This window comes from Loxodonta africana, chromosome 2, assembly GCF_030014295.1.
Source record: "Loxodonta africana isolate mLoxAfr1 chromosome 2, mLoxAfr1.hap2, whole genome shotgun sequence".
Lineage (NCBI taxonomy): Eukaryota > Metazoa > Chordata > Mammalia > Proboscidea > Elephantidae > Loxodonta > Loxodonta africana.
The window spans coordinates 175216717-175360895 of record NC_087343.1 but is presented as its reverse complement, the minus strand read 5'-3'; the positions used below and the strand labels follow the sequence as shown (position 1 = coordinate 175360895).

Below are 144179 nucleotides of genomic sequence, written 5' to 3'. Positions count from 1 at the left end.
GGGAATGGTTCCTGTCTTGGGCTAACAGAATGTCTGGGGACCATGGCTTCCGGGGTCCTTTTAGTCCCAGTGTGACCATTAAGTCTGGTCTTTTTGCAAGAATTTGGGGTTTGCATCCCACTGCTCTCCTGCACCCTCAGGGGTTCTCTGTTGTGTTCCCTGTCAGGGCAGTCATCGGTTGTGGCTGGGCACCATCTAGTTCTTCGGGTCTCGGGCTCATGTAGTCTCTGGTTTATGTGGTCCTTTCTGTCTCTTAGGCTCATTAATTACCTTGTGTCTTTGGTGTTGTTCATTTTCCTTTGCTCCAGGTGGGTGGAGACCAACTGATGCATCTTAGGTGGCCACTTGCTAGTGTTTGAGTCCCCAGACACCACTCTCCAAAGTGGGATGCAGAATATTTTCTTAATAGATTTTACTATGCCAATTGACTTAGATGTCCCCTGAAACCATGGTCCCCAAACCCCTGCCCCTGCTATGCTGGCCTTCGAAGAATTCAGTTTATTCAGGAAACTGCTTTTGGTTCAGTCCAGTTGTGTTGACCTCTCCTGTGTAGTGGGTTGTCTTTCCCTTCACCTAAAATAAAACTTATCTACTATTTAATTAGTAAAAATCTGTCTCCTTCCCTCTCTCCCTCCCCGCTCTCATAACCATCAAAGAATATTTTCTTCTCTGTTTAAATTATTTCTCCAGTTCTTGTAATACTGGTCTTATACAATCTTTGTCCTTTTGCAACTGACTAATTTCACTCAGCATACTGTCTTCCAAATTTCTCCATGTTATGAAATGTTTCATGGATTCATCATTGTTCTTTACTAATGCATAGTATTCCATTGTGTGACTATACCACGATTTATTTATCCACTCATCCATTGTTGGGCACCTTGGTTGCTTCCATCTTTTTGCTATTGTAAACAGTGCTGCAATGAACGTGGGTGTGCATATATCTGTTCGTGTAAAGGCTCTTATTTCTCTAGGATATATTCCAAGGAGTGGGATTGCTGGATCATGTGGTAGTTCTGTTTCTAGTTTTTTAGGGAAGCTCCAAATCGATTTTCAAAGTGGTCGTACCATTTTACATTCCCACCAGCAGTGTATAAGTGTTCCAGTCTCTCCACAACCTCTCCAACGTTTACTATTATGCATTTTTTGGATTAATGCCAGCCTTGTTGGAGTGAGATGGAATCTCATTGTTGTTTTGATTTGCATTTCTCTAATGGCTAATGATCGTGAACATTTCCTCATATATCTGTTAGCAGCCTGAATGTCTTCTTAAGTGAAGTGCCTGTTCATATCCTTTGCCCATTTTTAGTTGAGTTATTTGTCTTTTCGTAGTTGAGGTTTTGCAGAATCATGCAGATTTTAGAGATTAGGCACTGATCAGAAATGTCATAGCTAAAAACTTTTCCACAGTCTGTAGGAAGACTTTTTATTCTTTTGGTGAAGCCTTTGGATGAGCATAGGTGTTTGATTTTTAGGAGCTCCCAGTTATCCGGTTTCTCTTCTGCATTTTTAGTAATGTTTTGTATACTGTTTATACCATGTATTAGGGCTCCTAATGTTGTCCCTATTTTTTCTTCTATGATCTTTATCATTTTAGATTTTATGTTTAGGTATTTGATCCATTTTGAGTTATTTTTTGCGCATGCTGTGAGGTATGGGTCTTGTTTCTTTTTTTTTTTTTTTTTGCAGATGGATATACAGTTATGTCAGCACCATTTGTTAAAAAGACTGTCTTTTAAGGACACCACATAATGATAAAAGGGACAATTGACCAGGAAGATATAACCAGATTAAATATTTATGCACCCAATGACAGGGCTGCAAGATACATAAAACAAATTTTAACAGAACTGAAAAGTGAGATAGACACCTCCACAATTATAGTAGGAGACTTCAACACACCACTTTCGGAGAAGGACAGGACATCCAGTAAGAAGCTCAATAGAGACATGGAAGACCTAATTACTACAATCAACCAACTTGACCGCATTGACTTATGCAGAACTCTCCACCCAACTGCTGCAAAGTATACTTTTTTTTCTAGTGCACATGGAACATTCTCTAGAATAGATCACATATTAGGTCATAAAACAAACCTTTGCAGAATCCAAAACATCAGAATATTACAAAGCATCTTCTCAGACCACAAGGCCATAAAAGTGGAAATCAAGAACAGAAAAATTAGGGAAAAGAAATCAAATACTTGGAAACTGAACAATACCCTGCTCAAAAAAGACTGGGTTATAGAAGACATTAAGGAGGGAATAAAGAAATTCATAGAAGGCAACGAGAATGAAAATACTTCCTATCAAAACCTCTGGGACAGGAAAAGCAGTGCTCAAGGGTCAATTTATATCAATAAATGCACACATACAAAAAGAAGAAAGAGCCAAAATCAGAGAACTGTCCCTACAACTTGAACAAATAGAAAGTGAGCAACAAAAGAATCCATCAGGCACCAGAAGAAAACAAATAATAAAAATTAGAGCTGAACTAAATGAATTAGAGAACAGAAAAACAATTGAAAGAATTAACAAAGCCAAAAGCTGGTTCTTTGAAAAAATTAACAAAATTGATAAACCATTGGCCAGACTGACTAAAGAAATACAGGAAAGGAAACAAGTAACCCAATTAAGAAATGAGATGGGCCACATCACAACAGACCCAACTGAAATTAAAAGAATCATATCAGATTATTACGAAAAATTGTACTCTGACAAATTTGCAAACCTAGGAGAAATGGATGAATTCCTGGAAAAACACTACCTACCTAAACTAACACAATCAGAAGTAGAACAACTAAATAGACCCATAACAAAAAAAGAGATTGAAAAGGTAATCAAAAAACTCCCAACAAAAAAAAGCCCTGGCCCGGATGGCTTTACTGCAGAGTTCTACCAAACTTTCAGAGAAGAGTTAACACCACCACTACTAAAGGTATTTCAAAGCCTAGAAAATGACAAAATACTGCCTAACTCATTCTATGAAGCCACCATATCCCTGATACCAAAACCAGTTAAAGACATCACAAAAAAAGAAAATTACAGACCTATATCCCTCATGAACATAGATGCAAAAATCCTCAACAAAATTCTAGCCAATAGAATTCAACAACATATCAAAAAAATAATCCACCACGGCCGAGTGGGGTTTATATCAGGTATGCAAGGCTGGTTTAATATTAGAAAAACCGTTAAAGTAATCCACCATATAAATAAAACAAAAGACAAAAACCACATGATCTTATCCATTGATGCAGAAAAGGCATTTGACAAAGTCCAACACCCATTTATGATAAAAACTCTCAGCAAAATAGGAATTGAAGGAAAATTCCTCAACATAATAAAGGGCATTTATACAAAGCCAACAGCCAACACCACTCTAAATGGAGAGAGCCTGAAAGCATTTCCCTTGAGAACGGGAACCAGACAAGGATGCCCTTTATCACCGCTCTTACTCAACATTGTGCTAGAGGTCCTAGCCAGAGCAATTAGGCTAGATAAAGAAATAAAGGGCATCTGGATTGGCAAGGAGGAAGTAAAATTATCTCTATTTGCAGATGACATGATCTTATACACAGAAAACCCTAAGGAATCCTCAAGAAAACTACTGAAACTAATAGAAGAGTTTGGCAGAGTCTCAGGTTATAAGATAAACATACAAAAATCACTTGGATTCCTCTACATCAACAAAAAGAACATTGAAGAGGAAATAACCAAATCAATACCATTCACAGTAGCCCCCAAGAAGATAAAACACTTAGGAATAAATCTTACCAAAGATGTAAAAGACCTATATAAAGAAAACTACAAAGTACTACTACAAGAAACTAAAAAGGACCTACTTAAGTGGAAAAACATACCTTGCTCATGGGTAGGAAGACTTAACATAGTAAAAATGTCTATTTTACCAAAAGCCATCTATACATACAATGCACTTCCAATCCAAATTCCAATGACATTTTTTAATGTGATGGAGAAACAAATCACCATCTTTATATGGAAGGGAAAGAAGCCTCGCATAAGCAAAGCATTACTGAAAAAGAAGAAGAAAGTGGGAGGACTCACTCTACCGGATTTTAGAACCTATTATACAGCCACAGTAGTCAAAACAGCCTGGTACTGGTACAATAACAGGCACATAGACCAATGGAACTGAATTGAGAACCCGGATATAAATCCATCCATATATGAGCAGCTGATATTTGACAGAGGCCCAGTGTCAGTTAATTGGGGAAAAGATAGTCTTTTTAACAAATGGTGCTGGCATAACTGGATATCCATTTGCAAAAAAATGAAACAGGACCCATAGCTCACACCATGCACAAAAACTAACTCCAAGTGGATCAAAGACCTAAACATAAAGACTAAAGCAATAAAGATCATGGAAGAAAAAGTAGGGACAACGTTAGGAGTGCTAATACAAGGCATAAACAGAATACAAAACATTACCAAAAATGACAAAGAGAAAACAGATAACTGGGAGCTCCTAAAAATCAAACACCTATGCTCATCTAAAGACTTCACCAAAAGAGTAAAAAGACCACCTACAGACTGGGAAAGAATTTTCAGCTATGACATCTCCGACCAGCGCCTGATCTCTAAAATCTACATGATTCTGTTAAAACTCAACCACAAAAAGACAAACAACCCAATCAAGAAGTAGGCAAAGGATATGAACACGCACTTCACTAAAGAAGATATTCAGGCAGCTAACAGATACATGAGAAAATGCTCTCGATCATTAGCCATTAAAAAAAATAAGAAATGCAAATTAAAACTACGATGAGATTCCGTCTCACTCCAACAAGGCTGGCATTAATCCAAAAAACACAAAACAATAAATGTTGGAGAGGCTGCAGAGAGATTAGAACTCTTATACACTGGTGGTGGAAATGTAAATTGGTACAACCACTTTGGAAATCTATCTGGTGTTTTCTTAAAAAGTTAGAAATAGAACTGCCATACAACCCAGAAATCCCACTCCTCGGAATATACCCTAGAGAAATAAGAGCCTTCACACAAACAGATATATGCACACCCATGTTTATTGCAGCTCTGTTTACAATAGCAAAAAGCTGGAAGCAACCAAGGTGTCAATCAACAGGTTAATGGTTAAATAAATTGTGGTATATTCACACAATGGAATACTACGCATCGATAAAGAGCAGTGACGAATCTGTGAAACATTTCATAACATGGAGGAACCTGGAAGGCATTATGCTGAGCGAAATTAGTCAGAGGCAAAAGGACAAATATTGTATAAGACCACTATTATAAGATCTTGAGAAATAGTATAAACTGAGAAGAACACATACTTTTGTGGTTACGGGGGTGGGGGAGGGAGGAAGGATGGGAGAGGCTTATTTACTGATTAGTTAGTAGATAAGAACTACTTTAGGTGAAGGGAAGGACAATACTCAATACACGGAAGGTCAGCTCAACTGGACTGGACCAAAAGCAAAGCAGTTTCCGGGATAAACTGAATGCTTCAAAGGTCAGCGGAGCAAGGGCGGGGGTTTGGGGACTATGGCTTAAGGGGACTTCTAAGTCAATTGGCAAAATAATTCTATTATGAAAACATTCTGCATCCCACTTTGAAATGTGGCGTCTGGGGTCTTAAATGCTAACAAGCAGACATCTAAGATGCATCAATTGGTCTCAACCCACCTGGATCAAAGGAGAATGAAGAACATGAAGGTCACACGATAACAATGAGCCCAAGAGACAGAAAGGGCCACATGAACCAGAGACTTACATCATCCTGAGACCAGAAGAACTAGTTGGTGCCCGGCCACAACCGATGACTGTCCTGACAGGGAGCACAACAGAGAACCCCTGAGGGAGCAGGAGATCGGTGGGATGCAGACCCCAAATTCTCATAAAAAGACTGACTTAATCGTCTGACTGAGACTAGAGGAATCCCAGCGGTCATGGTCCCCAAACCTTCTGTTGGCCCAGGCCAGGAACCATTCCCAAAGACAACTCATCAGACATGGAAGGGACTGGACAATGGGTAGGAGAGAGATGCTGATAAAGATTGAGCTACTTGTATCAGGTGGACACTTGAGACTGTGTTGGCATCACCTGTCTGGAGGGGAGATAGGAGGGTAGAGAGGGTTAGAAACTGGCAAAATTGTCACGGAAGGAGAGACTGGAAGGGCTGACTCATTAGGGGGAGAGTAAGTGGGAGTATGGAGTAAGGTGTAGATAAGCTTATATGTGACAGATTGAACTGATTTGTAAACGTTCACTTAAAGCTCAATAAAAATTATTATAAAAAAAAAAGACTGTCTTTTCCCCAATTAACTGACTTGGGGCCTTTGTCAATTATCAACTGCTCATATGTGGATGGATTTATATCTGGGTTCTCAATTCTGTTCCATTGGTCTATGTATCTGTTGTTGTACCAGTACCAGGCTGTTTTGACTACTGTGGGTGTATAATAGGTTCTAAAATCAGGCAGAGTGAGGCCTCCCACTTTGTTCTTTTTCAATAATGCTTTACTTATCCGGGGTCTCCTGCCCTTCCATATGAAGTTGGTGATTTGTTTCTCCACCTCATTAAAAAATGTCATTGGAATTTTGATCGGAATTGCATTCTATCTATAGATGGCTTTTGGTAGAATAGATATTTTTTACAACGTTAAGTCTTCCTATCCATGCGCAGGGTATGTTTTTCCACTTAAGTAGGTCCTTTTTAGTTTCTTGTAGTAGTACTTTGTAGTTTTCTTTATATAGGTCTTTTACATCTTTGGTAAGATTTATTCCTAAGTATTTTATCTTCTTGGGAGAGCCCTCACTTCTGACCTGCCAACTACAGATTCAAGGGTCTTCCTCTGCCCTTTCAGGATGCTTGCTGCAAGCTTGGGAGTCCCCCCTGGGGTCTATAACTCCTGACCTGCTGGCTCTCACAAATCCCTCAGGTTTGATAATTCACTAGAAGGAGTCACAGAATTCACGAAAAGTGCTATACTTATGAGTACAGCTTTTTCATAAGGGAAAAAGGATAGAAACAAAGAGATACATAGGTTGAGGTCTGGAAGGATTCCCAACACAGAGCTTCCAAGTGCTATAAAGGGACACACTACCCTCTCATGTGCATGGGTGTTTTCACCAATCAGGAAGCCCATGGAACTTGTATCCAGAGCTTTCATTGGGGGTCTCATTACATAATTCCAACTCCAGCCCCTCTTCCCTGAGGCCAGTCAATATCACAAGGTGATCAGGAGGTGGATCTTTCTGGCCTGGACAGCCCCCACCCGGGAGTCACCTCATTACTTCTTCATCTCACCTAACCTGTTAGTTAGGTATAACCTGGAGTCCTTATCAGAGACACTTAAATTCCAAGGATTTTTTTTTTTTTTTTAAAGAGATTATGTCTCAGGAACTTGAGGTAAAGAACAAATTTGGGGGACAAAGTTAATGTAAACCCAATATCTCTTTAAATATTTTTTCCAGTCCTCCCTCTTTGTCCTCTTATTCCAGAACTTGGATGAAACAAATAAGTGTTACATTTTTGGTCAAAGCCCGTAGACCCTGAGTATCTATTCTTCTGTTTTTTGTTTTTTGCGGGGGGTGGGTGCAGGGTATCTGTTTTCTCTCTCCTGTTTGGATTGGGTAATTTCTACTCTTCTGTCTTCTAGTTTACTGATTCTTTACTCTGTCTCCTCCATTATTCTGGTGAGCCCATCCACTGATTTTATTTCGGATATTGTATTTTTCAGTTCTAAAGTCTCCATTTGTTTCTTTATATTTTGTATTTCTTTACTGCGTCCTTCTTGTTATTTGTTTCAAGAGTGTTTGTAGTTCCTTATTGAAGCACTTTTATGATGGCTGCTGTAAATCTTTGTCAGATAATTCCAACATCTGTGTTATCTTGGTGTCTGTTAATTCTTTTCTCATTCCATTTGAGATTATCCTGGTTGTTGGTATGATGGGTATTTTCTCTTGTATCCTCGACATTTTGGGAATTATGTTATGAGACTCTGCATCGTATTTAAATCTTCTGTTTTAGCAGGCCTCCTCTGACACCATGTTGGCAGGGGAAGGGAGTTGCTACCTTGTAGAAATGCACATAGCCTGTTAGGCCTCTTTTGACACCCCAGGTGGGGAGGAAAGGCACCTCATTATTGTTGGATGGGGGTGGATGTTCAGGTTCCCCACTAGACTTCGACTGACACCACCCTGGCTGGGGGTGGGGAGAATCATTACCATGGAAGATGGCGGGAGTTCTGGCTTCCCACTCAGCCTACTCTGATACCACCCTAGCATAGAGGGGCACCTTGTTACTGCCAGGTGGGGATGGAAGTCCCAGCTACCTACTCAGCCTGCTCTGACACCCTCCTGGAAGGGGAATTGGGGTTCTTCATTATAGCCTGGTAAGGATGTAAGTCTAGGCTTCCGACTCAGCCATTTGCTGATATGGGTGATGTTGGAATCACAGCTTTTTCAGTGATGCTTGGTTGCGGTACAGTGCTATATTGGGGACCCCCAAGAGTGCCCCCAAATTCATTGATTCACTAGGAGAACTCACAGGATTCAACATATAGTTTATTACAAAGCAAAGTCAGCAAAGGGAAAAGTTTCTTGGAATGAGTCCGGAGGAAACTAGGCATAAGTGTCTAAGAATCCTCTCCCAGTGGAATCATATAGGACAGGCTTAATTCCTGCAGCAACGAATTAAGACAAAGCATGTGAAGTGTTGACTACCAAGGAAGTTCACTAGAGACTCAGCACCTAAGGTTTTTATTGGGGACTGGTTATGTAGGCACCCTCTGCCTAGCATGCACCAAAATTCCAGACTCCCAGAAGGAAAACAGATGAACGACAGGATAGCCACATTATCTGCACAATCAGTCTAAGCTCAGTGAAACACCCCTTTTGGGGAAAGTTTTAAATCAGTTTAGGGAACTGTTTACCAGTCAAATTCTCAGATGCCACCCAAGGACCAACCTGCAGTCAGAACTTTGAAAGGATAACCAGCTCAGACCCCTTATTTTAACTCTTCTACTGACTCGACGGCAGTGGGCTTGGTTTTTCTGGATACGGTTGATTATTAAGCAGAATGCTTTTTGTCTTGCTAGGCTGCCCCTTTCCTGGTCCTTTCTCTAGAGAGAGCAGGCTTTACTCGAGGCTTTTTTTGTCTGTGCCCATTGGCATTTCTAGGTTGCCTGCTTATCCAGCAGTATGAGCTATATGGAACAAAAAGAAAACCAAGGAACTGACTGCCAGGTCCCTAGTCAGCCTGCTTTCTTCTCTCCACCTTTTTATATTGTTTTATATATAACGTCCAGGGTTTTTGGCTGTACTTAGCAGAAGGAATAGGAGAAATGTAACTACTACATTTTGTACCAGAACTGGAAGTCTCTGTATTACTTTCATGATTAGAAAAAAGTTTTTAAGTTTCATTTTGAAAAGAAATCGTGTATGTGACATAGCAGGCTTAACTTAAATTTGAGGTTTGAGAATCAATTTAGAAAACTTACAATTACACTTTTTTTTTCTCTAGAACCACTCTCAGTACCAAATGTCTTAGCCTGGCTTCTCTAGAGAAACAAAACCAGTTAAAAAAAAAAAAAAACTGTAAAGCATAGAAATGTATGTATAGAGAGACTTCTATTAAGGAAATGGCTCACGTGGTTGTAGAGGCTAGAATGTGGGTCAAGCTGGAGGCTTTTCCTGATTCATGTAGCTGCAGGGAGCTGGTGAACCCAAAATTGGCAAGTCAGACAGCAGGGCTCTGGCTTACAGGCTGAGAAGACCAATGAATCCCAAGATCAGCAGGCAAGGTGGTAGGTAAGCTGCTAGTTCAAGTCCCAAGAACCGGAGTCAGAGGAACAGGAGCCAGCTGCAGGATCCCGTGTGAGCAAAAGCCTTCAAGCCTTGCCAGAAAGTCCACTTATATTCTATGCAGTCCACACCCCCAAGGAAACTCCCTTTCAAATGATAGGGTACTCATAGAAGATCCCATCATGGAAGTGATCACATTATATCAAACCTCGTCATGGAAGCAATCGCATCATCATACAACTGCCAGACTATAATATAACTGCCAAACCGCAGAGAATCATGGCCCAACCAAGTTGACACACAACACTAACAATCACAATAGGGTTCAAAAATTATCAACAGGAAGAAAAAACATTAGCATGATTTGATCCCATTTATTCTAATAGTAAAGTTCATTTTCCTAACTGTAAAAAAAAGTGTACTCATTGTAGAAAATTGATTCTACTGTCCTTTGACCCCGGTTGTGTTACTTTTCTTTTGTTAGTAAATGAAATAAAAATTTCAAAGTTAAAATGATTGCAAGATGGCAAAAGACCCAGACTCATTTAATATTTTCGTCATTTAGCAGGGAAAATATCAAGAAAAGAGGAGAGATTTTCAAGCAATTGAAGTATAGAACTAGTTCAGGCCTCCATAGATGGCCCTGTAAGCAGTTTTCCGCAGCACCGTCATAATATAAACAATAAAACACGTGCTTCTTGTTTACTTGCACAGTCATGTGCATATCATAGGAAATAATAATTTCTTCTCAATCATGAGAGTAATAATTACAAATGTCCCTACCCACGAACTCTAGACTAATGAAACTATTTCTGAGATGAAAATTTCAGCTTAATATGTATATTGCTTCCTAATCAGCATTCAATTTGAAATCTTAAATGAGAACATCAAATTGTTATTATGTTGCAGTATTTCACACTATGAGAGCAATTTCATTTATTTGTTTTTTTATATCCACAGTGACTCATAAGTGGATAAATTAATATTTTCCATGCTTCAAGGAATATTAATGAAATGTCTAGACTGTTTCAATATAAACATTTACAACATGACAAAGCAAGCTTTGATCAAAAGCTATCTGTAATGAATAGGCTTTTATTCATTATACTTCCAATCTGCAGGAGACATTTCTTTAGCAATGTGTTTATGTCTAAAGAGCATTAGACAGATTGTAGAAGCAGCCTCGCCTCAAATTATCCTCGTAACATTGAGGAAATCAGTTAATTTCCCCTGACCTCAAATTCCTATTTGTTAAAAAAAAAAAAAAAGAGCTTATTGAATAACCAAAAGATTAAAAAAAAAAAAAAAACTATAAATTCTATATTTTGGTGTCTCTGTGGCTTAATTGGAGTCCTGGTGTTGCAGTGGTTAAGAGATCAGCTGCTAACCAAAAGGTCAGCAGTTCAAATCCACCAGCTGCTCCTTGGAAACCCTGTGCAGCAGTTCTACTCTGTTGGAATCAACTCATCAGCAAAGGATTGGTTTTATGGCTTAATTCAATAGTTTTCAAACTCAGCATATGAGCCCATACTAGATTTTGACACAGTTTCCATCAACCTTATACTTGCAAATGAGAAATATAAGGACCATGTTAGTGCATTGTTCATAAAGCCAAGTGGAAAATCACATTCCTCCTCTTTATTGATAGGTGTTACTATTTCTTTCGTGCTTGAATTTATCTCCTCTGGAATTTCCTCAGCTTCATTATTCACCCTGAAATAAACTTCGTAGGGAATTTACATTCAGTATTTAGAATTTTATCAATAACATCAAAAATTTGTTTCTTGCTTCCGTATAAATATTACCTCAAACTGTTTGTTTTTTGAAATATTATTTTTCATTTTAAAAAGCAGAAACTTAATCAGGCTAGCTTGAGCCAAAGAAAGTGTGTGTGGGAGTGTGGGATGAGTTAGGGAAGGGCGCATTATATGACAAGGTGTTACTTGAATGTTGTTTAACCAGAAACCAAGGCCATTCAGGGACCTCGACAACTGCCATTAGTATGACTCTGACTCCCAGTGTCTTTATTGCTCAGCTCCAAATCCCAGATTCCCAGGATGGAATCTTTTTAGTCTATCTTAGGTCCCATGTCCATCTCTGGACCAATCAGTTCCATACAGGGGATTAGGTCCTGCCTGAGCCTGGCCCTGTGTACTAGAGAGGAGTGTCAGGTAAGAAGGCCAAATAGCCACTCCCGAAGTGTCTCCCTGGTATAGTTGTTGTGTTGTTGTTAGGTGTAGTCAAGTTGGTCCTGACTCATAGCAACCCCAAGCACAACAGAATGGAACACTGCCTGGTCCTGTGCCATCTTCACAATCATTGCTATGCTTGAGCCAGTTGTTGCAGCCACTGTGTCAATCTATCTTGTTGAGGGTCTTCCTCTTTTTCACTGACCCTCTACTTTGCCAAGCATGATGTCCTTCTCCAGGAACTGGTCGCTCCTGATAACATGCCCAAAGTACAGGAGACAAAGCCTCACAGTCCTTGCTTCTAAGGAGCATTTGGGCTGTACTTCTTCCAAGACGGATTTGTTTGTTCTGCTGGCGGTCCATGGTATATTCAATACTCTTCACTACATACCATAATTCAAAGGCATCTATTCTTCTTGGGTCTTTCTTATTCATTGTCCAGCTTTCACATACATGCGAGGCAATTGAAAATACCATGGCTTGGGTCAAGTGCGCCTTAGTCCTCAAGGTGACGTCTTTGCTTTTTAATACTTTAAAGAGGTCTTTTGCTCTAGATTCGCCCAATGTAATATGTCTTTGAGTTCCTGACTGCTACTTCCATGGGCATTGATTGTGGATCCAAGTAAGACGAAATCCTCGATAACTTCAATATTTTCTCCACTTATCATCATGTTGCTTATTGGTCCAGTTGAGAGGATTTTTGTTTTCTTTATGTTAAAGTATAATCTACACTGTAGTCTTGGATCTTCATGAATAAGTGCTTCATGTCCTCTTCACTTTCAGCAAGCAAATTTATGTCATCTGCATATCACAGGTTGTTGATTACATGAAGAAGAAGAATGTGGTGTCAGGATTGGAGGAAAACTCATCAACAACCTGTGATATGCAGGTTATACTGTTTATAGTTATTAGTGTTAATTCTCTTCAGGACAGGTCTCGATGTTACCCTTTTCTCTCCTTAACATTCTAATAAATTCAACTATTCTTTAATGATAGTCAGATTTTATCAGTGAGAAAATAATTTTCTGTCTGTTCATTCATATCTCAGATCTTTAGATTTACATTAATTTTAAATTTTACCACCTGCAATGCATTATATGCTGTCACTGTTATTAGATAGATACCATCGAGTTACTGTGACTCATGGCAACCTTATGTACAACAGAATGAAGCGTTGGCTGGTGCTGGTCATCCTTATGATCCCTGGCATGTTTGAGTCCATCATTGCAGCTATTGTGCCAATCCATCCCTCGCTGGCCCTCTACTTCACTAAACACGATATCTTCCTGGAGTGATTGATCTCTCCTGATGACGCATCCAAAGCAAGCAAGTTGGAAAACATTCTGTTATGATCCATAGGATTTTCAATGGCTAATTTTCAGAAGTAGATTGCCAGGCCTTTCTTCCTAGTCTGTCTTAGCCTGGTTACTCTACTGAAACCTGTTCACCATGAGTGATTTCACTGGTAGTTGAAATATCCATGGCATAGCTTCCAGCATCATAGCAACACATAAGCCACAACAGTGTAACAACTGACAGTATAACAAACTGACAGGTGATGAATGAGCTTATATTATTAGTATTAAACAGTTCTAAGTTCGTGGTTCTCAAATTTTGAAATTCTTCACATTTTAAATTAATAGGAATCTCTCCATTAATTTTTTTTTTAGGACTCTCACCTCTGAATTTGATTGTATTTTTATGTCTTTCATTTTGACATGAGTCAAAATATTATTCTCTTTTAGGCATAGTGATTCTAACCTAGACCTCTTTTTCCTCCTTATTATCTCCCCGTGATAATACTCCTAATTAATATTAACAATGAAACTATTATTTATTCATGCAATCAGCATAGATGTATCATTTCATTTAATTCTCACAAATGGATGTGAAAACATTTTTGTCCCAAAACAAAAAATGGGTAAACTGCGTATTCTGCATTTTGCTCAAAGTGTGAGAAAGTCACTGGCAGCAGTCTGTTTCAAATCAGAATCTGTTGCTCGGTGCTCTGCCTCTGACCTCTGTTTACTTAGTTGCTGCTTCCTCTACAAGGGTAGCGACTGAAATCGTGATACTCCAGTTAACAGCTGCAAGGGTAGCCCTGTCACTGCATTTTAGATACGTCATTTTTATTTCCAATCAGTGGTCAGCACATCTGAGTTCTCAGATTTCCTTGTGACAGCTAATCTGGGCATGTTGATTTTACAACCATGAGAAGTGAAACTTCAAACTTTACTTAATTAGCTGCTTACTTGCTTTTTGTTGTTTGTTTCAACAAACTGCTCCCGTGATCCCTTCATTTCTCAACTACATCTCCCTTCTAATTCAGCTCCCTCACTAACTGGTCTGCTCTGCTGGTTCTCTTGCTACTAAGTTGCCAATCACTGTCCCTTGCCCAGGATCATAACTTGCTTCTAGCCCAGAGTAAGTACCGTCATTACACCCGTTGTGCAGATAAGGAAACAGTGATGGTAGGTGTGTCAGATGATACAGCTGGTGAGTGGAGTACTGGTACTCAACAATTTAACTGTAGAGCAGCTCTGTCCAATAGAAATTTATTACAAGCCGCATATACGTAATTTTAAATTTTCTAGTTGCCATGTGAAAAAAAGCAAAAAGAACAGGAGAGATTCATTTTAATAATATCTTTTATTCAACTAATAGACTCAAAATACTATCATTTCAACATGTACTAAATATAAAAAAATTAATGAGATCATTTGCATACTCTTCCTTATACTAAGTCTTCCAAATCTGTTGTGTATTTTATCCTTAGAGCACAGCTCAAGTCTTACTGTCCACATTTCAAGTGCTCAATAGCCGGATGTGGCTGGTGGCTACTGGACTGAACAGGGCTACCTCGTTAATGCTTTATGCCGCCTACCACAATGTTCTTCTGCATTATATCTCTAAATTGTAGGGTTTTTTAAGGTTATTATTTCTTTGTATTTCTCCAATTTTTATTACATTAGAGTTGAAATAAGCCATCACATGACCACAGAAAACTTAGAAAAAAAAAAAAAAAACACGGCCCAAAAAAGATAAATTTAAGCACCCACTCCAAACTCTCAGAAAACTAGGATTGCATTCATAATTCATTTGTGGAAAAAAATATACTTGTTGGTATTTTTCCACCTTTAAAACATCATTTAAAAAATAAGGTTAATTAGTATCTATGAGTTCAAATGAAAATTTAATTTACTTAATATTTTTTGGGCACCTACAATGACACAAACTATACGAGTAGCCAGAACTAAGACAAAGGTGACACCAAAGAAGAATATACAATTATGAGAGATGGAACATGACTGGGACCAGATTTGTTACCTGCTTTTCCAGGTTCCCATCTGTAGTGAAATCCTGGCCTTAACTGTTAGTATGCACTACTACCTAACAGAAGACTTAAAGTAGGTTATAGGCAGTTGTTTCCTCTATTTTAAAGGTATGTTTTATCTTTACTAGGTATAAGGTTGTAATGCTCAAAAGAAAACCCAGATCCCTATGGATTTATAAGATGTTTGACAAAGAAAAATTAAGAATGGAGCTTTCTCCTAGATTGCCTCTGATAACTCATCCAGAAGAGGAAATTATTTTAAGGTAGCTTTTCTTAAACTAAAATTTATTTAGATAAACATAATTAGTTTTTTAGAGTAAATTCAGACTCTGGTATACATACGTGGATTTTGAGCTTCAAATGTCCCCAGGTGTTATACTGCTCATATAAAACTCTTACAATTGCAGCTCACGTTATTTGGTATTTGTTCCAAAACCAATTGCCAATTCTGACCCTTACAGACCCTATAGAACAGAGCAGAACTGCCCCATAGGGTTTCCAAGGCTGTAAATCTTTATGGGAGCAGACTACCACATCTTCCTCACACAGAGCCCCTGGTGGGTTTGAACAGCCAACATTTTGGTTAGCAGCCGAGCGCTTTTAACCACTACACCACCAAAGCTCCTTGGGACTTGTTAAAAATCAACAATTGGTGTACTATCTACAGATAGAAGAAAATGAAATTCACTTTAAAATAAATTTATAAACACTACCTTACAAATTATAATTCTATTGAGCTTCCATTTGGGCAATTGTATAACCAAGTAACTAACTATAGCAATGAAACTAAGGAAGGGAAAACTGAAAAATACTTTAGGAGACAAGATTATTGCTGTTTTTCAGAATCAATAGAAGAGGCTTGTTAAATAGCAACATCGAAAATAACATACTTTATCTAGAAATTGAATAAAATGGAAATGATTTACTAAAAAAGTTCCCATTTATGTAATATACATTTTCAAAACACTATCCTAAGAATTATAATTCTAACATGTTTCCATTTGAGCTTTTATGTAATCACTTGCCCCATACGTCTGTCAGTTCATCATACTGTGGTGGTTTGCATGTTGCTGTGATGCCGGAAGTTGTACCACTGGTATTTCAAATATAAGCAGGGTCACCTATGGAGGACAGGTTTCAACTGAGCTTCCAGATTCAGACAGACTAGGAAGAAGGACCTGGCGGTCTGCTTCTTAAAAGACTTACCCAGTGAAAACCGTGTGAATAGCAGCAGAACATTGCCTTATACAGTGTCAGGAGATGAGCCCCTCAGGTTGGAAGGCACTCAAAATACGACTGAGAAAAAGCTGCCTCCTCAAAGTGGAGTCGACCTTAATGATGTGGATGGAGTAAAACTTTTGGGACCTTCATCTGCTGATGTGGCATGACTCAAAATGAGAAGAAACAGCTACAAACATCCATTAATAATAGGAACATGAAATGTACGAAGTATGAATCTAGGAAAATTAGTAATCATTAAAAATGAAATGGAACACATAAACATTGATATCCTAGGCATTAGTGAGCTGAAATGGACTGGTATTGCCATTTTGAATCAGACAATCATATGGTATGCTGTGCTGGGAATGCCAAATTGAAGAGGAATGGCACTGCATTCATCGCCAAAAAGAACATTTCAAGATCTATCCTGAAGTACAATGCTGTCATGGATTGAGCTGTGTCCCCCAAAATATCTGCCAACTTTGCTAGGCTGCAGTTCCCAGTATTGTATGATTGTCCACCATTTTGTCATCTGATGACATTTTCCTATGTGTTGTAAATCCTACCTCTATGTGTTAATGAGGCAGGGCTAACCGCAGTTACGTTAATGAGGAGAAACTCAATCTACAAGATTAAAAAAAAAAAAGGTGGTGTCTTAAACCAATCTCTTTTGAGATATAAAAGGGAAGCAAGCAGAGAGCCATGAAGACCTTATACCACCAAGACAGCAGTGCCGGAAGTAGAGTGCGTCCTTTGGACCTGGAGTTTCTGTGCGGAGAAGGTCCTAGATCAGGGGAAGATTGATAACAAGGACCTTCCTCCAGAGCCAACAGAGAGAGAAAGCCCCCCCCTGCAGTTGGCTCCCTGTATTCGGACTTCTAACTTCCTATACTGTGAGAGAATAAATTTCTCTTTGTTAAAGCTGTCCACTTGTGGTATTTTCTGTATAGATGACTATGACAAACGCTGTCAGTAATAGGATAATATCCATACACCTACAATGAAGACCAGTTAATAAGACTATTATTAACATGTCAAAGATGAAGTATCTGAAGATTTTTACTAACATCTGCAGTCTGAAATTGACCAAGCCTGAAATCAAGATGTGTTGATAATTACTGGTGATTGAAACGTGAAAGTTGGAAACAAAGAAGGGGGAACGATATTTGGAAAATAAGGCCTTGGTGACAGAAACAATGGCAGAGATCGCATGATAAGAATTTTGCAAGATCAATGACTTCATTGCAAATACCTTTGTTTCCACCATCATGAATGGCTACTATACACGTGGACCTCACCAGATGGAATACACAGGAATCAAAGTGGCTACATCTGTGGAAAGAGATGATGGAAAAGCTCAATGTCATCAGTCAGAACAAGGCCAGGGGCCAACTGCAGATCAGACCATCAATTGCTCGTATGCAGTTCAAGTTGAAGATGAAGAAAATTAAAACAAGTCCACAAAGCCAAAGTATGACCTTGAGTGTATCTCACTTGAATTTAGAGACCATCTTAGGAATAGATTTGACTTATTATATACTAATGACCAAAGACTAGGTGAGTTGTGGAATGACATCAAGGACATCATTCATGAAGAAAGCAAGAAGTCATTAAAAAGACAGGAAATATAGAAAAGACCAAAATAGATGTCAGAAGAGACTCTGAGACTTGCTCTTGAACACAGAGTAGCTAAAGCTAAAGCTAAAGGAAGAAATGATGACGTAAAAGAGCTGAACAGAAAATTTCAAAGGGTGGCTCAAAAAGACAGAGTAAAGTATTATAATGACATGTACAAAGACCTAGAGTTAGAAAACCAAAAGGGAAAAACACACTCAGCATTTCTCAAGCTGAAAGAACTGAAGAGAAAATTCAAGCCTCGAGTTGCAATAGTGAAGGATTCTATGGAAAAAACATTAACCAGCAAAGGAAGCATCAAAAGAAGATGGAAGGAATACACAGAATCACTGTACCAAAAAGAATTGGTCAATGTTGAACCATTTCAGGAGGTAGCATATGATCAAAAACTGATGGTACTGAAGGAAGAGGTCCAAGCTGCACTGAAGGCGTTAGTGAAAAACAAGGCTCCAGGAATTGATGGAATGCAGTTGAGATGTCTCAACAAACCTGTGCAGCACTGGAAGTGCTCACTCATCTATGCTAAGAAATTTGGAAGACAGCTAACTGACCAACCGACTGGAAGAGATACATATTTATGCCTATTCCCAAGAAAGGCGATCCAACCAAGTGTGGAAATTATCGAACAATTTCATTAATATCACATACAAGCAAAATTTTGCTAAAGATCATTGAAAAGTGACTGTAGCAGCACATCAACAAGGAAATGCCAGAAATTCAAGCTGGATTCAGAAGAGGATGTGGAACATTGCCGATGTCAGATGGATCTTGGCTGAAAGCAGAGAACACCAGAATACCAGAAAGATGTTTACCTGTGTTTTGTTACTATGCAATGGCATTTGACTGTGTGGATCATAACAAATCATGGGCAGGATTACAAAAAATGGGAATTCCAGAGCACTTAATTGTGCTCATGAGGAATCTGTTCGTAGACCAAGAGGCAGTCATTCAAACAGATCAAGGGGATATTGCATGATTTAAAATCAAGAAAGGTGTAAGTGTTACATCAGCCTGAGACTACCACCAGGGACTGCCTGACAGAGAACACAACAGAGAATCCCTGGTAGAGCAGGAGAACAGCGGGATGCAGATCTCAAATTCTCATAAAAAGATCAGACTTAATGGTCTGACTGAGACTAGAGGAACTCTGGAGGTCATGGTCCCTGGACTCTTTGTTAGCCCAAGACTAGAGCCATTTCTGAAGCCAACTCTTCAGACAGGGATTGGACTGGACTATAAGTCAGGAAATGATATTGGTGAGGAATGAGCTTCTCAGGTTAAGTAGACACGTGAGACTATGTGGGCAACTGCTGTCTGCAGGCAAGATGAGAAGGCAGAGGGGGACAGGAGCTGGTTGAAGGAACACGGGGAATACAAGGTAGAGTGAAGGAGTGTGCTGTCTCATTAAGGGGAAAGTACCTACGAGTACATAGCAAGGCATGTATACGTTTTTGTATGAGAGACTGAATTGATTTGTAAACTTTCACTTACAGCACAATAAATAAATAAAAGAAAGGTGTATGTCAGGGTTGTATCCTTTCATCATACTTATTCAGTCTGTATGCTGAGCAAATAATCTGAGAAGCGGGACTGTATGAAGAACGGGGCATCAGGATTGAAGGAAGACTCATTAACAACTTGTGATATGCGGATGACACAACTTTGCCTGCTGGAAGTGAAGAGGGCTTAAAGCACTTATTGAGGAAGATCAAAGACTTCAGCCTTCAGTATGGATTACACCTTAACATAAAGAAAACAAAAATCCACACAACTGAACCAACAAGCAACGTCATGATAAATGGAGGAAAGATTGAAGTTGTCAAGGATTTCATTTTCCTTGGATCCACAATGAATGCTCATGGAAGCCACATTCAAGATATCAAACTACACATTGCATAGGGAAAATTTGCTGCAAAAGACCTCTTTAAAGTGTTAAAAAGCAAAAATGTCACTTTAAGGACTGACCCAAGCCATGGTGTTTTCAATCACCTTTTATGCATGTGAGAGCTGGACAATGAATAAAGAAGACCCAAGAAGAATTGATGCCTTTGAACTATGGTGCTGGCGAAGAATATTGAAAATACTATGGACTGCCAGAAGAACAAACAAATCTGTCTTGGAAGAATCGCAGCCAGAATGTTTCTTAGAAGCAAGGCAAGACTTTGTTTCACGTACTTTGAACATGTCATCAGGAGGGACTAGTCCCTGGAGAAGGATGTCATGCTTGGTAAAGTGGAGGGTCAATGAAAAAGAGGAAGACGCTCAATGAGGTGGATTGACACAGTGGCTGCAACAAAGGGCTCAGGCATAACAATTGTGAGGATGGTGCAGGACCGGGCGGTGTTTCATCCTCTTGTACATAGGGTCACTATGAGTTGGAACTAACTAGACAGCACCTAACAACACCGTAATCACTTAACTTGTAGAAATAAAACCAAAAGAGAAAATATTCAAAATCCCTTTAGAATGCAAAATTCTTGCTTTGTTTCTAGATTATTTTAGTGAACTTGTTAACAGCAACAACAAATACTTTAATTACCCCACCTAAAAAAAAAATAGCATAAAAATGGAAATAACTTACAGTTATAAAATAATATTTTAGGAATTCTCCGTGGCTTCCACTAGAAGCATAGAATCATCACTTAATGGCAATGAATCTAAGAGAAAATATAAAAATTAGTTTAAAAGAAAGCAAAAATACATTTTCTGTGCTTTCAGATCTTCAGAAGTAGGCTCACTGGAAGACTGGATCAACTCTGAAGGTGCCTCACTTCCGTTTTCAGGTTGTGTGCACAAAAGACAAAATCCAGCTCTTTTTTCTTGTTGCCAGTGAAGGATGTACTGAGGGCTGCGGAATCCCGCCATGGAAAGGATTCTTAGGTGGTGGTCACAGGCGTGCTGGCTTTCTAGAGAAGAGGGCCTGACAAGAGGTCCTCCTCACGAACTATGACATTTGTGTCCCTGGGACCCACCTGTGACACCAGACCTCTGATGGGAGGATATAGTAGAAGAACAGCTTGGGCCACCTACCTCCTATTCGGATGGGAGGCTTGAGTCAGGTATTATTAAATGATCAAGATCATCTCTGATGTCTTTCTTATCGGCCTCCATTTCTGAAAATGTATGTCTCTCATTGATGTCATCAATCAAATTGGTTTCTGAGCCTTTGCCTGCATGAGGGGCACCAGGACAAGCTCTGCCTTGCTGCGTGGAGGAATTTCTGTGACAGGATAGAGTGTCTCATGGAGGAATCCGGTCCATACCAAGTAAAAGATCCTGCATCCCTGAGCCATACCAACCCAATGTCCTCCTTCCTTGTCTGCTAGAGGATTCCAGTACCCCTCAGCCTCTGCTAAATGCCACTTTTGGAAGGTCAGGGACATCAAGATATTTTTTGAAAAAATGAAATTTAAATATTTCCTAAATTAATATTTGTGTGAAATATGGATTTATTTTCCTAAGATTATCAAAGTTTTTCTCCCCCAACAGAGCTCTCTGCCAAATATCATTAGCTTCTTTTCATGATAATTGATAAGACTTAGTGGTTCTTTCCAATTGTTTTAGAAGAATTTTGACTTGTATCTCTAGGTGTCCAGATCTTCGCACGTGTGAGTGATCTTTTCCTCTGCTTTGGAAAGATTTTCCTCCTTCTTTCCATAGTATATCGCTTTAAATAGAATATTCCATAATAATTCATTTTATTTTAGTGATGAGTAAACACTTTAAATTTCTGCTAAAGCTCTGTAATTGCACATTCAAACCAGACTTTTTCTGGCTGCGATAAAAACAAAAAACCAAACCCATTGCTGTTGAATCAATTCCGACTCATAGCGACCCTATAGGACAGACTAGAACTGCCCCCAGAGAGTTTCTAAGGAGCGCCTGGTGGATTTGGACTGCCAATCTTTTGGTTAGCAGCCAAACTCTTAACCACTATACCACCAGGGGTTCCAATTGCAATAAAGTTTGGTATATTTGAGACATTTAACATGATCTGTAAGTGCATTTATTAGTTTACCTTCTTCAGACAGTTTAGTGTATATTTACTTGCTCTTTCCTTCAACGGCTTTTGAAGACACATTTACCTTAGCCACAGAAACCCAGTTTCTTCAAAACCCCGTTGGATTAATCTTCCATGCAATCTCCATTGTCTGATGCATTTGTTATATCCTTTCCCAAGGACCCATCATTCACGTTATCTCCTCCAACAGCAGCCCAATCTCTCATCTTCCACAGATTGTTTCTGTTTATCAAGTTCCGTCACTCTTTCATGCTTCAGATTCTTGTGAAAGCAGCTTTATGCTTTCCTGAAGATAGGCATTTTCATTCAAACCATGCGTGATGGTTAAGGTTATGTGTCAACATGTCTGGGCCATGATTCTCAGTGGTTTGGCAGTTACGATGTAGTTTGGCAATTATGTCATGATGCAGCCATCCTCCATGATGTGATCTGATGTGATCAGCCATTCAATTGTAAGGGGAGTTTCCTCAGGGGTGTGGCCTGCATCCGATATATATGGACATCCTGGCAAAGCTCCCTGGCTTTTGCTCTGGATCTTGCATCTGGATCTTCATCATCTGACCTCCGGTCCTTGGGACTCGAGCCAGTGGCCTGTCGTATTGCCAGCCAATCTTGGGTTCATCAGCCCGTGCAGCTGCATGAGTTAAGAGAAACCTTCAGCCTGACACCTGACCCACAGACTTGGAACTTCCCAGTCTCTACAAACACATGAGCTATTTCCTTGAGATGAATTTCTCTCTCTCTTTGTTTCTCTCTCTCTATGTATATATGTGTATGTGTGCATGTATTTATTTTTTGCTTCTCTAGAGACCTCAACCTAAGACACCATGTTTACTTGCCACCTTAAGTTATTCTTCTTTTATCTCATGTATTTTCAAGGTTGTTTTGATAGCAGCTACTTGAAATAGAATGTGTTCTGATCATCTTCTAAATACCTCATCTCTCTTGTAATGTCAGCCATCAGCTCAACTTGTTCCAAATGTTTGGATTTCTCTTTTGACCCTAAGTAAAGAATTGGGTATTTCCAGAATTCTATTAACAACCACCAGTCGTTATTAATGACCGCCAGTCATTAAGCATTTATGATTACTTGTTTTCAAATCTGCTTATATTAAAAAAAGATTCAAAGCCTCCAATCAGTGTCTAATCAGGAAAGGAGAACCTACACCAGATGGTTCACAGAAGGAATTCAATATGGTGGACTAGTTACAAAAGTGTTGGGAGAACTGAAAATGATAAAAGTTAAGCATCCCAAGACCAACAACTGCAGACACTGCCATCCCTGGAGACAGAAGACAAAAGAAGGAGATTATGTCATGGGAGCCCAGGAGCCAGGGTAAATGGCAAGATCTGGAACTTAGAGGGAGTGCCACCTGAGGGCCTCTGGAGGGACTCTGCAGCCAGAGTTGCCAAAGCAGAGCTAGGGCTATAGTTGGGGCCGCCCAGCAGGAGCTGGGCCATAGGGGTGACATAGGCACTGCCAGAGAGAGAAGAGGAGAAATACTCTGCCTTCACCCCTCCTTCTGTCTTCCAGTCAACTATCTATGCTCCTGTTGGCCAAACCTAACCAGAAGTCGGTGGGCAAAGTAGCCTGGGAAGTACAGGTTACTGAGGTCAGCACCCTGTGATACAGAGGTGAACTTGGAAGGACAGGGAATGGATCTGATAGCGAATGACAGAAATGAGACACTTCTCACATCTGACCCTACTGTACCTTCCCATTCTCATCTCCCACCACTCCTGCCCTCTTGTCCTACTGTCTGCAGCCAAGCCAGATTATGGGATATTTCTATAATATGCAGTGGCCTAGCTACAGAAAATAGCACCTATGGCAATTAATTTTAAATTGCTGAATGATCTCTCACAGCTGGTGGTGGGAACTGCAATGGCCAAGAGAAACTGCTCGTTAGCACCCTCCTCAAGCAGTGCCCACGGCACGCACCCTACCTGCCACGCCTTAATTACGCCTCTGATGCTATGTTCTGCATATTCCCATTCTCTGGCCTTTTGCTCAAACCATCCCCTCAGCTTGGAACACATCCTTGTCTCCCTTAAAGCATTCTTCAAGTATTAGCTTATGTTCTGTCATCCTTGAAGCCTTTCTCTGAAGTCATATTTGTACGACTCTCACCCTCCAACTATTCCTTAGGTATGAGATTCCTAGGATTCTGCTTTTGGCCTTCTTTTTGTCTCATGTTACTGAGTGATCTTAGTGAATGTTTTCATCCATTCCCATGACTTCAAATATCCGCTTAAGTGGTAATGACTCACAAATGTATGTCTTTCCTAAACCCCAGACCCATATACATAGCTACTGATTATACATTTCCATTTATATGTTCCAAGTGCCTCAGACATGGTATGTCTTAAACTTAACTCATTACCTACCAAACTCCCCCATCCAACATGCGTTTCCTGTATTTTACTCAGTAAGTTGCTGATGGCCGATATTTAGAAATCACTCTCTGCTATTTTTTTCTCCTAATCCATCCCTCCATTTTTTTGTGTCACTCCAAATCCTGTCAATGCCACCTCACTACGTCTCTCAAAGATGCACCCTAAAAATTTGGCAACATATATTTAAAGTATAAGAGATATGCATAAGCATTGACCCAGAGTTTTCAAATCCACTAATTAATTCTGTGGAAATAATATTTGTGCCCAAACCAAAGAAAGGTGATTCAACCGAATGCAGAAATTATCAAACGATATTATTAATATCACACACGAGTAATGATCTGAAGATCATTCAAAAGCAGTTGCAGCAGTACATCTACAGGGAACTGCCAGAAATTCAAGCTGGATTAAAAAGAGGATATGAAACGAGGAATATCATTGCTGATGTCACATGGATCTTGGCTAAAAGCAGAGAATATCAGAGAGATGTTTACCTGTGTTATTGACTATGCGAAAACATTCAACTGTGTGGATTGTGACAAATTATGAATAACATTTTAAAAAATGGGAATTACTGAACACTTAATTGTGCCCATGAGGAACCTGTACAGGGACCAAGAGGCAGTCGTTCAAACAGAATAAGGGGATACTGTGTGGTTTCAAGTCAGGAAAGGTGTGCATCAGGGTTGTAACCTTTCACCATACTTATTCAATCTGTATGCTGAGCAAATAATCCAAGAAGCTGGACTATATGAAGAAGAATGGGGCATCAGGATTGGAGGAAGACTCATTAACAACCTTGATAGATGACACAACCTTCCTTGCCAAAAGTGAAGAGGACTTGAAGTTCTTACAGATGAAGATCAATGACTTCAGCCTTCAGTATGGATTGCACCTCAACATAAAAAAAAAAAAAGAGAGAAAACAAAAATCCACACAACTGGACAAATAAGCTACATAATGATAAGTGGAGAAAAGATTGAAGTTGTCAAGGATTTCATTTTACTTGGATCTACAACCAATGCCCAGAGAAGCAGCAGTCAGGAAATCAGATGATGCATTGCATTGGGCAAATCTGCTACAAAAGACCTCTTTACAGTGTTAAAAACCGAAGATGTCACTTTAAGGACTAAAGTGTGCCTGACCCAAGCCATGATGTCTTCAATTACCTCATATGCATGCAAAAGCTGGACGATGAATAAGGAAGACCAAAGAAGAATTGCTGCCTTTGAATTATGGTGTTTCCGAAGAATATTGAATATACCATGGACTACCAGAAGAAATCCTGGTGACGTAGTGGTTAAGAGCTATGGCTGCTAACCAAAAGTTGGCGGTTCCAATCCACCAGGGGCTCCTTGGAAACTCTGTGGGGCAGTTCTACTCTATGAGTCGGAATCGATTCCATGGCAATGGGTTTTTTTTTACCAGAAGAATGAACAAATCTGTCTTGGAAGAAGTACAGCCAGAATGCCCCTAGAAGCAAGGATAGTGAGACTTTATCTCACATACTTTGTACATATTATCAGGAGGCACCATTCCCTAGGGAAGAACATCATGCTTGGTAAATTGAAGAGTCAGCAAAAAAGAAGACCCAGAACAAAATGGGTTGACACAATGGCTACAACAATGAGCTGAAGCATAACAACAATTGTGAGGATGGTGCAGGACTGGGCAGCATTTCATTCTATTGTACATAGAGTCGCTATGAGTCAGAAACAACTCAACAGTGTGTAACAACAACAACAACAGTATAACATATATATATTGTTGTTAGGTGACTTTTTTTGCAACTTATATTTATGTGTGTTATATATGCATAGGAAAAAGTCTGAAAGGATGTCTATCAACATATTTGCAGTGTGGAATCTGAGGAAATTTACATTTTCCTTCTTTTGCTTATCCATATTTTCTTACAAGATGTGGTTAAAAAAAATTAACCTGCAGGTTTTCCTAGTTTTCTCTCTTTTCACTACTCTTTCAAAAAGGTGATTCTATCTTTACTTGGTTAGATTCTTTATCCCTTCCTCTCTTGGGAAAGAGAAAGGAAGAAGAGGAAGAAATGGAAGTAAAATTGATCTATTAAAAAACTAAGATCCAAAGAGTAGGAACTTTAGAAAGCAAAAATATCCGTGTGAATTGTAGGATGAGAAGTTTTTTGGGGGGTAGATAAAACTGTGAATGAGGGTATCCATAACAATATGGGGTGTGATAGAATTATAGAAGAGAGAATAGTTAATAGGAAGAGTGTTTCTGGGTGTTACAAATGGGATCCCCTTTGAAGTTTTGGACTAGTTCAAATTAAAACTCAATATTGCATTTTTTTTATTCTTAGCTTTTTGGACTGTGCTTTTAGATGCAGCTTCAGACTGAGAAAAGACCCAACAGGTTTAGAATTTATAAAGTGACATTTTTTCTACTGAAACATGAATTTTACTTCACAAACGGAAGTATACAAGAAATGTTACTTTATTTTTCCATAGCTGAACTTAATTTTTGCTGTTATTCCACCCAGTGGCAAAAGCTTACCTCAGGCAATATGCGTTTTCTGCTTGATATAACATTTAAGTTATAAAAGGTGTTTGGCAAGGTTGTATCCTCTCATCTTGCTTATTCAATCCATATGCTAAACAAATAATTTGAGAAGCTGGACTATATGGAGAACAAGGCACCACGTTGCTTGCCAGAAATGAAGACGACTTAAAGCACTTATTAAAGAAAGTAAAAACCTACTTCCTTCAGTATGGATTGCACCTGAATGTGAAGAAAACAAAAACTCTCACAACTGCACTGATAAACAACATGATAACTGAAGAAGAAATTGTTGACGATTTCATTTTACTTGGATCAGAAATCAGTGTCCATAGAAGCAGCAGTCAAGAAATTAAATGACATGTTGTATTGGGCATATCTTCTGCAAAAGGACCCTTTAAAGTTTTAAAAAGCAAAGATGTCACTTTGGTGACTAAGGTGCACCTGACTCAAGCCACACTCTTTTCAGTCATCTCATATGCATATGAAAACTGGACAATGAAAAAGAAATACAGAAGAAGAATTGATCCATTTGAAGTGTGTGGTATTGGTAAAGAATACTGAATATACTGTAGTCTGCCAGAGGAACAACAAATCAGTCTTAGAAGAAATACAACTAGAACGCTCCTAAGAAGCAAGGATGTTGAGACTTTGGACATGTCATCAGGAAAAACCAATTGCTAGAAAAAGACATCATGTTTGGTAAAGTAGAGGGTCAGTGAAAATGAAGAAAACCTTCAGTGAGATGGATTGACACCATGGCCACAAGAATTGACTCAAAGTTACCAACGATTATGAAGATGGTGAAGGACCAGGCAATGTTTCACTCCGTTATGCATAAGGTCGCCATGAGTTGGAGCTGACTTGACAGCAACTAACAACAACAAGGTTGGACAGAGGCCTAGATATTGTTGAGGCACACATCCCAAGAGCAATGCAGGGCACATCTGAGCCTCAACTTGTAGGACAACGAATGGCATATTTCAAGATGTGCCTCATCCCATCTGGTCTTTGGTCATCTGTCCCTGTCTCTTCTGGTCAGGTGAATCTCCTTACTGGGCCTGTGTGGTTCTTGAGGCAAGGGAAACACTCACTGGGCTCCTGAATTACACCGGGCCATGTCCACTTTACTCCCCACCACACTTGAATTATGGGCAAACTCTGGGGTTTTGTCACCTCTGAGAGTCAATATGGAAATTGGTGAGGGAGTCAGGGGAGAGACATAGTTCCACTTACTATCAGATAGGATTCTGTCTACGTAAATCTTTCTAGGGTTCTGACATTGTCTCCCCCTAGCTATTTCCCGAACCATAGGTTTGACCTTAAGGACACTTACCAATATTTAACTCTTTTGCATTACCTTTAATTCTCTCCCTCCCCTTGGTTTTAGAAATCTTGCCACAATGTTGTGCTGTGTAGATACTTCTTAGGCCTCTGAGCATTCCTTCCCTATCTTTTCTTGGGTTTTTGCTCCACAATCTACCCATGAAATATTCAGCTTCCAAACGTTCCGTCTTTGGCCCTCTGTCTCTCAGTTTTCCCAGGTTATCTCTTCCGCTCCCATGGGTTTAACCACCACTTCTGTGGTAATGACTCCCCAGTCTGCATCTCCAGTCCGAAATCTTATATCCAGTGTCTGTGTAGCTCCTGTAGACCTCCCACAGGACAGTACAAACTCAACTTGTCCCGAACTGTACACATCTTCTGATTATCTGTTTTTCTCCTGAATGCTGTCACTTGGTTGGTTGGCAGTAATTATAAACTGCTGTGGTTATTAAGGGAAAGTGCTTAGTGCCCTGAGAATGTTTAATGGCGGCTATGTTTGTCTGGAATGGGGAGTAGAGATACAAAGAAAGATTTCTCTCACTTTGATAGTACTGTAGCTGGCATCTCTATAACTGCACGGCTCAAGAATCTGATCTTGTCACTTCCTTATCCTAGATCTTCAGCAAAAACATGCAAGGGCGCACCAAGGTGGGTGGCCCAGTGGACCTCTCTGCCCTAATGGAGAGGAATATTTTATCATTGACATTGTTTAGAATCGTTAGCAATTTAGTCATTTTATTATTGTTTTCAAATACTCAAGTATTTGAGACCCTTTTTGTCTACGTTAGAGGTTGACCCCTCCTACTGCTCTCCTTCTTCGTATGCCACTGAAAATTTGAATTCTTCAACAACGTGACTCCTGATTCTGACTTCAGCTTTCTCGCCTAATCTCTATCTGGCTTTCAGGTAAGGGTCTAAGGCTATATCCATCACTCTGCCTTTTCTCATTTCTGTGTCTTTTCTCATGTTTTCCCCTCTGCCTAGAATTTTCTCCACACCGAACACACACTTCATCTAGTTTACCCCTACTCTTTCTTTAAGATTCAGCTTGAGTGTCACCTCCTCCAGAAAGCTGCCTCTGCTCCCCCAAGGCTGAGTCATGTGCCCCTCTTCGGGCTTCCATAAAACCAGTTGCCGCCAAGTCAATTCTGACTCATAGCAACCCCATGTGTGCCAGAGAACTGTGCTCCCTAGGGTTTTCAGGGGCTGATTTTTCAGAAGTAGATCACCAGGCCTTTCCTCTGAGTTTCCTCTGAGTGGACTTGAACTGCCAAACTTTCTGGTAGCAGCTGAAAATGTTAACTATTTGCATCCCCCAGGGGCTCCTTTGGGCTTCCATAGCTTCTTCTAAATACTGAATTCCTGCATTGGCCACTTTGTCTTGTAACTAATCTGTTCATGACTATCTCCTCCAATTACTGTGCACAAAGCCAAGGTAATCTTATTCATTTTTCCAATGCCTAGGGAAGTAGTCGTCACATAGTTTGCCTTCAACAAGGTTTGCCGAAATCATGAAAAAAAAAGAAATCATTATTACTTAATTTTTTTTGTATTGATTATGTCAAGATAGGCAACTTGGTGCTTATGAAATACTAGATATATAAGCTGATGATAAAAGTTTAATATTATTCTTGCAACATAACCTTGAAATTCTATAGAACATTTAGTTTCATGGAAAAAAATATTTGGAGCATGCTCTTCATATTTCTCCCACTTCCTTTCCAGGTACTCCTGAGAAACTCTTACCTGATCTTTCTACATGCCTATTTTTTTATTGAAGGCAGGGCTCAGTCTCTACTCATGCTGCCTTAATTCTGCAATATTCACAAGGTAGAAGACACTTCTGAAAACTTCAGTAGACATTCTTCTCCAGACCTCTAAAGAGCTTTTGTTTCAGTAAGACAGTCGTGCATGGTGACTGAGAGTTGGGGTTTCAATTATTATTCCATTCATTGAACTCCACCAGTAAATGGTGATTGAATTCAGAACTCTGAGCTACAATAATGTGGAATTTTAAAAAGGACCTTGAAATCTTTGACAGCAGAAGCAGGCACATTCAAAATACATGTGACAGGGAATCAAATTGTGAAATGTTCTCTCTGTAATCTTCATCAAAGAGTGCACTCTGGGAATGATTCCTTATTCCAAGGGAGAAAACACAAGCAGCTTTTCTCTTTCCATTTCTTATGCAGTGATTTTTTAAATAATATCCTAGCACTGAAATATCAAAAAGAGCTGAAAGTATGCTGGTAAATGTTTCACAACCAGCTCTCTGGAGGAAGAAGCCCTTTTTGTGGCACTTGCCAATTTCCCTGGTGTGTACACTTCCACAAAGAGAGATTTCAAGCTATCAGCTTGATGCTACTGAAAGAGAAGACAGGAAGAGGTGTGCATTTTCATGAAACCAGTACAAATTGGTGCATGCTGGCTCTAGCATATCACTGGCTGGAAGATTAATTTTCCTCAAGTAACATTTAAATCAGGCTACCTCAAATTCAGGAATCTGCTTAGGACTCTACTGATAAATATTTATAAATATCAGTCTATCCAGTTTTCTCTATCACCACAAGTATTACCCTAGGCCACTTGCTTAGAGACTGTATTAGTTACTTACAATTGTCTTTGTACAATTCTTCCACACAGCATCCAGAGTGATTTTTTTTAAATCTTAATTAGATTGTGTCACTGGCAGGGTGGCGACGTTTCATTACACCAGGGACTGTAATAATGGCACCCCGTAGAGTTGTGTGGTACCCATCCTGTACAGTCAGCCATACTCAGCAACCCTGGCCTCTGCTTAAAATCCTTCAGAGCTTGTCCATTACACTCAGGCTATAATACTAAACCCTAATGTGGCCTCTGTCTCAGTTGTCTAGTGCTGTTATAACAGAAATACCACAAGTGGACCATCCAAATTCAGGGTGCCAGCTCCACAGGAAGGCTTTCTCTCTCTGTTGGCTCTAGGGGTAGGTTTTCGTCGTCAGTCTTCCCCTGGTCTAGGAGCTTATCAGTGCAGGAACCTCAGGTCCAAAAGATATCCTCCACCTGGCTCTGCTTTCTTGGTGGTAGAAGGTCCCCCTCCTTTCTGCTCCTCTCTATCTTTTATACCTCAAAAGAGATTGACTCAAGACATAACATAGTCCTGTGGAATGTGTCCTGCCCATAACATAACTGCCTCTAACCCTGCCATTTTTTAATCAGGCAATCATACAGTCTACCATGCTGGAAATAACAACTTGAAGAGGAATGGTGTTGCACTCGTCATCAAAAAGAACATTTCAAGATCTATCCTGAAGTACAGTGTAGTCAGCCATAGGATAATATCCATACACCTACAAGGAAAACCAGTTAATACAACTATTTTTCAAATTTACGTACCAACCACTAAGGCCAAAGATGAAGAAATTGAAGATTTTACCAACTTCTGCAGTCTGAAATTGATTGGACATGCCATCAGGATGCATTGATAATTACTAGTGATTTGGAATGCAAAAGATGGAAACAAAGAAGAAGGATTGGTAGTTGGAAAACACGGCCTTGGTGATGGAAACAATGCTGGAGATCTCATGATAGAATTTTGCAACGCCAATGACTTTTTCACTGCAAATACCTTTTTTCACCCACATAAATGGTGACTATACATGTGGATCTCACCAGATGGAACGCTCGGGCGTCAAATCGACTACATATGTGGAAAAAGACAATGGAAAAGCTCAATATCATCAGTCAGAACAAGGCCAGGGGCCAACTGTGGAACAGACCATCAATTGCTCATATGCAAGTTCAAGTTGAAACTGAAGAAAATTAGAACAAGTCCATGTACTTTGAACAAGTCCAAAGTATGACCTTGAGTATATCCTACCTGAATTTAGAGACCATCTCAAGAATAGATTTGACATGTTGAACACTAATGACCAGAGACAAGATGAATTGTGGAGTGGCATCAAGGACATCGTATATGAAGAAAACAAAAGGTCATTTAAAAGAAAAGAAAGAGATTTTAGAACATATTTTATTGCCCCAATCATCAAAACAGCCTGGCACTGGTAAAACAACAGATACATAGACCAATGGAACAGAATTGAGAATCCAGACATAAATCCATCCACATATGAGCAGCTGATATTTGACAAAGACCAAAAGTCAGTTAAACGGGGAAAAGACAGTCTCTTTAACAAATGGTGCTGGCATAACTGGATATCCATACGCAAAAAAGTAATACAAGACCTATACCTCATACCATGCACAAAAACTAACCCAAAATGGATCAAAGACCTAAACATAAAATCTAAAACGATAAAAGATCATGGAAGAAAAAGCAGGGACAATGCTAGGAGCCCTAATACATGCCATAAACAGTATGCAAAACATTACTAACAATGAACAAACACCAGAAGAGAAATTAGATAACTGGGAGCTCCTAACAATCAAACGCTTACGCTCATCCAAAGACTTCACCAAAAGAGTAAAAAGATTACCTACAGACTCAGAAAAAGTTTTTGGGTACAACAAATCCCATTAGCATCTGATCTCTAAAATCTACATGATACTGCAAAATCTCAACAACAAAAAGACAAATAACCCAATTAAAAAATGGATAAAGGGTATGAACAGGCACTTCACCAAAGAATGCTTTCAGGTGGCTAACAGATACATGAGAAAACACTCATGATCACTGGCCATTAGAGAAATGCAAATCAAAACTACAATGAAATACCATCTCACCCCAACATGGTTAGCATAATTCCAAAAAACACAAAATAATAAATGTTGGAGAGGTTGTGGAGAGACTGGAACACTTATCCACTGCTGGTGGGAATGTAAAATGGTATAACCACTTGGAAATCGATTTGGCACTTCCCTAAAAAGCTAGAAATAGAGCTACCATAAAAAATAGGATCCAGCAATTCCACTCCTTGAAATATATCTTAGAGAAATAAGAGCCTTCACACGAACAGATTTATGCACACTCATGTTCATTGCAGCACTGTTACAATAGCAAAAAGGTGGAAGCAACCGAGGTGCCCATCAACAGATAAACAGATAAATAAATTATGGTGTATTCACATAATGGAATACTATGCAACGATTAAGAACAACAATGAATCCATGAAACATCTCATAAAATGGAGGAATCTGGAAGGCATTATGCTGAGTGAAATAAGTCAGTTGCAAAAGGACAAATATTGTATGAGACCACTATTATAAGAACTCTAGATAAAGTTTAAACACAGAAGAAAATATTCTTTGATGGTTACCAGGGTAGGGAGGGAGGAAGAGGGGTATTCACTAATTAGATAGTAGACAAGAACTATTTTAGGTGATGGGAAAGACAACACACATTACAGGAGAGGTCAGCATAACTGGACTGAACCAAAAGCAAAAAAGTTTCCTGAGTACAACTGAACGCTTCAAAGGCCAGAGTAGCAGAGACAGGGGTCTGGAGACCATGGTTTCAGGGGACAGCTAGGTCAATGGGCATAACAAAATGTATTAAGAAAACATTCTGCATCCCACTTTGGTGAGTGATGTCTGGGGTCTTAAATGCTAGCAATCGGCCATCTAAGATGTATTAATTGGTCTCAACCCACCTGGAGGAAAGGAAAATGAAGAACACCAAAGACACGAGGTAAATACGAGCCCAAGAAACAAAAAGGGCCACATGAACCAGAGACTATATCAGCCTGAGACTGGAAGAATTAGATGGTGCCCAGCTACCACTGATAACTGCCCTGACAGGGAACACAACAGAGAATCCCTGATGGAGCAGGAGAACAGTGGGATGCAGACCTCAAATTCTCGTAAAAAGACCAGGCTTAATGGTCCCACTGGGACTACAGGGACCTCAGAGGTCATGGTCCCTGGACCCTCTGTTAGCCCAAGACTGGAACCATTCCAGAAGCCAACTCTTCAGACAGGGATTGGACTGGACCATAAGACAGAAAATGATACTGGTGAGGAATGAGCTTCTTAAATCAAGTAGACTATGTGGGCAGCTCCTGTCTGGAGGCGAGATGAGAAGGCAGAGGGAGACAGGAGCTCGTTAAATGGACACGGGGAATACAGGGTGGAGAGAAGGAGTGTGCTGTCTCATTAGCGGGAGAGCAGCTAGGAGTACATAGCGAGGTGTGTATAAGTTTTTGTATGAGAGACCGACTTGATTTGTAAACTTTCACAATAAATAATAAATAATAAATAAATAAATAAAAGACAGGAAAGAAAGAAAAGGCCAAAATTGATGTCAGAAGAGACCCTGAAACTTGCTCTTAAACATTGAGTAGCTAAAGCAAAAGGAAAAAATGATGAAGTAAAAGAGCTGAACAGAAGATCTCAAAGGGCAGCTCAAGAAGAAAAAGTAAAGTGTTATAATGAAATGTCCAAAGACCTAGAGTTAGAAAACCGAAAGGGAAGAACACTCTCAGCATTCGTCAAGCTGAAAGGACTGAAGAAAAAATTCAAGCCTCAAGTTGCCATATTGAAGGATTCTGTGGAGAAAATATTAAACGATGCAGGAAGCATCAAAATAAGATGGAACGAATACACAGAGTCACTATACCAAAAGGAATTGGTCGACATTCAACTATTTCAGGAGGTAGCATATGATCAGGAACCAATGGTACTGAAGGAATAAGTCCAAGCTGCACTGAAGGCATTGGCGAAAAACAAGGCTCCAGGAATTTTGACAGAGGACCACTGGAAATGTTTCAACAAATGGATGCAGCGCCGGAAATGCTCATTCATCTATGCCAAGAAAATTTGGAAGACAGCTACCTGGCCAACCAACTGAAAGAGATCAATATTTATGCCTATTCCAAAGAAAGATGAGCCAACCGAGTGCAGAAATTATCAAACAATATGATTAATATCACACACAAGTACAATTTTGCTGAAGATCATTCAAAAGTGGCTGCAGCAGTATATTGACAGGGAATTGCCAGAAATTCAAGCTGGATTCAGAAGAGGGCATGGAATCAGGGATATCATTGCTGATGTCTGATGGATACCGGCTGAAAGCAGAGAATACCAGAAAGATGTTACTTGTGTGTTTTATTGGCTATGCAGAGACATTCAACTGTGTGGATCATAACAAATTATGGATAACACTGCAAAGAATGGGAATTCCAGAACACTTAACTGTGCTCATGAGGAACCTGTGCCAAGATCAAGAGGCAGTGGTTCGAATTGAACAAGGGGATACTGAATGGTTTAAAGTCAAGAAAGGTGTGTGTCACGGTTGTATCTTTTCAACATACCTATTCGATCTGTATGCTGAACAAATAATCTGAGAAGCTGGACTATATGAAGAATGTGGCATCAAGATTGGTGGAATACTCGTTAACCTATGATATGCAGAAGACACAATCTTGCTTGCTGAGAGTGAAGAGGACTTGAATCACTTACTGATGAAGATCGAAGACCACAGCCTTTAAAAAAAAAATTTTTTTAGTATGGATTATACCTCAATATAAACAAAACAAAAATCTTCACAACTGGACCAATAAGCAACATCATGATAAATGGAGAAAAGACTGAAGTTGTCACGGATTTCATTTTACTTGGATCCACAATCAACACCCATGGACGCAGCAGTCGAGAAATCAAAAGATGCATTGCATTGGGCAAATCTGCTGCAAAAGACCTCTTTAAAGTGTTAAAAAGCAAAGATGTCACCTTGAAGACTAAGGTTCACCTGATAAAAGCCGTGGTGTTTTCAATCACCTTATACACATGCAAAAACTGGATGATGATTAAGGAAGACTGAAGAAGAATTGACGCCTTTGAATTATAGTGTTGGGGAAGAATATTGATTGCACCATGGTCTGCCAAGAAAACCAACAAACATGTCTTGTAAGAAGTATAACCAGCATGCTCCTTAGAAACAAAGATGGCGAGACTACATCTCACATACTTTGGACATGTTATCATGAGGGAGTTCCTGGAGAAGGACATCATGCTTGGTAAAGTAGAGGGTCAGTGAAAAAGAAGAAGACCCTCAATGAGATGGATTGACACAGTGGCTGCAACATTGAGCTCAAGCACAACAATGATTGTGAGGATGGCACAGGACCAGGCAGTGTTTCTTCTTTCGGACATAGGGTGGCTATGAGTTGAAACCGACCTGACAGCATGTGACAACCACAACAACAACCCTGCATCATTAATATTATAAAGGTTAGGATTTACAATACATAGAAAAATCATATCAGATCACAAAATGGTACACAACCACACAATACTGAGAATCATGGTCTAGCCAAATTAAGACACATTTTTGGGAGGCACAATTCAATCCATAACAGCTTCCATGGATCTGCTCCCTCTCTTCCCTGATCTGTGCTGCTCTGCCTCTCACTCATTTTATTCCGGCTCATTTACTACTGCCTTATTCGATTCCTCTACCACGTCAGTCTGTTTCCAGAATCTCACCTGTTAACTCTCTTCCCCTTGATCTTCCTTGGCTAATTCCTTTTTCCTAAATGTCCAGTCAGAAGACACTTTCTCAGAGAGATCTTCCCTGAATCCTAATCTAAAGTCCCTGCCAGTCGTCATTTTCATGGCACCATACCCTTTGCCTTCACATACTATAGTGGGTACTCCAGTGTGAGTGTTTCTGTGTTGCGGATGGCAGTTTTTTTGCCCAGTAAAGATTACCTAAGATAACTTTGGTTTTAGAAATTAATATTCCACTTAAAGTTATAACATCAAAAAAACTACTCCTCCTTGAGCTTTTAAATTCAATTTTTTAAAGTTTTTATTGTGTTTTAAGTGAAAGTTTACAAATCAAGTCTGTCTCTCACACAAAAACCCATACACACCTTGCTACACACTCCCAATTACTCTCCCCCCTAATGAGACAGCCCGCTCTCTTCCTCCACTCTCTCTTTTCGCGTCCATTTCGCCAGCTTCTAACCCCCTCCACCCTCTCATCTCCCCTCCAGATAAATTCAAATTTTTAAAAATTAAACTGAACTCAAATTCAAAATAATTCAAAATCACATTGTTCTATTTATAAATATAGAAAAGTTTAACAACCATTTTTTAATTTTATTATGGTAAGATACCTGTAACATACAATTTGCCATTTTAACCTTTTTTAATTTAAGCATACAATTCAGTGGTATTGAGTACATTCACAATACTGTACAACCATCACCATCTACTTTGAAAACGTTTTATCACCCCAAACAGAGACTCTGCACCCAGTAGGCAACAACTTCCCCTTCACCTCTCATCCCAGCCCCTGGTAACCACTAATCTATTTTCTGTTCCTATGAATTTGCCTGTTTTAAATCATTCATATGAGTGGAATTATACATTTGTCCTTTTGTGCCTAGCTTATTTCACTTAGCATATGTTTTCAAGGTTTATCTATTTCATAGCCTGTATTAGAATTTCATTCCTTTTTATGGCTGAATATTATTCCATTGTATGGATATACCACATTCATTTATCATTCATCTGTTGATGGACACTTGGGTTGTTTCTTCCGTTTGGCTATGGTGAATAATGCCGCAATGAACATTGGTATACGAGTATCTGTTTGAATCCCTTCCTCGAATTCTTTTGGTATATACCTAGGAATGGCATTGATGGGTCATATGGTAATCCTACATTTAACTTTTTTGAGGGACCGTCAAACTGTTTTCCACAGCGGCTACACAATTTTATATCCCACCAGCAGTGCTTGAGAGAATAATCACTTTTATGGGAGCTTTGAACCCATTTACAAACTTAGTTTTAATTCCTTAAACCTTTTAAACTACATTTATAAATTTAATATATTTTATTTTCTGTTTAAGCCATTCAATTATCTAACAAAAAGAATTTAAGTAACTTTAAAATTAATTATTAATCTTATAAATATGGTGAATATTAGGTTCTCTTGTATGTCCTGGAAACCCTGGTGGCGTAGTGGTTAAGTGCTACAGCTGCTCACCGAAAGGTGGGCAGATCAAATCGGCCAGGCGCTCCTTGGAAACTCTATGGGGCAGTTCTACTCTGTCTGATAGGGTCGCTATGAGTCAGAATTGACTCAACAGCAATGGGTTTGGTTTTTGGTTTGTATTTTCTAATACTAGTATAATTTTCTTATGCTGTACATTGAACTTAAAATCACAGTTCTAACCGATTATTCAATTAAACCCGTAGCCATCCAGTCAACTCCAACTCATAGTGACCCTTTAGGACGGAGTACACTTCCCCATAGAGTTTCCAAGGAATGGTTGGCGGATTTGAACACTGACCTTTTGGTTAGCAGTTGTAGCCCTTAACCACTGTGCCGCCAGGGCTCTGATTATTCAATTAGGTAGTATACATTGAAATTTCAAAGCAGTTCTGTTGATTTGCTAATATGCTAAAATCTTCCCAACATTACAAGTACGCTAAATGGCAAGCACACCACGATTATTACTCTGCTTACCGTAAATATATGAATACAAGAGGTTTGAACCAATCAATTATCATCATTTATTCCATTATCTTTACTCTCAATCCTAAACCTCCTTAGAATTAAAGCGGACAAATGAAGCTGATGATTACACCATATCAAAAAATGTGAGGTTATATTTTGGGGAGAAAGGGGCTCTGAGGATATAAATTGACCCATAATTTAGCTGGAACTCAGGATTTTGTTTTCCCCTGACACAGTAAGGCCTGTTTGTATTCATTATAACAGGAATTACATAAGCGGAAAGGTTTCTAATTCTAGATAAATTTGGGCCTGTAACCCCTCAACCAGGTTGCTTGACTTCTAGATTGAATTCATTTAATCTCTTAATGGTTTATTCTATTCTAAATTATCCTTTTATTCTTCTTAGCTGCCAGGGCTCTTATAGATATTTAAATGGCATTCAGTTGGATTCTGCATATCTCCGGTCATTTTGTACAGCTCTACTTAGGACAGATGGAGCTCTGGTGGCGCAAAGGTAAAGCGCTCGACGGCTAAGTAGAACATTGTCAGTTTGAACCCACACAGCGGCTTCTAGGGAAAAAGTCCTGGAGAGCTGCTCCTATAAAGATTATAGCCTAGAAAAGCCTATGGGGCAGTTCTCCTCTGTCACATGGGGCCACTACAAGTCAAAAATTGATTTGAAAGTAACTAACAACAGTGCTTGTAACAGCAATATCAATCTTAATGACAGGAATGGATCTCAGTCTACATACTCAGGTCCAAAAAAACTTTTTTTTTTAAGTATATATAACTTACTGTAATCTATACTTTAGGTGCCCATTTGACTAGGAACTGTAAACAACATTAGAGTCAATATCTGCTCCCCACTTTTCTTCTGGAGTTTTATCTTGGTTAAAACCCATTGCCGTCCAGTCAATTCTGACTCATAGCGACCCTATAGGACAGGATAGAGCTGCCCCATAGGGTTTCTAAGGAATGCTGATGAATTCCAACTGCCGACCTTTTGGTTAGTAGTTGTAGCTCTTAACCACTGCACCACCAGGGCTCCTTATCCAGGTTACAAGGAGCTTATTAGGGAAAGGGGAAACTCTCTTTTATTGTCATCCATCCAAGCTGCTCTCTACTGAGAAGTCCTTTGTCCCTTCAGTTTCTCAGTAACAGCCTACACAGGCTTCTGCTGCCTCCTCCTGACTCCCACCTGTGGGGTCCTCCAGGTCCAGAGCTCTGCCTTACCTCTTTCACATACTCTTTAGGCCTGTGGTCTGTGACCATCCATTCTGCAGCTCTTGCACTGTGCTGGGCTATGGAAAACTCTATGGGGCCTTCTGACCCTCACACTTCTTTGGAATACTACTCCTGAGATCACTTGCTTTTCTGTACTATGAAGAAGCACAGGCAACTCTAAAAGGCTTCAATGGCCACATGTCTAGATCTACCATGAAATCATTTCTGCTCTGAAGTTTGTTAGTTTGCTAGGCTGCACCGGAAAAGGGGTGTATTGGTCTTCTCTGCTCTTGTTCATTCCAAAATGATGGTGGATTTTTGTTACCCAATGAAGTGTGGCCTGGGAATGAGATAGGATGGAGGCTCCCTTTCACAGAGTGGCCTGGGAATGAGATAGGATGGAGGCTTCCTTTCGCAGACACCCCGCCAGCGCCTAAGCTCTCATCACTTCCCTCTGAGCCCTCCTCTCCTCCAATCTATGGAAATAATGCTCATCTCTGGGCCAAACAGCCTTCCTCTGACTCATCAAATATTTTCCAAATCCCTGTTCATGCCAGGAGTCTTTCCTCTGCCCCTCCAGAACTCTGGGATTTTGAAACTCAAGAGTCAGGACAAGATTCCTGTTAGTTTTGTATTGGATACTGCTATGTCATCCCTTTTCTGAGTCATTACATGCAGAATACTGAGCTGATTGAATGAGTAAGGACCAAAGAAAAACAGGTAATACTGAGGGCACAAGCTGCATTGATTAATGTTTCCAAAATAATAACCCAGAATACCTTTTGACAATTCATATTAATGTTCATGAATATTATTATTTAATGCCAGTCTCCCACTAAGACTAAGTACCATGAAGGCAGGGATTATATGTTTTTCTTGTTCATCATTGTATAAAGAGCACTTAAACTTTGCCTGGCACCTGGTAGAAGCTCAATAAGCATTTGCTGAATGAAGCATAAATGAATTTAACTCCTTAATGTGACATTCTATGTCTTAAACCAAATGATGATGACTCCCTGATCTGATAAACTAATTTTGCTCCTATATTAACCAACTTTCCAAAACACCTGTGTTATTAGTTGCCAGCCTCTGCCACTTACTTATTCGAGATTGGGTCATTTCTATAAATGTCTTATTTTCTTTTCTGAAAATGTCCTTTCTCCTCTCTAATAAATAATCATCTTTCTGTCTTCAAAATATGCCTTAAAACTGACCTCTAAAAAACTTTCCTCCAGATGGTCTGTTAACCCAGAACTGAAGTCATTCCTGAAGCCCACTTCTCAGCCAAAGATTAGACAGACCTATAAAACAAAAAAATAATACACATGAGGAATGTGCTTCTTAGTTCAATCAAATATACGAGACTAAATGGGAGTTCCTGTTCAAAAGCAGGAAGAGAAGGCAGGAAGGGACAGGAACTGGATAAATGGACACAGGGAACCCGGAGTCGAAAGGGGGAGTGCGCTGTCACATTGTGGGGATTGCAGCTGATGTCACAAAACAATGGGTATATAAATTTTTGAGTGAGAAATTAACTTGAACTGTAAACTTTCACCTAAAGCACACACACACACACACAAAAACTTTTCAAGATTGACCTCACTTGTCTATTTGTTCAATGTCATTCACTTAATGAATGAAATATATATTGAGCAATTACTACGTATTAGACACCATTCTAGTCACTAGGGATACAAATGTAAACAAGACAGATAAACGAATGTATAAATAACATGTTTTCAAATGGTGATAAATGCTGTTAAAAAACAATCATAGTGAAGTGTTTTAGAAAGCGACTGGAGGGCAACATTAGATGGGGTTCAGAGAAGGACTCTCTGAGGAGGTAATGGTTGAGCCAAGCCCTGAATAATGGGGAAGAAGATCTGAGTATTCTGATAGCACTTCTGCAATGGGGATGAATAGGTGCAAAGGACTTGATGCAGGCATGAGGTTGAAGCGTTCCTAGAAAAACAGCGGTGAGGCCCATGACTGGAGTTCAGGGAGCAAGGAGGAGAGTGGTAGGAGATAAGGGCAAAGAGTTGAGCAGTGCCAAATCAGGCAGGGCCCTGCAGGGCCAAGGAAAGGAGGGTGCATGGGAGTTTCGGGGAATTTGAAACTTGGATGTGACATGCTCTGATTTATGTTTCAAAAAGCTCATCTAGCTGCTGGGTTATGAGTAGACTGAAAAAGTGAAAGCAGAAGACCAGATAGAAGGTAACTGCAGTAATATGAGAGATTATAATTATGCATGAACTAGTGAAAACAGAAGAAGTGGGCAGATGAAGGATTTATCCTAGAGATTCTAGATATAAAGCCAACAGCTTGATAACGGATTAGTGCAGGTAGGGAATGGAGGATAGATTGGATGGGGAAAGTGCAGAATCAAGTTTCATTTCTAGATTTTTTTATTTGAGCAACTAAGTGTTGATGGTGCCGTATATGGAAGTAGGGAAGGAAAGATGAAAGTAGGGTCGGGGGCACAAGTCAAGCACTCTGTTTGGTTCATATCTGAGATGCATATTGGACAGTGAGATATCAATTACATGGTTGAATACATGAGCCTGGAGCCCAGGGGAAAGGCAGAACATGTAGTGGTTAAGAGTACAGGGTGGAGCCTTTGTGGAGCAGTGGTTAAGAGCTTGACTACTAACCAAAAGGTAAGAAGTTGGAATCCACCAGCAGCTCTTTGGAAACCTTATGAGGGAGTTCTACTCTGTCCTATAGGGTTGCTATGAGTGGGAATCAACTCAACAGCAATGGGTAACAGGTAAGAGTGCAGGTCCTGGACCTAGCTTCTTGTTGTTGTCTGCCATCAAGTCGATTCCGGTTATAGTGACACTATATGACAGAATGGAACTGCTCCATAGGGTTTCCTAGGCTGTAATCTTTACAGGATTAGATTGCCAGATTTTTTTCTCCCACAGAGCTGCTGGTAGGTATGAACTGCTGACCTTTTGGTTTCTCAGCCATGCACTTAACCGTTATGCCTGTCAATGGCTCCTTGGACTTAGCTTACCAGGCTCAAACCCTGGCTCTTTCTAGCTATGTAGGCTTGAACAACTTACTTAACCTTCCTGTGTCTCAGTCTCTTCATCTATAAATTGAGTATAATTATAGTACCCCACCCATAAGTTTATTGTGAGGATTAAATGAGTTAACACATATGAAAAGTAGAAAACAGCACTGGGCACATAGTAAATGTCCAATATGTGTTAACTAGGATTATCAATATGAGTCTGAAGTTTGGGTACAGGTGACAGTGTGGTGGGTTTGTGCAGTGGTGCTGAGGCTGGAGACATGAATTTGGGAGTCAACAGGGGAATTATAAACCATGATGTTAGATAAAAGCCCCTCAGGAGAGAGTGTGGTTAGTGAAGGCAAGAGGGCCCTGGTCCAAGTCTTGGGTTATTCCAACATTTGGAACTGAGGTAGGGGAAGCAAAATAGCCACCAAAGGAGAATAAGTAGCAGTGGCTAGTGAAGTAGGAGGAAAACCAGGAGAGCGTGCAGCCACAGAAGATGTACTGGGTTGAATACTGTCCCCCAAAGATTCATGTCCACCTGGAACCTCAGAATGTGACCTTATATGAAAAAGCAGTCTTTGCAGATATAGTTAGTTCAGTTCAGATGAAGTCATACTGGATTATGGTGAGCCGTAAATCTAATACTAGTGTCCTTATAAAAAGGCCACACAGAGGGAAGAAAATCCTGTGACAACAAAGGTAGAGATGGGAGTGATGCAACAACAAACCAAGGTGTGCCAAGCACTGCCAATGTTATCGGTTGAGTCGTGTCCACCAAAAGTGTGTATCGACTTGGCTAGACCATGATTGCCAGTATTATGTGGTTGTCTACCATTTTGTGATCTGATTTTAATTGTCCCCTGTGCTATAAATTCTAATCTCTGCCCGTGGTGAATGAGGCAAGATTAGGTTATGTTAAAGAGGATTAACATGGGATACAATATCCTTACTCAGGTCACAGCCCTGATCTGATGTAAAAGGAGTTTCCCTGGGGCGTGGCCTGCATCACCTTTTATATTACAAGAGAAAAAAGGAGAGAGAAACAAGCAGAGAGAGGGGACCTGATGCCACCAAGAATGAAGACCCAGGAGCGGAGTGCGTCCTTTGGACTCGGGGTTCCTGTGCTGAGAATCTCCTAGGCCAGGGGAATATTGATGACAAGGACCTTGCCCCAGAGCCAACAAAGAGGAAAGCCTTCCTTTAGAGCTGGCACCCTGAATTCAGACTTCTAGTCTCCTAGACTGTGAGAGAATAAATTTCTCTTTGTAAAGCCACCCACTTGTGGTATTTCTGTTATAGCAGCACTCAATAACTAAGACAGCTAACAATCATCAAAGTTAGTAAGAAATGAGGAAGGATCCTCCCCTAGAGGCTTTCAAGGGAGGACGACCCTGCCAATGCTCTGAATTTGGACTTCTGGCCTCCTGAACTATGAGAGAATAAATTTCTGTGGTTTTAAGCCAACCAGTTTGTGGTAGGAAACCATGGTGGCGTAGTAGTTAAGATCTATGGCTGCTAACCAAAAGGTCAGCAGTTCAAATCCACCAGGCGCTCCCTGGAAATGCATTGGGGTAGTTCTACTCTGTCCTATAGGGTTGCTATGAGTCAGAATTCACTCCACGGCAACAGGTTTAACGGGTTAGTTTGTGGTAACTTATTATGGTAGCCCTAGGAAATTAACAGAAGCCAAGAGAAGGAGATGTTTTAGAAAGAGGGAAATGATGGCCCCTTTGGAATGTTGCTGAGAAGTAGAATAAGATGAAGACTAACAGGAAACCATTGGATCAGTCAGAAAAAAAGAGGGAGATCTTTGAAGGAGGTCTAAGAACAGCTTCAGAGGAGTGTTTGCAGTGGAATTCTGATTGTCGTGGGCTGAGGGGAGAATGGACAATGACCAAGTTGAAAAAGTGATTATAAACAACTTTTCAGAATCATTTTGCAGGGAAGAGGAGCAGTGAAGTGCAGGTAACTACTGCAGCACATGGAGTCAAGGGAGGAATTTTTAAAATATTGCCATTTTAGGACATGTGTGTAAGCTAACGGAAATCATCCCGTAAGGAGAAAAATTGATAGTACAGGGGAGAAAGGGAATTATTGTTGGTTCTAAGCCCTCGAGAAAGCAAGAAGCTGGGATTCAGGGCTCTACTGGGAAAGCTGATCTTTACTAGGAGTACAGAAACCTCTCCTACCATACAAGGAGGAAGACCCACAGTATCATTATAATGACTGTTAGATTCATGGTGGGAAGATGAGGAATCTGATGATCGGTTGCTTACATGTTCTCAATAAAGATTGAGGCAAAATCTTTAGCTGAAAGTGAGTGAGGGAGAGAGGTGGCGTTGGAGGTTTCAGATGAAAGCAGAGTATGCCACTCTGGGAAATGGGAAAGCCGATTTACCAAGACAATGTGGTAGGTTTGTGCAGCAGTACTGAGGGCTGAGATTTGAGATTTGTGGCTGGTGGTGTGATTGATCCGGCGATGTCAGCTGCTCAGGTTCAGGTGCAGAGCAGATGGAGGGAAAAGAGAGTGTTTTAAAAATGCTTATAAGCAATAGATTTAAATAATAGGCGATAGAATCTGTAGTGAGTAAAAAAAGGCCTGAGGACATGTAGGGAGGGGGGTGTGGATAGTAAAGCATTAGTAGGTCAGTGGATTGAAAATTTGATGCTGAGAGGAATTGCTTGAGTGGTGGCACTATAAAAAGAGAACCAGAATGTTTGTAGGTGTGATCGGAGAGAATGATGCTGGAAACTGAGATTTTGGAAGTTGACGTGGATGTCAGTTTGAGAGGCAATGATGGGAGAGGGTGGGATGCAGGAAAAGATCATGTAGGTGAAGGGGTCAAGAACTAAGAGAACCATGGATTTTCCATATGGTTGTTGAAGTCACCAAGAATGAGGGCACAAATGGAATGGAGAGGAAATCTGTGAGCCAGGCAAATTTATCAGTGAATAAGAGTGAGTGACTAACCCTTAACTTACTTCATCCCATTTGTACCATTTCATCAATCCCAAACCAAACAAAATCCATTGCCATCGAGTCGATTCTGACTCATAAAGACTCTCTCTATACATGTAGCCCTACAAATTTGTTTCTCGGTTGTTTCATGTTCATTCAACCAAATTCACTAAAGGCTTGCTATTTACTCTATCCTAAATAGCAGTGGGAGCCCTGGTGGCACAGTGGTTAAGTGTTTGGCTGCTAACCAAAAGGTCAGCAGCTTGAACCCACCAGCCACTTCTTGGAAACCCGGTGGGGTGGTTTTACTTTGTTCTGTAGGGTCACTATGAGTCAGAATTGACTCAATGGCAATGGGATAGGGTTTAAATAGCAGTGAGAGATTCAAAAAAAGAATATAAACAGTGGTCCACACCATGAAAGGGTTATGATTAAGGAGGGAGAAGATACAGACAAAGCAGCTCGATAGTTGGTTCCATAGCAACCCTACGCACAACAGAACGAAACACTGCCCTGTCCTGCTCCATCCTTACAATCATTGTTATGCTTGAGTTCATTGTTGCCACCACTGTGTCAATCCACCTCATTGAAGGTCTTCCTCTTTTCCGCTGACCCTGTACTTTGCCAAGCGTGATGTCCTTCTCCAGGGACTGATTCCACCTGACAACATGTACAAAGTATGTAAGATGCAGTCTCGCCATCCTTGCCTCTAAGGAGCATTCTGGTGGTACTTCTTCCAAGACAGGTTCGTTCGTTTTTCTGGCAGTCCATGGTATACTCAATATTCTTCGCCAACACCACAATTCAAAGGCATCAATTCCTCTTCTGTCTTCCTTATTCATCTTCCAGCTTTCACATGCATATGAAGCGATTGCAAATACCATGACTTGGGCCAGGCGCACCTTGGTCTTCAAGCTGACGCCTTTGCTCTTCAACACTTGAAAGAGGTTCTTTGCAACAGATTTATCCAATACAATGCATCTTTTGATTTCTTGACTGCTGCTTCCATTGCTGTTGATTGTGGATCCAAGTAAAATGAAATCTTTGGCAACTTCAATCTTTTCTCTGTTTATCATGATGTTGCTCATTGGTCCAGTTGTGAGGATTTTTGTTTTCTTTATGTTGAGGTGCAATCCATACCGAAGGCTATGGTCTTGGATCTTCATTAGTAAGTGCTCCAAGTCTTTTTCACTTCCAGCAGTCAAAGTACTGTCGTCTATATAAAACAGGTTGTTAATGAGCCTTCCTCCAATCCTGATGCCCCATTCTTCTTCTTATAGTCCAGCCTCTCGTATTATTTGCTCAGCATACAGATTGAATAAGTATGGTGAAAGGATACAACCTTGGTGCACACCTTTCCTGACTTTAAACCACTCAGTATTCCCTTGTTCTGTCCGAACAACTGCCTCTTGATCTATGTAAAGGTTCCTCATGGGCACAATGAAGCGTTCTGGAATTCCCATTCTTCGCAGTGTTATCCATTGTTTGTTACGATCCACATAGTCGAATGCCTTTGCGTAGTCAATAAAACACAGGTAAATATCCTTCTGGTATTCTCTGCTTTCAGCCAGGATCCATCTGACAATGGCAATGATATCCGTGGTTCCATGTCCTCTTCTGAAACCGGCCTGAATTTCTGGCTGTTCCCTGTTAATATACTGCTGCAGCCATATTTGAATGATCTTCAGCAAAATTTTGCTTGCCTGTGATATTCATGATATTTTTCTATACTTTCCGTATTCGGTTGGATCACCTTTCTTGGGAATAGGCATAAATATGGATCTCTTCCAGTCAGTTGGCCAGGAAGCTGTCTTCCATATTTCTTGGCATAGACGAGCGAGCACCTCCAGCGCTGCATCTGTTTGTTGAAACACCTCAATTGATATTCCATCAATTCCTGGAGTCTTGTTTTTCGCCAATGCCTTCAGAGCAGCTTGGACTTCTTCCTTCAGTACCATCGGTTCCTGATCATATGCCACCTGTTGAAATGGTTGAATATCGACTAATTCTTTTTGGTAGAATGACTCTGTGTATTCCTTCCATCTTCTTTTAATGCTTCCTGCGCCGTTTAATATTTTCCCCATAGAATCCTTCACTATTGCAACTCAAGGCTTGAATTTTTTCCAGTTCTTTCAGCTTGAGAAACACCAAGCGTGTTCTTCCCTGTTGGCTTTCTATCTCCAGCTGTTTGCACATGTCATTATAATACTTTACTTTGTCTTCTCGAGCCCCCCTTTGAAATCTTCTGTTCAGTTTTTTTACTTTATCATTTCTTCCTTTTGCTTTAGCTGCTCGAGGTTTGTGAGCAAGTTTCAGAGTCTCCTCTGACATCCATCTTGGTCTTTTCCTTCTTGCCTGTCTTTTCAATGACCTCTTGCTTTCTTCATGTATGATGTCCTTGATGTCATTCCACAACTTGTTTGGTCTTCGGTCACTAGGGTTCAATGTGTCAAATCTATTGTTGAGATGGTCTCTAAATTCAGGTGGGAATACTCTATTATGTAGGTGTTATTTTTTTTTTTTTTTTTTTTTTATTAAATGGGAATCTAGGCACAGAAATTGGAAAGCCTGGTAGCATAGTGGTTAAGTGCTACAACTGCTAATCACAAGGTTCACAGTTTAAGTCCACCAGGCACTACTTGGGAACTCTATGGGGCACTCCTACTCTGTCCTATAGGGTCACTATGAGTAGCAATCAACTCGACAGCAATGGGTTTGGTGTTTTTTGTTTTTTTTTTAGGTACAGAAAGTTTGAGTAATTCAGCCAAGATCACCCAGCTAGGAAGTGGCAAAATCAGGACTCGAACCCAACTCTAGACTCCACTCTCTTAATTACCACCTGTATTTCTTATCTAAGAAAAAGCAGTATTCCACACCTTACTCTGAAGTCTATGACCCAAAGCTAACTTTCTCGTTTTGTGGAATCTTGCCAAGCATAGGGAAGATTGCTAACGTGTTACCCTCTTTCCGTTTATATAGTTATTTTAGGTAAAATAGTAATAATTATGTGTTGCCAAAGAGAGATCAGTGGAGTTTGTGTTCTAGACTCAGATACAACCCTGTAAACAAACTCATCACCTGTTCCGACACGGCCAATCTAGGTAGCCAATTGGAAGCAGGGTACACTGGTGGTGAAGGACATATGCAATGAATCCAGACAGGTCTGTGCTGAATCTAAGCTCTGTTCTTGATGAGTTATGTGACCTTGGACAAGTTACTTCACCGCTCCATGCAACAGTTTCCTTGTTTTTAGAATGGGGATAATTATACTACCAACCTCATAGGCTTTGGTGAGAATTAAATGTGGTATAATTCATGTAAACCATCTGGCCCAGGACCTGGAACACACTGAGTGCCCAATTACTCTCCTGCTTAAAACTGAAAACTCCTTGGTGTTGCTCCAAATCCTATCGGATAAAGTCCAAACTCTTTAGCATGGCTTGAGAGGTCTTTTCTCAACTCCTGAACGGATTCCCCCCACCATCTTGTCTTTCTCTATTTTCTTTCTATAAGTATGAGATCCAGTCATAATTGTATTATTTCTTGCATGTAGCTCACACTCTGGGGGTAACGAGCAAGATTCGTTATGTAATCAAAATGCAGCCTACTTTTGTCACCTATCTCTTAAATTTTTTATTCAGAAGGCGTAATTTTTTTCCTGCCTTCCAATGGAAACTTCAGCAGATCTCAAGACTTCTTAATTAATGGGATATCCTACTCACTTTAAGTCATAGTGTTGACTTGGTAACTAGAATGTATCCAGACAAGACATGAATTAAATGGCTCAATCTTAATCCAGAAAGTGAGAGTTTTCTTCATTTCTGAAGGCCTGTGGTTGACTCCTCTGCTCTCTCTGCCCACTCACTTCCTCCCTAGACACAAGCAGCTGCTTCTAACCCCTCCCAGGTGGTAGCCACCTGAGGCAGGGTGGTTGGGATTGGGTAGTTCTTACTTGGACTGATTAGTTTTTGGCTGGCTTCAAGTTCTTTAGATGTGGCAGGTGGCTAAACTGAACTCTTTTTCTCCTGGTGCATGTCCTTTTTTTTTTTTTTAGTAGCAATCTATTAGTAAGGATATACTGAGCAGTGAAAACTGTGAGATCCAGAACTCGACAGGATTACCTTATTTTTCTGGATCTCACAAGTTCTCCATCTTTGACGGGATACAGTCTTACCACTTTTCTATCGTTCTGTATTAGTGGAAATATTTGAGTTTTCCTTCTCCGACAGGTTTCCGACTTACACAGGCTCTGGCTTTCACAGGTTTTATTGCATGATACACAGCAGAAGGTGACATAGTTGATGGAAGAGGACTCACAATATCATTCATTTCCTGTTCCTTTCAGGAAATATTCCATGCAGAAATGTAGACAGGGCCTCTGACTTGCAGAGTGGACAGGCTACTTCCACACTGGTTGGTAGCTATTTTGTAGAATCTGAATAATCAGCACCCTACTGATGCTTGTCTCAATGTCAACGGAGGTACCGAAACAACTGGTGGGAAGTACAGCCGCTGGCTTGTTATAACTGAACAACTATGGCAGGAAGCTGGTGGCCCCACGGGTTGTTCGAACATTCTTAATTCTGGTATCTATGACCTGGGCAGCACTGGGTTTACTGGGATGAACTGGGTGGATGCATTTCTGTTCTAGGTGATCACAAACGACCCTGAGAATTCGGTTTAACCTCCAGCTTCCTACTACTAGGTCCTTCTGACCTTCTATTTAGTCCTATTATACATTGCCCCAGGCAACCTGGGCCAGCCTCTCCCATCCAGCATACATTTGCTCAATGAGAAACAGCCATACAATTTTTGGTTGCTCTGACAGACTCTAGCAGCTCGGACCCAACCCAACATAGCCACTTCTATTCTGTATCCACGGGCTGCTTTCGCTTTCTCAGGTGGGCATCAGGCACCAGCCTCTGCTGGGACCACATTTCAACCTCTGTGAATGGTCCTATGGAAGATCTTACCCGCCACAAGTCAGAATTGATTCCATGGCAATTAACGAACAGACTAGAGCGGAAGAAGATAGCATTCCAAACTCCATCCTTGGTGGGACGTACTGACGGCAATACCTCTCCGCCAAGGACCCTTTTCACAAATGCTTTCTCAGCTCACACTTACACTATTTGATAACCTTGATTTGATGAAAAGTGTCCAGAGTCCTGGAACTAGTTTACTCACATTCCCTTTGTAAATTCTGCCCCCTCACCACCCCCCTTGGGGTATTCGCTTTACATCCATGCTGGTATCAGAATCTATTGTTTTGACACCTCAGTTGACACCAAGGCAGGACTCATCACATGTGTTAATGTCCTGAAATGTTTTTGCTTATTCTCCATTCTCTTCAGCTCACTCTTTATTCACCTGGATGACTTGTATCTGTTTTTCAACACTCAGAATGCCCCCCTCCCCTCCCACCCCTTGAACTCACAGAATGGGCTAATCTACCTCATTTGTATACCTACGGAAGCCTTTGCCCACCTCTATCATAACCAACCCATACTACTTTGTATTAAAGCTATTTATGTGTCTGTCCCCCTCGCCAAAAGATAGGAAGTTCTTGTGCACAGGGACTCTTGAGACTTCCTGTTGTATCCTCAGAGCCTAACATAAAATAAAATTTGGATTGTCATTTACAATAGCAGCAAAGACATATCTAGGAATTAATATAATAAAAGATCTGCAAGACCTGTATGTAGAAAACAGGATCTTGGGAAACTTGATAACCTGATTCCAAAATTGATATGGAAAAGCAAAGGGTCAAGATCCTCTTAAAGAAAAGAAAACCAAAGTGGGAGGACTTGCTCTACCACATAGCAAGACTAATTATATATCTAAAATGAAACAGTTCAGTATTGGTACAAGGGTAGACATACAAGCCACTGGAACGGAGTGGAGCTCGGGAACAGATCCACTCAGCTATGTATACTTGACTGATGGCAGAATTACACTGTGGAATGGAGAGAGGCAGAAGTGAGTTTAAAAAAGCATTCACTATGAAAGAAAAGTTATTAAATTGAGAGTTTATATTCATCCAATGACATCATTTACAGAATTGAAAGGACAAGATGCAGAACAAAAGATTTTGCATTCAGAATATACAAAGAATTACTAATCAAAACGCAAAAGACCAATAACCAAGTAGAAAATTGGGTAAGAGACGGGCAATTCACAAAAGAGGATATTCAAATGGCCAATAAACAGGAAAGGGGGCTTGACCTCATTAGCAATTAGGGAAGTGCAAAGGAAACCCTGCTAGAATGGCTAAAATTAAATGAAAATGAAACTGAAAGTAAAACGACTGACAATGTCAATTGCAGGCTAGAATAGAGAACAACAGGAACTCTCATATATTGCTATCATGAGTGTAAATTAGTACCAACACCTTGGAAACAATTTTGAGTTATCTAAGGAAGTTTTTTTTTTTTTTTTTTTTTTTTAAGGAAGTTAGGGGCATTGGTGGTTTAGCGGCAGAAGTCCTCATCTTCCATGTGGGGGACCAGGATTTCTATCCCCTGCCAATGCATCTCAAGACCTGATGATCTACATCCAAAAATCAGCCCATGAAAATCCTGTGGTTCACAACAGTCAGATATGCATGGGGATGGTGCAGGCCTGAGTTGCATTTCCTTTCACTGTGTGCGGGGTCACCATGAGTCAGGACCGACTATTGGGCAGCTAACAACAAGAAGAAAGTTGAAAACACAGACCCTGTGGCTCAGCAATTCCTTTTAAGGGAAATGTATGCATATGTGCATCAGGAAACAACTACAGGAATGTTGATAGCAGCATGAGTCATAATAGCCCCAAACTGAAACTTTGATGTTTACGTACCCAAATGTTTATAAATAGTAGAATGAATAAATGAATAATGGTATGTCATAGAGTGCAATACTGCACTGCTATGAAAGTGAATAAACTGCAACTTCCTGCTTGAACATGGCTGAATCTGACAATGTTGAGCAGAAAAATCAGTCACGAGAGAATTCATACCACAGTATTCTACCTTATATAAAATGTAAGAGGCAAAACTAAACTATAGCTTGTAGGGATTCATACTTCCGTGCTCAAACTTAAAAAAAAAAAAAAAAGGAAGTAACTACATTAGAGTCAGGGAACTGGTTACCTTTGGGGTTAGTGAGAGAGTTGTGAATGAGAAAGGACTTCTGGGGTATTGGCAAGCTTGTATTTCTGGATAGTGATTAAGTGGGGGTGTTTTACAATGTTTGATAAGCAGTACAATTGCTTTACGTACTTTCCATTTTTTAAATAATATTTTATTGTGTTTTTGTTGAAGGTTTACACAGCAGCTTAGGTTCCCATTCAAAAATTTCTACACAAATTGTTCAGTAATGTTGGTTACATTCTTCACAATGGGTGAATATTCTCAGTATTTTCTTTTCTGGTTGTCCCATTACCATTAACCCAGTCTTCCTTCACCCCTCCCCCCACAGTCTCATCTTTGTTTTAAAGTAATTGTTGACTACTTGGCATCATATAGATGACTTTTTAAAGGGACACAGTACTCACAGGTGATATTCTTTATTTTGTGAGCTAATGTGTTATTTAGCTAAAAGGTGACCTCAAGGGCTGATTTCAGTCCAAGATTTAAAGAGTATCTCATTTTTTTTTTTTTTCAGGGAAATAGTTTTGGGGAGTCCTCTGGTCTCAACTTTTACAGTAAGTCTATATTTTTAAGAATTTGAGGTTCTGTTCCACATTCCCCACCCCCCCCCCATTCTGTCAGGGTCCACTTATTGTGGCCCTGATCAGAACTGTCAGTAGTGGTAGCTGGGTACCATCTAGTTCTTCTGGTCTCAGGGTAGATGAGGCCATGGTTTATGTAGACTATTAGTCATATAGGCTAGTTTCTCTTTGAGTCTTTGGCTTCCTTCTTTCTCTTTTGCTCCAGATAAGTAGAGATCAATAGTTGTGTCTTAGGTGGCTGCTCATAAGATTTTAAGACCCTAGATGCTACTCACCAAACCAAGAGGTAGAACATAAACTTTATGAATTATATTATGCCAGTTGACTGAGTTGTCCCATGGGACTATGGTCCTAAGCCTTCAAACCCAGAAAACCAATCCTGTGAGCTGTTTGGTTATGTCTCAGAAGTATCTGTAATTGTGCCCCCCATGTTTTTATTATATACGTAAATATATATGTATGCACACACATACATGCATATACATAGGCATACACTTATAAAAAAACAAAAACCAAATCTGTTGCCATCAAGTTGATTCAGTCTCATAGTGACCCTATAGGACAGAGTAGAAGTGCCCCATAGAGTTTCCAAGGAGTGGCTGGTGGGTTCCAACTGCCAACCTTTTGCTTAGCAGCCTGAGCTCTTAACCACTGTACCACCAGAGCCCCACATACACCTATATATACATGTACATATACCTACATATACGTACCTGTACACATATATGCCTACATATAGGGATACATACCTGCACGTATATTTTTTGGTTGTTGCTATTGTTGCAAAATTATAGATGCCATGGCAATTACCAAAAAGTCCTTTTCTTCGTGTATACATCTTAGTGACATCATTAACCTTGGTCAAGCTGGGCACATTTCACCCTCATTTGGTATTCCTTCTTTTTTTAAAGTTACTGCCTCGCCTTATCTTCATAGTAGTATATTATACTCAGTTCAAATTAAAAGGATTGCATGTTTTGAGACTCTTAATTACAAGTAACAGAAAATGCAACCCAAAATGACTAAAGCAAAAAAGGTAATTGACTGGCTAATATAATTAAAGAGTAGGAGGTAGGTGTGTTGGCTTTGGATAAGTCTGGGTCAGAGCGTGACCAGAACCTGGTTTCTTTTTATGTCCCAGATTGTTTCTTGCATTGGCTAAAGTTTAGGTCAGCTCTTCCCTTTTAGATCCAAGATGGCTGTCAGTAGTACCTGGGATCATTAGGTCTAGTAGAAAAGAGAAAGTGTGCCTTCCCTACAGTTCAATTAAAAGCCCTGATTGGCCTGACTGGGGTCACGAGTCCTTCCCTGGACCAATCACTATAGGAGATGGAATAAACTGATTCATTCACGGTCAATGCTATCTAAATTACATGGCTAGAATGTTCAGGGTGGTATTAAACCTGTTAATCAGTCGCAGTCAAACCAATTCCAACTCATGGAGATCCCATGTATGTCAGAGTAGAACTGAGCTCCAAATGGCTTTTAATGGCTGTGATCTTTCCAGAAGTAGATCCCGAAGCCTTTTTTCCAAGACACCTCTGGTTGAACTCGAACTGATCTTTCAGGTAGTAGCCAAGCACTTAAATGTTTGTGCCACCCAGAGGCTCCCTAGGGTGATATTAGGAAGAAGAAAAAGAGAATTATAGATATTTGGGAGGGAATTAACAAATGCCTTTGTCAATGAAGAAGTACAGCCAGAAGGCTCCTTAGAAGTGAGGATGGCAAGACTTAGTCTCATGTACTTTGGACATGTTATCTGGAGGGACCAGTCCCTGGAAAAGGACATCATGCTTGGGAAAGTAGAAGGTCAGTGAAAAAGAGGAAGACCCTCAAGGAGATGAATTGACACAGTGGCTACAACAATCGGCTCAAGCATAGCAATGATTGTGAGGATGGTGCAGGACTGGGCAGTGTTTTGTTCTGTTGTACATAGGGTTGCTATGATCGGAATCGACTCGACACACCTAACAACGGCAACACGTCAATAAACATCTATTCTATTTCATTAAATGTTATTATGCTTGGAAAACAGCACACAATTTGTACTACACCCCATCTCAGGCTTAAACAGAACCAAGACAAAGAAAGTGGTTGACTAGGGTGGAGGTACATCAACTAAGCTTAAATCTGAAAACAACAACAAAATACTTTTTTTTTTTCTGCCGATGCTAGAGATTCAAAACAGTCATTTTTTGAATTGATTAAAAGCAAAGCTGGCTTATAAGACATAACAACCAAGGTAATGAGTGAAACCTAATTGTATCTTGGTTTGAAAAAAAACATAAAAAACATAGCTATCTATAAAAGATATTTGGGGGAAAATTTGAATATTTGCTGGACAGTAGAAGATTTAGAAAATAAAATTTATTTTCTTAGGTGTAGAAGTAGGTTTTTAATATTGGAGAGTGTTTTTTTTATTTACAAGAGGCAAGTGAGAGTATTTAGAGGTGCGGTGTGTTGAGGACTGCAAATCACTGTCAAGTGAGTTAACGAAAGATACACATAGATAAAACAAATAGGCAGAAGAACAATAATTATTGAATCTGGATGGTGGGTATATGGGTGATCACTGGAATGTTTTTTTTAAATTCTTCTGTATATATGAAACTCTTCAAAATAAAAAATTGAAGAAATAAAAAGAATGGAGGTGGGGGAGGAGTTCTGAAAGTTCCAAACCAAACAAAAAGCTGACTTGTTTCTATGCTCTCCCCACCTATCATCGCAGATATTAGTTCTGGGTAGAAAAAGGTAAATTTATTTTGGTATTAAAGCAATATAATTTCTATTACTTTTCCAATTAGCTGTGAAAAATACTTACTGATCACCAGCCGTGTGTATGCATCTCATATTGTCAATTGGGAGTTAAAATTTTACCTTTCTGACTTTATTACAGAATAAATGTTGTCAACAAAATACCAAAGTTAGAAAGAAGAGAACTAATAGCATCTATCAAGGGCTTACTATGTAGCAGGAATATTAGCATACATCACTTCATTACTTTTTCATAACTACCCTAGGAAGATGGTACTATCATTATCCCTGTTTTATAGATGACTAACGGAGGTATAAGTTACGTACACTTTGCACAGGGCCCCACAGGTAACAAGTAGGGGGCATCTGAATCAACTCGTGAATCTCCCCTTATACACTGCTGGTGAGAATGTAAAATGAAACATCTGCTTTGGAAAGCAAAGTGGCAGTTTCCCAAAAAGTTAAACAGAGTTATCATATGACCCAGCAATTCCACTTCTAAGGATATATCCAAGGCAAATGTAAACGTATGTCTACATGAAAACTTGTACATAAATGTTCATAGGAGGATTATCCATAAAAGCCAAAAGGTGGAAACATCCCAAATATCCATCAACTGATAAATGGATAAACAAAATGTGTTATGTGCATACAATGAAATATTATTTGGCCACAAAAAGAAATGAAGTACCAATACATGGATGGACCTTGAAAACATTGGTCTAAGTGAAAGCAGCCAGTTATAAAAGACTACATATTATCTGATTCCGTTTATATGAAATGTCCAAACAACAACAAAAAAACTCGTTGCTGTCGAGCCGATTCTGACTCACAGCGACCTGACAGTACACAGTAGAATTGCCCCATACAGTTCCCAAGGAGCACCTGGTAGATTTGAGCTGCCGACCTTTTGGTTACCAGCTGTAGCCCTTAACCAGTATGCCACCGGGGTTTCCATGAAATGCCCAGAATAGACAAACCTATAGAGACAGAAGGATCAGTGGTTGCCTAGGTCTGAGGGAAAAGAGGAGTAACTGTTAATGGGTACAGGTTATTTCTGGAGGGTGATGAAGAAAATGTTTTAAAACTGATTGTGGTGATGGTTTCACAACTTTGAATATACTAAAAACCACCGAATTGTACACTTTAAAATAGGAGGATTGTATAGTATGTGAGTTATAGCTCAATAAAGCTGTTATACATATTTTACAAAGTGTGACTCTCCCTCTACTGCGCCACGTTGCCTAACAAAAGTATAGTTTTCCTTATAGAATGTGCTTTCAAATCAAACCATAGGGGTAAGTAAGCCAAGTTGAATGAGTTTCTATATATCAGTTAGACTCTTTCTTTGCAAAATTAAATGATCTATTTCCAAAAAAAGTTGACTATTTTTGAATACCCAAAGATATTAGAAATATATAAAATGAGTGAATGAATGAATGCATGAAAATTCTCCTTTCTCTTATATCCTCAATATTCCCTATCCAAGTGCTTGGAGCATTTTGGTCCTATGATGTGAAATCTGTTATATGAGATCTTGTCTCTGGATCTAGAAGACAGCACATAATAACTGAAAACCAAAAAACCAAACCCACTGCAGTCGAGTCTATTCCAACTCACAGCGAGTCTCTGTAGGGCAGAGTAGAACTGCTCCATAGAGTTTCCAAGGAGCGCCTGGCAGATTCGAACTGCTGACCTTTTCGTTAGCAGCCGTGGCACTTAACTACTACGTCACCATGGTTTCCTATAATAACTGAAAGACATTAATTATCTGCTGAAGGGTTTGCAACAAAGGACTATTTCTATGTGATTATCAGAAACAACCTGTTTTATAAGGAATTTGAGGCACTCACTTTTTGGAACAGCTGGAACTGTAACAAATACTCACTTTTCAATTTTACACTGACTTCCTCCTCAATGTTGGACACATTTAGCTAACAGGAAGACAGCCTTTAGAATCCTGAATGGCCTGCAATTCTGCCACCAGAAACACTCCACTTCTTCCTTCTAGCACCCTAGACTAATTCCTTTTGTAGCCAAGATGTGGCATTTGGGTATTTCCTGGAGCCTGTTCCAAGTACTTATGATAAAGTTTCTCTCCTGCTTTTCCTTGTTTGGGTATGAAGGTGGGTTTGGGTGCTTCTAGAAGGTACTTTACATTGTGATTGTTTTTTCTAGTTTTAGCAGCCCTCTCTATTACCCCACCCTCATTCTTTTTCCCTTTGCTTTTCTTTTTAGTTTGATTTGGTTACCTCCTTCTGGCTCTGTGGAGCTCTCCCAGAACTGGGTTAGCAGCATGTAATAGCAGTAACCCTTTCATCACCACAGTAATTTTCTTTACTTGTTTTGAACTTAAGCATTTACAGGCAGCTCCTGTAAAATTCAAAGGAGAAAAAGACATGTGACTTTCTACTGCTTTTACAAGCCCAAGTACTTACATGAACTTTATAGGGCTTTGAAGCTATTTTTTTTTTCCTTTAAAAAATGAAAGGTTAGAGCTTAGGCAGGCTTCTTCGCTTAAAGAGCATACATACACACATACAAATCCAGTAACACCGCTGTAGAATGCTCTTCAAGATTCTGCAATTCACCTGAGAAGAATAAATAAATCCAATGAAAATGTACTAGTATATCAATTGTGGCTTCTTTGTAACCTGTTTTTGGCCTTTTGTATTCTTGACTGAGTCGGTAGCAAAGTTGTTAAAACAGGGAGGAAACCAAGAGATAAAGCCTTGCTGCTATCTTGGGCAGCTTCTTATTCCAGCCATTAGCCGTGTGGACTCTGTAATTTTTTGCTTACAAGGCTGTAAAGACTCATAAAAATACCTCCCTGGCATGTGAGTATTCCGGAATAATCTAAGACACCTGGATGAAAGATGACTATATAGAATTATGTACCCAGTCCCATAACTTTTTCAACGTGATTTCTATAGAGCTATCAAACACATTAGTGGAAGGGAGATCACTCTGAATTTGATTGACTGATGCCTCTAGGGATTATATTTTCTAAACGCAGAGCTTGCTATGACAATTTTAGCAAGATACAAAGGTTACTCAGAATTGCAGTTTAATATTTGAAATGCAGAAGCCAGAAATTCAAATTTCCAAGGAGGCTCCCAAACACAGCTGTGTATATGGCAGCGCATTCTTTTCTCTTGTACGTGAGAAATTACAACTGAGGCTTCATAATTTCAGAATGACCCAGTATAGTTGCAGTATCTTACCCACTACTGGGTGTGGATCTTTTTTATATATCCCAGTACACACCAGTTACCCTCCAGTCAATTCTGGCTCATGGTGACCCATGTGTATTAGAGTAGAACTGTACTCCATAGGGTTTTCAATGGCTGTTTTTTCAAAAGTAGATCAACCGGCCTTTCCAGGTGTCTATGAGTGGGCTCTGACCTCCGATTTTTTGGTTCATAGTTGAGGACTTTTACCGTTTGCCCCACTTAGGAACTCCTCTTTATAGGTAAAAACCAATTCCTGTCAAGTAGATTCTGACTCATGGCCATTCTATATGTTATAGAGTAGAACTGCTCCACAGGATTTTCTTGGCTGTAATCTTTAAAGGAAGTAGATTGTCAGATCTTTCTTCTGTGAGGCCACTGGGTAGGTTTGAACAACCAACTTTTAGGTTAGTAGTTGAGAAAAATGTTTGCGCCACCCAGGGACCATCTGTGTAGATCAAAAAAACAAATATCAAATTCCTTGCAGGCAAGTGGATTCCAACTCATAGTGACCCTATAGGACAGAGTAAAACTGCCCTATAGGGTTACCAAGGAGAGGCTGGTGGATTTGAACTGCCAACCTTTTGATTAGCAGCTGAACTCTTAACCACTGAGCCACTAGGGCTCCAGTGTGTGTGGATACTTAAAAAAAAAAAAAAAAAAAAAGCCCCTGCCAAGGAGCTGATTGCAACTCATAGTGAACCTATATGACAGAGTAGAACTGCCCCATAGAGTTTCCAAGGAGTGCCTGGTGGATTCGAACTGCTGACCTTTGGCTAGCAGCCGTATCTCTAAACTACTGCACCAACAAGGTTTACAGTTATTGTACGGTAAAAAAATTACAAAGTTAAGTTAAGCAAAACTTTACTAAGTTTTACAAAACTTTATTCGGCATATATTCAAAAAGGCAAAAGTGGGAAACAGACAACCATGCTACCACAGCCATGTCTGCCCTAGTCCAAGGGAATATTACAGAACAGACAAAAGTAGAAAAATGGTCAAGCATGCCGCCGGAGGCATGTTTGTGCAAGTTCCAAGAAAACTATAGAATAAGCAAGAATGGGAAAACTGACAAGTATGCTGCTGCAGCCATGTCTGCCTGAGTTCAAAGAATATTACAAAATAGACAAGAATGGGAAAACGGACAAGCATGCTGCCACAGCCATGTCTGCCAGGGTCCAAGGAATGTTACAGAATACAAAAGAATGGGAAAACTGACAAGCATGCTGCCACAGCCAAAGAACATTACAGAGTCCAAAGAACATTACAGAGTCATCAGTATATATTGATGTTACAAAATGAGCAAAACTGTTCAAAGCTTCACCTTTTCAGGGATTGACTCGAAACTGTGACCCTATGTTTTGAATCATCTTTCTTAATGATCATTTGTATCAGGTTTCAGTAAGGACAGTCAGGAGGGTCTTCATTGGTACAACAAATTTTCCATTCACTAAATACTAATAGAAAAAGACTGGAAAGTCTTTTGCATTCTGTTAGATCGGCTTACTTGAAAGGTTCCCTAAAAGATACTTGGCAAGATTATCCTATCTACTGTCTTTATACCCCAGGGCCTAGTTGCTGAGTCCTTGTGAGCCCAATTCAAGCTGGGTCGCATTCTTTATGTTCAAGGACAGGGAATAATGGCTCCAATATTATTTCCTAAATCACAGTGCCTATGTGTACATACCCAGTACCCAGTGCCGTCGAGTTAGATAGGCACTGCCAAAATCAAAGGCTAGACTTTCTACTAGTGACTGGCTCTTCAGGAACTACCCAAAGAAGAGAAAGCAAGGAACTGTGCAGGGATGGGGGCGGGGGGGGGGGGTGGGAGTGGCTGGGTTTTGTGGAGATTCGTGTGGTGAGGCAGGGTGGGAGAAAACCTGCCAAAGCCCTAAGACTAGCAACATCATTCATACTTTCCGCGCGTACACATCGCACATCAAGCTTCAGGCTAGTATTGTGGGAACTTTTCCTTCCCTTCAGGAACGCACATCAATGCCAGTGACTCTGAGTCAACGGATGGGTTTTCTCAGTGGGACAAAAACCCATAACACCAGGGGCAACTGGGTTCAAACTTTAATTAATTTACTGAATTTCATACTACAGTAAAATTCTTTGAACCAGACGAAGGGGTCTGAATTTTATTTAATTAAAGATACTCCCTTGACAGCTCCGATTACTTCATTCATTCACTCACTTATTAAACAGGTTTACTGAGCATCTGCTCTGTGCTGGGCACTGCTGAGCCATCACTCACTTGGGTCCTGACGCCGTGGAGTTTACAGTCTAGCCTAGTTAGCGAGGGACATTAAACAATTCTCGCATCATTTCTACTGCGATTGCACCCGGACCAGGTCATTCCCTCCATTCTTCCACGTGGTCCCTGCAGATGAGTGTGGGTGAGAGCGCGTCCGGCTTGGGATGTTTGGGGAGTGTGAGAAAACACGTGTGTCAGAAGGGCGCGTGTCACAGTGTGCGTCCATGTGCCGGCGTGGCGCGCGTCTCCGTAGCCGCGGGACCACGGCTGCGTGGGACGGGGGAGGCGCGTGTCTGCGGCCCCCGTACTACAAGCTGTGCTGGAACGACCCTGCAAGCAGGATTACGAGTGACCGCGGGCAAGCTGGTTTGCACGGGCGGGGTAGGCGCGCGCGGGGCCATGAGCCGTGCGCAGGCGCAGGCGCAGGCGCAAGCGCAGAGCGCGAGAGCCCGGCCGCTGCCACCGCAGAGCGCCGGGGGCGGGAGGAGCGAGCGCTGGAGGTTATGGCTGCCACCGCCGCTGCCGCCGCCGGCTGCTGAGGGGCTCCGCCCGCGAGCGCCCGCCGTCGCCGCGGACGATGGTGACCGCACGGGTCGGGCTGTTGCCGCCGCCGCTGCCACCACCTCCCAAGACGCAGCAACCAAGGCCCGGCGCGGAGGAGCCGCCGCTGTGAACCGCGCCGTCCCGGCCCCCGCCGCTAGAGGAGAACGGGAGGGCGGGCGAGAGAGCCGGGAAGTCGCGGAGTCTGCCCGTCCGCCCGCCGGCAGCGACGCCCTGCACAGAGGGAGGCCGCAGCCCAGGTGACCGCCCCGCCGCCTCCTACCATCGCCGCACTCGCCGGCCGCCTTCCGCATCCTCCACCCCTTCCCCTCCCCCATCCCGGCGCCCGCGCGTTCCTTTTCTCCTCCTCAGTCCCCTCTCCCGTCCAACTCCCTCGTCTCCCCCCAGCCTCGGCGGAGTCCACGTCCCCTCTCCATTTCCAGCCTCCCCCCCGCCCCCCGCAGCCCCTGCCCCGGCCGCCGACCGGCTTGCTCTCTCCGACTCTCCTCCCCTTCCTGCGCCCGGCTCGGAGCCCCCTCGCCCAGCCCCCGAGCTTCGGGAGAGGCCGCCTCCCCAAGCTCCCATCCTTTCCCTCGCTCCAGGCCCTGCAGATCTCTTTGCACCTCCCGCCTTCCTCAGATGCCATTACTTTGGGGCTCCCCTCCCCGTACCCCTTCTCAAGGCCTTTTGTAAGCTCCTCTCTGATCAGCCCGTTTTCCAGGTCCTTTCCTCTAGTTTCCATTTCCAACTTTGTTCTCTTTTTGTGTCTTTGTCCACTTTGTCTGCAAGCTTTGCTCTTTCTCTTCGCCCTAGCCTTCTTTGGTCTACGCTGCCCCAAACTCAAACTCCCCCTTTCATGCCTTTTGAGGTTGTTTGAGGGGTGCGGAGAGGCCTGCCTAGCCGTTCTCCGAATGGGCTCTGTACCCCTTTCCTTCGGTCCCTTTTCACAGTAAGGGGACACCCCATCCCTTCTTTTTTGTCCCCGGGTTTCCTCGCCCGCTTGCCATCTTTCTGCCCTCCCCCTCCACGTCTGCTCTCCGCACCCAGGGCCCCCGAGACCTCTGCCCTCCCGTCAGGAAGGAGTTCCCCTCCTGTTCGCGGATGATGAACTTCGCCCGCCTCTGTCTTTGGAATCCCTTTAGTGTGTGGCACGACAGAGCCGGCGCCTTTGGCAAGACCGGAGGGGAGCTCCCGGACCCCTCTCCTGGCAGTTTTTGCTGAATGTAATCCCCTAGCCCGCGGCGGCCGCGGCCCCACTGCTGCTGCTGCTGCTGCTGCGCTGCCTGCTTTGCAGCGAGCTGGGTTGGGGTTACTAGAGTTCAAACGCGGTGAGCTCAGCAGGCGTAGGGGGAGGAGGTGCGGGGAGAGAGGAAGGGGGCTTTGCAGTGAGAAGGCATCAAAGATTAATGGATGGCTGTGCGTCGCAGTCTGCAGTAAACAGGAAACTAGCTTGAAAGGAGAGAAGACTCTGTCTTTTTCTTTTTTAAAACGCGGGGTGTGCAATTCTGTGGAATCTTGAATCACGCCCAAAAGATGAGCTGTCGGTGCTGCAGTCGTGACCCAGGCCAAGCGCCCAGTGGCAGAGGTAGCACTGTTTTTATTTCCCCTCTCTGGCTCCTTCAGTTGAAAGAGGGCCCTTGTATTCAGAGTGGACTCCGTATCTTTGCTGTTTTGAAGCTGATGAGAAACTGCCGAGTGCTAGTAGTTCCTGTGGAAATGAGGTACATACAAAGTTAGCTCGCGAGGATCGCCAGTCGGGAGGACCGGCTATATTTAAAACCTGGGCCAGTGCTTATGTAAGAGGCGCTTTCTTTTTGCGAGTGTCTTCAGTTTTTGGCTGAGTTTACTTAGGATTTTAGGCTCTAGCTCTGCCGTCTCAAACGTTTTCAGGACCTACCTTCCTAACAGATGAGTAGCCAGAAGATCTGTGTCTCTCAAGGTCTGTTTCAGCTGATCGTACAGGTTTTTTTAAGTGGCTGGGACAAAGGAAGGAGATTAATGTTGAAGGAAGGAAGATTTTTGTTCTTCTTTAGATGGAGGAAAAAGGTGTAGAAACTTTGATCCCTAAATTAGCATTGTACCAGACAATTTTTAATGAAGTCATGTGACATTCTTATATTTGTTTTGCCTTGTTAAAAGGGAGTTTATCTAGAATAGATGTGAATGTTTGTGTGTGGTTTTTGTTTGTAAGATTACATTATTTTCCATTTAGTTTAACTTAGTTCTCCAACAGAAACCTACTGTGACCTGAAAAGAAAAAAAAAAAAGCTTTTTTTTGTTTTTCAGAACTTGTTTGATTTCTTAATATTAAAAACGAAAATACTGTGTTTTCACATAAATGTAAAATATGAGGTTCCCTGCCCACAAATAGTGAATGGTGAACTGTTCAGCATTATATTTGTACATGACATTACTGTGTATGCAAGCAGTGATTGCTGCTTCCCAGCCTGGGAAAGCCATTTAATGAAATCATTGTGGTCCTATTTTTGGTTAGCATTTGTTGAGCATTTCTTGCAGTTTTGGAAAGAAATCTTTTTTTTTAAAGCTGTTTTACTGTGTAAATCATCTTTTAAGTTTGAGTTTACAATGATTTGTGAGACATCATGTTGGAGTATTACTATCCCAGTTTAGTTCACAGTTCAGTGAGGAAATTTTAAAATTTGCATGGAAGGTAAAAAGTAATAGAACTTTGAAAGGACTGGAAATAGTTTATGTATTTGTGTTTTGGTTGTGTCAGGCCTTTGAATTTTCTTTGCCGTCAGCTTTCCTGCTTATGTCAAGGATTATTTGGTGGTATTTTGGTTTTAAGAGAATTTTGAGCTTCTTCTAACCTTTGAATATTTTTTTATGTTTTTTTCTAACCTTAGAATATGTTCATTAGCTCTGACAATAAATCTAGGAAAATGATAAATTACGCTTGAATCAAATTTAAAGGCCTAATCTCTACCTCAGGAGACAAGGTTCAATTTTTTCTTCATGCCAATAATCTGACAAGATAAATACTTTGAAATTTTGTTACTGGGTTTAGTGTGTGATGCTGGTGAAGTGGACAGTAATTTTTTATGGTAGCCAACACCATATCGTGTGCTACTTCTGCTTTAGAAAGGTTCAAAACTATAAGGTTTTGAAAAAAAATGTTTTGGTTTTTTTTTTTTTTTTCTCCTTTTACAGCTCTTACAGATAATTTGATCTTTTCCATGGATTAAATTTGCTTGTACTTGACTGGTTTGCCAATGACTTGCTAAAATATCACTTACATGCAAGAATAAATGGAACATTTAGTAAACGGTAGGTTTATTTTGGGCATATTTCATCTGTCCAGGGTCCTTCTTATTCAGACATCTGAATCTTGAGTTTACTATGCAGTAGAGTTTGAAGGGAGCCGTGGTGGCACAGTGGCTGTTAATCAAAAGGTTGGCAGTTCAAACCCACCAGCTGTTTCTTGGAAACCCTACACAGTAGTTTTGCTCTGTCCTGTAGGGTCACTATGATTCAGAACCGACTTGATGGCACCTAACAACAACAAGAGTTCGGAGTTCTGTCTTTTTTCGTGCATATTTTTCTGTACTGATAGCTTTAGAGACCCAAGATTTTCTTTTTATCCTTGTTATATTTGTGAGGCAGGGGAGTGATGGTAATTACTAGGGAACTGGTACCATTGTGCTAATGGTTTCTTTTGTAATATAGGTGATCTTCACTAAGAATTCCCTAGCAGTTCAGATCTTGATTTCTAATGCAGAATTGGTTATTCGTTTAGTTAAAACATTTTTTTTAAACTCCTTTAGGAGCTACAATAAATGGTGAAAGTATGTTTAAAAAAAAATTAAAAACAGGCATGCTCCTCAAGTCAGGTGAAATAAATACATACTACAAGTAGTGTTAACTCAGCAATAACTTCATGTTACTTACAAAAATAGAAGTGGTGTTTTATATTGGATTCTAGAATATGGAAAAGTAGTTACTTTTCTATTACAGTACCTGAGATATCTACAAATGTTGTCAGTGCTATTTTTATCTCAGTACATGGTAATTTTCACATGTGGCTGGTGGCTCCTGAGAAAAATCACTCTGATGTACGTTGAAATAAACTCTTAAGAGTTTGTGGAGTTACCAGTTTGATCATGAGAGTAAGAAGTTACTTCCTCTGTATGTCCTTAGACACTTTTTTCCAACAACTTATTTTCTTATCTTGAATTTTATTGTGTTTTAGGTGAAAGTTTACAGCACAAATTAGTTTTTTATTCAAAGATTTTATATACAAATTATTTTGTGACATTAGTTCCAGTCCCTGCAGTGTATCAGCACTCTCCCCCTCTCCCTTTCCACTCTGGGTTCTCAGTGCCCGATCATCCAGTTTTTCTGACCCTTCCTGCCACCTTGTGTTTTGCTTTTGGGTAGGTGTCACCCATTTGGTCTTGTACACTTGATTGACCTAAGAAGCATGTTCCTCACGTGTGTTATTGTTTGTTTGATAGGCCTGTCTAGTCTTTGGCTGAAAGGTGGACTTTGGGAGTAGCTTCAGTTCTGAGTTAGCTGGGTGTTTGGGACCATAGCCTAGCCTTGGGGATTCCTCCAGTGACGGTCAGACCAACAAGTCTGGTCCTTTTTGGTGAATTTAAATTTTGTTCCACATTTTTTCCTCCCATTCTGTCAAGTACCCTCTGTTGTGATGCCCGTCAGAGCCGTTGGTAGTAGTAGCCGAGCACCATCTAGTTCTTCTGGGCTTAGGCTGATGGAGTGGTTCATGTGGTCCATTAGTCCTTTGGACTAATATTTTCATTGTGGCATTGATTTTCTTCATTCTCCTTTGCTCTGAATGTGCTGAGATCAATAGATGCATCTTAGACGGCGGCTTACAAGCTTTTAGGACCCCAGATGCTACTCATCGAGGTAGGATGTAAAATGTTTTGTTTATGAACTATGTTATATGCCAGTTGACTGATGTCCCCTGAGACTCAGGTCCCCAGCCCTCAATTCCAGAAACTGAGTCCTTCAGGGTGTTTGGACGTGTCTAGGAAGCTTCTGTAACTTTGCCTTGTTCAAGTTGTGCTGACTTCCCCTATATTGTGTGTCGTCTTTCCTTTCACCAAAGCTAACACTTATCTACTGTCTAGTTAGTGATTTGCAGTCCCCTCCCCTTGCCCTCTCTTAACCTTCAAAGATTGTTTTTTTTCTGCATGTAAATCTTTTCTTGGGTTTTTATAATAGTGGCGTCATACAGTATTTGTCCTTTTGTGATTGACCTATTTCACTCAGTATAATGCCCTCCAGATTCATCTTGGTTCTTTATCATTGCGTAATATTCCATTGTGTGTATGTACCATAATTTGTTTATCCATTCATCTGTTGATGGGCACTTAGGTTGTTTCCATCTCTTTTTTTAAGCTCTGACACCAATGATAAAAATAAATGCTTATTCTAGAAAATTTGACAAACACAAAGGGATAGAAAGAAGGGAATTAAAAAATCACCCCAAGCCCCTCTATTGAAAGGATGTTACTGTGAATATTTTGATGTTTCTTACCAGAATTTTATTTTATGCTAGGATGGGCTTTGAAAAATTTAGTTTATGTTCCTAAATACCGTAAGTTGCAATAAACGTTGATTAGAGATTTTTTTTCCAATGCCTTTTCCTCCGTATGACACAGCTATTTGTTTTTGATTCTCTCAAAATATTATTTTTCTCTTGTGTAGAAATATTAAAACCATCTTGTTCATTTAAAATAATCAGAATCACAATATTTATAAAAACATCAGTTTTACATTATTTGTAAGATATATATAACATCTGGGTTATAGGAATGATTGAGTAATAATAATTGAAAAGCTTGCTAATGATGTGCCAAGTTAAGCTGCCCTTAACTTTTAACTATCTGAGCTGGGAAGCTGGGAAAATCGGAAAGTAAAATGAAAATACTGACCAATATTTTAACCATAGTACAGCAGTCTGTCGTCGTAATTTTCTTCATAATTAAATGTTCTCATTTGTCCTGTAATGTCTGAAATTACTGCCAAAGTTGGAAATGTGTTTAGCTTTCTCAGCAAAATTCTTAAAAGGATAGTATTAGAGCCAACAATTCAGAATTGTCTTTGCTCTTAAAATCGTCGATTACCCACTTTTGTTTGCCCCATTCCTTTTCTTATAATTTGTTGCATTAATTTCCAGCTATGTCATATAAAGCAGCATTGCATTGAATTGTCCTTTTAAATAGTAAATTGTCCAGGAAAGCCTGATAACTGCCTTCTATTTCTCTCTTTTTTCTTTCATTCTCCTACTTACCAACATCTAAGCAAAGACACAGGCTGCAGACTCAGTGGTGCCTGGCTTCTTCCATGTGCCCACCTACCTGTATTAAAGGAGTAATTTGATGAGCGTTGTTGTTCTACTTTCAAGTCAGATTATTGGAATTTCAGACTAAAAGTTTAACTTTATCCAAGGAAACAGTATTGCAAAAGAATGTTTAGTTGTATCTACATCATATATTCTGTTGATTGTAAATTCACCACTTCAGATTTGGTTGTAGGTGAGTAAGGAAAAGGCTAGACTATGAGATAAAAAAAAATGCTGCAGACTAAATGTGTAATTACCAAATTTTTATTAAATAGGTTGGGCTTTTTCATATGGCAAATATTTAAAAATTTGCCCTTTTAAAGAGCTTTGTAAATCTCAAATGATTTTATAGGAGTGAACTTTTCAAGTTAATTGGGCAAGTTATAAGTATTCTGGTGCTTTGTTGCTAAGTACCTAGATTTGGAGTTAATGAGCTTTTAAAAAATAAGCTTTGTGGCCTGGACATTTAATCAGAATCATAAAATTTGGTAGACTTGAAAGTGTCAATGTGAAAAACACTGTAAAAAGCGTATTTTATAAATATCTAAAGGGAGTAGATGTGACTAACAAGTTTAATACATTCTGATGTAGTTATTGTTCGGTATGTGGTACTCCATTACAGTTATAAAAGGATATCTAAGAGCTAGTTGTGTTGACTTATTTTTATATATCGTGTCTACTGAATTTTAGGTCTGTTCCAAGGGAAAAAAACATGGCTGCAAAGGAGAAACTGGAGGCAGTGTTAAATGTGGCCCTGAGGGTCCCAAGCATCATGCTCCTGGATGTCCTGTACAGATGGGATGTCAGCTCCTTTTTCCAGCAGATCCAAAGAAGTAGCCTCAGTAACAACCCTCTTTTCCAGTATAAGTATTTGGCTCTTAATATGCATTACGTAGGTAAGTGTCCATATCACGTTTTCTAATCTTACAGTGAGCACTCTGATTTTATTTGTATTTTTGAATTTGAGTAAAATGAGGTTCTGTCACACTGAGATGACAGTGTTACAGTCATTGATGAATGTTTCTGAATCTTATTTTGAGTCTTTGTCTTATTGCATATGAGTTAATTATTAAGGAAAGCAGGCAGTGTTGGATTTATTTTATATAAAACTGGAAGGGAGAAGAAAACATTTTAGATTTTAATACGATGAAATGTAAATAATGAGAAATACTTTCCCAGGCATTCAGTCTGTTCTAATTTTGGCTTTTCTTTTTTAAAATTGAATATTTCTTTTTTACTATTCTCTAAGACAAACTGAGGGGCCCTGGTGGTGCAGTGGTTAAGCAGTTTGGCTGCTAATTGGAAGGTCAGCAGTTTGAACCCGCCAGTTGGCAATATGTTCCTGTAAAGATTATAGTCTCGAAAACCCCGAGGGGTAGTTCTACACTGTCATAGGGTCACGATGAGTTGGAATTAACTCAGGGGTACAAAACAAGAAGACAACCTAAAATGTTCATATCAGTTGAATATAAAACATGCATTTCAGTTAAATGAAAGGTAGGAGGTGATACTATAATATTTTCATTCATAAAAACAATACTCCTGGGATGGTAATTGAGATGCTTTGAGGTTATGGTAAAAGTAGTAATGAGAGATTAGAGAAATCACAGTCAAGAAATACAGGCATGAAACAGATAAAATTCATTTAGAATAAAAGTCATGCTCCTTAATTTATTGTTGTAATGAGGATTGTTGTTGTTAGCTGCTGTTGAGGTGGCCACCCATTCATGACAACCGGATTGTTGTGATCCATAGGGTTTTCATTGGCTGATTTTGGGAAGTAGATTGCCAAGTCTTCTTAGTCTGTTTTACTCTAGAAACTCCGCTGACACTTGTTCAGCATCACAACACCACACAAGCCTCCACTGACAGACAAGTGAGGGCAACACTTGAGGTACACTGGCTGGTAATTGAACCCAGGTCTCCATCATGAAAGGCAAGGATTCTACTTGAACTCCACTGTTTTAGTTTATATGTATTGACAGTAACGATGTATTTTTAGTTATCAGTGATACTGTATGACTTAAGGTATGGTTTGAATGTTGTATTATAATGATAACAGTTTGAATGTATTCCTCTAGGCACTTTTATTACTAGAATTTTCCATCAGCAAGTGTATCTTATAAACTCCTAAAGGGTTATCTTGTATTTTTTAAGATTTATTTTTCTCTATAGAAGGACTTTCTGGGTTCCAAAATTTAGCCCTGAGAACCCCTTACTAGGTAAGCCATTGTGAGGAGAAGCATGAAATAGTAGAAAAAGCAGTGCACTAGAAGCAGAACACCTGGATTCAGTAAACTCATCTCTGTTACATGGCACTACCTTAGGAAGGTCTGAAATGAGAAGGTTCCTTTATCCTGTAAAATGCTATTAATTCTCAACCCTTTATTAAAGACTTTGTATGTTAGCCAGCTTATGGAAAATAATTCCAGTTTGTTGTAGAAGAACAGTTGGGTACTTGGCTTAGATTTTTAGCTTAATCAGCAAAGTAATTCCCACTGTGGTTTAAAAAATGTACTTATCATATATTCTCAGTCGAGTTAAATATTTATTATAATAATAGCTGCCCAATAATAACTGGAAATATTAATTTTAGGAATTGAATGGGTTCTAGTACAGTTGAAATTCATACTCTGGTTTATAACTTTAGGAACTCAACTGAGCCTTTTAAAATATATTTATTATAGTTTGTGGTAGAGTAGAATTACAGAATGTACCCTTACATATTTTTAAAAAATCTTAATTTTTAAAATAGGTAATGCATTTTTATTCAAAAGCTAAGAAGCATAAAAAGATATGCATTGAAAAATACTCCCTCCCGTCTCTGTTCTCCATCCGCTAAGTTCTCATCCCCAGCCCCAACAAGTAATTATTGTTATTGTGCATAATTTCAGAGATATTTATATTTATGTCTTTTTAAAAAAAAAAGCCCATTGCCGTCGAGTTGATTCCAACTCATAGCAACCCAATAGGACAGAATAGAACTGCCTCATAGGGTTTCCAAGGAGCAGCTGGTAGATTGAAACTTCCGACCTTTTGGTTAGCAGCCGAATGCTTAACCACTGGGCCACCAGGGCTCCTATGTTTATGTCTAAGCAAATATAAATATATATTTTGTCTATTTTTTTATACAGATGATAGCATAATATACATTGTCCTACTGTACCTTGGTTTATGGTTGTTTTAACTTTTAATATGTTGTGGAGTTATATAACTACTGTTCTTAGATGAAATAAAGCTTTTTTCATGAAATAAAGCTTCATACTCTTCTTTTTTCCTTCATATTGACACTTGACACTTTCTGTTCTGCCAGATCTTAAGATTCTGATGAAATGTTGGAGGCTGATTCCCCGCCCCCCCCCCCCGCCCTTTGTTTTACGGCTCTGTGGTATCCATGTATGGATAGATCATAATTTATGTTACCCTATTGGTGGACATTTCCGCTGTTTCATACAGTGTTGAACTGAATAACTTTATATAGCCATAATTTCAACACATGCAATACAGCCCTCGGATAAATTACCAGAAGTGAAATTGCTGGGTTAAAATATATATATATATTTGTAAGCCACCACCCACATCTGTCAGTTTGTCATACTGTGGTGGCTTGCATGTTGCTGATACTAGAAGCTATGCTACTGGTATTTCAAATACCAACAGGATCACCAATGGTGAACACATGTCAAATAGAGCTTTCAGACTAAGACAGACTAAGGAGAAAAAGGCCTGGCAGTCTCCTTCTAAAAATTAACCAATGAAAATCTTATGCATCACAATAAAATATTGTCTATAGTGGTGGAGGATCAACCCTCTAGGTTGAAAGGCACTACACAATAGCTGGAGGAATCTCTGGGTGATGCAGACGGTTAAGTACTCAACTACTAGCCAAAAGGTTGGAGGTTTGACCCCACCCAGAACCATCTCAGAAGACAGGCCTGACAGTCTGCTTCAGAAAGGTCACAGCCTTGAAAACCCTACAGAGAGCAGTTCTGCTCTGCGAACATGGAGTTGCCACGAGTTGGTAATTGACTCGACAGCAATTAACAACAACGCAATATCTGGAGGTAAGAAGACCGGTTAGGATTTTAGGCAGGAGGTAATGAGAGCCAAAACTAGGTGGTAAAGCGTCATTTCTGTTGCAACCGTGCCCACAGAAATCACTAATGACCTATAATGTAAAACTCAAGCCTCATTTTAGTCCTCATTTTGTGGACCTTTCCATGTTTATGAAGCTATTGACCACTTCCTTTTCTTGAAAGCATTTCTTTCCTGATTATTCTAACTCGTGGATCATTCCTTCTGACTCTTTTACTGACTTTTCTTTAGACCTCTTCTTAAGTGTCAATATCATCCAGAATTTGTGTTTAGTTTTGTTATTTGGATGGTTTCACATAGATTTGGCTGAAGATCTCAAGCTTTACTCTCCACTGGTTTCTCGATCATCTTAGTCTACAGTTAGTGTTGCTCTTCTCTGATCCTGTGGCACCTCCACCGAAGAGCTTCATATGCTGTGTTCTAAGGGTCCATGCACTTATTTGTCATTCCAACTGGATTGTGAGTTCCTTTAAGGTAGGAAGGGGGTTGTCTACTATCTGCTTTAAGGTAGGAGAGGATTATTTACTCTCTCCTTTAATGTAGGAAGAAGACTGCCTACTATCTCCTTTAGCCTAGCAAGGGGATTATCTGCTATCTCCATATCCCAGCACTTAACTAGTGCCTGATACTGAGTGAATTTCTAATTGCCTGTGCATTCTCTCCACCTGAATATCCTGTAGACACTTCAGTCTATATCACTCAATGAACTCATTACCTTTACCTCACCTCAAACCTCCTCTTCCTCCTCCTGTGTTTACTATCTTATTTGACAACAAAGCTAGCCTCTTGGTTACCCAAGCTAGAAACGTCAGAACCATCTTCATTTCCTTGTTCTTAACCACTCAGCCACAGATCACCACTAAGACCTTTTTAAATATGTGTCTTATAGCTTCTATCCTGAAGTACAGTGCTGTCAGTGACAGGATAATATCCATTTGCCTACAGGGAAGACCAGTTAATAGGACTTATTTAGATTTATGCACCAACCAATAAGGCCAAAGATGAAGAAATTGAAGATTTTTGCCAACTTCTGCAGTCTGAAATTGATCAAACATGCAATCAGTATGCACTGATAACTACTGGAGATCAGATTGCAAAAGTTGAAAACAAAGAAGGATCGGTTGATGGAAAATATGGCCTTGGCGATAGAAACAGTGCTGGAGATTGCATGATAGAATTTTGCAAGACCAGTAGCTTCTCACATACTTTGGACATGTTGTCAGGAGGGATCAGTCCCTGGAGAAGGACATCATACTTGGTGAAGTAGAGGGTCAGCGAGAAAGAGGAAGACCCTCAGTGAGATGGATTGACAGAGTGGCTGCAACAATGGGTTTAAACATAACAATTGTGAGGATGGCACAGGACCAGGCAGTGTTTCATTCTATTGTACGTAGGGTCACTGTGAGTCAGAACCAGCTCAACGGCACCTAACAACATCATCTTGCAGCTGACCCAGCCAACGCCATACCCAAAGCCCTTGCTTAAATCCAGGCTCTCAGTTTTTTCCCATTACTACAATAACCTTTAAATAGCAGAAGTTACTATTACAGGAGAAATTCCTGTATTTTGCAGGAATGTTAATCTTATTTTTTAAAGCAGGTCATCATTTTTAAATGCTGCTGGTCTTGCTCTTTAATTATAAATTGCTTTCAAGTTAGCTTCCTTGTTACCAACTTAGCTTGTTGTGGTTGTTTGGTTAATCCTGTAGTGTGAATAAAAACCAAACCCATTGCCTTCGAGTAGATTCCAACTCATAGCAACCCTATTTGACAGAGTAGAACCGTCCCATACGGTTTCCAAGGAGTGGCTGGTGGATTCCAGTAGCCCACCAGGGCTCCGTAGCATGAATAGTGATGCATATTTGCATCAGTAGCATTTTTGATTTTGTATTTTTCCTGTAATTATTGTATATACATTGTAGTTCAAATGATTACATTCATACTACTTGTATTTTAGCATAAGTATTCATAAAACCAAAACCCATTGTTGTAGAGTCAGTTCTGACTCATAGTGACCCTATAGGACACAGTAGAACTGCCCCGTAGGGTTTCCAAGGAGCGGTTGGTGGATTAGAACCATTAAGCTCTTAACCACTGCACCATCAGGGCTCCTAAAAAACCCAAAACAAAACCTATTGCTGTTGAGTTGATACTGACTCATAGTGACTATATAGGACATAGTAGAATTGCCCCATAGGGTTCCCAAGGAGCACCTGGTAGATTTGAGCTGCTGAACTTTTGGTTAGCAGCCATAGTTCCTAACCACTACACCACCAGGGTTTACTCAGGGCTCCTAAGTATTCATAATTCTTCAAAAAAAAAAACTTCTTATGTAAAATGGTACAACCACTTTGGAAATCGATTTGGCGCGTCCTTAAAAAGTTAGAAATAGAACTACCATACGATCCAGCAATCCCACTCCTTGGAATATATCCTAGAGAAATAAGAGCCTTTACACAAACAGATACATGCACACCCATGTTTATTGCAGCTCTGTTTACAATAGCAAAAAGATGGAAGCAACCAAGGTGCCCATCAACCGATGAATGGATAAATAAATTATGGCGTATTCACACAATGGCATACATCGATAAAGAACAGTGAGGAATCTGTGAAACATTTCATAACATGGAGGAACCTGGAAGGCATTATGCTGAGTGAAATTAGTCAGTTGCAGAAGGACAAATATTGTATAAGACCACTATTATAAGAACGTGGGAGATAGCTTAAACTGAGAAGAAAACATTCTTTCGTGGTTACGAGAGGAGGGGGGGAGGGAGGGTGGGAAAGCGGCATTCACTAATTAGATAGTAAATAAGAACTACTTTAGGTGAAGGGAAAGACAGCACACAATACAGGGGACGTCAGCACAATTGGACTAAACCAAAAGCAAAGAAGTTTCCCGAATAAACTGAATGCTTCGAAGGCCAGCATAGCAGGGGCAGAGGTCTGGGGACCATGGTTTCAGGGGACATCTAAGTCAATTGGCATAATAAAATCTATTAAGAAAGCATTCTGCATCCCACTTTGAAGAGTGGCGTCTGGGGTCCTAAACACTAGCAAGCAGCCATCTAAGATGCATCAATTGGTCTCAACCCACCTGGATCAAAGGAGAATGAAGAACACCAAGGACACAAGGCGATTACGAGCCCAAGAGACAGAAAAGGCCAAATGAACCACAGACTATATCATCCTGAGACCAGAAGAACTAGATGGTGCCCAGCTGCAACCGATGACTGCCCTGACAGGGAACACAACAGAGAACCCCTGAGGGAGCAGGAGAGGAGTGGGATGCAGACCCCAAATTCTCATAAGACCAGACTTAATGGTCTGAGACTGGAAGGACCCTGGTGGTCATGGCCCCCAGACCTTCTCTTGGCCCAGGACAGGAACCATTCCTGAAGCCAACTCTTCAGACATGAATTGGACTGGAAATGGGTTGGAGAGGGATGCTGGTGAGGAGTGAGCTTCTTGGTCAGGTGGACACTTGAGACAATGTTGGCATCTCCTGCCTGCAGGGGAAATGAGATGGGGTGGAGGGGGTTAGAAGCTGGCAAAATGGACGCGAAAAGAGAGAGTAGAGGGAGAGAGTGGGCTGTCTCGTTAGGGGGAGAGTAATTGGGAGTGTATATAGGTTTTTGTGTGAGAGACTTGATTTTTAAACTTTCACTTAAAGAACAATAAAAATTATTTAAAAAAAACAGTGGGGGAGGAAAAGTCAAACACCCTCAGGTTTACCTCTACTTCACCTATCAATAAGGGCAAGCAGCTTTCAACAGTGCACCTCACCTTGAGTGCGAAAGATACCACTGTACATCCTAGCATGCTGTACATAAGTTGGCCACAGACGGAGTTCTGCACATGAATTAAAAAAAAAAAAGGCAATCAACCCTATCACAGCCCTCTTCCTGCCAGATGCCTGTTTATTGGGGGCCGGTGGTGCTAGTCCCAGAACTGAACCCGGGGCTCCCAAATGGAAGGCAAGAATTCTAGCACTGAACCACCAACATCTCCTAGATTTTGGAAATACTGAGAGTATAAGGGAGGTATTCTGAGAAGCAGACACCAAGAGGAGATCAGCCCTGCAAGAGATGTCCTGGGGGAAACGCCCATGAGGGAAAATGAGGAAGGAGCCACAGGAACCTGGGAAAGCCAACAGACAATGCAGCTTTAAGAACGCCATTCACATTGCCGGCAACAAGGAAGTAATTCTGGAGAGAAGATGGAGCATTTCTTCACAGACTCATGTACTTAATATTTTAAATTAGGGTTTCTCAAACTATATTAATGAAAACAGAACAACCTGAATGAAAATAACGAGAAGATTCATGCATTGTAAAGAATGTAGCCAATGGTCACCAAACAACTTGTGTAGAAATTCTTTAATGGGAACCTAAACTGCTGTGTAAACTTTTATCAAAAACACAATAAAATATTATTTAAAAAAACCCCAACTTCCTGTATAATATACTTGATGGTTACCAGAAATATTTTGCCACTGGAATATAAAAATGGTGGTATGGGTGAGGCATAGGTTTTTTTCCTTTTTAATTGTTGTTTTTGTTTGCTTGCTTTTCACCTCCCTAAATGGGTGTCTGAAGAATTTGAGAACGCTAGCCCTGGGAATAAAGTCTAAACTCTTTACTATTGTTTATAAGGGTTTCTGTTGAAGCTTTAGCCACTAGCTTGATCGGCATCATCTCCCGATACTATCTGTGTTACACCAAATTCTAGATTAGACTGCAGAATTTATTGGCCCCTGAAAATGTCCTTTTGTGCTTTTATGGATTTTGTACTTTCTCTTCTTTTTTCTCACCACTCATCTGTCAGTTTGTCATACTGCGGTGGCATATGTGTTGCTGTGATGCTGGAAGCTATGCCACTGGTAATTCAGATACCAGCAGGGTTACCCATGGTGGACAGGTTTCAGTGGAGCCTCCAAACTAAGACAGACTAGGAAGAAGGACCTGGTGGTCTACTTCTGAAAAAATTGGCTGGTGAAAACTTTATGAATAGCAGTGAAACACCATCTGATGCAATGTCGCAGATGAGGCATTCAAAATACAACTGAGGAAGACTTGCCTCAGGGTAGAACCAAAAAGACACCCTTTGCCGTCGAGTTGATTCTGACTCATAGCAACCCTATGGGACAGAGTAGAACTGCACCACAGGGTTTCTGAGGAGCACCTGATGGATTTGAACTGCCGATCTTTTGGTTAGCAGCTGAACTCTTAACCAGTGCACCACCAGGGTTGTCAACCTTAATGACATGGATGGAGTTAAGCTTTCAGGACCTTCATTCGCTGATGTGGCACAACTCAAAATGAGAAGAAACACCTGTAAACATACATTAATAATCAGAACATGGTGTGTACGAAGTATGAATCTAGAAAAATTGGAAGTTGTTAAAAATGAAATGGAGTTTCCAAGGAGTACCTGGTGGATTCAAACTGCCGACCTCTTAGTTAGCAGCCATAGCACCTAACCACCACACTACTGGGGTTTCCACTTTGAGTATATCCCACCTGAATTTAGAGACTATCTCAAGAACAGATTGATACATTGAACACTAATGACCAAAAACCACCTGAGTTGGGAATGATATCAATGATATCATATGTGAAGAAAGCAAGAGGTCATTAAAAAGACAGGAAAGAAGAAAAGATCAAATTGAATGTCAGAAGAGACTTTGCAACTTGACTTTGAATGGAGAGTAGCAAAAGTGAATAGAAGTAACGATGAAGTAAAAGAGCTGAACAAAAAATTTCAAAGGGTGACTTTAGAAGATAAAGTGTTGTAATGAAATGAGGAAAGACCTGGAGTCGGAACCAGAACGGAAGAATGCACTGGGCATATCTCAAGCTGAAAGAACTGAAGAAAAAATTTAAGCCTTATGTTGCCATATTGAAGGGTTTTATGGGAAAATACTGAAAGACGCAGGAACATCAAAAGAATATGGAAGGAGGAGTACACAGAGTCACTGTACCAAAAAGAATTGGTTGACATTCAGCCGTTTCAGGAAGTAGCATATGATCAAGAACCCATGGTACTGAAGGAAGTAGCCCCAGCTGTGCACTGAAGGCATTGTTGAAAAACAAGGCTTCAGGAATTGGCAGAATACCAATTGAGATGTTCCAACAAACAGATTGAGCATTGGAGATGCGCACTTGTCTATGCTAAGAAATTTGGAAGACAACTACCTGGCCAGCCATCTGGAAGAGATCCATATTTGTGCCTATTCCCAAGAAAGGTGGTCCAGTAGAATGCAGAAATTATTTAACAGTATTATTAATATCATACACGAGTAAAATTTTTTTGAAGATAATTCAAAAAGGGTTGCAGCAGTACACTGAGAAGGAACTGCCAGCAATTCAAGCTGGATTCAGAAGAGGATGTGGAATGAGGGTTATCATTGCTGGTGTCACATGGATCTTGGCTAATAGCAGAGAATACAAGGAAGATGCTTACATGTATTTTATTAACTATTTGACTCTGTGGATCATAACAAATTATAGATAACATTGTGAAGAATGGGAATTCTACAACAATTGTGCTCATGAGGAACCTATATATAGATCAGAAGGCTGTCATTTGAACAGGGGATACTGCATGGTTTAAAGTCAGGAAAGGTGTGCGTCAAGGTTGTATCCTTTCACCATACTTAGTTTGTATGTTGAGCTAATACTCCAAGAAGTTGGACTATATGAAGAAGGATACAGCATCAGGATTGGAGGAAGACTTATTAACAACCTGTGATATGCAGATGACACATGCTTGTTTGGTGAAAGTCGAGTGGATTTGAAACACTGATGAAGATCAAAGAGCACAGCCTTCAGTATGGATTGCACCTCAACATAAAACAAAAATTCTCACAATAAGCAACTTCATGGTAAACGGAGAAGAGATTGAAGTTGTCAAGGATTTCATCTTATTTGGATCCACAATCAATGCCCATGAAAGCAGTAGTCAGGAAATCAAATGGTAGATTGCACTGGGCAAATCTGCTGCAAAAAGACCTCTTTAAAGTGTTGAAAAGCAGAGGTATCACTTTGAAGAATAAGGTGCACCTGACCCAAGCCATAATATTTTCAATCACTTCTTCATGTGTATGCTGAACAGTGAATGAGGAAGAACAAAGAAGAATTGATGCCTTTGAATTATGGTGTTGGTTAAAAATATTGAATATACTACAGACTGCCAAAAGAATGAACAAATCTGTCCTGAAAGAAGTACAGCCAGAATGCTTTTTAGAAGGAAAGATGGCAAGACTATATCTCACATAATTTGAACATGTTACTGGGAGAGACCAGTCCCTGGAGAAGGGCATCATGCTTGGTAAAGTGAAGTAGTGAAAAAGAGGAAGACCCTCAAGGAGATAGATTGACAATGGCTGCAACAATGGTTTCAAGCATAATGACAATTGTGAGGATGGCGCAGGACAGGGCAGAGTTTCGTTCTGTTGTACATAGGGTCGCTGTGAGTCAGAGTTGACACCTAACAACAGCAGTTTCTCTTTTCTTGGAATATTTCTCCCTTGTTCTTGTTCTGTTAAAAACTCAGCTGCCCTTTGAGAGCCAGGTCAAACTTAGTTACTAATTTGTACAACCATAAACGTCTAATGTTCATTTATTCTGTCACCAGTATTGTATCGTAATTACTTTTCTCTATGTTTATCTTTTCATTAGACTGTGATTTGTTCACTTTGATGTATCTTTCATATGGCTCATACTTTACACTTAATGTTTGTTGAATGACTGGATATTTGAAACTGTTTTCGCTAGGCACTGTTGAGTCAGTAGCAATCTCACGTATATATAGCAGAACAAAATGTTGCCCAGTCTAGAATCATCATCACGGATGATTGAAAAAAATGAATGAAAAGAATATGATAAATTGAGGATTTGACAACTGGTTTTACATGAGATGTGCAGGAGAAGGGAAAGAACACGATGTCCTGGGAAGGAAAATTGTTATGTGGAAAACATGAAATCCTCACTTTTCTGACACCAGCTCCACGCACAGCACTTCTTCCTCTGATTCTGCGTAGAGCTAGGTCAGATACCACAAGTTAAAGGATACAGTCCTTGAAAGTGCCAAGTCTGCCGAAGAACTCAGACACCAGCCACAAGCTTGGGAGTTCCCATGATATCTTCACCCCTGACCTGCTGGCTACAGATTCCGGGTTTTCCCACTACTTCCTTAGGACACCAGCTGTAAGCTCATGGGTCTGTAGCCTCACTCACTTCTGACCTGCTGACTTCCACTACTCTTTTGAATTTGGTGATTCATCAGAAGGATTCAGAACTGATGGGAAGTGTTCTACTCTGATTATAGTTTTATTGTAGGAAAAAGGATACAAATGAAGAGCATTAGGGCAAAGTCTTGAGAGAGTTCCACATGCAGTTTTTTCTTGTCCCCAAAAAGAGACATGCTGCCCTCCCATGTGCATGAGTATCTAACACAAACTAGGAAGTCCATGGAGCTTCCATATTCAGAGTCTTTTGGGGGCCTCATTGTGTAATCATGGTTTATTGAACCATGCTCTTCCCACCACCCCCCCCTGCCCCAGGTCAGCTGGTAGTCATGCAACTTGTAGTCTTTCTAGCCCAGCCAGCCCCCACCTGTCACCTCATTAGCATGAACCATCAGATGTAGTCTGGAGGCCTGTCATCAAGGCACTTCAGTTACTGGGAAATTTCCAAGATTTTAGAGGTTGTCCTTTGGAAACCAAATTCTTTGGGTAAAGTTAATGTAAACCCCACAGAAATGGTGGTTATTGTTAGATGCTTTTGAGTCTAATAGCAACCGTATGTACAACAGAATGAAACACTGCCCAGTCCTGTGCCGTCCTCACAATCGTTGCTATGTTTGAACCCATTATTGCAGCCACTGTGTCACTCCATCTTATTGAGGGTCTTCTTTTTTTTGCTGACCCTTTATTTTACCTAGCATGATATCCTTCTCCAGGGAGTGGTACCTGCTGGTAACATGTCCAAAGTATGTGAGATGAAGTCTTTCCATCCTTGCTTCTAAGGAGCATTTTGGCTGTACTTCCTCCAAGACAGATTTGTTCATTCTTCTGGCAGCCCATGGTATATATTCAGTATTCTTCACCAACACCATAATTCAAATGCATCAGTTTTTCTTTGGTTTTCTTTATTCATTGTCCCCCTTTGCCATGTGTATAAAGCGATTGAAAATACCACGGCCTGGATCAGTTGCACCTTAGTCCTGAAAGTGACATCTTTGCTTTTTAACACTGTAAAGAGGTCCTTTGCAGCAGATTTGCCCAGTGCAATACGTCGTTTGATTTCTTGACTGCTGCTTCCATGGGTGTTGCTTGTGGATCCAAGTAAAATGAATTCCTTTACAACTTCCATATTGTCTCTGTTTTTCATGATGTTACTTATTGGTCCAGTTGTGAGGATTTTTGGTTTATGTTGAGGTGTAATCAAGCAAGGTTATGTCATCTGCACGTTGCGGTTATTAATGAGTCTTCCTCCAATCCTGAGGCCATGTTCTTCCTTATATAGTACAGCTTCTCGGATTATTTGGTCCGCACGCAGATTGCCACATCTTTTTCTCTCTCTATTAGAGTGTAATTAATTGGGAAACTAAATTAGAATCAAATTTTTATTTCTCCCTCTCTCTCTTTCAATTTCTCCTACAGGTTATATCTTAAGTGTTGTGCTGCTAACCTTGCCCAGGCAGCATCTGGTTCAGCTTTACCTATATTTTTTGACTGCCCTTCTTCTCTATGCTGGACATCAAATCTCCAGGTAAGAATGTGATCCCATTTTTAACATGTGTGGCTGAATTTAAAGTTTTCCTTTTCGATTAAAATACTTCATTATGAACAGTATTCAGAAGCTAAGGCAATTTTATTTAGTAGGTATCTAAAACAGTTTTTAATACTGGTTTTCTAAGGAAATAGTATCATAGAGGATTTATAGCTGGGATTATGCTCAAATTTTAGTTTTGCTTTTAAAAACTAGCTTAATATGAAATAGGCCTTAAGGTTATGTTTACAAAGATACCCATGAGCTGCCTCACATTGCCCAAGAAAAGGCAGTAGGAATATTTTGATAATTATGGATTTCACTCATCATTTTAGAAAGTCAGCTTATGTATAAGAAGTCAGCATAAGATTCAGAGTCATCTAAGTCAATTGGCAAAATACTGTTATGAAAACATTCTGCATCCCACTTTGAAATGTGGCGTCTGGGGTCTTAAATGCTAACAAGCGGCCATCTAAGATGCATCAATTGGTCTCAGCCCACCTGGATCAAAGGAGAATGAAGAACACTAAGGTCACACGATAACTATGAGCCCAAGAGACAGAAAGGGCCACATGAACCAGAGACTTGAATCATCCTGAGACCAGAAGAACTAGTTGGTGCCCGGCCACAACCGATGACTGCCCTGACAGGGAGCACAACAGAGAACCCTTGTGGGAGCAGGAGAACAGTGGGATGCAGACCCCAAATTCTCATAAAAAGACCAGACTTAATGGTCTGACTGAGACTAGAAGAATCCCGGCGGTCACGGTCCCCAAGCCTTCTCTTGGCCCAGGACAGGAACCATTCCCAAAGACAACTCATCAGACGTGGAAGGGACTGGACAGTGGGTTGGAGAGAGATGCTGACGAAGAGTGAGACTGTGTTGGCATCTCTTGTCTGGAGGGGAGATAGGAGGGTAGAGAGGGTTAGAAACTGGCAAAATCGTCACGAAAGGAGAGACTGGAAGGAGGGAGTGGGCTGACTCATTAGGGAGAGAGTAAGTGGGAGTATGGAATAAGGTGTATATAAGCTTATATGTGACAGACTAACTTGATTTGTAAACTTTTACTTCAAGCACAATAAAAATTATTAAAAAAAAAAAAAGATTCAGAGTCAGCTACCATGCAGAGTGGAGGAGTAATACAGATTATTTGGTGGGGTTAATTGTATAGCTCAGAACTACTGTTTATCAGTATTGTCTGCTTGCCCTAGACTAAGGCTAGACCTAAATTTTAAGACTTCGCTTTGCCAGTGGATATGAGCTTGCTGTTTTGGAACAGAATATTAAAATACAGACAAACCCAAAGTAACACAGTAAATGTGATGAGATCTAATAAATTTTGGGGATGTAATTTCTTTTGAAGCTTAAATTTCATTATTTTTAATTGAAATGTATATACTGTCATAAAATACACTCCCAGTTCCAAGAAGAGTGGCTGTTAACTTGCATATATAATGAGATATAATTATCTAATAAGAGGGCTGAAACAGATTTTTGTGTAGGCTTGAAATTTAATCTTAGAAGTATCATTTTTATATTAGCAGAACTGGATGGTTGACTTTTTAAAAACCTTTATTTTTTTCTGATTATAAAATCATACTGCTCAGTGTAGACAGCATATACAAACTTTAATGCTGTAATAATCACCTGAAATGATCATCCAGAGATAGACCTGTTAATATGCTAGTGTCTTTTCTCCAGTGTTTTATACCTTCCAGTTTTTGCTGCATCAGTGAATTCAGAGGGGTCCAAATACCTAATAACTAAATGGTCACTGGCATTCGGCCCCTCTTCTTGAAGCAGGAGCTCCATCTTCCATAACATTTCATTGAGTTATTTCTGAAAGTCCCTAAGGTGTTTCCCAGAAATTCAGTCATTTCACATTCATCTCTTTTGTTCTGCCTGGTTGATTTTCCTCAAGTATCAGAATGATACCTGGAAGGTGGTGTCTTTATCATTTGATTCTTGGCCTGGGTGTTTGCACTTATGTCAGAGTTGTAGAATCTGGAGCTGTTAAAGTAGTGTTGCATTTCTTTTAATCCTCGCAAGTGTTAAAGTCAAGCTGTGCTCCACTCGTAAGTAGAGGCGGTGACTTTCTGATTTTGTGTCACACAAGTGTATCTCTGTGTCTTAGATTCCTTCTTGAAAACAAGCTTCTGCTTGTAACATCTCTCCCTAGATCTTAGACCAAGAGTCCAGGGGCCAGGACTGACAGACAGCATGATGTCCTTTCCATTCCAGTACCTCCAGCCCCAAACCCTTAACAGTCTGTTCCTGAGACCTTACCCAAATGCTTGAATCTCAGCTCATGCTCAGGGTGGAGGCACTTTCCCATCTTTATTAATTCTTAAATAAAAATTGTGTCTGTAGAATATAACACAGTTGTAGGGTATGGGCTCTGCAGAGTCACCATTTTAGTGTGTAATGAGTGCCTGGGCACCTTAGAGGGACTCACAGATTTTTTGGATGGATGATTGGATAGGTTCAAATTTCAGGTTTCTAAGTAAGAAGAGCTAGTAAGTTATTAGCTCTGTAATTTTGGGTGCTACAGTTTCATTATCTGTAAAATGGTGGTAGTACCCATTAAGGCATTGTGGGGGTTCAGTAAGCTGAGGGCATGTAAAGCACGATTTCTGATATATAGCAAGTGCTCAGTGAATTAATTTTCACTAGCATTATGTCTTGTTTTCTATGCAGCAGAGTTTTGTGAGCATTTTCCTTTGTGGTTAGTCTTCAAAAAACGATTTTTAAATGGCATAGTATTCCATGGCATAGCTGTATATATGTTTTTAAAAAACCCAAAACCAAACCTATTGCTGTAGAGTCGATTCTGACTTATAGTGACCTTAGGACAGAGTAGAACTGCCCCATAGGGTTTCCAAGACTGTAAATCTCTATGGAAGCACACTGCCACATCTTTCTCCCGCAGAATAACTGGTGCATTTGAACCTACCGACCTTTTGGTTAGCAGACAAGCACTTAGCCAGTGTGCTAGCAGGCTCCTTGAAAACCAGACTGTCTCGAATCAATTCTGATGCAGAATGACCCATAGTGACTGGGGCAGTTCTAATCTGTCCTGTAGGGTCACTGCGAGTCTATGATAATATAATAATAGCTTTTTAGAATTGATAAAGTTTTGATAATCAGTCAAGAGAGTCTCGAAGATAGCAAAAACCAGACCCACTGCTGTCCAGTAGATTCCGACTCATAATTACCCTATAGAACAGAGTAGAACTGCCCCAAAGAGTGTCCAAGACTGCAACCTTCATGGAAGCAGACTGCCACATCTTTCTCCCAAAGAGTAGCTGGTGGGTTCAAACTGCTGACCTTTTGGTTAGCAGCTGAGCACTTTAACCATAGTGCTATCAGGGCCCCCAAAAGTTGAAGATAAAAACCTGTTGCCGTCTTGTCAATTTGGACTCATAGCAACCCTCTACGACAGGGTAGAACCATCCCATAGGGTTTCCAGGAAGCAGCTGGTGGATTTGAACTGCTGACCTTTTGGTTAGCAGCTGAGCTCTTGGTGCTGTGATGGCTAAAACCATGTAGCTTATTTTATGAAGAGTATTACCATCTGTACTTTTCTAGAGAGGTCAGAATTATGTCCTGTAAGGAAAACGGGGACCCTAAAAGTGTCAGAGGTTAGTCTTTACATAAAGAAAAGTGTTTTTCTGACTTTATTTTGGTAATGTCAACTTTTCAGTTTTAGTTTATAAGAATGTTCTTTTCTAATATTTGGTGTTTGTTTTCATTACTAGAAAGTGGAAACTTGTTTTAAACAATAGAAAGAATTATAATAAAATTTTAAGGGGCACTGGTGGCACAATGGTTAAGTGCTTTGCTGCTAACCAAAACGTTTACAATTCAAACCCACCACCTGCTCGGTGGGAGAAAGATGTGGCTGTGTGCTTTTGTAAAAATTACAGCCTTGGAAACCCTGTGGGGCAGTTTTACTCTGTCATATAGGGGTCACCATGAGTCAGAATCGACTCGAAAGCAATGGGTTTAAATAAAATTTTACAGTATGCAAGAACACTTCCCCATCTTTTATTTAATTTTGATTCTTATTACAACCCTTTGGCATTTACAGATGAAAAAACTGAAGTGGACAAAGAGCTAGGAAGGGATATACTTTAACCTGATTCCAAGTTTTCTGATAACTAGTTCAGTACTCTTAGGAAAGCAGCATGGTAAGTAGAAAGAAAATTAGTTTTAGAATCAGACTGGATGTGAAATAGTTTCCCTACTCATTAAATATTTTACTTTGCAAGTAATTTCTTTGAAAATATAAAGACAGCGACCATCTTAAGGGGTTTATTTTGATGTTAAAATGAATGAATTTCAAGATTGTGGCATATTTTAGTATTTCTTAGTATAATTTGCACTTAAAAACCAAAACCAAACTAGCTGCCGTCGAGTTGATTCTGACTTATAGTGACCCTATAGGACAGAGTAGAACTGCCCCATAGAGTTTCCAAGGAGTGCCTGGCGGATTTGAACTGCCAACCTCTTGGTTACCAGCTGTAGCACTTAACCACTACGCCACGAGGGTTTCCTAATTTGTACTATATGGTGTTAAATCAGAAAAGATTAGCAAAGGTGTACTGTTCTCCAATTATTCATAACATGTCACATTTGATACAGTTTTGAGCATGGCATATGTATAAAATATTGAGGTTGAAGCTTTTTGTTAAAAAAAAAAAAAAACAGTGGTTTAGACTTCATAGCAGCTTTATAACCAAGTTTTTTTTTATAACAGCTTTATTGAGATATAATTAGGATACTATTTAAAGTATATAGTTAGTGGTTTTCATATATTCAGAGTTGTACAACCATTACCACAATCGATTTTAGGATGTTTTCATCACCCCTAAAAGAAATCTCGTACAACAGTCACTCCCCATTTCCCACCAGCTCTCCCTGCCCCAGCCCTGAGCAACCACTGGTCTGTTTTCTATCAATTTACCTATTCTGGATATTTCATATAAATGGGATTGTACAATATATAGTCCTCCGTGTCTGGCCTCTTTCACTCAGCACAGTGTTTTCAAGGTTCGTGTCGTAGCATGTACTTTCTTTTCAGGGCTAAATATTCCATTGTATGTTCATACCACATTTTGTTTATCCACTCATCAGTCAGTGAACATTTGGGCCATTTCTCCTTTTTAGCTATTACGAATAATGTTGCTGTGAACATTCATGTACAGGTTTTTGTGTGTGAACATGTTTTTATTTTTCTTGGGTATATACTTGGGAGTGGAATTGTTGGATCATATGGTAACTTTATGTTTAATATTTTGCTGAACTGCATGTTTTCCAAATGGGCTTGCACTGTTTTACATTTCTTCAACCCTCATCCAGGTTCCAGTTGCTCTATATCCTTGCCAATACTTGTTATCTGTCTTTTTGATTATAGCCATCTTAGTGGGTGTGAAGTGGTATTTCATAGTGGTATTGATTTACATTTCTCTGGTGGCTAATGGTGTCTCACGTCTATTCATGTGTCATTGACTGTTTGTAAATCTGTGGATCTGTTCATATCCTTTGCCTACTTTTTAGTTGGTTTGCGTTTTTATTATTGAGTTGTAGGAATTTTTTATATATTCTAGGTATAAATTCCGTATCAGATACATGATTTCCAAAATTTTTCTCCCACTCTTTGAGTTGTCTTTTCACTTTTTTGATGGTACCTTTTGTGGGACAAAAGTTCTTTAATTTTGATGAAGTTGAATTTATCTGTTTTTCCTTTTGTCATGTGTGTTTTTGGTGTAATATAGAAGAAACCATTGCCTAATCCAGGGTCATGTAGATTTATGCCTGTGTTTTCCTCTGTGAGTTTTTATAGTTTTAGCTCTTATATTTAGGTTGCTTGTCTATATTGAGTTAATTTTTGTATGTAAGATAGATGCCTACTCGTTCCAGCGCCTTTTGTTGAAAAAGCTGTTCTTTCCTCACTGAATTGTCTTGACACCTTTGTCGAAATTACTTGACCATAAATGAGGGTTTATCTCTAGACTCTCAATTCTATTCTGTTGGTCTGTGTTAAGCTTAATGCCAGTACTACCCTATCTTGATTATTGTAGCTTTATAGTAAGTTTTGAAATTGAGAAATGAGTCCCAGGTGTCTCTTTGACTGGACACTTAAGTTATTCTCTTTGCACTACTTTGTATTCCTCAGCTTTGTATTGCCTCAGCTCTCATTTCTTAAAAGGAAAATTAGTCCCAAATCATCTCACTTGAACCTAAGTAAATCTTATTTTTAAAATGCAGTGTTACAAATACTTAAAACATATTATAACATTCTGTTACTAATAGTGTCACAAGTTTTTAATATTTCCCAAGCTTTTACAGAAAGTTTTTAATCTTCTAATCAGCATTTTTTTAGGCTTTGTAGCTTGAACCAGTTTAGTTGTACCAAGGCAGAGTGTAATATGGTCCTGAGAAGGATAATCAGTGTTTGCATATTTCAGAAACTTTTTTTTTATTTTATTTTTCTTGGGTGTATACTTGGGAGTGGAATTGTTGGATCATATGGTAACTTTATGTATTTATATAGTAAAAGACATTTGCAAATAATATTAATATTTTAAGTGGAAAATTCCATAAACTCTTAAAAATCTGGGTCTCTATTTTTCCCTTATACGTGTACTTATAGAATAAAATTGACTATTCTTAAATGAATAAATACTTACTTGAAGTATGTCTTTAGAATGGTATCGCCACCCATCTGTCAGTTTTGTTGTGGCTTGCTTGTTGCTTTGATGCTGAAAGCTATGCCACTAGTATTTCAAACACATCAGAGTCACCTGCGGTGAATAGGTTTCAGCAGAGCTTCCAGACTAAGGCAGACTAGGACTAAAGGCCTGGTAATCTAAGTCTGAAAATAAGCCACTGAAAATCCTATAGATCACAATATTCTGTCTAATATAGTGCTGGAAGATGAGCCCCCTAGGTTGAAAGATACTATACAGTGGCTACAGCAATGGATTCAAACATGCCAATGATCATGAAGATGGCACAAGACTGGGCAGAGTTTTGTTATGTTGTACGTAGGGTTACCATGAGTTGGAGCTGACTCAATGGCAACTAACAGCAACAATATAGAATTTATATACCTTATAGGTCAGAAGAAAACCTGGTGGCATAGTGGTTAAGTGCTATGGCCGCTGACCAAAGGATCGGCAGTTCAAATCTGCCAGGCACTTCTTGGAAACTCTTCGGAGCAGTCCTGCTCTGTCCTATAGGTGTCAGTATGAGTTGAAATCGACTCGACGGCAGTGGGTTTGGTTTTTTGGTTTTTTTTTAGTTCAGAAGAATTAATTATTAGAAAATCCATGGACTCAGTATTGTATAAACATTTAATGTTTAATGTCAGATCTGCAATTCTTAAGTTAATAAACTACGCTTTTCGTTTTGGTTGATGTAAGGAGTGTATTTCCCATTACCAGTCCTACTTAAAATTGAGCCTGTTGAAACTAAGCGAAAATAAAAGAAAAACTCTGCAGTGACAAGACCATTATTATGAGAGTATGGTCGTGGTTAACATCCGTAGTTGTGCCTTTTTTCTCTAAAAATTTTTAAACGTCAGTATTTTAAAACTCCTGCTTTTACTGAGATTTATGAACTAATACATCAGTGTAGTATGTGTGAGACTTAAAAGTCCCATTAGAACTAGGTTTCAAAAGATGAAAGTAAGACTGTTTTCATCCCAGCTTGTGAGGCATGTTAGTTTCAAGTGTAAACCTTTCCCAAGAGTTACTTATACTGCAGATAGCTAGCCTTCTATCTTATTAAAAAAAAAAAAACTATTTAAATCTTGTATAATCCAATCCTGTAGATAAGGGTTTCTCAGTCTAAGGACTGTGGGCATTTTGGGCTGGATAATTCTTTGTTGTGGGGCTGTCCTGTGCACTGTAGGATGTTAGTTGTGTGATTGCCTCTACACACTAGATGCTTGTAGCGCCTCCTTCCCACCTATTGTGACATCCAAAAAATGCCTCCAGACATTACCAGATGTTGTCTGGGAACAAAATTCTCCTGGTTAAGAACCACTTTTATAGATGAAGGAATTGTTAAAGGGGATTCTGTTGTTCATATACTGAACCTTTAATTTTGATGGGAATAAAATTGATCCGAACATTATCAGAACCACATTCTAAATGTCTTGGGGGGCAAAAAGAAGCTGAAGGGAGATGCAGAGTGGTGACCATTTAAATAATTAAACTCTGGATAAATGAACTGTGGAGTCCCTGAGTGGTGCAAATGTTTAAGTGCTTGACAACTAGCTGAAAGATTGGTGGTTCAAACTCACCCGTTGGCACCTCGGAAGGCAGGCCTGGCAGTCACAACTTTGGAAGCCCCATCTGTGGAGCAGTTCTACTCTGTACACACAGGGTCACCATAAGTTGGAATCAAGTCAGCAACTAAAAACAACAACAAATGAACTGTTCAGTTCCTGACACAGTGCTGAGACTGTAGTTGATGTGCATAGGTATATACAGTAGGTTCTCAAATATGGGTTTGAATATCTCACTATCTGGAATCCCTTAGAATGAGCAATGCCTTCCGTTTACACATATTGCAAAAGAACCTAGAGGGCTCACTACTTCATTCCATATAAATGTAGGTTAGGTTTCTTTGAAATTATCATTGTTTGAAAGCTTGAAGTAAGTGGTTAGAATGTACAGGTTGTTCCTTGGTTGTCCAGTGACTCAGCCAGATTGCTTAAGGGAGACTGTCGTAAGGGTGTTTAATTAGTTGGTAAAGTGTAAGCTCCTAGGTTTTTTTGTTCGTTTTTTATTTATTTTTCAAAATTCGTATGCTTCTCTTTAGAGCAAGAATTGTCCTAATCGCAGGCTACTCTTGAGACCCTTTTCATATATCTTAACACATTCTTTATGCCAAAGACAGTTTAAATCAAAGGAGAAGAGGCTATCATCCAGTCGACTCCAGCTGATGGAGATCCCATGTGTGTCTTAGTAGAACTGTGCTCCATAGCTTTTTAGTGGCTCATCTTTCAGAAGTAGATCATTAGGCCTTTCTTCTGAGCTGCCTTGGGATGGTCTCCAGTCGCCAACGTTGCGGTTTGCAGCTGAGTGCATTAACTGTTTGCACCACCCAGGAATTTTTCATAGGAGATTAGGGAGCTAGATTTTTCAGTGTTTAGTTTATTCGTGCTCAGGATTGATTGTCAGCATTCTACTGATTGCACAAACGAAAATGAGGTTTAAGAAGGAAAAGATTTTATTTAGATATAAGTAGATACAAGGAATTCTTGCTTAATAATTTTACCCTCTAAATCTTCTAAATTGAAAAATTAATGTTTCTCTTGAGCATCTTCTAATTCAGTCTTAAAATAGTTAAAATTTTATTAAAAATCAGAAATTTCATTGCACTTGCCTCAGACTAATTTTTGGCCTAAAATGACTCATGGCCTTTTGGATAATTCCTTTTCTGGATGCTTCTATTTAGGCTTACTATCTTTTTTTTTTTTATTGTGAATGACCAGCTGTGTTGGGACTGATTAACTAAGAGTTTTCATTGCCTTGAAATTGTGGATAACTTAGATATAGAGATCTTCGTTTGCATTGATCCTTATTTCAGTTCTCCTCCTAACTTTGGGAAGGAATGCCCAGATTCTCCTTCTAGAAGAAACAGCTTAGTAGTGGCTGCCTGGCATTGCTACATAGTTTAGCCTTTGCCATACCGACTGTCCAGGACCTGGCAAGCTAAGCCTCGTCCAAAGGAGGAATCCACAGGCTTTCTGGTCCTGACCGTCTGAACTGAAGTGGGGCCAAACAGGGAGGACTCTGAAGGACTCTTGTGAGAGAGACAGTTGATCAAAGGGGAAAGGGTCTAACGGGCCTAGAAAAATATTAATTTCTGTGGTTGAATGAGCGATACAAAGATCAGGTTGAACAGTAATGGGAGAGGTTCCAGCATTGGGTGGGAGCTGTTCCTAGTATCCTAGAGGAGGGCATAGTAGGAGGGCAGACGGGAAGAAACTGCTTACCATCAGGCTGTCGTAATTATGGTCTGAAGTTTGATTATTTATTCTTGGGATGTACACCTCTCTTGGTGACCTATAATCTCAACAAATGACCAAATAATGAAGACTATGCAGGGAGTGAAAAAGAATTAAAAGGAAAATTGTGAAAAGGATTAGAAAGTTCCAAGAGGGACTTCAAAAAAAAGAATAGGATAGGATAAAAGAAAAGGAAATAGTTACGTTAAAACCTTTTATAATAACTGTAAGGTAGAATGAGAGGTGAAATAAATACTTAAAAGTTGTAAAAGGCTGGACAGAACTAGCTAATTGAAAAAGGAAGAACCTGGAAACAGAGACTAAAAGGTAAGATTTTTAAATAGAGCTATGAACCTAAAAATAAAATATTTTTTAAAAGCTTTGCAGCATCCTGTATTTTTTCTTATAGCACTTAACTACAATTGTAACTTATTGTTAGGGTATTTGTTTAATATGTGTCTCCCTTCCTAGTTTGTAAAATTCATGATACTTTGTTTACTTCAGTAATCCCAGGGCCTAGCAGAGTGCTAACAACATATTATGTACATAATAAGTTCTTTTTAAGTAAAAAATTAAAGTACAGAAAATGTTAATTTCCCTTGTAAGTTTTGTTATGTGAAATTAGAATTTAAGGTAACAGAATCTAAAGGAAGACAAAGACTTTAAAAGAAGGTAAACTGCAGTAGGCTATGAAATAATGAAGGACAAACGTCTCAGCAGTAAGAAACTCTAGAGTAACGTTAAGCTGCTGAGTTACACTGTAAAACATCCATGATGTGAATAACAGAACCAAATAAAGAAAAGCATAACAGGGAACTCAACTCTATTCTTCCCTTGCCCTCCACCCCCCTTCTACTTTCAGAGGTCTGCTTGGAACTTAGGCCCTTTTTTTGGGTACATTTTTTGGGTTTTCACCACATGGCTAGAGGTCTTATAACTGTTGCTCCTCCTTTTTTAAAATGGAAGTGAAATTCACGTAACATAAAATTAATCATTTTAAAGCGAACATGATTTTAGTGGCATTTAACATTCACAATGTTGGGCAACCACTTCTTCTACCTAGTTCCAAAACATTTTCATTACCCCCAAAGAATCCATTAAGTGGTTACTCTTTACACCTTCTTTACCACCTCAACTACCAATCTGCTTTCTGTCTCTGTGGATTTATGCTGGACCCCATTTTAATTGGACCTATTGGAGAGGATATGCTGTGGTCAAAAATATTTGGCTTTAGGGGCCTAAATAGTACTGGGACACAGAGTTCTCTCTCTGTTAAATATAAATTCATTTCTTTAATAGTGTTTTCAAAGACTTTGTAAGTATAAATGATACTTATGGATGGTGGCCCAGTGGATAAGAGCTTAGGCTGCTAACCAAGAAATCGTCAGTTCTAATCACCAGCTACTCCTTGGAAACCTGATGGGCCAGTTCTCTTCTGTCCTATAGGCTTGCTTTGAGTTGGAATCATCTCGACAGCAATGGTTTTTTTTTTGTTGTTGTTTAAATCTAATTTACAGAGCCCAACTGCCACATCTTTCTCCTTGAGAGCTGCTAGTGGGTTTTGAACTGCTGACCTTCTGGTTAGCAGCCAAATGCTTTAACCGCTGCACCTGCAGGGCTCCTTCAGTAATAATTGCAGCCTAGGAAACCCTATGGGAGTATTTCTGCTGTCCTATAGGGCCACTGTGAGTCCATGGCAAACACCAACAACATTAAAACAGGGTCTCTCAACCATGGCAGGATAGACATGTTGGACTTAACAATCTGTTGTTGTGGGGGACTGTCCCGTGCATTGTAGGCTATTTGGTAGCATCCTTGGCTTCTACCCACTAGATGTGATAAACAACGCCGCCCCCCCCCCCACCCATGTCTAACAACCAAAAATACCTCCCCTCGGGCAAAATTCCCCCAGTTGAGAAGTACTGCATTAAAATTATTCCTCTCGAGATTTTGGCTTTCTCTTTGAATAGAAAGAGAGATAATATATATTAGAAATAATCACATAGAGTGGTAGAAAATGATTATTAAATCACTTAGGAGCTTATTTCTAGCCATTGGTAAACCTGCTCGATTTTAATGTTTTAATGTTATTTTAGTTTTTAATTTTGATTTTTGACAGCACCTTTTTGGGTGGTTGTGTAAGGGTCATTCTCCATTTTGGCTAGGCTACGATGCCAAAGGAATTAAACTTGATTGCCTTAATAGGAAGTAATTTCATGGAAAAAGTAAATATTGTCATATGAGTTTATTCAGAAATACTTGAAAATAGTTTCAAACTGTTTTAAAATGAAATGAATTAGGCTTTCAACAGTTGAAGAAAAAGGAAGAATTTCTGCATATTTCCCTTTAATGTCAAAAGAGCTTAAGGGAACTATCTTTCAGTGCTGCCAAATGTAACAATAATACCTTAAATACTCCATTTCTGTGCTCTTCCAGTGCCCTAAAAGTTAATGTGTTCTCAGAGTGTAAAGGCTTTCTGATGACTTAAACCTTGTTATTTAATCTACTGAATCTATGTAATAAATCTCATTATTTCTCAGTAATCACGTGTAAAATGGATTAAATTTAAAAAGGAATAGCTAAAATTTGTTTCAAAATAAATTCGTAGCCTAATTATACCCCCTGTAGAGTTGAAAATGACAATTTTTTAAAGCTTGTTCAGCTCTTTTAACTACTTTGTGATTTTGCCTGTAACTAATGAAATTTAATTAGGAACAATACTATGGGAAACATAGGATGGGGACAGGTGAAGGAGAACCAAAAAAGGGGAAGTTTAATGTGATATTAGCAAGTAGTATTAACAGTAAGTGTTGGGGAGATGGCATCTCAACTGGCTTTACATTGGGCTTAAAATATTTAATGAGGTCATGGGAAGAAAGAAAATTCTACAAAATGGAGCTTTAGCTGCCTTCTCTGCGTACTAAAATTCAGTTTCAATAAATTTTATCTATTTCCAGTGCTTGGAGGAAGAAAATGAAGGCCATCGTTATATAGTTCTTTATACCTAAATTGTTTCTGAATATAAACGAAAAGAAACAGGTATTATTAACAACATGCTCTTACAAGAATACGGTGCTTTAGCTGCTTTTCTTCCTCATATTGCTTGGAATGTATCTAATACAGTCTTATTGTTTATTTAGGGACTATGTTAGGAGTGAACTGGAGTCTGCCTACGAAGGACCAATGTATTTAGAACCTCTCTCTATGAATCGGTTTACTACAGCCTTAATAGGTAAGTATTATAAAAGAGTTGAAAGTGTAGGTAGCAACCACCCAGTTTTACTGTCTTATAAAATTGGTGCATGCTTAAAAAAAACAGAATTGGAAAACTCAGTTGCTCATGGTGACTCTTTCCAAATACAGACATTGTTAAATGTATATTTTCTTAGTCTTTTTTTTCCTGGTCACAGCCTTGAAAACCCGGTGAAGCAGTTCTCATCTACACATGTGTGGTTGCCATGAATTGCAGTCACCTCGACAGGAGCTAATAACAACCAGTGTACATATCCCATAGTTGCTTCTTTCTTTTCTTTTTCTTTAAGAGTATCTTAAGAGTTTGAGGAAATTAATTTTTATGTAGAGTAAGAGTAAAATGAAATATGTAACGTCTGACATTTATTTATTGTTGTTTAGGGCTATCACTCTATAAATTGCCTGGAACCTCAAGAGCTTACCACACGATTGAAATAATCAGGTAGCAGAACGTTAAAAATAGAAGTGTTAGTTAAGGCCCAAAGACAATATAGATACATTTCAAAGACAAAATAAATGTATTCCAAATTGAGGCACCCAGACACCCAACCGTGTGGGCTCAAGTACTGGAGATTGAAGGAGGAGCTCTTCAGAGAGAGCCGTTTTCTCTAAAATATCTCCCCACTCCTTCACACTTTAGAATGCAGTGCTGAGCCACTTGGAGAGCTTGGCCTGTATCGTGTATGGCTCAAGGATACTTTGGACTGGTGTTTGACTCAGACCTGGGCAGTCTAAAGCTACAATATCCAAACCAGCCATGTGTGGTTGGTGAGCACTTGAAATATGGCTAATCCAAATTAAAATGTGCAGAAAGTGTAAAACACGCTTGATTTTGAAGACTTAGTACAAAAAAGAATGCAGAATGTCTCACTAATTTTTTATATAGAGTAAATACCTACGTGATAATATTTGGGATGTATTAGGCTGAATAAAATATATTGTTCAATTAATTTCATCTGTTTGTTTTTACCTTTTTAAAGTAACTACTAGATTTTACGTGGCTCATATAATTCTGATCTGATCTAAATGTAGAGCAGCGGGCTGGCTGGCTGTTGAGTATTGTGATTGTTGAGTGAAAATGACTTCTGGAATTCTCATATATCTTCTGGTTTGTGGAGGCAAAGGATGTGGATGTCCTTTGGTCTAGATTAGCACCCCAAAAATCTGTGTGGGATTTTCTTAGGTTCTGTCTAAGAAGGCCCCTTAGAGGGATGAGAAGGCCTAAACAGGGATTGAACTTTCCTGTTCCTAGGAGCTGAGGAAAGAACCAAAAACAATCAGAGGAGGGTACATGACAAGCGTCAAGTGAACTGCAGATGAGCAATCCACAGTGATGGGAACAATCTCAGGAGAACCCATAAAAGTGTCCAGGAGAGAGAAGAAGTCAGTTTTAAATACCCCAGGTCCAGAGAGCACCGATTCCAGATCATCATAAGTACAGGTCAAGGAAGAACTTTACTGCTTCCTCCTTCCTCAGTTTCCCCCCACCTGCTCCGGTCCTGGGTGAGTCAGGGGAACAGAGAGAAATAGTTGCGCTAGGTAAGGACAGAGGAAGAAGCCTACCACCACCTCTCCACCTGCTTTCCCACCTGCCTGCAAAGCTCCCTACTTATAGCCCTTTAGCAGGCCTGAGCTAGAGAAAGGGAGAAGCCTCAATTTAAATCACTTTTAAAGTTTTGATTATTGTTAGATTGAGACTGTAACTTAAGAGAGACTAGAAAAGTTGTGGGACTTGCCTTAGATTTTATCTGGGTTTTTTAAGAGAACTAATCTCCACAGAGTGGATTTTAAAATGTGATAGTATTTGGGATCTAACAAAGATTTTTTTTTAATGAATATATCCTGTGAGTTGGTGTATTCAATAATGGTAACATTCAATTATGAAAATATTTTGCTAGGCTAGAAAGTTTGTATTCTCTTTTAATTTGTAAAAGATGCAATTTCGTATAAATCTGAAGTGTCCGTTTCTCCTATCAGTGACTAGTAGTCTGTGCTTAGTATTTACCCAACTAATATACATTTAATTGGAAATAAAACAATATCCATAAACATGTTTTTTTCTCACTCTCGTTTTAAAGTAACTTGCTTTGATTTTAAAATAAGTATCTGCTCCTTTTCTTCCATGTCACTAATGAATTCTTAATGAAAAACTAAGTAATTTGAATATGCCATCATTTCTTAGGGTTTCAAACTTTGGAGCTCTTTCCATTAGTGGAATCCTGAAATTCAAAGAGTATATTGTGGTTTTGATTTGTCCAAAATTGCCAAACGGAATAGGATCATTGAAAAATGAGCAACTTTTTATTCTTCTGGAGCCGCAGGGGAGATCCACTTAACAATATGACTCCTTTCAATGAGTGGTCTCCTGAAGAGAATACATCATATGAGTCATATTCTTCTGTGGAAGAAGACAAATGAAGCCTGTAACTCCAGAGCTGAGCACTGCGTGTGCTTCCATAGACTTAGGGGAATTTTCAGCTCTTAGAGGATGTTTACATCATGCAGAACAAGGAAATTTAAATACCATAGCTATGAGACAGTGAAAGTAAGACATGCCAGAATGAAAATTCCTCATCATTCTTAGTTTTAAACATTTCCTCCAAGCAGTTTATTTCTTTCACTGTTTTAACTTTCTGATTTAATTTTTATTTTTTATCAAAGAAATACCTGCACTTATTTTTAGAAGTCAGGTAACACCACCGTTTTATGATGAAAATCAGCACTCTCCTGCCCAACTGCTTCCCATTCTCAGGTATCATTCCCCAGAGGCTTCCTTCAGTTTTTCACTTCTGTTTTCTCTTGTCCCTTTCTGGAAATCCCGTTAGTTGGATATGGACCTTCCTACATGATTCCCTAATTACTGTTCTGTATTCTTTTTCTCTTTCTGGGTTTTTATGTTGTTTTGCTCTCTGAGAGTTTTCTAAACTTTTCACCCCTTTATTGCATTTTTATGTCTGGTACATATTTTGAATATTCAAAAGCTTGTTTTCTCTGAATGCTGCTTGTATTATAGCAGTCTCTTTTTTATTTCCTAGATATATTATTTATCTCTTTGAAGCTATTATGTAATTTTTTGAAGCTTTCTTTGCTCCTTGCATTAACTCCATTTCCTCTGAGTTCTTTTTTTCTGTTTGGTTTTTTGTCTTTGTCTTTTTTGATAGAGCAGTATATCTCAAATCTGGCTACATATTAAAGTCACTGAGATATATTTAAAAAGTATAATAACTGATGCCTCGGAAGTTCAGATCCACCAGGCGCTCCTTGGAAATTCTATGGGGCAGTTCTACTCTGTCCTATAGGGTCGCTTTGAGTCGGAATTGACTTGTGGCACTGTGTTTACTGGGTTAAGCCCATCTGAGACTGACTGAGCTGTAAGTTAAAGCAGATCTGTGGGTTCTTGGCTGATCATTTGTATTAAAGTGAGCCATTAAGTTGTTGATTGAAAGCCGTTTAGGGCTTACAAACTTGTGTGTTCCAAAGTGAGCAGTCAAGTAGAACTGCCTGAATTGGGGGGCGGGGGTGACGGTTTGGTCAGTATCTATGGGTCTTTTTATTTGTACTGTTCAGTTTCCCCAAAGAGCAATCTCTATTCCCTGTAGGGACAGCAGGTGGTAATGGGTAGAACTGGGTGGCAATAAACTTGGCGGTAGTGTTCAGGGAACCGAAAAGATTTCATCTTCCAGGGTACAGACTTCAATTCCCTATTTTTCATTCTTCCAGAGTGGGGGGAAGAGTAGTGGCCTGTTAAGACCATTGTGAGTTGCCTCACATCTCTTTATTCTCCGTTTTCCAAAATATTGTTGACATAGCTCATTTGGTGGCCTCTCCTCTTGTTCTGTTTATCTTTGTGGGCTTTCCTCTTTTTTGTGCCTTTATAAATTTTTTCACATTAGTATTTGAGCATCAGTTCTTTAAAGACTAAAATTAATGCTTCGTGGGAAAAGATAGCACATACCTGTATAAGATAGTATATTGTTACATGCACGGGGTTGCTATGAGTCTGAGCCAACTCAACAGCACCTAACAACAACAAAAATGGTTGTCATTTTTGTAATCTTCTAACAATAATATGGATAGAACGCAAAAATCCCTAGGTTTTTTTGGTTTTGTTTTGCTTTGATTGGTAAGACGGTTGAGAATTTGACTAAATGATACTTAGTTTAGTCATGTGACAGTATGTGTCAAAAGCCTTAAAAATGTTTCTTTTGACTCAGTAATTCCATGTTTAGGAATGTAACCTAAGAAAATATTAGGAAATGTGCTCTAGGTAGTTTGTATTAGGATGTTGTAGATGTACAAGCTTATTCATACAAAATGTTTTATAATTATGAAGCACTTGGAAGCAGCCAGATGTTAACATTACATCACATATAAACCCACTGAAACCACTGCCGTCGAGTCGATTCGGACTCATAGCGACCTTATACCATACAATATATGTGATCTACCATACAACTGATAAAAATAAATATGTGTATGTAGATATGTATTTAGTAAAATGGAAAGATACACAGTGTACTAATGAATAAAGCTATTACTGAAGTATGTACAATATGACCCTTCTTACATAAAACATATTTGTGTATGTTCACGTGCGTAGAAATAATCTGAAAGTAAAACTATCAATAGCTAACTTGTTGAGCACTTACTAGGCTTCAGATATAGGGCTAGGACTTCTCATGCAATCCTTCACTTAATGGACCCGGGGAATTAACACTGGTGCCTTTGGGTGATGAGAGATTATTTTTTCATTTTGTTTTTCTGTGTTTTCTAATTTTTTAAATAATAATCGTGTGTAATCAGAGTTTTAACTTCCATGATGGAGTCATTTGGAGAGGCGACATGGCCTGTAAAAAACAATTAAGATCGACATCTTAGAAAAAATCTTGTCACAGTGTAGTCTTGGGCAATTAACTCTTTCTCTGACTTTATTTAAATGTTGAGTACCTTTGGAAAAGGCACTTAGATATGAATGTAACGGAGTTGTTGTATTTGACATTGTTAACAGCTTTCTCCGTATGGTACATGCCATCTGGAATGTGAGGAAGACCAGTGGAAAGTGATGCTTTCAAATTAATTTTAGAGAATTGGTATTCAAAATCCAAAGAACATATGAACATGTAATTAGGGTGAGATGAAGTTAAAATTTAAAAGATTATCCAAGAGATCTAGGTTAGACTTCTTCAGGAAAGAGCAGCTTCCTAGACTACTAATAAAGCCCCCATCATCTTTATAGATAGTGGTTTTTGTTTGTTGTTATTCTGTAGATACTAGATGCTCGTAACTTAAGTGCATTCTTCTCTCTTTAGGTCAGCTGGTGGTGTGTACTTTATGCTCGTGTGTCATGAAAACGAAGCAGATTTGGCTCTTCTCAGCTCACATGCTTCCTCTGCTAGCACGACTCTGCCTTGTTCCTCTGGAGACTATCGTTATCATCAACAAATTTGCTATGATTTTTACTGGATTGGAAGTTCTATATTTTCTTGGTTCTAATCTTTTAGTACCTTACAACCTTGCTAAGTCTGCATATAGAGAACTGGTTCAGGTAAGACTGACAGCCACACACAGGTGGATAAAATGCTACGTAAATATCAGTAAATTAAAGGTTTGGTTCATTTTTCTTTCACAGTCATAGTCATGGTAACATCCTGTTTTATAGTTTCAAGGTAACAGTTATTTTTAACTTTTTTTTCACCCGAGATTCTTTATGAAGTTCTTCGGAGAGGCGGTAAAGTGAAATGTTTCTCTGGAGGGAGGCTATCTGGGTTCATCTCCTGGTGCTGCCGTTTACTAACTGTGTAACTTTGAGATAATCACTTACCCTCACTGTCTGTAAAATGGAGCTAATAACAGTTGCATCTTCCTCATAGTGTTGCTTTCAGATTTAAATGAGTTAGCGCATATAGAGCCCTTTGTTCACTGCCAGGCAGGTAAGTGTACAGTATACGTTAGCTATTGTCATGAAGATGATAGTACAGTAAAACCTGTGAAAGCCGGAACCTGTGTAAGGAGGAAACCTGTCAGAGAAGGAAAACCCAAATGTTTTCCACCAATAGGATAGGAAAGTGGAAAGATTACATCCTGCCAAAGGCAGAAGACTTGTGAGAACCAGAAAGCAAGGCAGTTCCCTTGAGTTCCAGCTCTCACAGGTTTCGCTGTAATAAAGAGTTGAATACTACGTGTCAAATCCTGATTTTTCTTCTGATACAGTCCTACTGTGAATAGTTTCTTCCCTGTGTTTGCCTAGTTTTTAAAATCTGAAAAATTGAATAGTTCTGGGCTATAATCTAATGAATTTCATGCCACCATGATGTTTCTTAGAGTATAGTCTCTTTCCTACTTTTTTTCAGTATTTGCTCTAAAGTAGTTTAGTCTGAGACGCCAACAATAGACATTTAAGAGAGAAATATTTCTATTTGACCTATTCCATAATTAAGTTTCAGTGAGTAAAATAGATCGTGAAATTGACAAGGGTATACAAATGGTCATTCTCTTCTGCCTTTTGCCCTTGTACCTATGATACTAAGGCACAGGCAGCCCTCAGATCGACCACACTGGTACAGCTCAGCGAAGCGCTCCTTTGTAGCCCCGTGAGGTCTTGGGGAAAAATTTTCTGAAGTTATTAGCCTCCTTCTTCCTTCTTCCTTTGTCTTACACAGTTGACTCGGGTGGCTTTCTGGGAAATAGATCTTCCAAAGAAGTGGAGGTTGTTTGTATACTGCTGGTGAGGGGCTGCTGCATGGGGAAGGGCTGTTGTTGTGATCAGAATAAGGATGGCAAATTTAATTTGTATTTTTTCTTTGAAGTCTTGTAGTAAGACTTTGAAGTCTTAGTTTGTAATAAATAGTAGATATTCAATAAATACGTATTGAATATTAAATGTTTAAAACTATAAGGACAAAGCTTCCATTTTTCTAAATTTAATTTATTTTGTAGTTGAGAATATACACAGCAAAACATATGCCAATTCAACAGTTTCTACATGTTCAGTTTAGTGACATTAATTACATTCTTCAAGTTGTGCCACTATTTTCGTTCTCCTTTTCTGAGTTGTTCCTCCCTTGTTAACATAAACTCACTGCCCCCCTAAGGTTCCTATCTAATCTTTCAAGTTGCTGTTGTCAATTTGATCCCATAAAGATAGTTCTTAAGGGGGCATAATGCTCACGGCTTACCTTTGTTACTACTTAAGCTAAACTATTGTTCAGTTTTAAGATGACTTCCGGATATTTTTGTTTTAAGGTTAAAGATTATCTGAGGGCAGTAGTTTCAGGGGCTCATTCAACCTTTCTGCCTCCAAGAAGTCTGGAGCCCATGAGAATTTAAAATTCTGTTCTGTATTTTCTTCTCTTGATAAGCATTCCTCTGTGGAATCTTTGATCGAAACGTTCAGTAATGATAGCTGGGCAAGAGCCTACATTGTTTAATGTCATGTTTACTCTCTTAGTTGCCATGGGATCTTTTATCACTAGATGCAGAGGTTGAAAATGGATTGCAGATTATGAAATTTGTGACTGGGGAAAAATTAGACAGGCAAGAAATGGAAACTGTCAGGTGTTTTAGTCATCTGTTCCTTGTAAAAGCGGAAGCCTGGTGGCATAGTGGTTAAGTGCTACAGCTGCTAACCAGAAGGTCAGCAGTTCGAATTCACCAGGCCCTCCTTGGAAATTCTGTGGGGCAGTTCTGCTCTGTCCTGTAGGGTCGCTATGAGTTGGAATTGACTTGAGGGCAACAAGTTTGGTTTTGGTTTGTTTCCTTGAGAAGAAAAGGAGGAAGAGTATTCTCTACCTCCCCGTGGTCACTTTGCCTCTCCTGATAATTTTGCAACTAGTTGGGCAGTTTTCTTTTAATATCCCCCCCCCCCCAAAAAAAATATCCTCTAGTTGGGGGAAAAAAAAGGTTAGTTGTGACAATTATTTGTAGACCAAGGATTTGCTTTACAGGTGAAAACATTTTAAACTTATAATAATCTTCAAGTCAGTCTATTTCAGCTTAATACTTAAAAGATCTCTATTACTTGATATTGAGCTAGATAAAACTTTGATCTTGGTATTATACTTTTTGAAATTATTTCTGTCAGTCACAGTGCAGTACTTCATCTTTAATTAAGATAGAATTTCATTCAAGTCTGACGATACAGGGAGGTACTAATATAATGGTACATTTGGCTGCACTGTGGTCCAAGGGGAAATCCTGGTGGAGCAGTGGTTAAGTGTTTTGGCTGCTAACCAAAGGATCGGCAGTTTGAATCTGACAGGCGCTCCTTAGAAACTCTATGGGGGCAGTTCTGCTGTGTCCTATAGGGCTGTTAACGAGTCGGAATAGACTTGATGGCAGCAGGGTTTTTTTAATGGACCAAGGGTGCAGCAGATGATTTGAAGAAAGATACATAGTAAATTTAAAAAACAGAAACCAGAAAATACAACTTTCTTTATGACTTACTCAGATAAGTAATTTGAGTTTATGGGAATATTCTGTTATCACATTGAGAGATGGCAACAAGACCAGCTTGCTGCTTGGTTTAGGGTTTTCTGGGCTGCCAGGTAGAACGTTGTTGTGTTACCAGGGTCTGGTTCCTGGCTTCATGAGGCTAGAAGCTTGTTTTACACCTGTGCTTCTAGATTAATCAGATTCCAGGAATTGATTTCTACTAATCAGTCTCGTAAGAGATTACTTTATAATCTTAGAAGGCTAATTTATTTATAGTAGATTAATAAACTTTTTAGAGGTACCCTTCCTGGTGTTAATGTATTTGGCAAACCAAATAAGTTGGGAAATGTTGCATAATAAACTGCACTGTAGGAGCAAGGGGAAGTGGTGTGGGTGGGGAAGCCTCTGTTATCACCTCAAATAGAGAAAACCTCCTCAATGATTAAATGTTCTTGTCTTCCATTGAGGAGCCCTGGTGATGCAGTGGTTAAGAGCTGCTAACCCAAGATCAGCACTTTGAATCCACCAGCCGCTCCGTGGAAACCCTGTGGGGCAGTTCTACCCTGTCCTTCAGCATTGCAGTGAGTCGGGATCGACTCGATAGCAATGGGTTTGGTTTGTCTTCCATTGAATCTTTCCTCATCTATGACATTTCTGAATAAACCTGAAAAATTCTTCCTTTTACATTTCCTTTTTTCCTAGTCACCAAGCAGTAATGCATCCTTCACGCCAGTCTCGATCACTTTGATGAGATTTTATGTTTACCCAGTCTCCTCAAACTGCCCTTGAGGGTAGGTTAGTTTTGCTGGTGACTGATATCATTCAAAGGAGCTCTGGTGGCACAGTGGTTAAGTGCTCAGCCACTAATCAAAAGGCCACTAAACAGCTGTTTGCTGGGAGAAAGACTTGACAATCTGCTCCCATAAAGATTACAGCCTAGAAAACCCTGTGGGGCTGTTCTGCTCTGTCACATGGGATGGCTATGAGTCAAAAATTGACTTAGCAGTCAGTACCTAACAACAGTCACACTCAGAATGTGCTGATTTGACTAAAACAAACTAGTTGCTGTGGAGTCAGTTCTGACTCATGGGACTCCATGTGTGTCAGAGTAGAACTTTGCCCCATAGGGTTTTAATTGTTGGTTTTTCGGAAATAGATCCTTAAATAGTACTTCATATTTAAATTTCTTTCGAGGCACCTCTACGTGGACTGGAACCTCCAGCCTTTCGGTTAGCAGCCGAGTGCAGTAACTGCACCACTCGGGGACTGTGCTAAGCTTATTAGTTTAAATGTGAACGAGCTTTGACCTCATTCCTAACTATTAGGACATTTTACTGTTGGTGTTAGAAGAGCGTGTGTCAGGTGTTAATAAAGCAAAATCAGTAAATAAAAAAAGTGTGCTGTTCAATGGAATACTACACATTGATAAAGAGCAGTGATGAATCTGTGAAACATTTCATAACATGGAGGAATCTGGAAGGCATGCTGAGTGAAATTAGTTAGTTGGAAAAGGACAAGTATTGTATAAGACCACTATTATGAGAACTCGAGAAATAGTTTAAACAGAGAAGAAACTATTCTTTGATGGTTACGAGAGGAGGCAGGGAGGGAGAAAGGGAGAGGAGTATTCACTAATTAGATAGTAGATAAGAACTATTTTAAGTGAAGGGAAAGACGACACACAGTACCGGAGAGGTCAGCACAACTGGACTAAAATAAAAGCAAAGAAGTTTCCTGAATACAACTGAACACTTCGAAGGCCAGCATAGAAGGGGCAGGGGTTTGGGGACCATGGTTTCAGGGGACATCTAAGTCTATTGGCATAATAAAATCTATTAAGAAAACATTGTGCATCCCACTTTGGAGAGTGGTGTCTGGGGTCTTAAATGCTAGCAAGCAGCCATCTAAGATGCATCAATTGGCCTCAACCCACCTGGACCACAGGAGAATGAAGAACACCACAAACACAAGGTAATTATGAGCCCAAGAGGCAGAAAGGGCCAAGTAAAGCAGAGACTACATTAGCCTGAGACCAGAAGAGCTAGATGGTACCCGGCTACAGCTGATGACTGGCCTGACAGGGAACACAACAGAGAGCCACTGAGGGAGTGGGAGAGCAGTGGGATGCAGACCCCAAATTCTCGTAGAAAGGCCAGACTTGATGGTCTGACTGAGACTGGAGGCACCCCGGTGGTCATGGTCCGCTGACCTTCTGTTGGCCAAGGACAGGAGCCGTTCCCTAGGCAAACTCTTCAGACAGGGATTGGACTGGACAGTGGGATAGAAGATGATACTGGTGAAGAATGAGCTTCTTGGATCAGGTGGACATATGTTGGCATTTCTTGTCTGGAGGGGAGATGAGAGGGCAGAGGGAGTCAGAAGCTGGCAGAATGGACATGAAAAGAGAAAGTGGAGGGAAGGAGTGTGCAGTCTCATTAGGGGGAGAGCAATTAGGAGTATATAGCAAGGTATATATAGATTTTTGTATGGGAAAAACAAAGTGTGCTGTTTACTAACTGTACAGAGTTAACGTAAAGGAAGTTAACTGAAACAATTTGCAGTAAAAGTTGGTTTATCTTTCTCTCTAGATACTTTAAACTCTTAAATGTTTAATTGTGCTTACTGAAGCGATATGTGTTTGCCTATGTAAACTGATCTAATCTCATTTTTTTATTCAGGTAGTGGAGGTATATGGTCTTCTGGCCTTGGGAATGTCCCTGTGGAATCAACTGGTAGTTCCTGTTCTATTTATGGTTTTCTGGCTTGTCTTATTTGCTCTTCAGATTTACTCCTATTTCAGTACTCGAGATCAGCCTGCATCACGGGAGAGGCTTCTTTTCCTTTTTCTGACTAGGTAATTTAACAAGAATGTATGGTACTATATATAACCATAGGAAGATAAAAGTTTGATCTAGGAATAGTACGTTTTGCAGATCATTTCTTATCAGTTACATTGCAGTACTTCGTATTTAATTAAGATAGGATTTCATCCAGGCCTAGCAGTGCAGGGAGGTATTACTGTAATGTGGTACATTTGACTGTACTGTGGACCAAGGGTATAGTGAATGATTTGGAGAAAGATATGTGGCAAGTTTTTAAAAAAAATAATGTTTCAATTTCAATTATTGGGTCAATTAGATAAAAATATATTGTTAAAAATAGCTCATTTATCGATTGTTTAACATGTACCAGGGTCACTGCTGAACACTTTGACTCACATTTAATCTTTACAGCAACCCTGAGAGGTAGGTTATTATCAGTATCACTTTATAGTTGAAGAGAACAAATGTACCACAGAGAGTAACCTGCCCCAGGTGACATTGCTAAATTGAAAGAGGCAGAGCCGAGACTCAAACCCGAATTCAGAACCTGTGACTTACTCATATCCTGTCACTATGTGCTCATATTTTTAATTTTTTGCTTCTAGGTTGAGAGTCAAATAATTGCAAACTGGGTATATCATAGTACTTTACTGTCTGACATAAAAGCATACTAAGATTTGCTTTTTAAGATTTAGTTTTTTAAAAAGTCTTATGTCATTTGACTCCTTTTCTTACTTCAGTATCTTTGTTGGGAGCCCGTGGTAGACTCACATTTACCATTTTTTTCACTCTAAATTTGAATCTAAAGCCCTCAGAACCTAGCACATGGATATTATACCATGGTTCTCTGGCTCACTGTCACTTTAAAAGGCAGCAATGAAAATGTATCCTCCTCGAAGGTAAATATAAATATAGGTGGATAAAAGTTAAAAACCATGGAGTTCTAGTTAATAGAATTATTGTTTCTCAGTTATCCAGTATGATGGAGGTTGTGTACAAAGTGGTATAGGGAGTGTGAAGTTTAAGAAAAATGTACTGTCCTTGAGGAGCATCTTATTTGTTAAAGCTAAAACCATTGCACAAAGTTAAATATCAATACAAGAGTTTTATAACATTGAAGGAGAACTGTACAAAGCGGTATAAAAATGTCATGAGGCAATACCTGTTTTAACAAATACGTAGACTAAATTTATTGGTACTGAGTCAGGTTTTGTACTTTTCTGAAAATAACACTTTTAAGTAATAAGTAGCTTCTATGAGCATGCAGTGAATTGGTATCAAACTTAAACACATTTTAACAGCCAATTCACTATTAACTAAGTTTTATTATTATTTCTATGTAAATAATATTAAGGTTTTTTGTGCGTTTTTAAATGAGCAAAATAATAAACAACTAACCTTAAAGGGAAAGTCCTATGGTTAGGATAAAAACCTAAGTGTGGGGCTAGAGTTGGTGGTGCCTTAAATCAGATTTAGTAATCCATTGCAAAGCGCAACTCTTTCAGTCAAGTGAAGGTTAGCAGTGTGTAATAGGCTAAACAAATCAGTCAGCTGTGAGTGAGTTTGGACTTGCGCGTTTACATAGAAAGAAAGTCATGCTGGGATTTTTAGATGAGATTTAATTATCTTGCCAAAATATTTTTTCTCTCTACCCCCTTTGTATACATAGCTGAGACTTGTCTTCTTCCCAGAATAAAAATGTTTTAATTTATTAGTTGAGAAGCTCCCATATTGGTTCCTTTGTCAGTTTACATCTCATAAGTCTGTTCTCTAATGCTTCATGATGCTTTTGTGGCCTGGGTTGTTTGTGTATCCCCTTGACAAAAAACAACTTATGTCTCAAAAGAGAATGGCAAGTTTACCAGAATATCCTGACTAAACAAAGAAAAATTACACTCAGACTGAAAAAGAAAAACAGAATTTTTTGTAGCAAGAGAATAGAAAGTGTAATTAACGAAAATGTCTCTTATTGAAGGAGAAAAGTTTTATAAGTTCCCCAAACTCTTTCACTTCCCCAAAGCTAGATTGTTTTAAACCTTTTGTTTTCTCAGGATGCTCTTTTGAAAAGTAACACCACATTCTTCCCTGAAGTTTAAATAAAAAGAATGTAATCCTCTGGAAAATGTAACTTAATCATGCCTTTTGGGTATAAACAAGTTCTCTAAATATGGTGACAAGAATTAGAGAGATAGAATAGACCTTTCTTAAAATTTTCAGACTCTGCCAAAGAGAAGGAAGTAAAACTTTAGTATTATTTAAGCTATGATTCTCATATTTTTCTGCTACTAGACAATTTTGTTAAAACATTTTTGTAAAAGAAATGTCAGTTCAGAAGTTAGGCTTTTAAGAATGTAGTAAAGTAAAAGTATTCATTCTTTTAGTTACCAGTCACCATAACTGGTGGTACCTGACAGAAAAGAAGACATTTTTTCTCATGATAATGTATATTTACCTATGTAAAATTGGATACTTTCATGTAAAAACCAGTTTACAAGTGAATGTACAGGAAGAATAACTAGTAGAAGCGTGGAGCTACATGGTAAAGGACGGGCATTTGATGTGCCTGGATGAATTCCTCATCTGTGCAAATGAATTCTTACCTGAAATTCCAGAACTTAAAGTACAGCACTTTGAACTTCGTAAATTCTCTGTAAATGCTAGATCCAGGTTATTTACAATATTACATATATTTATGAAATATGTTATTTAAAGGCATAGAATGTTTTATTTTAAAAGAACATTTATGTCTACTTTTCTCCCTTTTTTCCAGTATTGCTGAATGCTGCAGCACTCCTTATTCCCTTCTGGGTTTGGTCTTCACAGTTTCTTTTGTTGCCTTGGGTGTTCTGACGCTCTGCAAGTTCTACTTGCAGGGTTACCGGGCTTTCATGAATGATCCTGCCATGAATCGGTAAATACTTTAACCTGAAGGAGATGACTAGACATATAAAATTTATAGATTAGTTGAAGAAGTACTAATGAATTTCTTTGGTTGATGAATTTTAGGGGAAACGGAATTTTGAGGAGTTCTGATTCTTTTAGTGACTAAAAATACGGTGAAAAATCACTAAATGTCCATGTAAAAAAGAAGTATTTTTGTTGTATGAACGTAATAATGCATATTGGACGCTTTCCTTCCCTGGATTTATTTAAGACATTTTTGATTTCTTGGTTTTTCCCATTTGAAGTTTGTTGTCGTTAGATGCTGTCAGGTTGGTTCCAACTCATAGCAAACCGCATGTGCAGAGTAGAGCTGCCCCATAGGGTTTTCTAGGCTGTAACCTTTATGGGAGCAGATTGGGGAGCAGATACCCAGGTCTTTTTTCTCCAGGGACAGCTGGTGGTTTCCAACCACTGACCTTTCAGATGGCAACCGAGTGCTTAACCGTTGTGCCACCAGGGCTCCTTTTGAAGTTTGTACAGTCCTGCTAAAATTAAATTTCTATATTTTACACTTCCTTAAAAAGGCCTTTTTTTTTTTTAAACATGTTTGAACATAATTTGAATACTGACTACAGTTTCAAAGTTTTGATGAGAATTCAGAATGGTTAATCTAGTTGTTACTATATCACTAAGATCTGGGAAACCCTACTTCTGGAACGTCTCATGATTTCTATTTTGTTAATACAGGCATTTAATGTCTTCATTTATATAAGTAACTTCTTAAAGTACTTAAATCTTGAATATCGAGTATTTCAGTATTAGTAGATGGTGAGTCCATTGTAAATTGGGAAAACGTTTAATACCAGGTTTTTTTTTTTTATGACAGAAAAGAAGAAAAAATTTTAAAAGATTATGACCCACAATCTCCCTGCCAATTCAAGCTAATGCCTTCAAAATAAGGGGGAGAGAAGGGATGGGGGTGGAGAGAGAAAGAAAAATAGCTCACGTATAAGTTCAGAAAATTCATAACATTCAGAAAGTACAAAATGAAAGTGATAGCTTCCTGCCCCTACTTCTCAGGGGTAACAGCTACTGATATTATAAAATTTGTTATAGTGAAAAGTACGTACATATATATACACACACACACATACTGCTTTTTGTTCAGTTCCACATAGTATATATACACTGTTCTGTATCTTAGTTTTTTACTTCATATGTTTGAGAATTTTTTTTTTTTATGTTAGCACATAAGGATACATCTCATCCTTTTTAATGATGGCATAGTATTCCATAGTATGGGTTTTTTTGTTGTTATTAAAAATAATGCCGTGGGGGTCTTTTTGTACATGTATTTTTTTTTTTTCCTTTTAATTACGAAAATTTCAAACCAGCGAAGTTGAGAGAATAGTACAGTGAACTGCCATGTACCCATCACCCACGTACCCATTTCCCGTGAACCTCTCACCCATCTCGAACAGTGTCAACTCCTGGCTTGTCTCATGTCATATATTCCTTGGCAAACTTCACCTACCCTGTCCCTTTTTCCCTACCTCTGGCTAAAATTATGTGGAGCAAATCCCAGATAAAATTTCATTTTATCCATAAACATTTCAGTTTGTAAGCTTTTTAAAAAATGTAAGTACAATATAATGATCACGCCCGGTAAAAAAAGAATTCATTGATACCAGATACTCAGTTGGTATTCAAATTTTGTAGGCTATCTGTTTTTTTAGCCTTTTGTTGGTTCAACTCAAGATCTAAGTAAGGCCTTGTACCTTGCAGTTGGTTGATATGTTGGTTCAACTCAAGATCTAAGTAAGGCCTTGTACCTTGCAGTTGGTTGATATGTTGGTTCAACTCAAGATCTAAGTAAGGCCTTGTACCTTGCAGTTGGTTGATATGTTGGTTCAACTCAAGATCTAAGTAAGGCCTTGTACCTTGCAGTTGGTTGATATGTTTCTTAAGTCTCTTAGAATATCCGGGTCCCCTCTATCTCCTTACTTTTTCCCTTGCGTTTTAATTTTTAGAAAACACTAGGTTATTTATCCTACAGGATTTTTCAGTCTAGATTTTGCTGATTGCATCCTCGTGGTGTCATATAACATGTACCACTCTTCACTGTATTTTCTCATACATCTTAACTTTGGTAGTACATCCATAAGAGTAAATTATTACTAATAAGATGATCGAGTTGAGGGGTATGTACATTTTAAATTTAATAGGTTTTTCTCCAGAAAGGCTGTACCTCTACCTCCACATAATCTTGCCCATTTTGTCTTAACATCATCATTGCTCACTGTCCTCAAACTTTGTGGTACTTGCTAACCTGAATGTAGTTTTTAAAACTCTACTCATCCTTTGTTCACGTCCCACTTACTTGTGAAAGTTCTTTATAAGTCAACCCAGTAGGATAAAACATTTTCAGGCTTTGTATGTGGTATATTTTCCATATGGAAATATATATATTTTTTTAATTCGTTTTTATCTTTCTCTCTTTGTATCTTTTGGGTCTCATGGTCTTCTTGAAGAGACATTTTGCTCTCTTAAGATTATGAAGACATTGACCTATGATTTTCACTGATATGTCTGGTTTTGTCTTTTATAATCAAGATACAGTTTAGGGTGTAAATGGGTGTAATTTAGTGCATCTCTAAGTCTGACAGAAATATCTGACTCATTAGCAAAGTCTTGTGGGAAAACCTTTATTATCTCACAAGCTGCTTTTGTCTCTCAATATGTGTTAAAATAACAGGTATTATGCTTTTGTCCATGTAGCCATGTGATATAGCACTACATATTGATATTGCATAATAATATATTAATATGCCAGTTTTTTGAGTCTGAATTAAGTGCAGATAGATTCACCAATATGTAATAACGTCTAAACTTCCGGATTATTTTCTCTAGGAATTAAATGAGATTCTGATTATTGTTTTCATTCTTTCTTCAAAAATGTATTATTTTTTAGGGGCATGACGGAAGGAGTTACACTCTTAATCCTGGCAGTGCAGACTGGTCTGATAGAACTACAGGTCGTTCATCGGGCATTCCTACTCAGTATTATCCTCTTCATTGTGGTAGCTTCTATCCTACAGTCCATGTTAGAGATTGCAGACCCTATTGTTCTGGCGCTTGGAGCATCTAGAGACAAGTAAGACACTCCTGAAAACAAACTTTTGTAATATTATTTACATAAATTTGTTGTCTGAAGATTAAGGGAATGTTTAAAGTCAGAAAATTGATAGATAATTGGTATTAGGTTAATTCAAGAAGTTTACGTTTTATTTTTCCTGTATGAGATGATTGACTTGACTTTTCTAATCTGTTTCTTTGTCTCTGGCTTCCTATAGCTGAAAGTCACATCAAAGGCTATGTAATTACAAATCAGCTTACTTTTTCTTCGGAGAAATGTAATACTTTTAAACAGTTTTAAAATTAAGAACACAGATCGTAAAATTCAGTCCAGGAAACACAGCAAATAATATATAATTTTACCCTGTTCAGTGCTACTTAAAGGAGAGAACGCATTGAGAGAGAAATGCAAATGAAGGAAAGAAAAATAAAATCCGACAGGCGATCATAAAGATAGGCATTTATGAAATAACAGCCTCATCTGATGGTCGTTTAGACAATTGGAACTTACTGAGGCCATCTGGGGATTCTTGACACCTTATGGGGCCAGGTGAAATTAATAGCTGGGTTCATGTACATCTCATGTTATAGAAATATTACTAAGAAATAAAAGCAAAATAATTAGTTCTTTAAGATACTATTTTGGCTTTTTCTTTAATTTGTACAAGGAATTGCTTAAAATTTAGTGTCATTTTTCCCTCCAGCATTTTATTTATACTCTGAATGTTGATTATAGAGCTATAGCTGAATTTATTGCCTTTTCTATAGGATTTTATGACTCAGGGAGCAGGCAGTCTTTTAGGGGATAGAATTGTGGTAGCAGTTTTTTTAGCATTCTAAATTAGCCTTTTAATTAGAGTTCATCAGATTCATCTTTGTATCCCTATTTCCTACATTGCCAAGCATTCTATAAAATTTTCTCAAATGATAGGATGGCTGGAAGAATCTATTTAAATAAGCTCAAAGTTTTTGGATATGTTTCAGATAATCTTAATAATTAATTATGCTTTCTTGAGATTTGTTTTTGAGGTTTAAGGTTTCTCAATAGAAGAATTTTAAGTGTTGAAGTGTGATTTAGCTCAGTTAAACAGTGATTTAGTAGATGTGAAAATTGGATTGTTTAGACCTAAGTACAATATTTTGTCACCTCTGGCACTGTTTTTTGGTATTATTAACTTTATTGTAAGAATAATATAATACTATAGAAAGTTTGGAGAAGAGGAAAGAAATACATAAATCCACATCATAAAAAAAAAAAAAAAAAGAACCAGTAAATCTAGTTCTGGGTTCCCTTCTTACTTCCTTCCTGCCATGGCCTTGATATTAATAGCTATGTGCTAGTAATTGTTAAAACAAATGAAGTGAAACTGACTCAAGAAGAATTTAAAAGCCTGTATAGTTCTGTAACTATTAAAGAAATTGAAGCAGTTGGTAAACATCTTCACCCAAATAAAATATGACCCAGGCGGCATTTGGAACAACAGATTATCTGAATTTTAAACAAACACTTCCAGAGAGTAGAAAGAATACTCCCCAGCTCTTTCGGTGAGGCCAGTATAACCTCTATATCAAAATCGGGCAAACATTATAAGAAAGATAAATTATACTTTCATTTCATTTACAGCAGGAGTGTTTATGAATCCCATGTAGTATTGGCTCATGAATAGACAACTTGACAAATGGACTAGAGATCCCCTAAACAGACCCACATATGTATGGAACTTTGGTGTATGTTAGAAGTGGCATGTCAGATGAGTGGGGGTAGGCAGTACTGTTCTATAGTGAAACTGGAGAAAAATGGTTTTCCACTTGGAAAAGGATGAAATGGATCACTTTCTCACACCATAAACAAAAGAATCTCAATTCTATGTTGTGGACTTAAATGTCAAGAACAAAATATTAAAATTACATGGACTAGTATAATTTGGACCTTGGAGTAGGAAAAGATTTCTTATACTATGAAAGAAAAGGTTGGTATATTTACCTATTAAAATTACTGAAAGTTTTTTAAATCTAAAGATAATTTAAATAAATTGGAATGCTAACTTATTCCAAGAAGATACTCATGGTATACCCAACTGACCAAGAATTAGCATCAAGAATCTGTAAGCAGCTCCTACAAAGCAGTGAGAGAAACGGCCAAAAGACATGATCAGCCATTTAACGAAAGAGGAAACGCGAATCAGTATGAAGAGAGTTCAACATGTTTAGTGATCAAGGAAATTTAAATAAAGACCACAGTGAGATATTACTTTATAGTTAATCTGACTGGCAATGGATAAATAACCCGAAAGAAAGAGGGAGGGAGAGAGCGAGCGAGCACGTGCGCATACACACAAGAGCAAAAGAAAAGTATGCTGTTACCAAGAGTGAGAGAGATGGATCCACAGGGCATCTCATGTTGCAAGTGGGAGTGTAAATTAGCGCCATCACTTCTTTCACATGTACAGTAAGAGACGTAGAAGAATGTTCCTAACCCGACCTACAGTAGCAAAAAAACCTGAGAACAACCTGAATGCCAATCAAACAGGAGAGTGGATGAATAGAACATGGTAACAGTCACAGTGGAATGTCAAAAATGCAGTGACACATAACAGTACGGATGATATATGGCAATATAGAAGAAATACAGAGTAACTCCAAAAAGATTACAGTATAGGATGTTATTAATCTTTTTATGTTAAAAACAAAATTTTAAGATATACTCTTTAGGCATACATATAGATCAACACAGCTATCAAAAGAGAATGAAAAGCACAGGATTCAAGATGATGGTTTCACGAGGTGGAAGGAGATGGGGAGGTGGAATAGGCAGGCCTGCCATATGGTTAGATGGAGGTTGTTTTCCAGGCCCTCGCCTTTGTCTGAGGAGGTGGGTTCATGAATACTTACGTTTTTTAAAATAACTAATTAGGTTACTAATTACATAAGAGGAGAGCCATACCCAGACCAGTGGTAATGGTATGTTGGAGAAGCATGGAAATGATTAATTCAGTTCAGTGCACTGGCAATTAAAAAAGAAACCAGAAAAGATCCTACTTCTCAAATTAGTGGAACAATTAAGAGATAATATTGATAGCTCATGAAACACTGCTTCTATCAGCTGGAAATAATTTGGGGGAGAGGTTTATAAGTGTATCTTTAGCGTTGCTCAGACTGTACATAATTTCAAATGTCTAAGGTAGTTTTAGCCGCAGAGACAATCTCTACTTTTATCTATGATTTCATTGCAGTTTTTAACAAGGAATTTTGGGACTGTAGTTTATTTACTCATATTGTATATAGCAAGTTCTCTCATATAGCCAACTGTTAAGAAACAGGTTGGGGTGAATGTAAAAAAACTTTTTTTCGTTTTATAATGTTTAACCTATTAATCAAAGGTTTAGTGTCATTTTCCTCTATTTATATTTAAATTTAACTTTTGCTGCTAAGTTCTTATTTAAGGACAAATATATTTTTATGTTTGTATAGATTTTCATAAACACGTACAAACCTGTGTCAAAATTAGACAGCCATATAATATATAAATGTATTTTTTGAAAACTCAAATCATAAATTTAAAAGTCTTGAGTTAACGTTTGTATAAATGGCAGCGTGGTGTCAGACCTCTTCCTCTAACTTCACGAAGGGAGAGATTCACCATCAACATCAGCCCAAGGCTGATTTTTATGAGGTGGAGGTCAAACACACCTTTCTCCAACCTTTTACCAATTCTGATACCAGCCATCTCTCCCGCAGCACTCTCTACTTCTCTTCTGGGTTTGAGAATTCATTGCGATGGCCACACAAAACTCAAAGACCATACGCATGGTTATGGGGCTTATTAGGGAACAACCAGGTTACAACTTGGGATCAGGATTAGGACGCATGTAGACAAAGTTTCCCTTTAGTGCAGGACAGCCCTCTCAGCTCCTCTCAGCCCCTTGAGAATAGGCTCTTCTTGGACCCCTCAGGACAAGCTCCTCTCAGCTCTCACTCCGAGGGTTGGCACGCTCACTGTTGCTGCCTTGCTCTGTGGGCCAGGAAGCCCACTGTGCTGTCTAACACCAGTCTCTTTGTTCTGCTGCTGCCATCTCTTTTCACTCCGAGGGTTGGCACGCTCACTGTTGCTGCCTTGCTCTGTGGGCCAGGAAGCGCACTGTGCTAATGCCAGTCTCTTCGTTCTGCTGCTGCCATATCTTGATGTCTTGTGCCTTCTCCAATATTACAGCTCTCTGTCTCCTGCGTCTAGGAGGTTCTCAGCTCAGGGACCCCAGGTTCAAAGGATGCACTTCACTCCTTGCTCTTATTCTTGGTGGTACTGCAGCCCCCCGCCTCCTCCCCACTCCCCCCGCCCCGTGACTAGCTCTCTTTTTGTGCCTAGAGGGGTGGCAAAACCGACCCTTTCCCTCGTTAGGGTTCTGTACACCTTATTTGCATGGTCTTACCTCCCCACATGAGTTCCATGTAACTTATTTGCATAATTAGCAAGCTGTCGGTCCACTTGGTGGGCTCTAAGCACCTTATCTGCGTAGTCCCACCCAGTCATTTTATGGAAGTTATGACTAGAAGGACCATATTAAGTAATCCCCCTCACTGCAGCATTGTTTATATATTTCTCTATGTGTATATGTACACGTGTGTATATATGTAAATATATATGTATTTTATATAAATGAATCATAACCAACTTTTGAAAAGTATATTTAAAGTTTTAAGGCAAGTTGTCCCGTTAAAGAAAATCACCCATATTTCACTGTCGAACAATATAAGTACTGCTACTGTAATTACTGCCTGCCTACCTTTTTTTAAAAAAGAGAAAACTGTTTTGAATCTCAAAGTAGAGCTACTGACAGTTTTATGTTTGTCCTGTAACTTCTTGGCAATAGAAATGTTTGGCAAGAAGATGTAAAACAGCTTGCAAAGTATTTAGCTCTAACTTTTACCCGAATCACTTTCTTTCCTGGAGTACTAATTATGGGTAGGACTACACAGTGTAGCGTTTAGCTTTGTGTGTGACTAATGTTTACTACCCACCTGTATTATAATGAAAGGTGGGAAGGATGATTTATTTAACTTTTGTGTCTCCTTGAGATGTTTTGAATGGATTTAACATATCAAAGGATGCTGATATTTAATTAAAACTGTTTAATTTTGTTGTGGTCATGAGTTTTTAAACTATTTTGGTTGAAATCCACGTTTCCTGATGATGGTTTTAAATAATCCGCATTCGTGTTTTATATGAAATCATTAAGTAATTTTAAGTCATAATATTCTGTTTACATAGATTATAATTGAGTTTGGTCATACTGGTTTCTTTTTCAGTTTGTGACCATTATATTAAAAAACTACTCCAGTAACGGCTTTCGTATACCTAAGAAATGAAAGCATCTTTTTTTTAGCTCTTATAGAAGTAATAAGGTCTTCCGTTGTCTATGTCCTTATAAATGGAGTATATAAAAGAAATAATTTTATAAGTAAACTCTAAGGGAGAAAAACACACCTTTTTTATATTGCACAGAAAGATTTTTCCAAGTTCTGCTTAAGGTACTTGTTTGGAAGGGCTTTTATGTACTTTTAGAAATTAGTAGATAATATGTCTTAAATTGGAATATATTTAAGGAATGATCTGTTAGAATATTACAGTATGTGAAGAGGTAGACATATTAAAAAAACTGTGTTCTAGGGGCCAGACCTCTTACCTATATCCTAAACCGTTGAGTAGTTTTCCTTTTGCCATAGCTGGGGGCTTCTCCTGCATATGTATTTCACTGTCGGCAACAAGGCAGGATTTGGGTGGGATCAGAATGTGAATCTAAGTCTAACAGATCTCTTTATGCATGCTTTAAAAACATAATATACATAAAACTGTTCCTCTGGGAAATAACCATGATAACTTCCGTTTACTTCATAGGAATTTGTGTATGGGTGGATGAGTAGGTAGATAAGAAAAGGTAATCACAGAAAATAATTTGAAAAATATCAGGTAGAAACAGATGTTCAGGTTTTGTACTTACTAGGAGCTGTGAGGCATAACAAGGAGTTAGGTTCCTTTTTTCATGGAATTTAAGTTTGGGGAATAAGACATGTATATATAATAATTAAAATAATACTACAGTGTGTGATTGATTGGTACAGTTGCTAAGGGTCTGAGAAGGCAGGTGGTTCTTGAAGGAATATGGATTTGTTGTTTAGCTTGAGCTAGTCTGAAGGATTTAGAGGCCTTTCTAATGGGATGCAAGCATACTTGGGTTTTGCTAGGAGGGTAGTTAATTGATCAGCTAGGCTTACAGTGAGGAACAGATGTTGACAAGTTTGGAATGATAAATTGGAGCCAGAATGTGGAGGGTCTTGAATGCCAGGCTAGGACATTTAGAGAAGGTCTTGACAGATTATGAAATCAGAACTTCAGGAAGAGTAATCCGTTTGGCAGTGTTCAGGATAGATAGGTGCTAGAAGGAGGAAGACCTGCTAATAGATCTCACAGTGCAGTGCATCTTAGATTTTTTTTTTTTTTTCCTTCTGATCTCAGCAGATGTGAGGATGAGTTTGTCTGCACATCAGAGATCCGTTTGTGTTAATGACACTGCATCACTGCAGAGATTTCTCATCACAGGGTGGAGCTGGTGGGGAAAAAATGTCATATAACTTGAAAAAGACCACACATTATTCTGGTACCCTCTCCCAGTGCTAACTGGGGAAGTTACCATTAGAATTGTTGACATTTAAGGCTGTGAACACCTAAATACTTTGAAAGCAGTAGGAATGTGAATGAAATTTTACAGGCAAACTACTGAGAAAGAAGGGATTGATGCTGCTGGGCAGTTGACTTTATGGGGTGTAGAGCACAGGGAAAGGAGTGAGCCAGGTGGCTGCAGTGCAAAGCCTTTGATGACTTGCTCTCTGAGGTCTGGACAGTGACTGGGCTGGAGAAGGTGCTCAGGAAAATGTGGAATTTAGAACTGTTAGGTGCTGATGTAATTGTTGTGCTGTTAGGTGGCAGACACTTTAAAAGAGTAATTTTCTCTTTCTCCAGGAGTTTATGGAAACACTTCCGTGCTGTGAGCCTTTGTTTGTTTTTACTGGTTTTCCCGGCTTACATGGCTTATATGATTTGCCAGTTCTTCCACATGGATTTTTGGCTTCTTATCATCATCTCCAGCAGCATCCTCACCTCTCTTCAGGTAAGCCTAGGATGAATTAAAAAAATTTTTTTTTTTTTTTTGATGAATTAAGATTACATAATATCTCATTTTCTTATTTTTCCTTCTAGAAAAGGAATTAATCTTTTTCAGAATTAATGTTTATAAATGATTAATTCAGATTATTACTTCCTACCCTTTTTACTAGTGCCCGTTACATTTATTTGAGCCATGAGTGTTAGCAGGCAGGTTATTAAAATTCTAGATCTGTCTATCACTGCATTGTTTTCTCAAGTTCATTAAGCCTTTCAGTTTCTCTTTTTCAAAATGATATCATGCAGAGCTGCATGCAAATCTTAAGTTGATAAGTAATTATAAAATACTAAAAGATTTTAGAGCTGGTTCTTCAGTACATTAATGTTTTTATTAAATATCCATTAGGAAAAGATTCATTACTTTATGATGTATATAAAAATATATATATATACATATACACATCATGTTTATATGTGTACGTATATACATGATGTATATACGTATACATATAAATATATGTCTGTGTATATACAGTAAAGGACTCCTGGTGGTACAGTGGTTAAACTGCTTGGCAGCTGACCGAAAGGTCAGTGGTTTGAACCCACCAGCCACTCGCAGGAGAAAACATGTCGCAGTTTGCTTCCGTAAAGATACACAGCGCTGGAAACCCTTTCGGGCAGTTCTGCTGTGTCCTGTAGAGTCGCTATGAGTTGCAGTAGACTCAGTGGCAATGGATCTGGTCTGATTTTTTTTTGTTGTTGTTGTTGTTTTTCACTTTAGTGTTTTTTAGACTGACAGACATGATACATACTTCACATACACACACATCGTATTGCCCTAGAAGTGATAGACTTACTGTGTGGTAAGTTTAAACTTACTGTTTAAAGGTGGATCTTTGCTGTCTGATCAGTAAGAGATAAAAGAAAATGTAGCAGTGGCCAATAAAGATTTATTGAGTGTTCCTTGTAGAAGTAAAGATACTTTGAGAGTTGAGGAATAGGAATGACCACGGAATTAGGAAAATTAAGATATAGTTGATGGGTTTTGCTCACCTGGGGAATAAGGGAAAAAAGATGAATCAGAAAACCAGTTACTAATCGAGAGTCATAACTTAGGAAACTTATGTCCTAAAGTACGACTTTTTGGTATCTAATACCTGAATTATTAAATTATCCACATTTTTATTATCAGTGTTTTCTCTTTGGATATTAAATATGGCAACCTAACAGTATCAGAAATGTGTTTAAAATCTACGAAAAAACTTTCCTTAGTGGTTGTATTCTGTTTTAAAGTTCATACTTTTTTTTTCAGGTTCTGGGAACACTTTTTATTTATGTCCTATTTATGGTTGAGGAATTCAGAAAAGAGCCAGTGGAAAACATGGACGATGTCATCTACTATGTGAATGGCACTTACCGCCTGCTGGAGTTTCTTGTGGCCCTCTGTGTGGTGGCCTATGGAGTCTCAGAGACCATCTTTGGAGAATGGACAGTGATGGGCTCAATGATCATCTTCATCCATTCCTACTATAACGTGTGGCTTCGGGCCCAGCTAGGATGGAAGAGCTTTCTTCTTCGCAGAGATGCTGTGAATAAGATCAAATCGTTACCTGTTGCTACAAAAGAGCAGCTTGAGAAACACAATGATATTTGTGCCATCTGTTATCAGGTAACTTGTGTAATAAGCACCCACTTGGGTAGGAACATACATAAAGCATATCCCTTAGTACTTTAACCATGTTAACCGAATTCAACTTAAATTTTTTTTTTTTAAATAGGCCTTAAAAAATTATTACAGATCTGAGAAGATATTTCCATTTTATTTCTAAATTAAGGTTTTAATTTGATCTTTCAAGTTCTAACTTACTGTTGTTATTTTCAACATTACCGCTTACCCAAAAATAAAGGAAAAACAGGTCAGGTGTATTTTATATTTACTCCTGATTATACACACACACATATGCACTATCAAATATATACTATCAATCAGGAGTCAGCAACTTCTGAAAAGTGGTGTGCCAAGATTCTGACTCTTTTCCTTCTAGTGTTTCCAGGGTGGGGAAGAAGTGTTCATTTATTTAATGACGGTGGAGGGACTATATGCTTACCTGTGGGTTGCTGGATTTCTGAGCTAAGTACAAGCCTTGGTGTGTTGGGAAGAGGGGTTTGGTAGAGGCAGCCAATTGGTGTACCATTGAAGTCGTCTACCCACCATCTTTGGCACATGCACCGTAAGTAGCTGATGACTGACTTTAATAGGGAAATTAAAGATAGTGTTTAAGTCAGCTTGGAAATAAAGCAACAAAAAAATAGTCCTATAGTTTAGACACCAGCCACCTGTGCAAAGAGGGTGGTTGAGCAGCAGCTTTTACACCTGAACTATACTTCCGCTGTTGGCAGTACAGCCAGCAATTTTGAGCAATGGCAGAAAACTATGTTCTGTTTATTTCACTTGTAAAGAGTGTGGGCTGGTGGAATGAAACTATAGATAGTGTCAGTGAGTATATAGGGAATGCCCTTTCTCCAAGGCTGCTTTTACAGTTTAGGTGAGGTGTTGTATGTATTTGTGTGTGTTCTAAACTAACTAGATGCTTCTAATAGCAACATGTAACTGGCTTTATTATTATTATTGTTACTAGAATAGAAATACACTTTTGGGTACTAGCCAGAAAAAAAAAAAGTTTTCTAGAGTGTGTTTTTCTGTTTTGAGGGGCTGAGGAGTGCTTGTAGGACACCCCCCCGCCCCAATTAAGTAGTCATTCTCTTAGTTTTTTTTTTTTTTTTTAAGTAATGTGAACTCTAGCTCCTTTGTGCTAGGCAGCCTTGTTGTACTCAGGACAAAGCACATCAAAAGCAGAGTCAGGCACTTCAGCTTCAGAAGCTGAAGATATCCCAAGGTAGTAATTACATTGGCGTCATCCCATGGAGACCCAGTAATGGTGCTGCTCCCGTTGTGTAAACTGAGTTTCGTACAGAAGCTGATGTCTAAACCATGGGATGTCTAAGTACTCCATCTCTGGGATTCAAGAGTCCTCTTTTTACATTTCCTATTGTCACATCACTTTTTTGAGGTGCTAGAACTACCTGCTGATGTCACTTAGAAAATGAGAGTAAAATTGCTTAGCTTCCCAGCTGGCTGCTTTCCCTTGGATGGCTTTCTGCTTAAAGGTTGATTTCCAGGTGTTACCAGTTCTTGGCAAGGAATTTCTGGAATAGCCACAACTCCTTGTTTTGGGACTTAAAACAAAGTTAACGGTTGATTGACTAGTATGTATATTTTTACAACCTTAACTTCATGTTCTCAGCTTTCCTTCTCCAAGGAGTGTTAATGCAAAGTATACTACTCTGTTCCAGTGGCTGCCAAGCTTGAGTGTGCGTACAGGTCACATGGGCGGCTTGTTTTAACTCTAGAGGTGTGAATGCCATCACCAGATGCCTCTATTCCGCAGGACTGGAGTGGTCCAGGAGTCTGCACTGTTGATAAGCATTCCAGGTGATGGTGGTGCAGGCTGAGAAACACTGGCTTAAACAGACCAAATCTTGAAAACTGGATATACATTGGCCCTAAAGAAATTGCCACTTCCTTGCCAATACCCTGGTGTTACGTAGCTGTTCTGACTTTGTCTCCTTGTAAATAATGCCATCGTGATCTGTTCAGTTGTGTTGAAGCATAACTGGAAAAACTGCCCTCCTCAGATATTCTGAGGTGGTAATTACACTGGTGGTGTCCCCGTGGAGGCCCAGTAATCATACTGCTCCAATTTCGTAACCTTGAGTTTCACACTAAGACGGAGCTGAATTAAGAAAGTAGTTTGTTCCTCTTTTTTGGTTTTTACTTCTGTTTTTAAATGGCTTAGCCAGTGGTTCTTGTATTATTTGTACAAGAGGATCTCTAATGGCAAAGATCTGTGTTACAAGTTTCCTATTGTGGGAAGGAAATATTGGAAATAGAACATTTGGGGGGTAGCACCAGAATTTTCAAATAGACATTTAGTAGGTATCTTTTTCCCTTCCTCTTTTAGGACATGAAGTCTGCTGTGATCACCCCTTGCAGTCATTTCTTCCATGCAGGCTGTCTGAAGAAATGGCTGTACGTCCAGGAGACTTGCCCTCTGTGCCACTGCCACCTTAAAAACTCCTCCCCGCTTCCAGGCTTAGGAACTGAGCCAGCTCCACAGCCTAATGCTGGAGCTGAGCAAAACATTGTGCATCAGGAAGGTACTGAACCCCCTGATCAGGAGCATCCTGGAGGGACCGGGATACAAGAAGGTCCTAGTGACAATAACGAGTGCTGTGCCAGACCAGAAAGCCAGGAGGGGACTTTTGATCCCCAGGAATATCCTCTCAGTGCAACAGATGAAGCATGTCTTGTTGCGGTCAGCGTAGAAGAGAAGCAGGAGTAAAGCTGCGATGTTCTGGAGGAGGCGTTAACTCAAGATGGAATTTGTGCTCAGATTTGAGGAATACATGAGGTGATCAGGCAGGAAACTGGCATTCCAGGGGTCTGATCCAGGAAGTGCTGTCAATGGAGAACACCTGCTCTCATTCCATTGACACTGTAGGAGAAATTTTGCGATGTATGCTAATCAAAATATATTTATAGGTTCTGTGCTGATGTTTTGTGGAGGTTTGCCAAGAAAATTCAGCCTCAGCAACTTGGGGAACTGCCCCTGATTTGTAAGGAGTAAATCAGAGCAGCGTGTTTGGAAGGGGCGAAGGAAAGGTGGATAGAGCATAAAGACAGCATGGGAAGAAGCAGGCGGAAGTGGCACAGACTTCACTTTCTGGGAACAGGATCATTCTTGTTACAAAGTATGACTAGTTACCCACCCTTTTCTCCACCCCCTTTTCCCTCAATCAGAACTCAGCCAGGTGATTTTGAGTTTTGTACAGCTCTGAAATGAAATCAAAGATGTAAAGGCATTGATTGTATTCAAAGATTGAAGCACGCTCATACTTCGGATGTGCTTTAGGGGCGGGGGCGGGTGGGCACTTGGGCCTTGTGGGTGCATCCATGTAATTTGAGACTCTTGAACTTTGTGATGGAGTCTTCAATATTTTGATGTATATGAAACTTTTGTTAATATGTTATATGCCATGTTGGCTGTGTGAAGTAAACTAAAACTCTAATGAACACTTTGGAGTCTACTCTAGTGTAGGAGACCAAAGTGGGAAGGGCTTTAGGGCACTGATAAAGGCCCTAGGTATACTTTTCAATCCTGTGTAATGTTTAATTCTTGCAACTGAATCAAAACAGTGTTAAATTATGGCAATATTTGCACTTTGGGAATGAGTACACAACTGTATGATCACACTCTGCAAATGCCACTTTTAAAGCTGTTAATAGACTTTGCACCTTTTCTTTGACAAGGACGTGTCATATTTAAATTTTTACATTCATCATGGCTACAGGTAGAACTGGGGAGGGGGGAATGTAATTTTTTATGGGGATTTTGATATGAAAAGAAACTAGTCATTTATTTATACAATAGGCTTGGCTCAAAAAGTGTTTTTCAAGACTTGGTATTCCTAATGTGGGATGTGACTTTATTTTTAGTAGCAAGTTTGGATGTAGACTGACAGACATAGCTGAATGTCTTAATAAATTTAAATTTGAAGATAACGGATTTGTTCCTGTGATTCTTATTAAGTGTTTTGGTGAAACGCTGTTCTTAGGAGGTTCAGTCCTTATCCAGCTGGGGTTCTCACATGTTGATCCCTGTCATATACTCCCGGCAGATGGCAAAACTCTTTGGTTGAAAAGAACTGATCAGTGTTCTGTACAAGGCTTTGAACCGGTTTGTTCTGGTTCAAACCCCTTCTGTTAATTTGCATTTCTACCCCACATGTACTGAATCTGAATTTACAGTTTAAAAAGATCCCCAGGTGATTCTTAGCTATACCAGTTGGAAGCCCTGATTCTACACCAGTGGTATCACACCTAGCTCTGCATCAGAAGCATCTGAGATTTAAAAAAAAAATATTACACATTTCTGAACCCTACTTCAGACTTACTGACTCAGCTTATGGAGCTGCCTGGTATTGGACATTTCAGAAGTTTCCAGATGATTTTATCCAGCTAGCCTGGCACCAGTACAATTTTACATTTAGAAAAGAAGTGGTTAGACTAGAATTAATTTCTCCCCAAGTGTAGCTGGTTTCTCATCAACCTTTCTGGGATCCATGTGAGGCAGAAAAAAAAGGGCAGCCAGCTCCCTCTAGTGGTAATAAAGCTGTTGTCCAAAGGCTTGGTAGGGATTTCTGATTTAAATTGGTCCTTTTTCATGTAAAAGGTACACTTTTTCATGTAAAAGGTACACCTTGAAATATTAACACTTCTTGGTGCCCTGTGTGAAGGACTAAAGGTGCAATCATTTATGATACGGTTAGCTTGGTTGCCCTTCAACACTCAGTCCATTTGAGATCTCATTTACTCTTCTGACCAAAGGGCTGTCATATAGTCATAAGAAAAAGTAATCAGATGTTTTAATAGAAGGAGAGACCCTTTGGCATCAGTAGCACACTGTAATACACTTTTTCCCTTCTGATGGCAAATAGACCCCAGTTGCACACCGAGTCATGTGAGCCTCATGGCTCAGCAGCCTTTCAGACAAATATAAGTGGGTATCTCTTTGCTTCATTCAGGAGAGCTGTTATGGTGTAGTAACAAAAACCCTGAAAAATTTCAGTGTCTTTAAAACAAAGATTTCTGTCTCACACTAATAAATGCCCATTTGCCAGCTGGCAAGGGTGTCCTATTTGGTACAGACGCTCAGGAATTAGGCTGATGGAACAGCCATTACCTAGAACATTCCTGATGATCATGACAAAGGGAAAGAGCTCTGGAAGGCTGTGCACCAGCTCCGCCCAGGAGTGCACGCTTGTCATTTGTGCCTGTGGCCCCACCAGCCACAAGGGGGTGGGGAAGCTCAGTCTTCTTCCATGACATGACCTGAAAAGAGAATATGCCAGTGAGCACCACCGATGACTACCACACTCTTGTGGGAGCAACAGTTAATTTTGCATATTGTTCAAAATTTGGAAGCACTCCTATGAATGATTCAAAATACACCAGCTGAGAAACTAACTTCTTGTTCCTTGTTTTAAGATACTGGGACAGTAACATTGTATAATACTATTCTTAAATTTCTATTTTTCAGTCATTTTTTTGTTACAGTTTCTAACTGCCAAACTTTTTGACTTAGGAAGAAGACAAAGTTTAAGCACCTAGTTTATACCACTGAAAAAAAACAAAAATAAGATTAAATTCTCCTTCTGCTATGCTTGATCAAATCAAGGGACAAAATATCAAATCCCTTATGGGCTCCATTGATTTAATAAAGTTTATGATCTTACGATCCTTAACATCAAAGTTAGTACTAAGCAGTCTAAACTCTCAAACTCACTAGCAGCATGTATTTGTACCTTGTAGTGACCGAAAGCATGCTGTTTTCATAATACATCTCTAGAGGTCTGATTTTCAAACACTGGATTGAACGTGAGGATCCCTGAGGTCCCCCATCAGGACCTGGGTGTTTTAAGAAAGCGCCATGTTTTCATGGCCATGTTATATCAACAGCCTTTGAGGCATAGCAAATTGTGGTTTCACTGATTAACAGGGCAAGGAAAAACTTCAGTGTTCAAGTTGAAAAGGAAGGGCTTTTTTCCATGACTATGGTAATGGGGCAAGAAGAACCTTATGAGTTAATAAAGTACGAAAGCATATAATTTTGAAAAACGCCCTTTTAAAGAAATACGTACAAAAAAGTTTCACACCTTTAGTTGCTTCTACTCTGGCTTTCTTTAGGGTTGTTTCTCCAATTTTAGACTCAGCAAGGGGAAGGTAGGAATTAACAAGGTTTTATGATTTTTTTTTTAAGTTATGTTGTATGCTTTTGTTTTGTTTTGTTTTAATTAACTTTTATTGAGCTTCAAATGAACGTTTACAAATCAAGTCAAACTGTCACATATAAGTTTATATACACCTTACTCCGTACTCCCACTTGCTTTCCCCCTAATGAGTCAGCCCATCCAGTCTCTCGTGACCATTTTGCCAACTTCCAACTCTCTCTATCCTCCCATCCCCTCTCCAGACAGGAGATGCCAACACAGTCTCAAGTGTCCACCTGATACAAGTAGCTCACTCTTCATCAGCATCTCTCTCCAACCCATTGTCCAGTCCCTTCCACGTCTGATGAGTTGTCTTCGGGAACGGTTCCTGTCCTGGGCCAACAGAGAAGGTTTGCGGACCATGACCACCGGGATTCCTCTAGTCTCAGTCAGACCATTAAGTATGGTCTTTTTGTGAGAATTTGGGGTCTGCATCCCACTGATCTGCTCCCTCAGGGGTTCTCTGTTGTGCTCCCTGTCAGGGCAGTCATTGGTTGTGGCCGGGCACCAACTAGTTCTTCTGGTCTCAGGATGATGTAGGTCTCTGGTTCATGTGGCCCTTCCTGTCTCTTGGGCTCTTAGTTATCATGTGACCTTGGTGTTCTTCATTCTCCTTTGATCCAGGTAGGTTGAGACCAATTGATGCATCTTAGATGGCGGCTTGTTAGCATTTAAGACCCCAGACGCCACATTTCAAAGTGGGATGCAGAATGTTTTCAAAATAGAATTATTTTGCCAATTGACTTAGAAGTCCCCTTAAACCATGGTCCCCAAACCCCCGCCCTTGCTCCGCTGACCTTTGAAGCATTCAGTTTATCCCGTAAACTTCTTTGCTTTTGGTCCAGTCCAGTTGAGCTGACCTTCCATGTATTGAGTATTGTCCTTCCCTTCACCTAAAGCAGTTCTTACCTACTAACTAATCAATAAAAAACCCTCTCCCACCCTCCCTCCCTCCCTGCCTCGTAACCACAATAGTATGCGTTCTTCTCAGTTTACACTATTTCTCAAGATCTTATAATAGTGGTCTTATACAATATTTGTCCTTTTGCCTCTGACTAATTTCGCTCAGCATAATGCCTTCCAGGTTCCTCCGTGTTATGAAATGTTTCACAGATTCGTCACTATTCTTTATCGATGCGTAGTATTCCATTGTGTGAATATACCACAATTTATTTAACCGTTCATCCGTTGATGGACACCTTGGTTGCTTCCAGGTTTTTGCTATTGTAAACAGAGCTGCAATAAACATCGGTGTGCATATATCTGTTTATGTGAAGGCTCTTATTTCTCCAGGGTATATTCCGAGGAGTGGGATTTCTGGGTTGTATGGTAGTTCTATTTCTAACTGTTTAAGATAACGCCAGATAGATTTCCAAAGTGGTTGTACCATTTTACATTCCCACCAGCAGTGTATAAGAGTTCCAATCTCTCCACAGCCTCTCCAACATTTATTATTTTGTGTTTTTTGGATTAATGTGAGATGGAATCTCATCGTAATTTTAATTTGCATTTCTCTAATGGCTAATGATCGAGAGCATTTTCTCATGTATCTGTTAGCTGCCTGAATATCTTCTTTAGTGAAGTGTGTGTTCATATCCTTTGCCCACTTCTTGATTGGGTTGTTTGTCTTTTTGTGGTTGAGTTTTAACAGAATCATGTAGATTTTAGAGATCAGGCGCTGGTCGGAGATGTCATAGCTGAAAATTCTTTCCCACTCTGTAGGTGGTCTTTTTACTCTTTTGATGAAGTCTTTAGATGAGCATAAGTGTTTGATTTTTAGGAGCTCCCAGTTATCTGTTTTCTCTTCGTCATTTTTGGTAATGTTTTGTATTCTGTTTATGCCTTGTATTAGGGCTCTTAAGGTTGTCCCTATTTTTTCTTCCATGATCTTTATCGTTTTATTCTTTATGTTTAGGTCTTTGATCCACTTGGAGTTAGTTTTTGTGCATGGTGTGAGCTATGGGTCCTGTTTCATTTTTTTGCAAATGTATATCCAGTTATGCCAGCACCATTTGTTAAAAAGACTATCTTTTCCCCAATTAACTGACACTGGGCCTTTGTCAAATATCGGCTGCTCTTATGTGGATGAATTTATATCTGGGTTCTCAATTCTGTTCCATTGGTCTATGTGTCTGTTGTTGTACCAGTACCAGGCTGTTTTGACTACTGTGGCTGTATAGTAGGTTCTGAAATCAGGTAGAGTGAGGCCTCCCACTTTCTTCTTTTTCAGTAATGCTTTGCTTATCCGGGGATTCTTTCTCTTCCATATGAAATTGGTGATTTGTTTCTCCATCACATTAAAAAATGACATTGGAATTTGGATTGGAAGTGCATTATATGTATAGATGGCTATTGGTAGGATGGACATTTTTACTATGTTAAGTCTTCCTATCCGTGAGCAAGGTATGTTTTTCCACTTAAGTAGGTCCTTTTTAGTTTCTTGTAGTAGTACTTTGTAGTTTTCTTTGTATAGGTCTTTTACATCTTTGGTAAGATTTATTCCTAAGCATTTTATCTTCTTGGGGGCTACTGTGAATGGTATTGATTTGATTATTTCCTCTTTGATGTTCTTTTTGTTGATGTAGAGGAATCCAAGTGATTTTTGTATGTTTATCTTATAACCTGAGACTCTGCCGAACTCTTGTATTAGTTTCAGTAGTTTTCTGGAGGATTCCTTAGGGTTTTCTGTGTATAAGATCATGTCATCTGCAAATAGAGATAATTTTACTTCCTCCTTGCCAATCCGGATGCCCTTTATTTCTTTGTCTAGTCTAATTGCTCTGGCTAGGACCTCAAGCACAATGTTGAATAAGAGCAGTGACAAAGGGCATCCTTGTATGTTGTATGCTTTTAAAAAATTTGTGTTTTTTTAGATGGTGCCTGGCTACCACCACCGACTACTCTGACAGGGATCACGATAGAGGGTCCCGGGCAGAGCTGGAGAAAAATGTAAGACAAAATTCTAACTCACAAAAAAGACCAGACTTACTGGCCTGACAGAGCCTGCAGAAACCCTGAGTACGGCCCCTGCACACCCTTTTAGCTCAAGAAATGAAGTCACTCCTGAGGTTCACCCTTTACCCTTTACCTTTGGACAGACCCATAAAGGGGCACACCAGCCCAGGGGCAAGGACTAGAAGGCAGGAGGGGACAGGAAAGCTGGTAATACGGAACCCAAGTTCAAGAAGGGAGAGTATTGACATGTCGTGGGGTTGGTAACCAATGTCGTAAAACAACATGTGTACTGTTCAATGAGAAGCAAGTTTCTTCTGTAAATCATCTAAAGTACAATAAATAATTTGTATTTTTTTTTTGTTTTTTCAACGTTGCTTATTACTGGGAAAACTATTTTAAAAGAATACAAATCACCTATAATTTCACTTTTAGAATGAGCTTTTTAAGTTCCCTTTACATTCAATGATAGCAGACCTTGCCCTTTAGACAAACACACTCACCCACCCAGGGATCATTTTCACTTCTCCTTTTAAAGTCTGCTACCTGATTATATGGCCTCTGAAATTCAAATATGCTTCAAACAATTTTGTAATTCAGTTATGGCACACCTGTTTCTCCCACATTTGAAGATACAGAATGATACGGCTTTTAAAAATAGGGTTACATTTTATAGGTGGTACTAGCTTAGTAGATAATTGTAAATTCTAGAGCAGTGTGTAAAACTATCCTTGTGGACATTCAGAAAAATTCTCTCAGTGAGCTATACATCCGGTTGCATTATATGGACAAGGTTCAAAGTAAAGGTAAGATATTTCTAGTGAAAGCTGAGTAAATCCTTCTACTAACCAGGCTGTTAGGTTCATTTTCCTAGCTCTTACTAATACTGCTGTTGATGTTCTTTTCCTAAACTATGTTTTATGAATGTTGACTGTTTGGCCCATATATATTTTTTTCCTATTCTTAATAATATAAACAACTGCTTGCCTTTGTGTTGTTTTATATACTCTAGGGTAAGAGAAAGCCCCCCAGGTGGCATAAACAGTTGTATTTGACTGCTAAAGATCAATGGTTCAAACCCATCCAGTGGTACCAGGCAAGATAGGCCTGGTGATCTGCTTCCATGAAGATTACAGCCAAGAAAATCCTATGGAGCAGCTCTACTCTGTAACACACGGGGTTACCATGAGTCCACATTGACTTGATGGCAACTAACAATAACAACAAGGTAAGAGAGAATGACTTTTGACTAGCTGGAAATAATCTCCATGAATGCAGAATAAAATTCTGAGACAGTTCTAGATGTAATATTCTATTACTTTCCAAATGAAAACTTGCCAAACTCAAGTCATCTCTCTGAGTGGCATCAAGCCTGCTAGTTTACTTTGGCAAACCCTTCTCATTAGTCCCCTTGGTTGCCTGGAAACGAGGCAGCATGAGGAGGTGAGAAGGGCCTAGACTAAAGGCAGGGTTCTGGGTTATTGTTCCTACTCCTGCTAGCCAAGGTATCCTTGGCCAGCCTTGTTTTTCTAGGCTTCAGCCTCCTCCGATGCGATGATCTCTGAGGCATCACTCAGCTCTTAAAGACTTTGCCCATCCATATTTTTAATCTTTACCACTACTGAGTAATGAGTTTTCCTATGTATTTTTTATGTGCTGTGCCGGATGTTAAACTTAGATAAGATTTGGCTCACTACTGTATTCCTAGGGCCAGGAACAGGGCAGGAACTGTCTAAGTATCTATGGATTGGGGGGGGGGGGGCGGGGAACTTAGCATGTGACTCCTGATATAAACCCCATAGTTTTAAAATGGCAGAGAATTCCATCAGTTGTAGAGGCAGAGAGCATAATATTACATGCCAACCGGATGAAGTCATTTCTCTGAGAGGTTTTTGATCGTCTACCTGAATTCAGATCAAGGCTTGAACCGGGCCTCTGCTGAGAATTTGCATTTCTAACAGGTTCCCAGGAGATGCTAATGCTGCTGGTTAGAGCCCAGTTCTGAGAACCACTAGTAGAGCAGTGGTTCTCAAAACTTATTATACGTAAGCATCACCTGGGGAGCTTAAAATGTAGATTCTGATTAAGTATATCTAGGGTGGAAATGCAAATTCTCTGCAGGGGTTCGAACTGGAACAAATCGGTTCGAAGCCCTGATTCAGATACAGAGCTCAGAGCTTCTGGAACCGAGTATGCACTTGTGGCATTCAGGTGAAATATGTTGTTGTTGTGAGCTGCCATCTAGTAGGTGCTAACTCATGGCAACCTTAAGTATAACAGAATGAAACATTGCTTGGTCCTGTGCCATCTTCACAATCATTGGTATGCTCGAGTCCGTTGTTGCAACCACTGTGCATTTTGAGTGCTTTTTCCAGTCTAGGGGGCTCATCTTCCAGCATTATTGTGGACCATCTTCTGTTGTGATCTGTAGGGTTTCCACTGGCTAATTTTTGGAAATAGATTACCAGGCCTTTATTCCTAATCTGTGTAGGCTGATGAATTTTGCTTTGTTTTGTTGTTTGGCCTTCAGGGTGCATTATTTAATGATGTTTAAAAAAATACTTGAATTAGCTTCCAGCATTTACAAACTGTAAGAATTGTACACGCAAACTCCATTTCTACCTTCTTTTGAAACATCGGAAGAGTTGGCTGCGCAAGTTGCTCATTCCCGCTTGGCAGCAGTTGGCATACTGAGGTGGGCTAGTGGTTTTCTAACTCACCCAGCTCCCCTCCCACCACTACCTGCTTTAGAAGATTAGCTTGTTCCCATCAAGCTCTGCTGCCCGCATAGTAGATGCTGTTAGTGAACACCAGGCAAGTTGGACATATTTAATCATGGTCAAATTCTATACTACTATGTGGAAAGCAGATACTCTGTGTTGTTGATCAAAGTGAAAAAAAAAAAAATGAGACTTAACAACCAGAAGCAGTGTGGGTAAATTTAATGTTCATTTATGGAAGTGTAGAATGTGTGCATTTTTATTTAATTACAGTAGTGCAGTTATAAAAAAAAAGAAAAGAAAAATCAATGACCAAGGGTTACATTTGAATAGATTTTCAATTTGGGTCTTTGATTTTGCACTCTGTGATATCACCAAATTGTTACACGAACCTAGGCCAGTGTTTCTTAGCCTTTGCCACCATTGCCCATGCATTGAATCAGGTGGGAAGTGTAGATTTAGATTCAGTGGGCTTGGGATGGAGCTTGTATTATTTACAAAATTTTGCAATGATTCTGATCCCATCATTTTATGTAGAGCAAATATTTCTGCTATTTTGGCGAGAGGGGGTTTCCTTGTTCTTGGAACTACCAGGTTTATGAAAGGAGATTCTTAGAGGAGAAATACACATGAAGACATTTTTCTCTGAGGCCCTTCTATGTTTCAGGATGGCAGCGGATGTCACAGCTTACAGGGTTTCTGCAGTGAAGCAGTGAAGCCTGGCTGCCAGACACATGCAGGTGTGTGAGACCTGACTTCATCTACCAACCATTTTGGTTGACTGACCACCCAGAAACATCTAAAGCTATTTATATTTTGAAGTAAAGCATTATCAGTTTTTTTTCCTCAGCAAGCATATAGAATTAAAGAACCACAGAATTTTTGAAGTAAACCACCCTTGAGAGGTCTTGATCAGTCATTCCATCTCACAAGAGAGCAAATTTTTCAACTAGTCCGTGGCTGCACCGTTGGTGGCAGAGCTGGGAATAGTGTTTCTCCTGAAGTCCAATCTAATGGTTCTTCCCATTATGCCTTGTGTTACCTTGAAAAAGATCCCAATTACGCTGCATCCAAGAGAACTGTTTTATTAAATTCGAAGGTATTCTATGTAAGCTTTTGTGAAAAGATGAAACTGATAATTTCTGAGATCTCACAACATTAAACTTTTGGTGAGTTGTTCAAAAATGGAAAACAAACAGTAAATAAAAGTTGGGGCATAGAATAAGCCTTAATATAGGACAAGTCACAATGCATCAAGATATGGATATTGAGAGCTGTTGCTTATAAAATGTCTTTGTACCATTTATTATGAAGATGTTTTCTGTGTAGTTAAAGCCACAGTTACTGTGATCACCATCTGCTACAAAGACGGGCGAGCCACGCAGACCACGTGACCACATTGTTTACAGGAACACATGGAAGTATTTGAGACTGAGGAGTCAAGTCTTGGCTTTGAGAATTTTAAAATATAAAACTGCTTCCTCCCCAAGATAAATACTAAATCACCCTATGAGGTACATGTGAGAGAAAAATAGATTTGCAGATAGGTAGCTAGAAAGAAAAAAAGAAACACATAACTTCCCATTTTTCTCTTTAGTTGTTTAAAAAATTTTTCAAAGTCAGTAGTCTTCTCTAAGGAATCCCTAGGTGGTTCAAACATTTGGAAAGGCTGGGGGTTTGAGTACGCCCAGAGGCACCTTGGAAGAAAGGCCTGGCAAGCTACTTCTGAAAAATCAGCCATTAAAAACGCTATAGGGCATACTTCTATTCATACACATGAGTTAGCCATGAGTTGGGGTCAACATGAGTCAGGGTCAACTCAACAAGCAACTGGTTTTGGTTAGTCTTCCCTAAATTACCCTGAAATCTCTCACCCTGTGCTTAAAACAAGCAAGCACAAGTGAAGGGGCTAGTAATATTTATTTGTGTTGCTATGACCTATATTGTGTGACTCAAACAGCAATAGACTTGAAAGATGGGAACCTCTGTTGGTGTTTTTGGGCTGGTGATGTGGGGAGTTGATTTCTAAAAGGCTGTGTACATTAGAAAGTATGTTGGCATCGGAAGCACAGTGAACACTTGAAGCCAATTAGCTGAGCTAATTTGTGTTGTGTTAACGCTGAAAACTTTAAATGTGTATTTTATGTGCCTAGAGCCCACCTCCATGCCATTGCCATTTATCTTATGCTATGGGTTTACGTTTTTATAGTTTCTTCCACATTTAAGAAAAAAAAAAAAAAACTCCGAGAAATGATACCCTGAGAAACCCACCTGTGACTAGAGTGGAAAGCAACAAAGAAGGTGCACTTGGTAATTTGGAGGGAAGAAAAAAAAAACAGTGTTTTAAAAACCTTTCTGTATAAAAAAAAGAAGGAAAGGTGGTATTAACTACTTAGAAAAAGAACTTTAATATTTTTAATGTAGTATGGAGCAGACACATACTTAAGTCAGAAGTACACATACCAACGGACATTATGCTTAGTCAAATGTACGTGGGCATATGTGACTTTATACTTTGAAGGCAGAGATGAGTGTCTTTGCAATTAGCATGCTCAGCTGCTCTGCTTACTTTGACTCCCTGCAGACAGATCCAGGTGGCCTGGAGCCCATGCAGCCATTGTCCCTGGATTGCAGAACAGTTTCCCCTGCATGGACTACTCGTAGTTCCATTGCCCAATCCTCTCCTGAATCCACATCAGGCTAGCTCATCTCTGATGCTGCTGCCAGTCCTCAGGCTCAGAGGTTGCCACCTGGCACCCTCGGGCCAGATCTGACTGGCAGACTCGTTTTGTTTTGCTCAGATAGTGTTTCTAAAACATTTGAGCTTGCATTTAAAAATGGGGAGATTTCTCACAAAAAATCTGGATTCCTGGTTTTTCTGGAAAAATCAGAAGATCTAAGCCTATGCCCGTGGTAACAATGGGGTATGTACCTCTCTGGCCCTACCTCCCACCCAGCTCACTGACTGTACCCAGACCACGTCATTTATGTAACTGTGACCCCTACAGGTCACATACTCAGGTTTACTCCATGTTGACAGTTGCTTTTGCTCATCTTTGCCTGAGTATGAGTCACCTGAGCACAGTACTTTCCCACTGTCGTCTGCTTCCTACCTCAGAACAGTTTCTACCTGGGAGCCCATCAATATCACACATACACACTGTCTTAGTCATCTAGTGCTGCTACAACAGAAATACCATAAGTGGATGCCTTTAACAAAGAGAAATTTATTTTTTCACAGTAAAGTAGGCTAAAAGTCCAAATTCAGGGTGTGAGCTCCAGGGGAAGGCTTTCTCTCTCTGTCCGCCTTCTCATCAATCTTCCGCTGGACTAGGAGCTTCTCCTCACAAGGACCCCAGGTCCAAAGGACAGGCTCTGCTCCTGGCACTGCTTCTTTGGTGGTATGAGCCCCACCCCCAACCCCCACTCTGCTTGCTTCCCTTTCCTTTTAGCTTTTGTAAGACAAAAGGTGGTACAGGCCACACCCCAGGGAAACTCCCTTTACATTGGATCAGAGATGTGACCTTAGTAAGGGTGTTACAATCCCACCCTAATCCTCTTTAACATAAAATTACAATCACAAAATGGAGGACAACCACACAATACTGGGAATCATGGCCCAGCCAAATTGATACACACGTTTTTGGGGGAACGTAATTCAATCCATCACACATACACCTACACACACACAGAGCACCTTCTAAGTTTATTATCCCTACTTTGGTATTAACTTTTTCATGTCACTTCCAGCTTTTACTCCTTTCGTATCTTCATGGTAGGATAGGATTAGTGATGTTTTTCAGAACTTTGCAAAACTAAGCAGTAACACAAAAGCACATGGTTCAAGGAGCCCTAGTGGTGTGGTGGTTAAGTGCTTGGCTGCTAACTGAAAACTTGGCAGTTTGAACCCACCAGCAGATCTGTGGGAGAAAGATGTGGCAGTCTGCTTCCATAAAGATTACAGCCTTGGAAACCCTGTGGGGGCAGTTCTACTCTGTCCTAAAAAAACCAAAAAAAAAAAAAAAATCCCAAACCCATTGCCGTGGAGTCAATTCTGACTCATAGCGACCCCATCCTATGGGGCCATTATAAGTTGGAAACAACTCAAAGGCACATAACAGACCATTTTCTCCCATTCAAATGCCTACAGGGTCAGGTAAGTAATGTCAGGGGTTGGAATGGGCCTGCTGGAGCCCCAGAGACCTGAGGAGCACTTGTGCCCCCTGCAGGAAGCAGCCCTCCCCAATGACCTCTAGGCAGAACGTTCTGGGATGATGGAAATGTTCTGTATCTTTGCCGTCCAGTACAGTAGCCACTAACCACACGTGGCTATTGAGCACTTGAAATGTGGCCAGTGTGTCTGAGGAATCAAATTTTTAATTTTATCTAGCTTTTGTTCTTTAAAATTTAAATAGCCACATGCAGCTAGTGGCTACCATGTTGTGCAACAAGTCCAGCTGATGTATTGCTGAGCAGAAATGAATGTAGGTCCAGTGTGAGTAGATCTCCTAATTTTTTACAGAGCATCAGAATCTACGTTTTTTTAGGTAAAGCCTCTTCAATTTAAAATACTGGCTCCATTTAAAAAAATACTGTGAAAGCTGAACAAAACATACTAACAAGATGAATCATGACCTGTGGCCATCTATTGGTGCCCTTCATAATGGATTAATGAACAGCCAAGGGCAGGAGGAAAAACTTTTGCACATCTATTAGTAGAAGGCAAAGGGGACAATTGATACGTTATTGCCCTGTTACGGATTGAATTGTGTCCCCCCAAAATGTGTGTCAACTTGGCTAGGCCATGATCCCCAGTATTGTGTGATTGTCCACCATTTTGTCATCTGATGTGATTTTCCTTTGTCTTGTAAATCCTACTTCTATGATGTTAATAAGATGGGATTAAAAGAGGCAGGACTCAATCTGCAAGGTTAGATTTTGTCTTACATCAACCTTTTTTGAGATAAAAGAGAGAAGCAAGCAGAGACAGGGGACCTCAAATCACCAAGAAAGTAGTGCCAGGGACAGAGCATGTCCTTTGGACCAGTGGTCCCTGTGCTGAGAAGCTCTTTGTCCAGGGGAAGATTGATAACAAGAACCTTCCTCTAGAGCCAACAGAGAAAAAAAGCCTTCCCCTGGAGCTGGCATCGTGAATTTGGACTTCTAACCTCCCAAACTGTGAGGGAATAAATTTCTCTTTGTTAAAGCCATCTACTTGTGATATTTCTGCGGTAGCAGCATTAGATGACCAAGACATGCTCTGAAATATAGCTTTACTTACACCAATGAACATTGGTTGAATGTTTGTCAGTAGCAGAGTTTACATGCTGTGCTATGCAGTGCCATGCTATGGTGTGCTATGAAAGCATACAGCAAGTGACATTGAGGCTGAGACATAAAGGATGAGTAAAGAGTTAGACAAAGAACAGGTGTTCTAAGAAGAGGGAACAGCTATGGCAATGATCCAGATGCAAGAGAGAACAGAACTGGTTGGGAACCTAAAGAAGTTTTGTGTGTCTTCTCCCTCAAATATGGTAGCCACTAAACGTATGACTAATAAAATTTAAATAAAACTTAAAAAATTCAACACCTCAGTCACATATTCACATTTCAAGTGCTCAATGGCCATGAGTGGCTAGTAGCTACCATATTGGACCATGCAGATACAAACCACTTCCATCATTGAGAAAAGTCTGTTGGACAGCAGTAGAGCTCAGAGGGTCAAGGAGATGAAGGGAAGAGGGTGGGGGGCCATTGTGAGAGAGGAGGCTAGAGAGGTACTTACGGATCAGGTCGTGAAGTCACCAAAAGACCTGTGTGCCACGTTCAGAAGTTTGGGCGTCTGTGCTGAAGATTTGCCTTTTAGAAAGGACATACTGTTACTGTGTGGAAAATGGACTGGGAGGAGGACAAGAATGGATGCTAGGGACCAATTAAGAGCCTGTGGCAGTCCAGGTCAGCGATGAGGATGCTCAGGGGTCACACATTATCCATTACCCACAATACTTGGCCCAGAGCCTAGAATACAGTCACCACCTAGAGCGCCAGATGCAAAACATTCGCTCAAAATAGCCCTAATTCTGTAGGTGAGGGAATTGACATTTGTGGTGATTAAATAACTTCACCCCACAGCTAATAAGTTCCAAAACTGGGATTCTAACCTACAGCTAGCTATTTAATTCCAAAGCCTAAAGTGTTATTTATTTTTTGTTTTTCTTTCTGCAGTGCTTCCTCCCTGGAAGAGAGAGCAAGAAACAAGAAGCATAGAGGAAGGGAAAGCTCTCAACCTGGCAGAGTGGGTGGTGCTAGGCAGGGCAGCCTCCTGGAGGTGCCAGGGAAGGGACTTTGGGTCACAGTCATACGGTCTGAGGAGCACTAACCACAAACCACTCTAAATGTCATCTCTGAGGTGGCGTTATGTCAACCACCCCACACCTGCCACTGGCTTCGGTTTTGTTTTTCTTTTTTTTTTTTTTTTAAAGGCACACACAGCAATGTGTCTGTTAAACGCATTAGGCTTATTGTAGCATTTTCTTGACATTGGGAGAACCTAAAAGGAGGCAACATAAATCGCCAGGCTTTTTGGTGGTGCCATCAACTTCCCCCACATCTAGTGAGTCCCTCTCCCAGTTGCGTTCCCCCTTCCAGCAGACGCTGCACACCCTTTTCTTTTTAAGATGTTATTAGATGCCTTCAAGTCAGTTCAGATTCATAGCAACCCTATATACAACAGAATGAAACACTGCCTGGTCCTGTACCATCCTCAAAATTGTTGTTAATGCTTGAGCCCATTGTTACAGCCACTGTGTCAATCCACCTCGTTAAGGGTCTTCTTTTCCGCTGACCCTGTACTTTACCAAGCATGATGTCCTCCTCCAGGGACTGGTCCCTCTTAATAACATGTCCAAAGTATGTGAGATGAAGTCTTGCCCATCCTTGCTTCTAAGGAGCATCCTGCTGTACTTTTTCCAAGACAGATTTGTTCATTCTTCTGGCGGACCATGGCGTATTCAGTATTCTTCACCAACACCATAGTTCAAAGGCATCAATCCTTCTTTGAGCTTCCTTATTCATTGTCCAGCTTTCCCATGCATATGAGGCTATTGAAAACACCATGGCTTGGGTCAGGCACACCTTAGTCCTTAAAGTGACATCTTTTTTTTTTTTTTTTAAATACTTTAAAGAACTCGTTTCTAGCAGATTTGTCTAATGCAATATGTTGTTTGATTTCTTGACTGCTGCTTCCCTGGGCATTGATTGTGGATCCAAGTAAAATTAAGTCCTTGACAACTTCAATATTTTCTCCATTTATCATGATGTTGCTTATTGATCATTTTGTGAGGATTTTTGTTTTCTTGTGTTGAGGTATAATCCATACTGAAGGCTATAGTCTTTGATCTTCATTAGTAAGTGCTTCAAGTTCTCTTTGCTTTCAGCAAGGAAGGTTGTGTCATTTACGTATGGCAGGCTGTTAATGAGTCTTCCTCCAATTCTGACGCCCTATACTTCATATAGCTTAAGAGCCATGACAGATGACATCCTCATCCCATGCAGAATCTAATTCAGGATTATGCATTATATTTTGTTGTCATAGCCTTTAAGATGAAGGAAATTATATCTCAAAAGGCCCCTAGGTAGCACAAACGGCTTGCCCTCAACTATTAACCTAAAGGTGATTCGAATCCACCCAGAGGTACTGGGGAAGAAAGTGCTCTTTCAGCCAAGAAAACTCTGTGAAGCAGTTCCACCCCGTGGCACATGGGGTCACCATGAGTCCAAGTCGACTTGACAGCAACTACCGAGAACAACATTGTTTCCTCTATTCCAAATTAAGTGCATCACAGCTGGTTGGCTTTGGGGTTCAATGCTAGAATCCAAGCTGGAGAACCAATCTTTTGTACGTGATGTTAAATGTGTGAGCTTTTACAAAACTATGTGTGCCTTTGAGGAATTCTTCAGACACCTGGGAATTAAAACTAGAAATTTATAATAGGTTTCCTTGACTAGCAAGGTAATTTCCTAATGAAAAGAATAGGGCTTTATTTCAAACTAGATGCAGCCCTGGAAAGAAACTTAATAGCTCAGGCTTTGTCATCCTCACACCTTCGGTGCAAGTTTGCTTGTTTATTTTGCTCTCTTTTAAATAAATAAGACATTTTAAAATCCCTTAAAATTGTATTTTCCCTTCTTCAGGTAACTTTTAATTTGATATAATTTCAAACTTACACAAAAGTTGCCAAAACCCAAACCATGCCCAGTGCCGACGAGTCGATTCCAACTCACAGCGACCCAGAGGACAGAGTAGAACTGCCCCCATAGAGTTTCCAAGGAGTGCCTGGTGGATTCGAACCGCTGACCCTTTGGTTAGCAGCTGTAGCACTTGAGCACTACACCACCAGGGTTTCCCAGAAGTTGCCAGATAAGTACAAAGAACCCCTATGTACCCTTCGCCACTTGTTAACATTTTGCCACATTTGGTTATCATTCTTTCTCTAAACATTTACACACACACACAATTTTTGGAGCCACTTGAGAATCAAATGCAGACATAATGCCCCATTTACCCCTGAGTACTTCATAAGACAAAGACATTTTGTCACATAAACAAAGTGCAATGATCAAAATAGGAAATGTAACGCTGACACAGTATTATCTTAATCCACAGTATCTAATTCACAATATTATTCCAGCTTCACCAGTTATCCCAATTAAGTCCTTTACAAACCCAAAAACCAAACCCATTGCCATCAAGTCAATTCTGACTCACAGCAACCCTATAGGACAGAGTAGAACTTGCCCTATAAGGTTTCCAAGGCTGTAAATCTTTGTGGAAGTAGACTGCCATATCTTTGTCATGCGGAGTGGCTGGTAGGTTCGAACCACCAAACTTTTTGGTTAGCAGCCGAGGGCTCTAACCACAGTGCCACCAGGGCTCCCCAGTGTTCTTAATAACTGTTCAGAACTCCTCCCCACCACCCCATACCGAGTAATTCAGGATTAAGCATTACATCATTACATTATGTTGTCATAGCTCCTGTCTCCTTAATCTGGAATGATTTCTCTTACTTTTTTTGGACTTTCATGACATTTATATTTTTGAAGAAATAATGATAGATTATAACCCATTGACCAATGTATGAATTCATGAGTTCATACCAGCAAGTAAATACAAACATAAATGAGAGTAGAGAAAGCTCTTCTTACAGTATAATGCTTACTAATAAATGTACAAGAAATGAGAGAATTACCATTTTTCAACTATTATAGTAAGAATGGATTCAGGCAACAATTGTCAATAGATGCTAAAACTAGAAGGTTAAAAGAAAAAAAAAACATTAATATAGTCTCAAAATATTGCCCTACAAATTATTTATTAATTACAAAGAACAGTAACTTAACAGTAGATAAACCTGGCAGACACCACCTTAACCAAGTGATCAAAGTTAACCACCAGTTATGGAGAAACCATTATCTTGTGCCTCTTGACAAGATGCACGGAGAGGACACAACTTCACTTATGTGGAGTTCCTCTTTAAAAAATAAGTCTAATCACGAGGAGACAGACAAACCCAAAAGAAGGGATCTTCTACAAAATAGCATTTCCTTTTAATGACCAATCCAAACTAAACCACTACTTATATGAAGGGCTGGAAACCCTGGTAGCGTAATGGTTAAGTGCTAATGCTGCTAACCAAAAGGTCGGCAGTTTGAATCCACCAGGCGCTGCCTGGAAACTCTATGGGGCAGTTCTATCTGTCCTAAAGGGTCGCGTGAGTCGGAATCGTCTTAATTGCAACCGGTTTGGTTTTTGCGTTTTTTTTTTTTAAATGATTGCATCAGGAGTTGCATTATCAAACCACACCACTAGGTGTCACTGTGGTTTTGCAAATTGCGCAAGTTTTGCAAAGGAAGAAAAAAACATTTGATTTCCTGAGTTTTGGTAAAAAATATAAATTCTTTGTAGCTTGCCTCCTTACTTTGACACGTTGTGGGCAGGACACAGCCAATTCTAATACATACAGATATTGAGAAGCCTACAAGTTAAATAATGGTAAAAGCAATGGAGGAGGAGGCAGCCATTACGAGCTCTGAGATCCGGCAATTGCTCCTGTCTCTGGGCCTTGATTTCCTTGCGTATAAAATGAGGAATTTGGACTG

General features: G+C 39.5%; 1 protein-coding gene and 1 long non-coding RNA gene across 6 annotated transcripts; both read left to right on the top strand.

Moving 5' to 3' along the window:
• The first annotated feature begins 62618 nt into the window (after positions 1-62618).
• Positions 62619-126082, top strand: RNF145 (ring finger protein 145). 5 transcript variants are annotated; one of them, XM_023551097.2, is made up of 12 exons: positions 62619-62812; positions 65724-65840; positions 69574-69779; positions 82648-82756; positions 95922-96013; positions 101343-101578; positions 107142-107317; positions 110056-110196; positions 113140-113322; positions 120319-120466; positions 121772-122128; positions 124482-126082. In XM_023551097.2, exons 3-12 carry the CDS (start codon positions 69596-69598, stop codon positions 124860-124862), a joined length of 2007 nt encoding a protein of 668 aa, XP_023406865.1. In that variant the 5' UTR covers positions 62619-62812; positions 65724-65840; positions 69574-69595; the 3' UTR covers positions 124863-126082. The 5 variants fall into 5 exon arrangements, with proteins under 5 accessions (XP_023406865.1, XP_010590538.1, XP_010590545.1 ...); XM_010592236.3 differs by lacking the exon at positions 65724-65840 and having other exon boundaries at positions 62620-62812; XM_010592243.3 differs by lacking the exons at positions 62619-62812; positions 65724-65840 and adding an exon at positions 63961-64137.
• A 3240-nt stretch (positions 126083-129322) lies between these two features.
• On the top strand, positions 129323-140499 carry LOC135229238 (uncharacterized). The gene is made up of 3 exons (XR_010320026.1): positions 129323-132107; positions 132314-132529; positions 140247-140499. It is a non-coding gene; the product is annotated as an uncharacterized LOC135229238 (long non-coding RNA).
• The last annotated feature ends 3680 nt before the right edge of the window (positions 140500-144179 follow it).

Bases quoted from the DNA above. Each gene is read 5' to 3' on its own strand.
- RNF145 (XM_010592233.3), top strand. The intron at 82,757-95,921 runs GTAAGAATGTGA...TTGTTTATTTAG, and splicing joins GCTGGACATCAAATCTCCAG to GGACTATGTTAGGAGTGAAC. The intron at 110,197-113,139 runs GTAAATACTTTA...ATTATTTTTTAG, and splicing joins AATGATCCTGCCATGAATCG to GGGCATGACGGAAGGAGTTA.